The 127,616-nt window shown below is 36.1% G+C and overlaps 15 protein-coding genes, 3 long non-coding RNA genes and 1 pseudogene across 26 annotated transcripts; 10 read left to right on the forward strand and 9 right to left on the reverse strand.

The window, feature by feature from the left end:
- Positions 1-3,105: 3,105 nt before the first annotated feature.
- On the forward strand, positions 3,106-6,334 carry FAS2 (Transducin/WD40 repeat-like superfamily protein). Its single transcript, XM_086569286.1, has 11 exons — positions 3,106-3,333; positions 3,413-3,551; positions 3,621-3,693; positions 3,783-3,886; positions 3,974-4,191; positions 4,345-4,447; positions 4,682-4,751; positions 5,249-5,337; positions 5,422-5,560; positions 5,677-5,778; positions 5,947-6,334. The coding sequence occupies exons 1-11, from the start codon at positions 3,220-3,222 to the stop codon at positions 5,969-5,971; spliced, it is 1,176 nt and encodes a 391-aa protein (XP_086425412.1). The 5' UTR covers positions 3,106-3,219; the 3' UTR covers positions 5,972-6,334.
- Positions 6,312-8,037, forward strand: LOC147490633 (pentatricopeptide repeat-containing protein At5g04780, mitochondrial-like). Its single transcript, XM_086569285.1, has 2 exons — positions 6,312-7,780; positions 8,010-8,037. The coding sequence occupies exons 1-2, from the start codon at positions 6,412-6,414 to the stop codon at positions 8,021-8,023; spliced, it is 1,383 nt and encodes a 460-aa protein (XP_086425411.1). The 5' UTR covers positions 6,312-6,411; the 3' UTR covers positions 8,024-8,037.
- Positions 8,038-9,077: 1,040 nt separating this feature from the next.
- LOC147490634 (putative uncharacterized protein YDL057W) lies at positions 9,078-13,707 on the forward strand. Its single transcript, XM_086569288.1, has 6 exons — positions 9,078-9,638; positions 10,091-10,173; positions 10,548-10,669; positions 11,769-11,933; positions 12,661-12,754; positions 13,274-13,707. Exons 1-6 carry the CDS (start codon positions 9,489-9,491, stop codon positions 13,455-13,457), a joined length of 798 nt encoding a protein of 265 aa, XP_086425414.1. The 5' UTR covers positions 9,078-9,488; the 3' UTR covers positions 13,458-13,707.
- Positions 13,708-14,540: 833 nt separating this feature from the next.
- Positions 14,541-19,088, forward strand: LOC147490635 (uncharacterized). Of its 3 annotated transcripts, none has more exons than XR_015200216.1 (8): positions 14,541-14,747; positions 14,823-14,941; positions 15,023-15,105; positions 15,713-15,834; positions 16,426-16,590; positions 17,127-17,220; positions 17,394-17,689; positions 18,533-19,088. XR_015200216.1 is itself a non-coding variant. In XM_086569287.1 (7 exons), the coding sequence occupies exons 1-7, from the start codon at positions 14,552-14,554 to the stop codon at positions 17,581-17,583; spliced, it is 969 nt and encodes a 322-aa protein (XP_086425413.1). In that variant the 5' UTR covers positions 14,541-14,551; the 3' UTR covers positions 17,584-17,843. The 3 variants fall into 3 exon arrangements, 1 of the variants encoding a protein (XP_086425413.1); XR_015200217.1 differs by lacking the exon at positions 18,533-19,088 and adding an exon at positions 18,263-18,277; XM_086569287.1 differs by lacking the exon at positions 18,533-19,088 and having other exon boundaries at positions 17,394-17,843.
- On the reverse strand, positions 18,030-18,948 carry LOC147490636 (uncharacterized). Its single transcript, XM_086569289.1, has one exon. The coding sequence runs from the start codon at positions 18,946-18,948 to the stop codon at positions 18,241-18,243; it is 708 nt and encodes a 235-aa protein (XP_086425415.1). The 3' UTR covers positions 18,030-18,240.
- Positions 19,089-21,872: 2,784 nt separating the features above from the next.
- On the reverse strand, positions 21,873-25,747 carry LOC147490637 (serine carboxypeptidase-like 42). Of its 2 annotated transcripts, XM_086566611.1 has the most exons (11): positions 25,597-25,747; positions 25,104-25,333; positions 24,569-24,676; positions 24,376-24,468; positions 24,195-24,287; positions 23,681-23,766; positions 23,308-23,586; positions 23,074-23,207; positions 22,621-22,713; positions 22,420-22,537; positions 21,873-22,302 (listed from the first exon to the last, which is right to left on the reverse strand). In XM_086566611.1, the coding sequence occupies exons 1-11, from the start codon at positions 25,662-25,664 to the stop codon at positions 22,135-22,137; spliced, it is 1,470 nt and encodes a 489-aa protein (XP_086422737.1). In that variant the 5' UTR covers positions 25,665-25,747; the 3' UTR covers positions 21,873-22,134. The 2 variants fall into 2 exon arrangements, with proteins under 2 accessions (XP_086422737.1, XP_086422738.1); XM_086566612.1 differs by lacking the exon at positions 25,597-25,747 and having other exon boundaries at positions 25,104-25,520.
- A 5,651-nt stretch (positions 25,748-31,398) lies between these two features.
- LOC147490638 (uncharacterized) lies at positions 31,399-34,396 on the reverse strand. The gene is made up of 5 exons (XM_086565795.1): positions 34,027-34,396; positions 32,874-32,932; positions 32,607-32,782; positions 32,202-32,310; positions 31,399-31,915 (listed from the first exon to the last, which is right to left on the reverse strand). Exons 1-5 carry the CDS (start codon positions 34,292-34,294, stop codon positions 31,607-31,609), a joined length of 921 nt encoding a protein of 306 aa, XP_086421921.1. The 5' UTR covers positions 34,295-34,396; the 3' UTR covers positions 31,399-31,606.
- Positions 34,397-41,416: 7,020 nt separating this feature from the next.
- On the reverse strand, positions 41,417-49,539 carry LOC147490639 (zinc finger CCCH domain-containing protein 55-like). 3 transcript variants are annotated; one of them, XM_086565258.1, is made up of 4 exons: positions 49,370-49,539; positions 44,801-45,279; positions 41,800-44,611; positions 41,417-41,707 (listed from the first exon to the last, which is right to left on the reverse strand). In XM_086565258.1, the coding sequence occupies exons 2-4, from the start codon at positions 45,232-45,234 to the stop codon at positions 41,678-41,680; spliced, it is 3,276 nt and encodes a 1,091-aa protein (XP_086421384.1). In that variant the 5' UTR covers positions 45,235-45,279; positions 49,370-49,539; the 3' UTR covers positions 41,417-41,677. The 3 variants fall into 3 exon arrangements, with proteins under 3 accessions (XP_086421384.1, XP_086421385.1, XP_086421383.1); XM_086565259.1 differs by having other exon boundaries at positions 41,800-44,605; positions 49,370-49,512; XM_086565257.1 differs by having other exon boundaries at positions 41,800-44,617; positions 49,370-49,512.
- Positions 49,540-50,523: 984 nt separating this feature from the next.
- Positions 50,524-54,982, forward strand: LOC147490640 (putative pectinesterase/pectinesterase inhibitor 51). Its single transcript, XM_086567096.1, has 2 exons — positions 50,524-51,710; positions 54,069-54,982. Exons 1-2 carry the CDS (start codon positions 50,669-50,671, stop codon positions 54,755-54,757), a joined length of 1,731 nt encoding a protein of 576 aa, XP_086423222.1. The 5' UTR covers positions 50,524-50,668; the 3' UTR covers positions 54,758-54,982.
- Positions 54,983-57,848: 2,866 nt separating this feature from the next.
- On the forward strand, positions 57,849-61,061 carry LOC147490641 (putative pectinesterase/pectinesterase inhibitor 51). The gene is made up of 2 exons (XM_086568869.1): positions 57,849-58,903; positions 60,146-61,061. The coding sequence occupies exons 1-2, from the start codon at positions 57,859-57,861 to the stop codon at positions 60,829-60,831; spliced, it is 1,731 nt and encodes a 576-aa protein (XP_086424995.1). The 5' UTR covers positions 57,849-57,858; the 3' UTR covers positions 60,832-61,061.
- Positions 61,062-64,365: 3,304 nt separating this feature from the next.
- PGSIP2 (plant glycogenin-like starch initiation protein 2) lies at positions 64,366-68,482 on the reverse strand. Of its 2 annotated transcripts, none has more exons than XM_086565053.1 (5): positions 68,229-68,482; positions 67,970-68,063; positions 67,288-67,497; positions 66,481-67,118; positions 64,366-65,661 (listed from the first exon to the last, which is right to left on the reverse strand). In XM_086565053.1, the coding sequence occupies exons 2-5, from the start codon at positions 68,029-68,031 to the stop codon at positions 64,631-64,633; spliced, it is 1,941 nt and encodes a 646-aa protein (XP_086421179.1). In that variant the 5' UTR covers positions 68,032-68,063; positions 68,229-68,482; the 3' UTR covers positions 64,366-64,630. The 2 variants fall into 2 exon arrangements, with proteins under 2 accessions (XP_086421179.1, XP_086421180.1); XM_086565054.1 differs by having other exon boundaries at positions 68,322-68,463.
- A 131-nt stretch (positions 68,483-68,613) lies between these two features.
- On the forward strand, positions 68,614-75,990 carry LOC147490643 (uncharacterized). Its single transcript, XR_015198073.1, has 5 exons — positions 68,614-68,682; positions 68,992-74,208; positions 74,716-74,836; positions 74,960-75,032; positions 75,465-75,990. It is a non-coding gene; the product is annotated as an uncharacterized LOC147490643 (long non-coding RNA).
- On the reverse strand, positions 68,837-72,699 carry LOC147490644 (uncharacterized). The gene is made up of 2 exons (XR_015198074.1): positions 72,560-72,699; positions 68,837-69,111 (listed from the first exon to the last, which is right to left on the reverse strand). It is a non-coding gene; the product is annotated as an uncharacterized LOC147490644 (long non-coding RNA).
- A 598-nt stretch (positions 75,991-76,588) lies between the features above and the next one.
- Positions 76,589-79,150, reverse strand: LOC147490645 (F-box protein At3g56470-like). The gene is made up of 2 exons (XM_086565055.1): positions 78,993-79,150; positions 76,589-78,574 (listed from the first exon to the last, which is right to left on the reverse strand). Exon 2 carries the CDS (start codon positions 78,544-78,546, stop codon positions 77,260-77,262), a length of 1,287 nt encoding a protein of 428 aa, XP_086421181.1. The 5' UTR covers positions 78,547-78,574; positions 78,993-79,150; the 3' UTR covers positions 76,589-77,259.
- Positions 79,151-103,472: 24,322 nt separating this feature from the next.
- Positions 103,473-108,269, forward strand: VPS45 (vacuolar protein sorting 45). The gene is made up of 13 exons (XM_086563816.1): positions 103,473-104,231; positions 104,338-104,533; positions 104,620-104,699; positions 104,768-104,995; positions 105,174-105,299; positions 105,407-105,487; positions 105,593-105,734; positions 105,849-106,027; positions 106,566-106,721; positions 107,136-107,243; positions 107,330-107,451; positions 107,573-107,704; positions 107,896-108,269. Exons 1-13 carry the CDS (start codon positions 104,142-104,144, stop codon positions 107,954-107,956), a joined length of 1,701 nt encoding a protein of 566 aa, XP_086419942.1. The 5' UTR covers positions 103,473-104,141; the 3' UTR covers positions 107,957-108,269.
- Positions 108,270-109,266: 997 nt separating this feature from the next.
- On the forward strand, positions 109,267-110,415 carry LOC147490647 (putative F-box protein At1g70970). Its single transcript, XM_086565438.1, has one exon. It carries the CDS (start codon positions 109,267-109,269, stop codon positions 110,413-110,415), a length of 1,149 nt encoding a protein of 382 aa, XP_086421564.1.
- Positions 110,416-110,657: 242 nt separating this feature from the next.
- LOC147490648 (pentatricopeptide repeat-containing protein At4g19191, mitochondrial-like) lies at positions 110,658-113,143 on the reverse strand. Of its 3 annotated transcripts, none has more exons than XM_086563814.1 (3): positions 111,881-113,143; positions 111,020-111,802; positions 110,658-110,925 (listed from the first exon to the last, which is right to left on the reverse strand). In XM_086563814.1, exons 1-2 carry the CDS (start codon positions 113,026-113,028, stop codon positions 111,109-111,111), a joined length of 1,842 nt encoding a protein of 613 aa, XP_086419940.1. In that variant the 5' UTR covers positions 113,029-113,143; the 3' UTR covers positions 110,658-110,925; positions 111,020-111,108. The 3 variants fall into 3 exon arrangements, with proteins under 3 accessions (XP_086419940.1, XP_086419939.1, XP_086419938.1); XM_086563813.1 differs by having other exon boundaries at positions 110,658-110,787; positions 110,862-110,925; positions 111,020-113,143; XM_086563812.1 differs by having other exon boundaries at positions 110,658-110,787; positions 110,862-110,925; positions 111,009-113,143.
- Positions 113,144-113,165: 22 nt separating this feature from the next.
- On the forward strand, positions 113,166-114,855 carry LOC147490649 (uncharacterized). The gene is made up of 2 exons (XR_015197348.1): positions 113,166-113,527; positions 114,359-114,855. It is a non-coding gene; the product is annotated as an uncharacterized LOC147490649 (long non-coding RNA).
- A 406-nt stretch (positions 114,856-115,261) lies between these two features.
- On the reverse strand, positions 115,262-116,244 carry LOC147490650 (3-oxo-Delta(4,5)-steroid 5-beta-reductase pseudogene; annotated as a pseudogene).
- Between the last annotated feature and the right edge of the window lie 11,372 nt (positions 116,245-127,616).

Here is a 127,616-nt window from a genome sequence, read left to right on the forward strand (position 1 = left end):
TTTTATACAATTTCTATCTACTCCAACTACAACAATCACTACTCCATGTACAACAATGAATCCAAATAAACATGCAGCCACATCAAAAGGAAATAAATCTACAAGGTCCGCCAATTTTTCAATTCAAGAAGACGAGGATCTTTGTAAAACGTGAATATATGTTAATGAAGATCCAATTGTTTGTGCGGGGCAATGAGTCATACACTATTGGGAGAGAATATTAGAGAAATTTCGAGAGAAAGTTGGCGAAAACAACAAGAGAAGCAAGGATTCGGTGTCCACTCGATTTGGATACATCCAAAAAGCTTGCAACCGGTGGGCGGAAATTATCTCATATTCGGAGAGGACCGCAAGAAGTGGCACAACGATCCAAAATCGGTTGGCCGAGGCAAAAACAATATATATGTTGGCTCATAACACACACTTTCAATTTGAGCATTGTTGGGGCCTCCTCAAGGATAGCCCAAAATGGAATGAAAAATTGGAGAGCTGGTCCACAACTAAATCGAGGAAACGAACCAACGTCATTCTCGATGTAGATGATGAAGTCGTGCCTTTAACACCTACAACGCCGTCGACAACTCTTGGTGGCATTCCAATTGATTCATTTCCTACACAAGTTGGGGATGGAAGTGAAGGTGGAGGTGGAAGAGGAGGTGGAGGTGGAGGTGGAAGTGGAACCAAGAAAAAATTACCATTGGGAACAAGGGGTGAGAAAAAAAGGATGAAGAAAAGAGGAGAGAATTACAAGATGATGGAAAAGTATTTTGCACAAATGATGAATGCCGCCGCCGATAAGGTGAAGATGATGGAGCTCAAGAAGTGGAAAGAAGACAACAAAATATTAGCACAAGATACTTTTACTCTTGAGTTGGAAGTTGCCGAATACTTCAAGACGATGAAAATGGAGATAATTCGCCAAAGGAGAGAGAGTGGATTGGAACTCCAAGTGGTGTTTTTAGTGGTGGTGGTGCTTCTAGTGGGGGTGGTGCTTCTAGTGGGGGTGGTGTTTCTACTACTTAAATTAATTTCAATGTTGTTTTAGTTATTTCATTTCCATTGTTGTTGTTAGTTCATTTCCAATATTGTAATTTCAATCTAATTTGAATTATCTTGAAACAACATAAAGTCAAACATAGATAATACTTAAACTATAGAACAAACATAGATAATACTCAAACTACAAATATAGAAATGCTCATACTACATTCCTTGATCCACACGAAATTGCCAAAGGTGATTGATGAGGTCAACTCTTAGTTGAACATTAGTTTATCTGCTTTGAATGTGACGAAGTGTGTTGAGTCTTCTTGCAATTTCCTCATTTCGATTCCCGACAACATACAATGCGACTGATGGCTCCCAATCCATGTCAATTTGCCAATTTTTGATATCAATCTCTCGTTCATCCTCGACAATCATATTATGTAAAATTATACACGTCTTCATTATCCAATTAATGTCATCCCTACTCCACATTCGCGCCAGCCTCTTGATTATCCCCCATCTAGCTTGTAAGACACCAAATGCACACTCCATATCTTTGTGACACACTTCTTAGTAAAGAATTCCTCTATTTGAGTTGTTGGGTGAGGGATTGCTTGTACAAGTGTAGCCCATTTAGGATAAATCTCATCGGCTAGATAGTAACCCATTTTGTATTAACGACCATTCACGGTGTAATTGCAATGAGGAGCATCACCACGCATAAGATTGTCAAAAAGGTGAGAACGTTGAAGCACGTTGATGTCGTTATTTGAACCCACCATACCAAAAAAAGCGTGCCAAATCCACAAGTCTTGATCGGCAACGACTTCCAAAATGATTGTAGGTTTCTTCTTACGTCCTACATGCGTACATTGTCATGTCGTAGGACACATTTTCCATTTCCAATGCATACAATCCAAACTTCCAAGCATACCCGGGAAGCCATGATTTTCACCTTGTGCAAGTAGACGTTGAATGTCTTCTTCGTTTGGAGTCCTTAAATATTATTCCTCGAAGACCGCTAACATGGCATCACAAAAATGCCTCAAGCTTTCGAAAAGGGTGCTCTTTGCGATTTGAACGTATTCATCCCACGCATTCGCACTACACCCATATGCAAGCAAACGAATGCAAACAACCACCTTTTGCATACCCATCAAACATGGCTTTCCAATGCCATCAACCTTGTATGTGAAGTATTTGTCATGGTTGGAGGCGATTTTCAAGATTCGGAGGAAGAGATGGCGGTGCATCCTAAACCTCCTACAGAAGATATCAAGGGGATACTTCGGGTATTGCACGAAATAATCACTCATAATCCTATTGTGAGCGTCGATTCGATCACGATAAATGTACTTTCTATCGGGGACCGAGCCTCGATGATCATGAGTAGCTTCATACATGTCTTGCAACAATGAGAAAATAGGTGTGAACATGTTCTCATCGTCATTCATCATGTTCTCATCTTCGGATGAGGAGCTTGATTCAACATAGCGAGAAGAAGAAACCATTTTGAATGTGAGAATAAAAGTTGCAAAGTTGAGAATGAATGTGAGAAAAAAGGTTGCAAAATTGAGAATAGCAATGCAAAAAGTGTGAGTAAAGACAAAGTTGAGAATTTTGTGGTCTAGAAAGTTTACACAAGAAATGAGATTGACGGTTGAGGAGTTGAGGGTTGATGCTTTGATGAAAAGTAAATGTATGTGAGTGAAAAATTAGTTAAATTTGGCTAAGTCCAAATCTTGTTGAGTGTCTAGAAGGTATCGGACGGCACAGTGTCTGTCGTCCGTCCATTTAATTAAAACTGGAGACAGACGACATAGTTTATATCGTCTGTACATAAATAACCAACAGACGACAAAAACAATGATGTCCATCTCCCGAAACTTATTATGGAAGCTGTTAGCGAAGGTCTTAATTTTGGCTGGGTTTTTGACTCTTTATAAATTTAAGACCCTTTTAACAGTCCCATTGGAATAACATTTTTGTAGTTGGGTACTATATTTGCCTTTAGCCGCCCATATAGCCCCTATTGGACTTGCTCTCAGTACCAAGAAACACACGAGGATATATTTGGCATTTCAAACACTGACTGTGAGGCTCTATATAAACAACTGGTCATCTTCTATACGACACCCGCAAAGCCATTTCCCGCCTTTTCCTACATTTGGCGCCCAACTTCTCTCTCCTCCATAACCCAATTCTCATTCTCTTCTTTTCTTCTCCAAAAACATGAAAGGAGGCACAGTTCAAATCAATTGGCACAACACTAAACCCGTTCTAACCCTAGATTTCCACCCCAAATCTGGTCTCCTAGCTACTGGTGGTGCTGATTACGATATAAAGGTATCATCTTTACGAAAATTTTCTGTTTCTTAAATTAATTGAAATTAGTTTTACGATATTTTTAAATTTAATGTTTCAGATGTGGTTAATAAATCCATGTCAAGTGCAAAAGAAAGCACCAACAGCTACATACCAAACTAGTCTTTCTTACCATGGTTCCGCTGTTAACGTCCTCCGTTTCGCTCCTTCTGGTGAACTACTTGCCTCTGGTGCAGATGGTACGTCTTCATTTACTTCTTTAGACACTTGAGCATATCTATATTTGCTAATGAGAATTGTTAATGTAGGAGGTGAACTACTCTTGTGGAAGCTACATTCCACTGATACTGGCCATTCTTGGAAAGTACTCAAGACGTTATCGTGAGACTTTCTTTCAGACTCCTCGGTATGATTATGTTTTTGTTACAAGTGTTTTGTATATAATTGGTGGTGGACATCTGTGGGTTCAGGTTTCACCGAAAGGATATTCTGGACATGCAGTGGTCTACGGATGGTGCGTATCTTGTTTCTGGATCGGTTGATAACTCTTGCATTATATGGGATGCAATTAAAGGTAACATGAGTACTAGATGCTTCATATGTTTGTGTCGACTATTGTGTCATTTCAATGTAATTAATGCTATGTGTTTATACAACTCAGGTTCTGTCCATCAGATTCTAGACGGTCATTTACATTATGTCCAAGGTGTTGCATGGGATCCATTGGATCAGTATGTTGCTTCCCTTAGTTCAGATAGAAGTTGCCGAATATACATGAATAAACCTCAGAAGACTAAATCAAAAGGTCCCAAGGTGATGAATTATGTTCCTACTAATGTCATAACGAAGGCTGAGCAGAAACAGTCTGATGATTCCAAGGTTAGGAAAATGCTCTGTACTTTGATGTTTTATATAACACATGGTTGAATCAATTTGTACAATTTCCATTTATTAGTTGATTTGTTGAATTTATGAGGGGATATATTACATGATACACTGCTTACCTTTTGTAAATCAATTTCTATTATTTAGGTACTGCCATCTAAAATCCATCTCTTTCATGATGAGACATTGCCGTCCTTCTTTAGGAGATTGGCCTGGTCACCAGATGGCTCTTTTCTAGTGGCACCTGCAGGTATGGACATTAATGAACATTCCTTTCCAAATATATCATGTTTTATGCACGAGAGTTTAAGAATCCTTTATGGCACTAATAGATGTAAATCCCAAATTTTCTGATTCCTACCAGACTGCTTGCCGCATTTCATGAAAGTTGAAATTAGTTGCTATTGTATTTGTCCTTATATATGTTTTTTTTTGTAGGCCCTTATATATGTTTTCCTTTGTTCCTCCGTTTTCCCTGTTTCAGGTTCCTACAAATTGTCTGCATCTGACTCTTTAAACACAGCATATATATTTTTAAGAAAAGATCTTTCAAGGCAAGCAGTCTACCTGTTATCATTTGTTATATATGGGATTCCTGAATTATTGATTTATCGCCGGACAAATTTCTGCATAAGCGTAAACTTCACTGCTATTAATTTTCATGAAGTAGTAGAGGAGAAGATCGTCTCTGTCTAAGTGAGATGAAATGTGATATAACGTTTAGTATTTTTTGAAAGTGTGTATACACAATCTCCCCAGTTGACTATGTTGATGACGTGAACAGTGAAGACCCAACCCACTCTGCCACGAGTCCACGACACAGTCCACACTACACACCTCTAATAGGAAGGTGGTTAGGTGTGGACAGTAGTGGTAGAGTGGGTTGGGTTGCAATGAAGGTAATATTGATTCTTTTTATAGATTGACTAGATTTAGCCATTGACTGAAGTTCATTTTTAGTCCATTTTTACATACAGCTTTAAATTGAAAATATATTCATAAATAGAGTACATTTTTTTTAAAAAAGTATTGACAGCCTCCCTATTTGCAGACCTGCTTTACAACTCCCTACTGCTAACAAACCTATAGTCGCTGTACGCTTCTGTCCCGTTGTATTTAATCTTCGAGGATCCAACTCAGGTGAATACTATCTGCAATATCCTCTTGACTACATGGGCTTTGTAGTTGCATGAAAGAGACTAAACTTCCTTTGGTTTCTTGCAGGCAAATTCTTCAACCTCCCACATCGGTTTATCTTTGCAGTGGCCACTTTAAACTCTCTATACATCTATGACACTGAGAGTGTTCCTCCTATAGCAATATTTGCTGGTCTTCATTATGCTGCAATAACTGATATCGCATGGTATATATTAAATCTGTTCTCCACCATGTGCACTTAGCTTGGTGCCCGAGTTTAAACTTCTTTGATTGTGAACCAGTTTACATTGAATTTGACCATCTATATATTTTTCCTGCAAGGTCATCTAATGCCAAATATGTAGCATTGTCCTCTCAAGATGGTTATTGTACCCTTGTAGAATTTGAAAGCGGTGAACTTCGGATCACCTATATCCAAACCAGGTTTCCTTATTTGCCTCATTCATTTTTAAATTGTGTGATCAATTATATTGTCTATACTGGGTTTAGGATTAGATAGTATGTATTGTCTTGCATCACTTGCTTTATCTGTATTACTGTTCTCTACATTTTCAATTTACTTAAATATAAATTTCCTTCATCCTGTTCCAGAAAACAAGGAATGCCAGGAGGATGAAGATAAGAATGTCATCTCCCAGGAACTAGAGGACATGGAGATTACGCCTGAAGTAGGGAATGATGTTGAAACAAAGCCAAGTGAAGGGAATGATGAGATACAAACATCGCCGCCGAACACTATTCGTACATCTGATGCAAATAAGCCCGCCACAAACTCAACTGTTACCCCTATCTCGAATAAGCCTGTGAAGAGGCGCATTACTCCCATGGCGATGGACAAGACATAATTTGTAGACTCATTACGGCTGAATATATAAGCATAAAGTCGCTGTATAGTTTTGATCAGAGGATTCTGGTATTTTAGTCTATTCATGTGCTGAAACTTGTTGACTTTTCAAGGTACTTAAATTTCGTCTCAAATCGATATATTGTTGTCTATATGCCGACATTTTCTGATATATATAGATTTTTGAAAACTTCATTTCTTCCCACCTTTTAATGTCTCAAAAAACTGTTGTTACATTTTCTTCCATTCTAAGAACCTGCATTTCTCCTTCTTCAATCCACAAAGCAAAACAAGCCCACCTCCAAATCCTAATCAACAATTTACTCCCCAATGTCACTCTTGAAACTGATCTTTTATTAGCTTACTCAAAATGCACTCATCTGGAAGATGCAAAACGCGTTTTCGATCGAATGAATAAAAGAAATATGCATTCTTGGAACATTATGATTTATTCACACGTGCAAACTTGTCTTGTTTTTGAAGCTTTAACCATTTTTAACGAGTTTTTGAAACTGGGTTTTAAACCTGATTACTTCACTTTTCCATCTGTGTTTAAGGCGTGTGCTGGAGTTAGAGAGTTTTCATGTTTAGGTATTAGTCTACATGGATTGGTTTTTAAGCTTGGATATGATGAACATGTTATTGTTGGTTGTTCCGTTTTGGATTTCTATGCAAAGTGTGGGAAGTTAAGTGATGCTTATAGGTTGTTTGTGGAAATGTCGGTGAGAGATACGGTTGTTTGGAACTCGATGATTTCTGGGTTTACTAGAGGTGGGTTTTCGGTAGAAGCTTTGGGTTGTTTTAGAGAAATGCAGGAGGAAGGAGTTAAGATGGATTCGAGGACAATGCCAAGCATTTTATGTGTTTGTGGGAGGGAAGGTGACTTGATGAGAGGGAAAGAAGTACATGGGTTGGTAGTTAAGAGTAGAGAGTTTAGTGGAGATGTCGCAATTGGGAATTCTTTGATCGATATGTATGCAAAATGTGGGTGCTTGGATGTTTCGCAAAAGGTTTTCGAGAACATGCCTTATTGTAGTCTGGTTACTTGGACCACATTGATATCTTGTTACGGGGTTCATGGGAAAGGTGAAGAGTCTTTGGTTCTTTTTGAGAAAATGCGAGATTCTGGATTTAGACCTAACAGTGTGACTTTCACTGCAGTGTTAGCTAGTTGTAGTCACTCGGGTCTTATTGATCAAGGAAGGAAGATTTTTGACTTAATGAGCTCAGACTATAGCATGGACCCTGCTGTAGAGCATTATGCTTGTATGGTGGACCTTTTAGGCCGTTCTGGGAATCTAGAGGAAGCATTGGAGTTGATAAAGAAGATGCCACAAGAGGCACCACCAAGTGTTTGGGGTGCTTTACTTGCAGCATGTAGGATATACAAGAATGTTGTGATAGGGGAATTCGCAGCATATCAACTTTTTGATCTGGAACCAGGAAATTCTAGTAACTATGTTACATTGTGCAGCATATATGAGTCTGTTGGTAGAGGCGATGACATTCGAAGAACTAGATCAAGAATGAGAGAACTGGGTTTGGTGAAAAACCCAGGATGTAGCTGGATTTCCATCAAAGGTAAAGTACGTATCTTCTACCAAGGGGATATAACTCACACATGGTCAAATATGGTGTACGAGATACTAAATGGGTTGGTAAGAACTATGATGCCTGATGGTTATGGTTATGGATAGCTGAGTTGGTATGTTAATAAGGCACAAGTTCAATTGCATGTAAAGGTAGTGCAAGTAAATTTGGATATGTTGATTAAAGCTGCAATTTTGTAATTTATTGATGCCTACTGCAGTTGCTTTGAGTTAAAGATCGATCTCCTATATTGGCTCTATGTGTATGAAGTCAAATACTGGAGGCAGTCAGGCAGAGCAGTTGTTGATGTAGTCATGACTCATGTTCATTTGTATTTCTTTATGCATCTATTATACAGGAAATTTTATCTATTCAGCGAGGAAAGTAACTTGGTTTGATGGCTTTTGGCAACAATTAAGTGGACAAACAAGATGGTTTCAGATCAGAAAATGCTCTTATGCTTGGCATACATGGTAAGTGGTTAGCAGAAATTGACATGAGATTGTAGGCTTCTATCTTCAACATTCATCCTATCCTATATTCACCTCTTCCTCTTGAACATTTTCTTTAGATTATATTATTATAGAAGTTATCACTTTTTCAATTTGTATTAGCTTAGTGCAATAGTAGCCTGTAATTTAGTTCGCTTGTTTTAGGTGGAAAGAGTGGTTAACCAATCAATTGGTTGAACAGTTCTTAATTCTTTGCTCACTTCAATCAGGAAACTATGATTGCTTATTCCAAACATTTACAGCATTATTGATTACATATTTTCACTCGGAAGAAAAACAAATTGTATGATATGTGTATATATGTCAATGTGACTTGAAAACCTTAAGCACACTTGGAGATAAACCTTGATCAGTGCTTGTTCTCAGTAAGATGATGACCAGCGCCAGTGGAAGATGCTACGGTGTCCTTACCCTTGGCTTGCAAACCTTCCTCAATATCTGCCGGCTTTGCATGTGTACCTTCACGAGCCATTTCATTCTTCTTCGATTCTTCTTGAAAATCGATATCTTCCTCTGCAGTCAATGCCACAGCTCGAGTACCATGTTGGCCAGGTACAACGGCCTCCTGGACCTTTAAATGCTCGTCAACTTTCATCCCATGTTTGTGGTACTTTTTCTTCATGTGAGTGATGAAACAACATAAAGCAAACGACAGGAATGCTAGGCAGAAGAGAACACCCAATGAAATGATGACCACCACTACAACAGTGGTATGACCTCCCGATGATGATGGAGGTGGTGGAGATGGATATTGCAAGTCATTATTATGAAGAGTAGTCATAAGTTGAAATTAAAAATACTGAAGGTGAAGAACACTGTATGTGGTTTAGTTGAAGAGATGAGAGAGTATCTATAAATGTGTATGTCTATATTCTATATATAGCAAGAATAGACGACCTGAGTTTCTTTACACAGCCGTTCAAGTTTCTCCTGACTTGATTCTCATGCTAAGATTTGAGATGTCGTCATTGTTTGCATTGAAATACACTCCTGAAAACCCAAATAGAATTGTGTAATACGTTCTGACTATTACGACATTCTTTTGCGAGAGTGACGAGTGACGAGTGACGACCCAACCTGGAATTTCCGAATATTTCAGTTAACTATCGGTAAATATTTCATCTTTGAATATTCCAACTCACCTTGTCCACATTTGAAACACGGCCTGCAACTGCAATCCAAAAAAGATGGCTGCTCTTCACTCCACTTCATCTCCTAACAAGTATGGTGAAAAGCTTATAGTGGAGAACAAGTATGGTGAAAAGCTAGTTGGAGTTTTACATGACACGGGTTCACCCGAGCTTGTAATCTTATGCCATGGATTTCGAAGTACAAAGGTCAGAAAGACATTGACTTTTTTGTACTTGGTAGATATTTTACTTTCAATCTCACTATTGTTATGATTATGCTATACTGGAAGCATCATCGGGTGAACCCATGGTTACAGTGCCATTTAGATTATATTGTTGTAAACATGGGAACAGTAGATATAGTTTACTAGTGAGTAGCAGCTGGGCTAATAAGTACTAGATGAAAACACAAAGAGGGAAAATATTCCAGGCAATAATACGTGATGAATTTGATCTGGAAATGACTTGTAAAGCTCATGTATGATGTATCATAGAACAATATGGAAGTTTGCCAACTACGTCGTGGACTCTTCAGATTAGTATTGTACTGAGTAATCAAAGTATATATTTATGCGGGCCCTTGATGCATGCATTTAAAATTTTTATACATTTTCTCTACTTGATTTTGATTGTTGATTTGTACTTTTTTTGGTCTGCAGGAAGACAATACTATGAAAAACCTCGCTGCTGCCATCACGAAAGCAGGAGTAAGTGCTTTCCGCTTTGACTTTGCCGGAAATGGGTAAGTTGTATGGAGAACTAGACTTCTTCATACTTCTCAAACTCAGAAGAATATAAGATAGCTAAATCTCTACGAATTTCCCTGCATATTAGGATAATGTGTTTCTTACTCTCTTTTTTTTACTTGAGGAGTATAATATTCTGTCTACCACTATTTTTTATCCAATATTTTTGGTATGCCTCATGGAATAAGCCTCGCACACCTTTAAAAACTGTGATACGATGCTGCCAAGCTAGTGGTGAGTTGTTTTCTACAGAGTCATATTTGTATTTCCAATCTTCTACATGTAGGTTTTCATCCAAATTTGAAATATGAAAGTACAAATTATGTGAATGTGAGTCAACATGTTCTAACTAAAAAATACTTACTTCCAGGGAAAGTGAAGGTTCTTTTCAGTTTGGGAATTACATAAGAGAGGCTGATGATTTACGTTCTGTAGTCGAATATTTTTCTGGGGGAAAGCATGCAGTAATCACAATTCTTGGGCATAGTAAAGGTAATCTCAGTTTACATCTTCTTTTTCTCACTTGAAGGGTATGGTAAAACTACATGGAATTCGTTAAAATGATTTGAAATTTTAAAGCTTTATAATTGTAGACTATGTGGTGGAGAAGGGCTTTAGTAACAATCTGACCCCCAGTTCTTCCAATGTTCCTTATGTTTCAAGTAATAAAAACTGTTTGCAGTCCTCAAAGCTTCCTCTCTATATTTTACAATCTACAGTATTATATTTTTTTAAAACTCTCCTCACTCCATTACAGCTAGAGCGTGATACGTACTAACACAGACTTGTGTAGTGGAGAAACTTCCCTTTCAAATGTCAGTCCTCGATAATTCTAAACGTGTAAAAAAAACATTTTAGAGGGATTCTGTACTTGCTCATTTAACAAATGATAATGATTTGGTCATACGTCAAGACTTATTTTTTTTTTTTTTTGAAAAAATAACATTTTATTCCTTATTCCCTTAAACTCCCTTTTGCCCCTGACAAAGGTGGGAATCAAACTCAAGACCTTGGGCCTTCCTCCCAAGTCTTGACCAGTATGAACTGAATTTTCTGAAACTAAACTTGGTTAGAGATCACTGGAGGTGGAGAATGATATATATAAAATAATTAAAACTAGTTAATTTTAAAAAGTAAATAAAAGATGACCACTGAAACCCAGTTTCTTTGGAAATACTTTGATCATCAAGGAAAGAAACTTTCAAAGAGATGCAAGAGTGAACTGGATGAAATTCAATGTAATAATTGATAGTTTTGCAAGATCTAATAAGATCTATTTATTAGAATATGGATCTTCAAAAATAACTTAAACCCAAGAAATACTCTCAGGTAGAGTAGTCATAATCAATGGCTTTCCCCATCTATGACTCTATTCCACTCTTGAAATAAGAGTTTGAGATAAATAGATTACTTGACAACTATTAGTTCTTAGTTCTTACAATGTTCATTCAAGGATGGTTTATGTATTCGATGTTGTTGCAGAACTTGATGATATGCTTTTTTCAAACTGTTAATGCTCACAGCATTGCTTTTCCATCTTTAGTTAATTCTTCTCTTCAAAGTGCTGAGTAGCTGAGTAGGTTTCTTTCAGGAGGGAATGTGGTGCTCCTATATGCTTCTAGATACCATGATGCTCCTGCAATTGTCAATGTTTCTGGTCGTTACAATCTGAAGAAAGGAATTGTCGAGCGCTTTGGCGAGAATTTTATGCAAAATATAAAGAGAGATGGATTTTTTGATGTGATGAGTAAACAAGGTATTCTGTCAATCACGACAAATCTACATGTTTATTGTATCTGTTTGTGAATGTATCTCAGGTGCTGGAAATTAAATTGAGATTCTAGAACACCCCCAAAATCTCTTCTTCTTTTCCTTCTCTGATCAAATATATCTTGTCATTTGCACGTCAAGCATGATGCTCATTTTGGAGGTTTCTGATGTAATAACACTTTCTTTTAGTTATAACATATTATGCGGGCATTGAAGTGTCCACCGATTCTCTTAGAGCGGTTCAGTCCGTCAATAAGATTGAGAAACCTCCATGGTTCTGTAAAGACTTGGTTGCAGCTATATCCAAGTTGTATGGCCAATTCACTTATATCTCCATAGCCCACGAGTTCAGAGAAACAAACAAAGCTGCAGACTATTTGGCTTCTCTTAGTTGTAATGTAGAATCTCTGTCTCTAGTTGTTTTTATCCCTCTTTTAGATAGAGTTCTTCAAGATCATGCAGAGAAGGATGCTTCTGGAGTACAATATGTAAGACATGTTTCTTGATATATAATACAGGTGGGGGGTCTACCTAACCCTAGCTTATTTTTTTTTTTAAAAAAAAACATATTATGCGAGTACATTCAAACTATGGAATGTCTTGTTTATCCCCAGGTTTGATACCAAAAAGTGAACTTCAGAGTACTGAAGAGAGTTATTATCCTAGTTTATATTTGAGTTGTTGACTTAATTGACTTTTATATTGAAATGCAGGAGAAGTCCAGTGTCGTATAACTGAAGAGAGTTTGATGGAGCGCTTAGGTACAGATATGCATGCGGCATGCCTTTCGATTGAAAAATCCTGCAGGTTAGAATACAATTCCCTAGCTTTCTCATCTATTTTGCATGCTGGATTTTTCCACTTGAAAAACTATATATTATGCAAATCCCTGAAAAGGGAAAAAATTGTGAAAGAATAATGTTTCCAAAAATTGTGAAAAAAATCTTCCCGTAATGGATGTTTTAAGCTATTCCTCTATGGTCAGGTAATGTGGTTTATTAGAATTGAGTTACTCTGAACATCATGTTCTGTTTTCACAGATTTTGAACTGGAGCATGTTTCTTTCTCCCCTGCTATTCATATTTATTTGTTTATCACTATTTGTTTGTAGGAAGGCAGAAGAGATCGATGATGTGTAACAGTTTTTTTTTTGTTTTTCGGATAACATCAAAGGCTGATGATACTATCATTTTAAGCATCCATTTTCATGCTACGAGTCTTGCAATAACCTGTTACACCCAAACAAAAGTCTTGCAATTACCTAATAACGATTATTGAATGGTTATTGTTTGCCTGAAATTCATCCCTAATTATCATTGCTTATAGGGTCCTGACGGTTCATGGTTCAATGGATGAAGTCATACCAGTTGAAGATGCTTTTGAATTCGCCAAGATCATACCCAACCATAAACTGCATATTATAGAAGGATCTGATCATAATTACTCTGGACATCAGGCTGAGTTAGCTGAGGTTGTGTTGAATTTCATCAAGGCATCCATTCAGAAGTGAAATTGAAAGCTCAACCAGGTGTGTCTGGGTTTTCAGCTGTGTCAATACACATGATGCTGCATAAGCATGTTGACACCATGCAATATTGAGGACATGTACCAGTTTAATTTTTCACTTGTACCGTTATACACTAGTTTTTGAGCCTGTTTTCAACGAACGGGATCATTTTCATGAAATATTTTGTAACAAAAAAATTTTAATTATAGAATGCAGTGTATGCCTGTGCCATATGGCACTGTTTCAAAACCCAGCCCATCCGACCCAATTTAAATTTCAGCCCAGCATGCCAACAGAAGCCCAGCCCATACAACAGTTTTTGTTGGCTTTTGTTGCTTTCTGATCCACTACTTTTGTTGTTTCTTAATAACCTGTCTACTCCCCACCATTCTTTAGATTTGCCAAGTCATATTTTAGATCCTAAGGTAAATAGGTGGGTGTGGAGGGTCCATACCGTTATGTTTTATTAGATAAGATAAGATAATTTAAACAGTAATACCAAAAGAAACAATGACCTCTACAATCATCAAACAAGAGTGTTCAATTCATTTTCTATTTACAAAACCTCATTAGTCATTTCTCTTAATACAAGCTTTATCTAACCCATCAGATGCTGGTGTAGAAATTATAAAACACTAGAGTTAGTATGCCCGTGCTTACAGCCCGCGAGGCTTCGACGCACCTGAGCGCTATCCCGACACTCGTTATTTTAACGTCTAACATTGATCAGCTCATCGTGCTTTTGGCACTACCGTAAACACGACATAACACCACCATACACCAAAAGCCTAGTAGGTGTCGCACTTGGTCCATTATTTGTTGTGACTTAAGGTCTAAATAGTTAAAAACCCAGTCCATAGTCCAACAACTATTATTGACTAAAACAACAATGACCACTACAATTGACTTTATTATCAAGTGTGATGGAGTTGATGACACACAACGAAAATAAACAATTTAAGGCCTGGAATACATTGTCATAATTTTTAATGGGTATAAACTGTAGCCACCAGATGGGGCTTTTGGTCCCACACAGTTCTGTTTTGTTAGATAGATTGGACTCGGCCTTGTTACAAAAACAAAAAAAAAAAAAAAAGATGGCGGGTATAGTTTGTGCTCCAAAACTAGCGCACTCAAATTCTTCACTAACAAAACGATTCCCTTCAATAATAATTTCAAGCTCCACTTTCCCAACACGCCTGCAACTACATTCCCGCGTCATCACAAACATGACTCTTCAGTCCTCTTCATCACCAAACACTGAGATCATACAACAACAACAACAACACCCAGGTAAAATATTATTTAGTGATAATGAATGAATGGTGTTTGAGTTCTTGGTCAGTAATATACTTTTTTTTATTACAGTGGTTGAATTGGAAAGAGTTATAGTGGAGAACAAGTATGGTGAAAAACTTGTTGGAGTTTTACATGACACGGGTTCCCCCGAGCTTGTAATCTTATGCCATGGATTTCGATCTTCAAAGGTTAGAAACACACTACAATTATATATGAGATGAAAACCAAAAGACACAAGAACATTTTACTTCATAATTGTCTCAATCCAGGATAACAATACTATGAAAAATCTTGCTGCTTCCCTGACGAAAGAAGGCATAACTGCTTTCCGCTTTGACTTTGCTGGAAACGGGTAAGTTGTATGGGAAAGAAAGAAAAGAATATATGAAATTTACATCTCCTCAAATTTCTATTTATATTAGGATATAATATGTTTTTCACTCTTTCTAGTGTACAAATTTTAATACTATGTATGCCAAAAATTTCTATGAATACAATTCTTTTGGTGATGTCTTAGGCTCTAAGCTAGTAGTAAGGTTCTTTTCAAAATGTGTGATTGTTTCATGAAGACACATGAACAGACAGCAATGTTTGGTTGTTCCATTACAATATTCTCCCAATAAAGTATACTTTCTAATTTGATAGAAAAAATAATTGATCTTGATTGTACTGGCACAGTAGTGGCACCATACATACGAAAAAAAGATCTGAACTTTGAAGATGGGTCGAAGATGCCTCACCAAAAAGAGCAATATACATGGATCTTTAAAGTGCATGGTTAAACCTTCACATGCTTTTCACATACTCAATTTTTTAAAAAGATTCAAATTGGTCTCCATTTTTGTACAGAGTTAGATTTGTATTTCTAATCTTCTACGTGTACTTTCCATTCAAATGTAAACTATGAATTTCTATGTGACATGAATTAACATGATGTAACTAACAATACTCACTCCCAGAGAAAGTGAAGGTTCTTTTCAGTATGGAAATTACGTAAGAGAGGCTGATGATTTACGTTCTGTAGTCGAATATTTTTCTGGGGGAAAGCATGCACTAATCACGATCCTTGGGCATAGTAAAGGTAAACTCTTGTATGATACATTTTCATCAAGGAAAGAAATTTGAAAGAGATGCAATTGTGAAGAGCCTGATCAAACTCAATCTAATTATTGACAGTCTTGCATGATCTTCAAGAATAACTTGAGCCCAAGTAATACTATCTGGCAAACCTTTTTTCTCCATGAAAGAGCAGTCATTATCGATGGTTCCCCCATCTATTCCACTCTTCGCACAAGATTTCAAGGAAAATATCTTAGTTGAGAGATATTAACTTTTACAACGCTCAATAAATGGATGGTTCAAGTAGTTTGATTATCGTATATATATATATATATATATATATATATATATATATATATATATATATAGAAAATATCTTAGTTGAGAGATATTAACTTTTACAACTCAATAAATGGATGGTTCAAGTAGTTTGATTATGCGTTATATATATATATATATATATATATATATATATATATATATATATATTTGATGTTGTTGCAGAACTTGACAATATGCTCGTTTCAGACTCTTATTATGCACAGTATATATTATATTATCCACCATTAGTTAATTGTTCTCTTTAAAGTGCTATATGGCTGAGTTCTTTCAGGAGGGAATGTGGTCCTCCTATATGCTTCTAGATACCATGATGTCCCTACAGTTATCAATGTTTCTGGTCGTTACAATTTGAAGAAAGGAATTGAAGAGCGCTTTGGCAAGGACTTTATGCTGAGTTTAAAGAGAGATGGATTTTTGGATGTTACGAGTAAAAAAGGTACTCTATCTTTCATTTAATCACAAGAAAGTCTACATGTTTATTGTGTGTCTGGTTGTGAATAATTTTCTGGTGCTGGCAATAAATAAATAAATAAAATAGTAGAAAAGCTTTTATACTGGCCTTGCACACTTGGTAGAGGTATGTTTTGGACTACCAACCAAAAACAAGTAAATAAATGAATGTATGTATTTTATGGGAAGCTATGAGTCTAAGATGAGTTATGGGATTAATTACATTTGGTCAATACACCTTATGGCTTTGTGCAATACGTAGATGAGTGCATTAGAAACTCACAAACGATTAAATAACACCCTATCCCATGTTTTACCAGTCTGCAAAGTGAAAAAGACAGTTTATTTAATTATTTTACGTTGCAATGTTTTCTGTATTTTGTGTAATTTCCAGATGGATGTATTTATTTAGTGTGATGATTATTTGGAGGTTTCTGATGTGTTAGGTGTAACATATTATGCTAGTACATTCAACCTATGAAATATACTCTTTACTTGATTGACTTGTATATTGGGATGTAGGAGAAGTCCAGTATCGCATAACTGAAGAGAGTTTGATGGAGCGCTTAGGTACTGATATGCATGCAGCATGCCTTTCGATTGAAAAATCCTGCAGGTTAGAATGCATTTCCCAATTTTTTGCATCTATTTTGAATGCTTTATTTTTTGGTTATGGCAGTATGCTACAGTAGCGACAAATATTGGCCTAGGAATTCAGACTAATGTTACTCGGCAGGGTATGAGTTGTCTGATATAGTGATATTCATCACTAATTATCACTGCTTATAGGGTCTTCACCATTCATGGTTCTCTGGATGAAGTCATACCAGTTGAAGATGCTTTTGAATTTGCAAAGATCGTACCCAACCATAAACTGCAAATTGTAGAAGGAGCTGATCATCGATATTCTACACATCAACCTGAGTTAGCTGAGGTTGTGTTGAACTTCGTAAAGGGATCTCTTCAGCAATTTAATTGAAAGCTTAAGATGTGATTTTTTCAGTGATCAGGAGACTGTTGCACTTCAATTGGACTCCTACTAAGGTGTTGATATGCTCGATGGTTCGACACGCTGCCTCATTATGGTATGTGTGAGAGTATCAGTCAGCTAAATACATATACTGCTTGCTAGTTGGGAAAAAAATGTTGTAGTTTGAATTTGTTGAGATATGTCATTGATTGGTTAATCTGCATTTTTTGTTGGACAATTATTTTTGTGTAAAAAAGGCTTTGTTTCCATTTGCATGTTTTTATTTTTTTTCAGAGTTTAGCTTGTTTTAATTATTCTCCGATCAGTCTATTTTGTGAGTAGAGGCATTAATTGCTTCTTCTCATTGTCCTTGTATCTGCTTTCTGAAAATCTACCTATGCTTGTTCAAATTTGATCTTTATCATTATTTTACGATTGTCCTAAACTTTTCGTACTTGATCTTTTGATAGCAAATATTATTATAGTGAAGCATCTTCAGATCACATTACTAAGATTAGGAACAAATGTTACAGTCCTTTGTTTATTCCCTGACTTATCTTCAATGAAAACAAATAATGAAGAAATCTCGGAGTTGGTTGTTTAGGATACAGAAACTTGTGTTTTTTCTACACAAGGAATCCTTTTCCGTAAGGATGAGTGGTTTGATCAATGCTTGTTTTGATTGAAGTGATGAATGTTGGAACCAGAAGAGGAACCAGCAACTTCTGCCAACTTAATATTCCCACCTTCATCAGTATCGACAGACTTGGCATGAAAACCTCCACCAACCCTTTCATCCTTCTTGATTGCTTCTTGAATATGCACATCCTCTTCTACTGTACGTAACACAGTCTGCGTACCATGTGGACCTGGTACAATGGCCTCTTGGACCTTGATATGTTCATCAACACTAATGATTTCTGCTTCTTTAACAGCTTTCTTTTTCTTCTTAATGAAGCAACAAAGAGCAACTGCTAAGAATGCTAGGAAAAACAGACCACCTACTGAAACGAACACAATAATGATAGTAGTATTGCCTCCAGAAGGGGGTGCTGGTGGAGTAGGAACAATATGAGGGGGAGGGGGAGCAATGGGATGAGGAGGCGGTGGTGTCACAATTGGAAATGGAGGCGAAATAGAGTGCCGAGGTGGTTTTGCTGCAGGAGTTGGTGGTGTTGGTGCAATGGGATGAGGTGGTGGTTTCTTGCTTGGAGATGGGGGTGAAATAGAGTGACGGGGCGGTTTAGCCGCCGGAGTTGGTGGAGTTGGGGCAACACGAGGTGGTGGTTGTGGCATGGCCTTCGGAGGGGATGGGAAATAGTGCGGAGGTGGTGGAGAAAAGTATGGGAAGCCATACATATTGGTAGTAGACATGCTCTTGGAAGGGCTGTAAGTTTTGAAGGTTAATTAACTGATGTGTACTGACTCAGGTGGAAAAGCTGGGTATGGATGTCTCTATTTGTAGTAGTACTCGGAGAAAGTTTGAATTATTATTTTGTACAAACTTGCAAGGCTTTTCTGACTTGAACCTCATGCTAAGACTATGAAGGGGTTTCCATAGATTGGTTGCATTAAAATACACTTCTCCAGTTTAAACTTTAAGACTATGCAGGGAATTTAATGGACTAGAAGAGGCATAATGGCCTTATTTCTTCCTTTTATAGGTGACATCCATGAAAGACCTAGTTGTAATGTCCTATTCACTAGGACTATGGTCTATGGACAGGTTAAAGTGTTTAACCATTAACCAATTGAGTCGATCAAGTGTCAACTGTCTACGCCTCAGAACCCCTAACTTCCAGAAATAATCCTACCTTATGTATCAGCTTGTGCCAAGAAAATATTACCACTTAGTGAGCTTGGTTATATGGAGGCATAATCAGCACAGTACAAAATATCTCGATATGCTGATATGTCGATCACTGAAATCTCAGCATATATCATTGATATATCGCGCTCTTTGTAGATATTTAACACATTGTAATAAGTAAAAATCATCGATATTTATGTGATACTGTGATAAATGTTGATATTTTTTATAAATATCGATATTTTCAAGAAAAATATTAAAAAATAAAATATTGAATGTACTGAAGATTCAAAGATAATTAATTCAAAAGAAAAGATTATACAAGAGGAAGAGGTGAGAAAAAATTCTCATTTATTCTTTGGAAAATAAAGTAACAACTTTGCAAAAATATACATCATTCCATCAAAACTAGGGGTGTTCATGAGTCGGTTTTGGTTCGGTTTTCATTGGTTTTGGATTTGATTATATTTTTAACGGTTTTTATTGAGTTCGATTTTTTTTTTTTCTTATATTAGAAAATCTGAAATCGTACCCATTAATTAAGTCGGTTCTAGTTCAGGTTTCGGTTCCTTCTCAGGTTATACATTATTATTACTAAAATTACATTTTTAACTACGTAATCGATATAAAAATTGATTTTTAGTGCGACAATTGTAATGGTCCTAAATTCAATAATCTTTGAAAGTTTTCTAAAAACTTTAAATACATCTCATAAATTGTACGTTTGCGTGTATTAACTCTTATTTTAAATTGAACACGTATATATTATATTATACGTACATACATACATTCTATATAAATATATATAATATACTAAATTTTAACAAGTAGAATAAGTATTTGTACTACAATTGTTATCACTGCACGCATTCATTATCACATATATACATGTAGACACGTGTAATATATCAAGCACGCACTTATATAAATATTATTTTGTACATGTTTATTAGTTAATATATATATTGTATTAGTATTAGTTAATTCATAGTAAACGTGTGTAATCATTGAAACTATTATTAATATTAATATTTATAATATACATTTTCAATGTAATATTACTAAAAAAATACATTCACCCCCTTATATATATATTTAGTAGACTTTTACACCTAAAAAAAAACTATATATTATAATGTTTGGGTTTGCATTTATTTAGTGTAATATAATACTAAACTTTATATATCAAAATCATAATAATCGGCTCTGGTTTCGGTTCGGGTATCACCCACCGATTTTTTACTATTCGATTCTAACAGATTTGGTTCTTTATCGGTTCGATTCTTGAAGACCCATTTTAAGACCCAGAACCGCTATAAACGGTTCCGGTTTCGGATAATTTGATACCCACACACACCTCTAATCAAAATAAACCAAACCAAACTTGTATCCTATTTCCAATCAAATGTCATTCAAGCTCCTATCTTGTCATTCTTGAAGACTTCAAGTACATGAATACATGATACATATATATGTTGAGAGTGAGGAGAGAAGGAGAAAATAAAATACTACCATGAATAGTATTTGAAGCTTAGATATGTGAGAGAGATAGAGGAGGAGGAGATAAAGGAAGAAAAAGAAGAAGTAAGAATGGTGTAGAGTGTAGATCTAGTTTTGGTTTGGATGTGTCATATGTAAAAGCTAATTTCTTTTTCTATGTATTGTAAAAATATCGTGGATAGTTTAAATTTATAAAATTATATTGAATTTATCACAATATATTGTGATAAATTGACAATATTTACAATTGAAAATGCGCTTCTCATATCCTCGATAATATCATATCCTATTGCAAATTCTCCATTGTAATCACTGCAAATTCTCCATTGTAATCACGATATTTTGTACTGTGAATTCATAGTTTAAGATTTCGAAATCTCTGAAATTCTAACAAATCTAAAAACCGGAATTTCGGATTTTATTCCGTTATATTTCAAATATATTTTGAAATTCATATTTTTTCAACTCTTGATCTGGAATTCCAAATATCTCAAAAACCAAAATATTGAGTGAAATTCCATCAAAATCACAAACTACTACTGTGATAGGAACCTATGGAGAATCGGGGCTTGTGTTGGGTAGAAAAGCAGACATGGAAAAAGACTTCGGTCAGCGGGACCATATATTTGGTATTTTTTTTTTTAAAAAAAAAAAAATTGAAGACATTTTGTATGAAAATGCTGTGTGGTCCTCAGTTTATTTGGACGCACTTCGGTCCTAAGCGCGTGCATTCTGTGCATTCTGTTAAATAAAGATTCAAAATCATTCTTGACACATCTTATTGACTTTTGGGTAAGGTGCCCACTTGTACTGTGGCGTGCCTACCTCGGATAGAAAGAGTAGTTTGGGACTTTTGGCCTTTCGGGACCAAAACTTAAATTAACTGTTGCTGGACATCAGTACATACATAATCGCCAAGTGCATCAAGTGACTTGATTTCCTCAATTATGGCTGAGAAATGAATTGATGGTGAAAATAGTGTAGGACGTCTATGAAGTTTGATGCATTAACTATTTTCTCAATCAACATTTACCATGATCAAGACTTCACAACTTTCCAATTGTAAACAAAAACAAAGACTGTATGGTGAGTTCCTGGCTCGACCTTTTCCTATATGCCAACAAAAGATCTCAACTATTGCTAACTTCAAGAGAACAAAGAAAAGAAAGCAAACTAAAACACACTATGCTGGATTTAAGGGCAAACTTGAGCTGCCATTATTCTGTGGTGATTGATCGAAGAAGCTGTTTTTAATCATCTATGGGAGGAGAAGTTTTTGTGGGCAATCTTCTTCCGGACACAAATGACCTGAAAAGGTGTAAAGCTCTTGCTGGCTGTGCATAGGGTACCATATGAGAAGCTCCTCTTACTGTGGCAAAGGTCAATAGGTTTCCATACTCAGTTACCCAACCTCCAACCTATTCACGAAACCGTAGGGGAAAGAAAAATGAATGTCAGAAAACATAAACAAATTTTAAGTTGCAAAAAATATGCATATATATCAACATGAAAAGGAAGAAATGGATATGAAGTACCTGTCCTTTGTGAAACCAGGCTCCATATGGAACAGTTATTTTGAATTTAAGATCTTGGGCTAGTTCACGAACAAGTGTACGAGAGCCCAAAAATGGTACTACAGAATCTTGATCTCCACTGCAATTAGGAAAAAGTAATGATCATATTACTGTCAAAAGAATTCAAGAAAATCTCCTTTTGAAATTAGAGGAAAAACTCACCTGAAAACCCAAACAGGTATATTGGAGCGGATTATTTTCTGAAGCAAGGGAAGTATGTTGATATTTCCATCGTCCTCCTTATACTTCAGTACGCTGTAACCATTGAGTGAATTCAAACTATAAGTTTTCTCATGGGTGCATTAGACTGAGTAGTAGAATTCCCTTGTTGTCAGTATTATTACACTACATAGAATATACTCGTTTCCTAAGATCGATCTAGTGAAGTCATTTTAACAACTAAAAAGAACTTGCATTCTTCCACTAGCTAATATGTTTACTTGATCAATTTCTCAAACAAGTGTATCGACAACAAGACACTAAAGATGGAAGATGAGCAAGCGACTGAAAAGGATGGATGATCAAACCAACAAATCTTAGATGTTGGAGCATGGCTTAAAAAATGTAATAGTATATGATGGGAGTATATGTTTCTTCTTTAGAGAGACTACTTACTTGCTGCACATTGACCAGTTGTAAGGCAACTTTGTTCTATTTGCATGAAGAGCATGTTGAACTTCTGGAAGGTTAAAGTAGAAACGCCTTTCATAGGTCATGCACACATCAACTCCAACACTGGTTTTAGTAGCCTGTAGTAGTATCACACTTGTCAGTCTTCAAAACCAAATGTGTTATGTGTTATACCGAGAGGAGCATGGGTGTTGGAAAGACTGAAAGTAAACGAAATACCATTTTCCGCAATCTCAATTCTTGTTCGACAATAGATGGGTAGCAGACATCAAGGATCACATCGTAATTGTTTATGTAGTCACCAACAATCTTATTTGCATTTGAAATAGCTTGGTTACATGACTTGGTCTCGTTGTGTGGACTGCCGAAAGTATAATCATCAAAATTGCATTCATTCATGATTGTAAGGCCAATTTCATCAGAGATCATCCCATGGGACCAAAAGAATTCATAGGTTGAGCCAACGTCCTTATCAAGGTTTAGAAGAGGATTCCCAATCTATACAAAGAAATCAATAGACTATGATCAGAGGCAGATAACACTGACACCACAGCACACAAATACAAGTAAACTAGTGACATTGTTTGCTTACTGCTACACCCTTGATGTTGAACTTGAAGCCAGTTGAATGTGCATTGTGGTCCAGTAACTGATCAGCCAACTGTGGTATATAATGCCCTGCATCATACCACTCTTTCTTGTAAGCAGTTTACAAAAAAGCAATCACAAATATGCACTAGAGACTCAATTACATCTGAAACTGACATCGACATGGCTTCTAATCTGAAAGATGCTGAGAAAGAATTTTTAAAAGGCAGTATTGTGTCAAAGCTTCAATCAGCTTTCGGGTAAGTAACTGTGAGCTCAAAGCTGTCCCCAGATCATGATAATTTACAATATCGAGTCCATGTCTTGAAGGAAAAACCAGCAATCTTTCGTACATATATTATGATAAAACCCAAGAAATTACTCTGACATTTACAGAATGATTGATGCCTAATCTCAAAAATGTCTAATTTATTTAGTTACAACCCTGTTAACTTTGAAAAGTACAGGTTGAAGATACCAAAAATGTAAGTGTGACAATTGGTTAACAGTTCTCATACCTGCATAGCTTTCTCCTGTAAGGAACAAGTCATTTGTCTTCAACTCTGAAAACTTTTCGAACCATTTCATGAGGAATACATGCATGTCCATGGCTGCAAATGACAAAATTGAAGATAATAATGCAATTTTATTCCGAATTGTTTATGAAAACAAACCACTTCGTATGGGATAAATAGGTACCAGTTGCAGCATCCCCAGTATTATAATCCGAAGTTGTATTTGAATAAGACCACCCTACGCCAGCAGGAGATTCAACGAAGAGGAGATTCGACGCTATAAAGGATAAGAAAACCCAAAATTGAATTGTGAAACTAGACTCACTAAATAGAAAAATCAACACAAAGCTTGTGTTCAACAACTCGTACAGTCATACCTTTGTTCCATGATTTTGGATTTCTTACAAGTCCCCTACCATCTCCTCTTGGAAAGAATGGACCCAGTTCTGTGAAAGCGCCTCCACCCATGGAAGAACAACCCGGGCCTGAATATTAGAACTGTTAATTACATTCAAAGAAGTATATGTAAAAAAACATGCTTCTAAGAGAAACTGCTCAGATATTATCAAGAACAACTTAAAGGGAGCCAAATCAAATCAAACAGGAGATACCATTTGTGTAAATTTGACGAATATCATCATGATGTTATTTTAAGTTCAGTTCACTTTGATGTTCAATTGCAATGCACCGTAGTCACATTTAGGTTGCTTAATCTATTAGAAAACATAAGGAAAATAATCACTATATAAAAAAGAGTCACTGTAATTCTGAATCAAATTCTAATATAAACACATCATACAAACAGAACCCAACAAAACAAATATGTGGACAACCCTCAAACCTCAAAACACCAAATGCAAACAAAAGCAAACACAGAATGAAATCCAAAGAAGGTAAAAAAGGAAGGCAAACCTCCATTCAACCAGAGAGTAAGAGGTTTCTTATCAGCATCTTTCTCAGCTTCAACATAGTAGTAAAACAAACTCCTTCCATTTTTCTCATCAACATCAATATACCCAGCAAACTGCCTGAAATCCACCTTTGGTTGACCAGGCAAACTCACCACAAGATCTTCCATAGGGTGTCCATTAACAACACATATTAACACTCCCAACAACCCCAGCAGCACTAGTTCACGAAACCTGCCCATCTCATAAAAATGCAAGAAAATGAAACTCTACAAGGAAACAAACAACGTGCAAAGATATATACGTATAGAAACTTGTAAAGAGAGTGAAGGCTATCTGTTCTGTTCACTTAAGAAAGATATATATAGAAGCTGTAAGGGATATAAAGGCACGTGAATTTCGGGCTTTCTTTTGTTGCCAAGTTAAGATGAAGTTGGCTAAATATAGAACTGTTGAGGTAAGATTTGAGGGGAAGTCCCGTTTTAAAGCAGGCTTACTTTTGTTTCCTTCTTTTCTTGGGCTGTCTTCTGTTTAGTGTTGGCTGCCACTCGGTTTCTTCATTCATTGTTGATGTTTACCTTTCAGTAAAAAAAAAGCTGGACTCTGTTAAGAGAGTGTGACTGACTACAGACTACAGACTACACAGTACCAGTCTTAGAACTTTACTGGCCAGGCAATAGAACTTTATCTGACTTGTGCTTTGTTTTTTTAATTTGGACTATGGGTTGCATTGCATGGTCTAAGGCTCCAAGCATTTCTGGTAGAAGAACTAAACAAATTTTGTTTTTTAAAAGTGGTGGAAAATGCAAACTGCTTATCCAGTATCCACATGGTGTATTAATTATGAATAGGCAGTAGTACTGCAGTAGTTGGAATCAATACTCCTTAATTACTACTCAAACTATGCTATTTTACTAGCAAAAGACAGATTTTATGGCCCACATAAAGTATCATTTCTAAGAAAAGGCAACTTACTTAGCAGTTTAATATTTGTCAAAGCACTTTTAAGTTAATATTAAGAGTATTAATAACTCAAAGGTAAACTTCTTCTTTATGATAATTTCTTGTTTCTTGATTCCATGAGTTTTCATATGAACTCTCATCAAAAGAAGATACTCAACAACAATACAATCATAAAATGTGTGTGGAGTTAAATACTTTAATGGCATGTCAAAAATATTGTGGTAGAAAGTAGAAACATCCTCGTTATGAAAAAGTTTGTCGAATGGGCTATTTGTTTTTTTGGGTTAAGTTATAAGAGGGTCTTATAAGATGGTCTTATAAAGTGGTTTGTTTTTAATTTTAAGTTCCTTTTATAAGCACTTTTAAAAATAGAAAAAACAAATGCATGACATCTTATAGATGGTTATTTGACAAATATAATCCTACTTTACATCACATTTAACTTGAATATATTAATTTGAAATAAACGTATAGTTTGATTTTCGGTTTCAAATCAATTTTGATAATTAGAATATCGATTTTAGGAAACTACCTTAATTGGCGGTGGTAGTAGTAGTGGTAGTGGTCTTAATAGCACGGTGGTGGTAGTAGTGGAGGTGATGATATTGGTTTTAATAGTACGGTGATGGTGGTGGTAGTAGAAGTGGTGGATGTCTTAATAACACGGTGGTAGTGGTGGTGATAGTCTTAATAGTATGCGATCTTGGTGGTAGTGGAGGTGATGATATTGGTCTTAATAATGCGGTGGTAGTGGTGGTGGTGGTGATTTTAATAAAGACATGGTGGTGGTGATAGTCTTAATAATCTGATGATAGTGGTGGTGGAGATAATGATGGTGGTGGTGATGGTGGTGGTAGTGGTGGTGGTGATGGTGGTGGTGGTGGTGGTAGTCGGTGGTGGTGGTAGGATAATGGAGTTATTTGGAAAATAAGATAATGAAAAGGGAAGAAGAGAAAAATGAAATTTGGGGTATATGGTAGGGGTGTTTGAGTTATTTTTTGAGTTATAAGACTTATAGAATTGAAGTAGATCTAATTTTGGTACTTATAGAATTGGAGCCTCTTATAAGACATTTCTAATAGAATGCCTCTTATAAGAGGCAAAAAACAAACCTAAAAAATGTCCAAAATCACTGGGCACATCTTATAAGAGGTTATAAGACATCAAGGTCTTATAAGAGCAAAAACAAATAGCCCCGAACTCTTGTTACATACTCATGTTGCTCTGTGCTGTACTTGTATTTCTAATCAGTTTATTGCGTGGATCCACAAAGAGTTTTATCAAATTTTGATAGACTATGTTCACTTGCTAGTGCTACTGTTTTTTCCAGATCAAGCACTTCCAAATCTATAATCTAGACCGTTGAACAATAGTATTGATAAATAAACAACAATTAAGCACCGACTATAACGTCGTCATGCTAATCAATTATTCTTAATCATTTGTTAGCCATATCCAGAATCTTGACCTTGGTAAGTGGTAACTCCATGAAGTGCATGAAGCCATCAAGGTACATCAGAATCTTGTGGTAAAAAGATGATCGTTTAAAAGTGATGGCCGTATAGCCCACAAGTAGGGACTGGGAATCTAGGATCCATAAATAAATTTGGCTCCAAAGCCGATGTCTTTTTTGGAAACAAAGTAACGAACATGCATGGGTGGTTCTTTTAATAAACTTAATCAATTACAAATGCAGTTATACTGTAGTCCACCATGAACATTTGAATAATGATTCTGGCCTCAACGATCACATTTGACTAATCATTCTCTCGTTTCTTTGTGTAAGAATTCCTGCATGCTATTGGTCTTCGTAGATCTTGATTCTGTAACATGAGAAAATATCCGCATATAGAAGCTTCCCTCTTTATGCTGCACATAGTGAAACTCAACCATATGCCTTGTTAACCCGCACATAAACACGCTTAGGGTGACAAATTAATATGTGGCTTACAGTTTCACTGGCGTCAGTCCAACTTCAATTCCTCGCGAGATCTTGTATACTGCGAATTAGTGCAGTAGGCATGGAGTTGTTCACTTTCCGTTATTTTGGACAACTGATTCATTTCTTTTGCAACTAGAACTGCCAAAAAGATGAGATTATCTCAACAACCCATTACTTGCAGGTAGCCTAATTGGCGTGCAAATAATGCAGCATATCTTCTCAAATTCCATTGATATTTATATGAATTACGGAGAAAATGTCACAAGCAAACAGATTACAGGAATTGTAGCCAAAAGAAAAACTTGCAAAACCACAACCATCAGTTTATGGCAAATGGGTCACTTAGTCACTATCCACTACCAATATAAAACACCAACAACTTTTAATTCCTTCGTAAATGAAATTAAAGTTCCATAAGAATCAAAGGAAGCTAAAAAGCAAATGTAGAATCATCCAAAGGCGTCATTGTGGGGCTTCGTTGAGCCATTACAGTGAATAAAAGTATAAAACAGATTGCTGGAAGTTGGAAGTATATAATATCGGGAATTCAAATTGGAAATATACAAAGGGTCATATCATCATTGTGATCTCAAACAAACAAATAAGACCATATGGATCAAGTTGTATACTTGTACTTTGTCCCACAACAAACAAACCTTCATTTTCATATGCCCAGGATGCAAGAATCTTCCTCTCAAGTTCATCTTTATTATATGTGTCATTTTATCTAGGGGGGCCCTTTATCTAGTTCTATAAATACAGGTTAATTATACATGTAAGAATTGCTAGGGTCCTGTCCTGCCCCTTTAAAGGGTAGGACTCTTCTATGGTTCTACAGTTCTACCTCTAATTAGACAAAACAAAATGACAGGACAATGGTTGAACAAGTTAACTCATATATGTGTATTTATTAAAGTAAACACAAGAAAATAATCTTTTTTTTTTTGGGTTAATTAGTATTATCCCCCTACTAGATGAGCCAATTAGGATTTCCCCCCACTAGATGGGAAATTAGGGTCTCTCCCTAAATACACACAAAAAAAAATTCGGTTAACCCACTTTGACTTTTTTTTTGTGTGTATTTAGGGGGGAGACCCTAATTTCCTATCTAGTGGGGGGAAATCCTAATTGACTCGTGGGGGGTAATACTAGTTAACCCTTTTTTTTTTTTGCTAACTGGGTGTCCAGACCAGCTTATGCGCACCTCCACTAATCCCCGGGTCCTTGCCAGTGGCATTGAGGGAATCGAACTAGTGACCATTGGAGAGCAAACCCAAAGCCGGACCAGTTGTGCTACCCCTTCCAAACCCCCACCGCCACCTTTAACTCAAACACTTGCACCACCACTCCACCATCCACCCCTTCTTACTCTTTATTTCTCTCTCACCTATCCTTCTTATACAATCTTTTCAATTCTTACAAAAGACACCATAGTGTTAAGAAACTAGATTCTCTTTGAATTGCTCTATTTTTTCTCTATATAGAAATTTTGGGATAAGAAAATCTTCTTTATGTATCCGAAAAGTATAGAGTTTTTGCTCTTTTATATTGTCCCATTCCTAAAATTAATGGGTTCATATTCTTGATGTGTTAGTGTATCTAATTTACATTTACATTTTCTTTTTCTAATTTCTTTTTGTTTTTGTATTGTCTCTACAAAAATTCAAAATTGAGATAAAATTCTAGGCATCTAATTTCAATGTTATTATGTTGGTTCTCTGTGTAACCACAAAATAAAATCGTTGGCTCAAATGTAATTGTGTTAGTGAATTGTATTTGGGTTAAAATTTGAAGAAGAAAGAATGAGAAAGTGAGTCAACTCACTGGTTTGTTTTTGTTTTTCATTTAGAAAATGGAACCCCCAGAATATATTAACAAGTAACTTTTTCTTGTCATTTCTGAGGTAGAATGGTCCTAGCAATCCTATATAAATGTAATAGTCAAAAGCAAAAAAAAATTGTCAGAAAACCTTATTCTGGCACAAACCAAGCAAAGGATCAAGTCCACATTCAAATTAATAGTTTCCTTTGGCTACTTGCCATGAAAACCTTGAACCCCATTCTATTAACATCTTAAAGGTCCTAGCTAATATCAATTTGTTTATGTGGTGAGGAAGCAGCAAAAGTTGTAGAGTACAGTGCTTAATAAGCTATCTAGTGCACAATCTAATCTGGAGGCTGGAGCCAAAGAAAACTCAGATAATTTTCTGCTATTAAATCAGTTTACTCTTTGCCTATTTCATAATTTCCAAGGAGTCGGAATCATAGTACAAAGTATTGCGATATCACGATATATATCGAGATTTGAGCAAACGATAGAAATAAATCCTAAATATAAAATGGATACTTTCAAATGTCAAAATTGTAAATATATATGAGATATCTTAAAATATCGCAATAAATTGATACTTTAAAATATCATTATATATCTACTAAATTTTTTGTCTTTTACCTCATTTTCTCTCTCCATTTAATGGTTCAAAGAGTTAGAATTTGCAAATATTTTACAAATTTTTAGAGAGAAAATAAATATGAAGATCGATATATTGGAATTTTTGTTTAGATAATTAAGGCAGTTTCTAAACAAATTTGAGGTTCCTCTTCTTTTTTTTTATTCTTTTTTTTTTTTATCTAGATCTAAATATCTACTTAATTCTTTTGCCCTTTTCCAGGTAATTCTTTTTTCATGTCCTATCATTCCAATTTTGTCCCAATCAAATACAATATTTTTTATTTTTATTTATAAAAAAAATACCAATCATCAATTTCTTTTCCTTCTTAGTTTTTTTTTTTTTTTTTTCTTTTCTTCTTTAAATTCCCTTTTATGAATCAATCTAAAATAAATTAAATAAGAATTAAGAATCTTTTGTTTCTACATATAGATAGCTAACAATATTTGGAACTAGAATTGAAATTAAAAAAAAAAAAAAAAAAAATCTATTACTACTAAATATTTAATACAAGACATTTGGGAAATTTTCCGTTATCATCAATATTTCACCATATTTCGTGATATTTCATGGATTTTTATAGATGCCCACATATATAATATCGACAAAGAAAGTGATATTTCGAGGATAATTATCGGGATTTTGGGGTGGACATATCGGGATATTTTGTTCTATGGTCGCGGAACAGTTTAGCTGCATCACAGAGAAAGTAACCTGCATCTTATACGATCATTACGAAGAAAATGGTTTGCAGTGCTCAAATTTCATTCCTTGCAAAACTCATTGATAAACTTCAAGACTCAAGCCTTTAAAAGATCAGAGATGCAGTTATCATTGTAAGCTTTCTTCCTGGGAACAAGAATCTAGAAAGATGTAACTGTATAACTTGAAAAACGGTTAAAATTATAAAATTTAAAAAGAAAAAAACCATGCAACATAAAAATCGTATCGCATGGATCCAGCACTATCATCACTGGGTTTTGCTTGTTTTAACAAGATGGAGCATAGCTTCCTAGGTGTAGAATGACATGGCAGATGTACTTATCAAAAAACAGGACATGGCAGACATTGAAGGTGAGAGACCTCGTCAATGGCATATATAGACATGTCTGCGTAGAAGGTAAAAAAACTATAGAGTTTAGTAGAAACTTGATCAAAATTCAGAATATATACGTACTAAACGTAAGGACTGAAAGGGTGTGTTCAAGCGCCACTCTCTTTGCTTTTTGTTCAAGGGTCTCCCTTTCCCTGCTTTCTCTCTATTTATCCTCACATCGGCTATTCCCCATGTACAATAACTAGATTCCACATCAAAAGAAACAAGTTTGAAAACACCATCACTTTCGGACGATAAACCTGGCTCAGTTGCCTCAGTGACAAACTTGACGTACATTGGTCTATCCTTGAACCGCTCAAGATCTTGTGGAATCTGAACAACTCTTTCTACACCAGGAGAAGATACCTGAACATGGACGAGTAATTAGAAAAGGATTATTATTGAAGAATGTGAGTTTCCTAAAGAGTGAACTAGTGGAATTTACTAAATATCTCTCTGACAATTGCAGATCAACTTACTTTACATCAGGCATAAAATAAGGTCATGACCAGCACATGTGGTGCCATGACCCACCCTAAATGTGCAAAGCTTGTAATCCAAGCAGGCAGCCTTTCTCGTTTGCACCCTATTCATCGGGTGCAAACTGCAAAAAAATAACGAGAAGAAAGCAACGGATTTCGAAAAAACCAACCTCTAAGGATAAATTTTCAGGTATGGTGCCAACTTGCTCAGCTTCATCCAGTTGTGCTCTATATGCACAAGAGAATTCCTTAATATCAACCATACTAGGAGAACCAGACCTAGGAAATGTCATTGCTTGTTAGAGATAATTTTGGTTGCATTTGAAACTGGAAACCATAAATTTGTTATAATTTTTTTCCAGTTGAATAAGAGTATAAGACCATGGATTTGAACTATTATTCAATCAAAAGTAAGTCACTGAGGAAGCCAAAAGACTGCCTATAATGGCTATCACATTAGTACGTTTGTCTAAGTTCGAAATTCAAGGATACCCAACAATCAATCAGCAGAAAGCAAGAACTGCATCTCAGTGCTTAGCATAGATATAGTAGTTGGTAATCCAAGAGTTACTCACTTGTTGGAAAGCTTCTCAATGCGCACTTGAATGGTTGAATTTTTGAGTGTCTTGAATGCATATATTTTCATGTCCCCGTTAAAAGACAATATAGTATCTTCAGCTATAGCTAGTACACTTTCATCCCACTCCATCCCAGCAAGTGATATGCCACCTCCTCCAGCTCCATCCCCAACCTAATTATAATTTTCCCTAGAAAGGTTAACTTCTCATTTATACTCGCTTACCAAAGAATAACGTTGATTGAAAGTAGATATAATAGCATACAAAGAGCTCATCTTCTTCTTCTTCCTCCTCAAAAAAATCATCACCGTCTGTGACCATACCTAAAAGGTAAGAAAAAATATCTGTTTAGGGATGATGTATGGTCAGTTTTCAAGCTTTTACACAGAGAGGAACCACCTTTACAAATTACAAGAACCATCTACTATTTTATTCACATTAGAAAATAACAATGCAGCAGAGCATTGTATGTGAGCATATTACATAGAGGTGTGAATACATACCATATAGAGTTATCATAATGGCTGTGTTATGTATCATAATATGGAAGATTATCAATTGCAAAATCATAAAGGCAACATAACTGGAGGGATTTGGCCAGTCTCAAATCCTCTGCATAAGTTCCTTTAACAAATTTCCAAGGAAAACCAAATAATATAAGCAACCTTTAATATAGTCTATTCAAGCTCACAGGAATTCCGGCCGTACAACATACATTTTAAATTTTTAACGTATCCTTATTCCTTAGTTATGAACGAAATATGTTTGGATACACACCACTAAATTGCAGAAGTTAAGTAGTCTTGGGACGTCAATTTCATATAGATGCATATCATGTAACAGCTCAAATTTTGATTCTCATCTTATGTCCAATGTGTCCTAACTTGTAATCCCATAAAAAAATCAAAACTATTGTCATTTTGACTCGAGCTCGACTTAGTAATTCCCAAATGTCAGACTCCTGTTTGGACTATTTTAAAGAGACGGATTGAAGAACATTTAATAACATTAAAGAAGACGCAAGTGGCAACCATCATCTAGAACAGTAAGGCTTCGGCTCGGATTGGACATGGGCATTAGACATTACTTGCATCTCCTCAAAACAGTTTGTCATTTAGATTGGACAAATTTAAGTACACATTTAGTTTTCTACTTTGCTTTTGTATATTTGGTACTCTCTTGTTACTTAAAAAAACTTACATGATTCTCCTAGAAGCTCAATACAGAATACTATGTTAAACACATATTTTACCAAGCAAGATATTTGAAACTAATAAAGAATAACAAACCAGGTCCAACACTTCAGAAAAAATATGTACTAATAGTCATGATTCACTACATTTTCTCTAAAACCAAAACAAACAAAATCCATTATTTATTAAAACAATATACAATAAGAGAAGGAAAAGTAAATTACCATCTTCAAACTCATCAACTTCTTCTTCTTCTTCTTCCACTTCACCTTCTTCAATGTTGCTTGGTTTAAGAACTGGTTCTAAAAGTGGTTTTTTCTTCTTGGCTTGGCAAATGTAGTAGTTTTTAGATAAATAAGGAAAAGAGTATTGGTAAAATAATGGGAAGGAAAAGGTATGTGGAGGAAGAATAGAGCTACAGAAGGTTGAAGAACCAGTTATGAGAGGTGGAATTTTCAAGTGTTTTGAAGTCAAAGATGCAAACTTTGCCATTTTTAAGACTTGTCTGTGAGTTAAATTTCGTCAAGAGAACATTTTTAAAGGAAATTTTTCATGGATTATCCGAGAGTTAACACTAACGGTAACCAGAGAGTGAAATAGCAAACATGAAAGGGGGGATAAGCAAATAACCTGGGGTGGTAGATTGAATATGTAATGATATAATGGATGGTAGAATAAATAATGGAAAGTATGAGAGTTAAAGAATAAATATTTGATACTGTAGGATAGGAGAGCAAATATGAGAATGTATGAGGGTAGTAGTGAGAATCCCGTAGTCTTTAATGATTTTGGGCTTTAGGCCCGTTTGAATTAGGCTAAATCCGGCCCGTTTAATGTGTTTGCTCTGAAGTCTGAGCCCTAAATCTAGGGCTGGAAATGGAGCGGGTTCGGGTCGGATATTTGGATCCATCCATATTTTGGATATTCATATCCATTAAAAAACACCAAAAATTACACTATTTTAATGATTTTCATATATAAATGTAAGATATAAATTAATTTTTAGGCATCAAAGTATAAATCTTGTTAAAATGATTCGGATATTCGGGTTGGATTCTAGTCACAAACCTATAAACCCTATCCGTTAAAATAGATTCGGATTGCATCCGGTACCATTTCCAGCCCTACCTAAATCCGGTCCTTTATACGACAAAAAAATGGTATGAATTATGCAAAATTGGGAAAATGGCTAACACGGATGGCTATCTAGAATACAGGTACGAACTTTTCTAAATGTACATACACAATTGTATATGTAACATTTGTGTGTTTGACACTTTGACCTGAGTAATAAGGCATTTTATACAAAGTTATGATCGAACACAGTATCGATCTACATTCTACACATCTGGAACTCATTGTTTTCATCGGTTGTTTTTGTACACTGAGAATTTAATTGCTCGCCAAGCACCAGCTACATATTAATGTTTGGATATTCATATTTGTTGTTCTTTGAATTGTCCATAATGAACTACTATTAGATCTTACTTAAAGCGAGAAAATTATCGTCAGGATCATATACATATTTCACGTGCTGTAACATACTCTAACTCCTTAGTTATCATTAAGTAGTACGTATAACGATGACTACATTATATTCTTTAGCCATCAATCAAATGTTGGAACGATGTGTTATGAAGTAATTAATGAAGTACTTGCAATCTTGCATGCAGTGCAGGCATTGGAGCTAGCGGAAAGTGTTCCATTTTAGACTTCTGAGAAACGAGCCAATTTAGCTGGAAGGAAGGGTTAAGCTATTGAATATATAGTAATACTGCTCTTTGAATTGAATAGCGCATATCATATATATATCACATATCAGATTGGAAAAACATGCAAAAGAAGAAGAAACCAAATGACCACCGCGCAGCAAGCTAAGTGCAAACTGAACTCTAAACCAAATTTTACTTAAATTTATCGCTGATACCTACCGTTAACCATGTAGTAGTTCTGATCGAGTGTAAAGCAATGTATCTCTTCTTGCATTTCTGTCAGGCAATGGAAATTAAATTAAAGCTAGCTTAATTACCATGCGCTATAGAAATAGAAGCTCCTGACTCTCTCATTTGATTCCTTGATTACATGGTGTGCTTCCATTCATACATAAGAATCTGTGTAATCACATTCCGAAAAATTATGTGGATTAGAATATATCTCAGTAGATTGAATCTAATCCCAGAAATGGAAATTGGTATCAGGTAATCATGGGTATGTTAAGTGCTATACACATACTTTTATGGCTGTTGATCTTCCAATGCTTTAATATTGGAAACCACTTTAACCTTAATCATCAAAGTCTTTTATTAATCTTTCAATGCAGATATGAACTCCACTTAAAGTGACTCCAAAGTTACTCCACCACTAAATACAATGAATTAGAAATTGATTTTTGGTGGAGATGTTCTCCACACAATATAAATCATCCTCACAAAAAATCAGTTCATTTGAAGATCTTCAACATTATCAAAAATCGTTTAGAATGTTAATAAGTTATCTAACGGCTCATATTTTTTTTAAATTCATAATAATTTTTGACAATATTAAACATATTCAATTGAGCTGATTTTTTGTAGAAGTGTTTTTCATCCTGTGATGTATATCTCTATAAAAAAAAATTAGCCCTCAAATCAACTTTTAAGAGTAAATTAGGAATAGAATAATTTTGGAGTCATTATAACAAGGTAGAGTTAATATAACCATTCCCATATATAATAAAAGACACCTGATCCACATCACACACACATCTGCACAGACAAAGAGGCATAAACCTCACTGACTCAAATGTGCATAATTGAATATATTATATGCTTACAACATCACTTCTTTTCTTGTATACATGCAAATTCCTTGTCGCACACCAACACATAATTCCATTCTTCTTTGAACTGATCCATACACCACACACAGAGAGAGGAGGGCTAGAAAAATGGTATACACAGAAGTAGAGAATAAAAATCATATCAACAAACCATGATTGTTTTTTTTTCTTGGAAAGAGAGTCATGCCAACAAACTTTCTGGCCATTAGAGACTCTACAAACTGTATAATATATAAGTATTACATTATTTTACATATGAATATACGTAACTCAAGGTAACAGAAATCATATTTATCATTATTCTGTGCCACCTTAGTCAACGAAATCCTAACAACCTTTGCTAAACGTCACAACTATAAACACTTCCCTTTATCTATCATCCAACCCTAATATTATTATTACTTCTTATTAATCTCATTAACACATTCAGTGATATTCAATTAGTTATTTACCTCTTCAATTATATGTAGGCTTTTCGTATGGTGTCTCGCTGTTGATGTTAACTTCACCTCCTTCAAAGGCGAATCCAACTCCTACTAGAGGCTCAACGGGAGAAAAGGTCGTTGGAACAATAGCCCAATTTGAGCCTAGACTTGGTGAACTTTGATCAGATTGTAGCTTGCGAACTTGTCGTTTTAAGAACTTTACATATCGAATCGCTTCATCTAACATAGAAGCTGTATCCATTTTAGTACCACCTGGAACAAGTCTCTGAAGGATTCTAATTCTATCACTTATCCTTTCCCGCCGATGGCGTGCAGCTATACTTTGAGGATCATCACTAATGCGAACGTTTCGCCTCTTTGGTTTACGAATTGTGGAAGGATCAATATCAACAGGTTGCATAGCTGCAATCTTGTACATCATCTCTTTCATAGCACTTAGTTGCTCTTCTCCTTCTTCTTCTTCCTCTTCTTGCTGTTCCCTCGGGTTACTCTCGACTTGAATGTTTGGCAAAGTCGAATCATGTACATGGACAGATGAAGGATCTTGAGGTGTTTGAAGTGGAAAATTCTGGCAGACTAGATCATAGGTGAATTGGTCATGGAGAATGGTATTCTCCATGGCTATGTCAAGATCCCAAGGGTTCTCATTGTGGTTGATTTCCATAATACGCGTAATCAAGAGTATTGTGTGTTTGTAAACACACAAATGAATAGTGATGAGGTTGTAAAATGTTCTTAAAGAGCTTCTTAAATAATCCCAACACATGACATGATCAGCTTTCTGTTTAGAAAATAAGCTAGGCAAATAAGCTTCCTTTACCTTTAATAGGGTTGATGTCTTGATGACATACAATATAATTACAAGGGCTATTAGTACAAAATTAAGTAGTAGAATATGGTTATATACCGTGATAAGTATAGCTAGCTATTGACTAAAATTAAGAAGTAGAATATGGTTACTAAAATGTAAGATTAAAACATTAGTATAAGAAGACAGCACGTGATACACCAACCATTATTTCAAAAGGAATTGCTAGCTTGTTCTTCAAACAATTTTTTCGGATTAATAGCAAGTGCGCAACGGTCAATCAGTTGCAATTTGTATACAAGCTTGCAAGGGATTGTACAACATATACATCTTCAATACAATGTTGTTATTTCTTTCCGTGTTCTTTCATTCAATATCAAGGTCCTTCGTGTTTTTGGAAGTGTGTGAAAAGGCTAGGTTATTGATTCATGTAGCAATAGTAAAACATGCATTTCCCAATTCTTTTGTGTGTAGTTAAAGTGTTAAACACATACATAACTGATGATCGATACAACAACAGCAACAACAACACCAACAGCACACACACACACACACGTACACTGACACACACAAAAAGGAAAGAAGGAAAATTGACTTATTCTTAAATATGAGACAATTGACTACCTTCTACAGTTCTACCATACTTGCGCAGAATTTGTTAAATTGGACTGTCAAAAATATTTACATTATTATGAGATTAAGTAATTACGAGATTGTTTTCTTTTTGAATTAATGCGAAACTGTGTCACTTGATAATCCATATTATTCCATTTTAGGAAATTTGTCATTGGTCATATGATCGTGACAACGATATGTAAGTCAATCAAACCGAAGAATCTACGTACAGCGCAAGGAAAAAAAAAGTAACTTATGTCATGTTAATTGAAAGCGCTAAGGTTTTGTGGTCGAGGTGCACTAAACGAGAAGAGCGAGAAAATTAGCTATGTACGTAAGTGATCTGTCTAGCTAGTTTAGCGCAGCCAAGAAATGTAATGATCGAGGAATGAACCTAACTATGAAACACGCGAGTCCCATAAGCCATAACCATCAAGCTACAATGATATGGTTACATAAGATCAAAACTAATTAAGTTCAAATGCAACTAAAAAAGTGAAAGTTTTCATTCAAGGACAACTACATGAAACAAAAATTAACTTTGTTAATATAAGTACAATAAGTAGAATGGTTAGCTCAATGCATGGTAGTGGATCAAAAGTGAGCCGTTTAGAAATAATCCATTCAAATCTAAAACATGGTTTTTGGTCAATTGGAAGATTGTGAGTTATGATGGGACTTGGGAGTGTATAGTGCTAGCTTGATAAGTTCATTTTCACTTTCTCTTTATATGAAAAAGCTAGTGTGAGTTTTCTCTGCTTTTATTCCTTTTCTATTGTTGATACAATCTCTTATAAACTACCTAATGAATTGATGGAACTCAAATTCCCTGGTTCCTTGATGCTGACGTATGCATGATAAGTCTATTTTGTGTATCATGTTTCACGTAACAATGTTCAAGAAGCCTTCACATATTCAATCTGATGAAAACCAGGAAACAATTCCATTATTCGAACCATTTTTTAGAAACTAGTTTGAGAACTGAGAGTCTCCGGACTCCAACTATAAAGGACAACTAATCCATCTACAATACCAAAGAGGCCGCAGCACAGGCTGGTTATCACAGGTTGATATATATAGCTAAGGCTCCAAAAGTACTAATTTGCTAGCACTTGTAACTAAAATTGTTTTACTTGAACCAACTGAATAAAAGTCTTTTTTTCATCACTTGTGAGTTGTGACTAAAATTTAGCCGACTAAACCGCAAAGGGTGATGGTTTTCGTATATGTTTAATATATGAGAACACTTGTTACGGCTTACGGTACGTACTTGTATTATTACTTTATTAATTTATTGGTTAATACATAAAGTTTGCACTCTCATATCACTCTAGAGACAAGTAATTAACGTGCAGTCATCTATGCTGGAGGCTTATATGATGACAGTGGTTTGTAGGGCAAAGTTTAATGATGGTAACTTGGCAACATCACACGCATCTCAATATAGAATCAAGAAATGTCCCTGTGCCATGCCTGTGGAGATGAAGGATGAGCATCATGTACCATAAAGGAACTGCCAATGAAGATTAACGATTACTGTTCTGTAGCATGACTTGTGCAATTAGAGTACCATTTGGAAATGCATGAAAACAATATAGTGTACAATAGTGTGATAATAGATAGAAGTGGATATTTCTTGAAGATCCAAGTTCATTAGTAGGTAGTTGTAAATTAAATCACATAGATTAACTAAAGTTACTGTTAAAATCCAATGGTTGTCCGAACCGTAAACTGAGCATACATTTCCGCGTGATATCCTCTGCATTGCATTCATATGTGTGAAATTGTCGGCCTCATTTTTCATATTTTAAAAGGAGAATTTTTACTCTTTTCCGTTTAGTTCATTAGGGGCTCTATTTACACACTAATTTATAGACTATATTATCCACACTCTATATCTCCTAGTAGCGAGATGTCAAAAAATTATATTTAAAACTCGGACGTCACTTTGAGTGACGTTTGAGTTTAATTTAAAGAGGGACGTCAAATTAAAAAATTAGAAATCAACACTTGAGAACTAAAAAGGGACGTCAGAACTAAAGAGTGACGTTGGACTAGTATGTCCGGATGTCACTCCAAGTGACTTCCGAGCATTTTAACAACTTGTATCCGGGTGGGAAATTTCCCACTTGCTCTATTAGCTATTAGCTTATTAACTACGGTTTACAACCTCCGTTGGAAAGAGTTTTTTGAATTTAGAAGTGTAAACTTTACACTTTATACTGTTTACACCTCCATTGGAGATGCTCTTAGAAGCATAAGTTGGGGCCATAACACACATATTCCATCAATCTTTATCAGAAGAAGAATTGCATCAATCAGTAATAAATGTAAGCGCAATATGGTTTATTGTTTAACCTTGATTTCAGAAAATAGAAAAGGCCTGCAATATGGTGGTAAATGGTAGATTTATATCTCCATCAATAGCGACTTGCTTTATCAATACTTTTGCTTGTTAGAGAAATGCATGTTCCTAGATGGATTGAATAAGATCTCACCTCATTCATTCGCCTAAAAAATATTGAAAAAGGGTCCACAAATTTCACTTTAAAGTGTTTCGATGAGAGGGATTCCATGGCGAAGTACTTTTCAAGTTACTAGTTCTAGTTCTGAGAAGAAAAGACCAAGTCATCTCGATGGTCCTAATATTGATGTGCGATAACTCCTTGCAATTGGCAACAGTCACAAAATCATCTTCGATCCAAGTTCGAACATAAGTAACTGATCTGTTCCAGAGCTGTCTGAATTGGGTGTGACATGGGCCTCATCAGGTTCTTGGCTTTTCGGTGCTCAGCCTTTGCAGATTTAGGCTTCATCTAGCCAGCCATAATCGGCTTTTCTACAAAATCGTAAACCAAAACCAGCCTAATGGGCTTAAAATTTCAGACCTGGAAAGAACAGAATACGGAAAGTAAGTAACACCGAACTTGTCTGGTAACTTGCTCTTTCACTATTAAGTAGCAGTTTTGAATCACGGAATAAGGCAACGAAGAATATCCACATTAAGGATACATACTACAGGTTCATTTCCTATCCTGCCAAAGTAGAAAAAGATAACAAACATGGCCCTACATTTAGGGATATGAACAAACCCAGGTGTACAGAGAAGTTTCCTGAGTGAACTAAATTTTTGGAAAAACGTCATCTTTGTTACAGAGACACTCTGAACATCAGTTCAACTGCTTATCTTAAGTTTTCAGACTCTTCTCCACATATGCCTGCATGCAAAGGGTAAAAGAATGATAACCAATCAGCACAAATGGTAAATTTATCAGAAAGATGGAAAAGGGGGAAAAATAATTCTAATTACCTCAACCAGTTTGGTAAGCTTGGACTTTGAGTACGCCAAATATTGATCGATTCTGTCTTGTGTTTGAGGAATATGATCCCCTTGAACAGAACCAGTTACTTTATCAACCACTTTCTTCACTACAGTTTTGTGAGCCTCCTTACTCAATTGGCCTTCCTTCCATGTCGGCTTCAGAATTTCCTTAACAAACTCAACGAGTGCAAATTTAAACATGCGCATTGCCTTAGTGTCCTTGCTTCTCTTATCATCTTCATCCATAGGACCATCTGCCTTTGTGTCTACTGAATGAGCATTATCTTGCTCTTTCACAACAGACTCGACCGCTTTTTCATTCCCAACTGATTGCCTCAACTCGTCACTCTCCTGATGAACCGTTTTCTCCAAACTGCCATTGTTAGAAGGATGGCTACCATTAGGCCCACCAGCCACAGACGACAGGATACTGCTTTCCAGTGGAGCATGTGACTCTTGGTCAGACTTTCTATTATGCTTGATGGGATTTTCTGGAAACCCTGGCGGCTGGATACTGCTTTGAGACAATTCCATGCCATTACTGACAGGAATATATTGCTTTTGGGACCAAGTGTCTTGACTAGACTGACCAAATGATCCACCTTCCCCTCCAGAGTTAACTTGAGATGGCATTGCATTGGTGGAATTGAGAGTAGCATATAGCTGTGGAAGCTGCTGGTTGTTCCCAAATATATGGGCTAGAGAAGCTGAAAGATTTGATATTTGAGCAACCTGCTCACTTGTTACTATATTCGGAGTCGCTGAAACTCCAGAGGCAATGGGTGACATTGGTGACATGGGTGACATCGGTGACATTACTGGGTCATTCCTACTACCTGCTTCTTTAAATGATTCCCCCATGTGGAAGAGTGTCTGGTGATGTGGACTTGGTACATCTTCAACCGGGCCATTCAAGTCGAAACTCCTTACACTTGGAGCAGGAAAAGGGGATATCTGTTGACTCTGCACATTCATATTAAAGCTTGATAGAGGCTGGTTGGCGGTGTTATGGTACTGTCCATGGACAGGAATTATAGGGAAAACCTCTGAAGAGAGATTTACCTCATACTTTGGTTTTTCACTGTTTGTTGTGATGTTATATTCAAAGGGAAATGCAGATGCTCCTCTCTCAGCCCCAGCAGATGGCTTGAGGAATTCCCCGTTACCCATTGATAGCTTAGCGCCCATGCTTGTGCTAGGAGACTTTTGCAAATTTTGATCAGAAGGTTTATCCCTCCATGTTGGACCTTCCCATATTCTATTCTGATCATCCAAACTACAGTCCCTCCTATCATCAAGAGACCCTTGAGTAGGTAGTGAGACAGGTACACCATTTCTTACATCATTATCATTTCTCCATTCTGGGATCTTTATTATCTCTGACTCAGTAGCATTACCACTCCAGTTCGGACCTCCCGGCAGTTTCTTCTCATCTTTATCACCTAATTGTCCACCATTATCATCTTTGCCCCACTGAGGGTACTTTTTTACCTCTGGATCAGCAGGTACATCATTCCATGTCGGGCCACCCCACGCACTATTTGCAATACGGCCCCTTCCATCGTTCAATGACTTTCCTTCTACACCACCATGTGCAATGTTAGCTGCTACTTCCATTCGTTTTGGACCTTCCCATGATTTGTTCTCACCACCCAAATTATGGCCTCGCCTTTCATCCCAAGACCTTCCTTCTGGTTGATTATTTACAGCTTCGCCATTCCATGTTGGATCAACCGGTTTATGCTTATACCGATCATCCGGTCCGCTATCTCCAATGCGTATAGACCACTCATTCAGTGGCCTTCCTCCTACAGTACGATGGGCTGAATCACCTACTTCATCACTCCCTTTCGGACCTCGCCCGGACTTATTCTCATAACCGAAACTATTCTGCCTCTTTACATCTGCAGACCTTCCTTGTGGTACGTCATTCGCAGCTTCATCATTCCAAGTCGAAACAACCGGTTTATAGTTATACCTCTGATCACCCCATCCATTACCCTGGACACGGCCAGATCCGTCTAGTGAACTTCCTTCTACATTACCACGTGCGGTAACAGCTGCTTCATCACCCCATTTTGGACCTCCCCATGATTTATTCTCATCGCCCAAATTATGGCCCCGCCGGTCTGCAGACCTTCCTTCGGGTTTATCAAGAACTTCACCTTCATGAGAAAACCTGCAACTTATCCCCTTACGGCAATTTCCAGAAGCAAAAAATTTACAAAGAGTGATGTTGTTCCTGGGTGGGTCACGCCTATGGTCACGTCCTGAGTATACATCTGTGTCCCTCTCATGGATCCTTTCACCTGTTCCACGGCCATCAGCTATAGAATCATCATGGATGTATGTGCATGATGAGCCCCTGTGACATTTGCCTCTCAAAAAACTTACACACTGATCAGAAGATCTATTGTTCCTTTGGGACTCTTGTTCGTGAGAAAGCTTATCTCTTGAGTAATCCCGCTCTACATTATTAAGATGCCCATAAGATCCTCCCCTCTCATGTCTACTTCCCCAGTATTCTGCTGGGACGCCACCTGGATTCCTTCTGCCCTCAGATTCATTGTTCTCTTGATGAAGAAACCTGCACTCACTGCCTCGCCTGCATCTCCCCACTGCAAAATCATTGCACAGGGGAGCTGAAACCCCTGATCCACCTCTGATTCTATTATCCCATTCATTGTAGCCACGCTTAAGACCATATGGTGGACTTCTGCTTCTACTCCGTAAACCATGTGGTGGAGTTATGCTTCTACTCCTAAAATCATGCGCCGGGCTTCTGCTTCTGCTTCTGCTTCTACTCCTACATATCATTTCAAGACAACGAAAAAAGTGTATTTTAAGAATCTTTGATTGCAGAATAGCAGATCAACAAATATGAGTAGTTTCCATTTGGTTCTAGAAACACGTAATATGAAAAATTAGAAACTATCAGAATAGGAGGGAAGGGAAAGGTGTTAAAAGAGTGTGTCACAAACTGAGAAACCTGTGTGACTTGCTCCAACGACTCCTTGGGGAGCGACTACGACTTCGCTGTCTCCAATCATCACGGCCAGGAGACAAACTTGTACTGTAACTTCGATCACCATCCCACTTTTTTCTGGACTGTGAGACCTCATTGAAATCTCTACTGACATAATTATCCTTCTGTTCGTCTCTGTTTCCAGACGGAGTGTCCCAACGTGACCACCCAGAATTAGCTTCAGACTTCGAACCTCTGTGGGGATTGTTATCGGACCACTTTGAAATACGAGTACCATTGTTCTTTGATGAGTTCCGCTCTCGTTTTGATCCATTATCATGGATGAACTCACTTGCTTTTCCAGAGATAACATTTTCTTGTCTGGCTTCAACTGCATAACTATCAGGATCTTCTTTCAAATCCCATTTAGAAGTTCGTCTCCTGACTCTTTCAGTCATTGAGTTTTAGCCAAAAGACTACACAATACTTCCTCTCACTGCAATCTGAAAGCAGGAAAAGCATTAAAAAAAAAAAGATAAATTTCTACTTTTTCCTTAAAAAAATAATACGAAAAGGTTTATTACTATCACAAAGAAATAAAAGAACCTAATATTCTTCTTCCATGCAAATGCGAGAGAGAATCACCATGAACACAGATATCAGCACATAGTCTAAGTATTGATGATATTTATAAGAAAGATTAGGAAATGCGAATAACCACCCTTTTCGTGATGCTGCATACAAACTACAAAGTCAGGAAGATATCTGGGTGATGGCAAAAGGAGAATTACTACATAGAAGAATAAAAAGAAAAACAGAACATTTATTCAAAATATTGGGTTTAATCATCAACTTTAATTTTGTTTAAGAAAACAAGGTCAGAATTTTTCTTTCCAATTTCTTTTTCATTTCACATTTCACCCGAATTTGAGGACTGTGCTTGATGGCGGGCAAGGTATCCCAAGAAATGGGGAGGGTTATTAAAAAAGTGAAGATAAGAAATAAACTTTCATAGGACCAACAACTGAAAGAATCTGGGAAGTTACTTGTTACAAGAACTTTTAGATAGATTTCAAGTAACGGTAACAGGCATTTGGGATTCTCATTCCAAATCAAGCAAATGTAGAAGGTGGAATATTCTAGAAAGTACAATTACTAGTACAGCACTTCAATACATGAAAATACATAATTCATTGGGGAAAGCACCTTTCATTGTTGTTAAAAGCATTAAATTGATCTTACATGCTTTTTATTTGCATGTGGGCAATCATCAAAGATCTATTTAGCATGTCCATATATAGAGTCTAATAATCCACACTCCATTGAGCATATTAGCTGAAATGAATAAATACATGGCATTCAAGGAAAGATTACTACCAATGAAATTGGACTCGGAGAATCTTGAGAGCAACGAAAAAGAAAAAGAAAAAAATGGAATCCGAAAACATCGAACAAGATCACGCTTCAGCCTCCAATAACTGTATAAACAGGATATGCCAAAACCGGAATGGAAGAATACTAGTATTGTGCTGATCAAACTGGAAACAGAATAAACAAGACTACAAAATTTCATCTAGTGTACAGAAGATTTAATTGTGCTACCTAAGATCATATATGCGAAAATTGTGTGGAAGTTGGTGAAGGATTATGAGAAGAGCAGGAATAGCAAAGAAACAGAAAACAGTACTTCATGCTCCACTAACTCTGAGGAATCAAGGACAGGGCTCCAAGTATACCATGCCCGAATAAGTAGGACTGTACATCAGTTGAGTTGAGAGTAGACATTCCCAACAACCAAAAAAAACACTACTACTAGTATTAATGATCAACTTCAATATTTGTACTGAAGTTTTCAGTAAAAGAGATGGATAGGCGACATTTCTGGGGACAGACATGGTGCAAGGAGAAGGGTAGGAAACTAAGGGTATGTTTGTTATGATGGAAACACTATGGAAAGGAAAGGAAAATAAGAGTGGTCCACCTTTTCCATAGTTTTTAAGGCGTTTGTTTACCCATGGAAAGGAAATGGACTTTTCCATATGAAAACAAATGGAAAAGGTTTTGTGTCTTTAGCTAACTCCTGAAAATTTTGTGGAAAGGAAAGGAAAAGAAATAGATAAATAGGGACTTACTACTAATACACTCCACTCAACAATACAATTATTCCTTTCCATAGCTTTTGCAAACAAACATGATTATTCCTTTTCCCAGTTTTTACTTTCCTTTCCCCAGTTTACCAAACACATACCATTTAAAATTATTTCCTTTCCATTCCATTCCATAGTGGACCACCTATTTTATTTCCTTTCCTTTCCATGAGTTAAAATTTAACAAACACACCCTAAGTTCTGAAATTTGGGTGGTCAAGTGGTGTCTCTAAGTGGGAACTGGTAAGCAAGTTTCGTCTTTTTATTTTGTACTATTTTTTAGAATGATTCTGTCATTCTAAAACCACACATTCTGCTACTTGAAACTTTGAAAGATCACAATGGAGCATCATTTCAACAGACTAAACTTGACCGAAAGCATATCAACCCTTCAAAAGTTGGCAAATACAAACTGTAATGAGTGCTAACGTCTGAAAGAAGTATGGATGATTACTTTTCCACTAAAAAGCAATTTTCACAATTATTATCAGCAAAAACAAAGTTTACTAGAAGTCAAGGGTGAGCAACATACAATCATATAAAAACCCAGGACAACACTAGAGCATTCATAATTACATTCCTTTGTTTTTCTGAAATTACATTCTCAAATCTGAGATTGTAAAACCTCCTTGAGGAGACTACCAACAATCTTATACATTTAAAAAATATTGATTGAAATAAGTGCAAGTGTCCCTAAAGATTTTGTCATTCCTTTTCTATCCAAAGGTTTGTGAGAAATATTGAAAACCGGAACTTCATTGAACGACAAGTGCGAGATTCTCAATTGGATATCCCCCTACATTAACCATGTTGCCATCACATCTACTAAGAACTTCCTCTGCTTTTCCTCCGAACATTCAATTAAACATTTGCTACCACTTCCTCCTTGTCTCCGCGCAAGATACATTTAATACAAGATGATCTCCCTCTTCTGAAAGTAATCAGTGTATGGCATTCTGCCCAATATTACTGCCTTAAAAAAAGACAAGCGACAGCATGTACTTCCTCCAATCATCTGGGCTGGACAATTCATGTCGCCTGTATTAATTATAGCCATTCTCCTCTGTTGCAACCACTTGTAAGTCTTTGGTTGAGAAGATGTTTACTTAGAATTCACTATTTCTTTTGGCTCTTCCTTTCGATTGGGCCGTGCAAAGTACTTCCAGGAGATAAGACATTTATGCCACCTCCCAATCCTTCTCCATTGCATTTTAAGGTCCCAGGTTGTTCTTTCGACCTCCCCACACAGTCAGAGCCACAAACCCTCTTCATTGGAAATTGTAAAAATAGAAAAGAATGCCTCTTTGTGGGATGTACCTACTCAAGGAATATATTTTTATCGGAAGTGTTCTTGAATTGGAGGATCCCTCTGCCTGCCAAACAAACAACTAACAGTAAGGCTTGGTTGTGTCACTTATTCACGTGTCTAAGCACATAACTTTTTTGTAAGATCCAATGTATTTTTGCTCCTGGGAGTAGACAATGTCGTCCTAGAAATCGGGAAAAAATTGAGTCAGTCATCAGGTTTGCTAATAACAGTTAACATTGTTTTCTTTCTTTCTTTCTTGATCTCTCTCACCACAAATTTTGAGTTGAAGCCCCTCTCAAGTGCTTTACAAAAGAACTTTAAGAGCCTTTGTGACAATAACAAAACGAGATGAGGAAGAGCCCATTTCCTCGACAACGATCCATTAGGCTTCGTATATAAATAAAGAGATGGATGAGCATGCTTTGACCAACCCCAACTACATGCTGGACGCCTGGAACTTGTACTGTTTTTAGTATCAAAGTTCGAAAAAACATAAATGCTTAGTCGTAAGCAAAGAGAAACCAGTTTCGCAAATTGCTCCCTGGTTATCCTCTTTACTTCTCATTGGCAACAAGCAGACCATCAAGAATTTATCTTCCCCGCAGAAATGCACCTTGGCAAACCCGTGCATCCCATGAAAAAGACCATCCCTAATTCTCATTGCCGATTTCCCTATAGACGTCATTTTTAAGATTTAATTAGTAAGTAGAACTTGTTGATGAGGGATCACAGACCAACACACGAACCGCAACAAATAAACACCTATATCACATTTTAAAAAAGTTTGGCCACTCTCTTTAAAGTGTTTCAACTAAGCAAAACAAGGAGTAGAACTAGTATCGACACGACTCTAGCTCATCATAACTAGGCTAAACCTAATATCAAAAATCCTACAAGTTCACACCACTTCATCACTAACTAAACATAAATCATCACAAAGAAAGCAGTAATCTTCACAACATAGCATTACAAGAAAAAAGAAGTAATCTTTTCACTGTACTAACTAGCTAGCTAGATTCAATACAAATTTTACTACCAATGAACTAAAACATGGTCTAATTCAATAGTCTAAGTTAACAAACAACAATATAAAGATTGAATTTGAAACCCTAGTTCAAGAAAAGAAAAATAACACACCTTGAAATTGAAGAAACTAACATTGGTAGATAAAAGCTTTGAGCTTCAATTTAAAGATTTGAGCGCCATTTTGGAAAGCTAACCCAGCAGGAATTGCCGAACCTTTTTTTTTTTCTGTAATTGGAGTTCGTGAGATATTGAGTTAAGTCCTGTTTTTCCAATTTTGACCTAAATCTGATCTGCTACTTTTTACTTTCTTGCGATTTGGATATAGAACCCGACCCGATGACTATGGAACTAGCTCTCAAGCCCAAGCCCAAGACCAAGCCCAAGACATCACAACATAAATTATAGGTTGAGGCATAATCCAAACCTAACCGGAGTTTCAAATGTTTCAACCTGAGCTCGGGACTAAACCCTAGGTGGTCTTTAAATTTTCAGCCCAAACCCTAGTTTGACCAATTTGGGTTGGGTCGAGTTATGTTGGGTTGGTCAATTTTTTTTGGGGTTTTTTTTTTAATTAGGTGGTAAAAAACACCGAAATTGAAATTTTCTAAATAAAATCAAAGAGATTTGATTGTTTGAAAATGAAACTAATTTTGTTGATTATATTATTATATCTAAAGTAGAGATTCTCAATCTTATTTTTTACAATAATAGAAGGGCTGAAATATATACGTACATATATGCATATAGCCTTGGATTTTTCGGTATTTTTATATTCTAATCCGAGCCGAACCCAAAACCAAATCGGGTTTTGATTTTACAAAACGAAACCTAGACCATAGATCTGACCATGTTAGCGCAGGAGCCAGACCAACAAAAATCAGATTTTAATCCGAGAACTTGGGCCAATCCGACCCAAGTTACACCCCTAGCATAAATGATAAATCCATAATGTTCGTTTCTAGAAACACTAAAAATGAAAACAAAGCCATTTTTGAAAAATTACTAACTATATGACCAAAATTGACTTAATTTTCTATCTTATTTATTTTTAGGAGATGGCTGAATATTTCATCAAATCACAACTTGAAAAAAAAAAAAAAAAAAAAAAAAAAAAAAAAAAATCAATGTTTAGCTATCTGTTAAACAGTGATTGAGAAAATAGATTCACCAAATGTAGATTACCACGACCCAGGCACCCAGCTCATTCCACATTAAAGTCAAATCGTTATCAAAAGTGGCCACGCTTTCAAATCCCACTTTCCAAACCCAAAAAAAACCCGTGAATCCAAAACAAGGCATTACAAATTCTTCCAAAAAACACTCACATGATCATGATATATTATACATTCCCTCTATTAATTCATCACCATTAATTCTCCTCTTTTTTCTCTCTCTCTTTCCAAATCAGTCATGCAACAAAGAAAACAACAGCCCACTACAAATTCCTTCCTACATTTCCATTTCAAACCCAAAAAAATTCTCTTCATCCTCACCATGTCTTCTCTTCTTCTTCTCTCTCTTCTCTCTCTAATTCTCTTCTTCTCCTTCACCTCAGCAGCTCAAAACAATCATAGAAAACACCCCATTGATAACAATGACACAAACCTATCACAGATAGCACAACAAGCTTGTAAGGCAACAAGAAATATAGAAGCATGTGTAACAACTATTACCCAATCACCAACTCTACCACCAAACCCCAAACCACTTGATGTAATCAATTCTGCAATATGGGCAGCGTCTAAAAATCTCAAAAATGCCGAGTCTATGGCGAAAGAGATTCTTGATACATCCCAGGGCAATCCCAACAAAACAAATGCCGCAAAAAACTGTTTAGATTTTTTGCATTATTCACAAGCTAGATTAAATTCAACAGTCGAGACACTTCCAAGTGGAAGAATCAAAGATGGTAGAGCATGGACTAGTGCAGCTCTTCTTTATCAATATGATTGTTGGTCTGCTTTGAAATACGTTAACGATAGTCAACGGGTTAATGAAACAATGGCGTTTATGAATTCAACAATTGGTTTGACTAGTAATGCATTGAGTATGTTGTTTTCTTATGACAATTTTGGTGAAAATTTTGATGCATGGAAACCACCAATGACTGAAAGATCTGGGTTTTGGGAAAATGTGGGTGGGTCTAGTGTGGATATTGGTTTTTTTAGTGGTGGTTTACCGGCTAATTTAACGGTGGATGTAACGGTTTGTAAAGAAGAAGGGAAGGGGTGTGTGAAAAGTATTCAAGAAGCTGTTAATAATGCACCTGATAATGACAAGGTTAAGAAGTTTGTGATTAAGATTAATCAAGGGGTTTATCAAGAAACTGTTAGAGTTCCTTTTCAGAAGAAAAATGTGGTGTTTTTGGGTGATGGTGTGGGTAAAACTGTCATTACAGGCTCTTTGAACTTCGCCCTACAGGGTATCAATACGTATAATACTGCAACTGTCGGTAAGTATTTTTTTATTATTATTATTGTTTATTCAATGTTCAGTTAGTTTGTGGTCATGTCTTTATTATTGCATTTCTTTGTCATGGTAGTTATGGCCTTAGAGCATTTGCAATGCAGGTGATAGTTTTCACCCCCTCTATCACCGCCACCTCCTCACTTTTCACCCCCTCTATCACCAACCCGGTGATAAACAAGGTGAAGCTGTGCAATGCAAAGGTGATAAAAAATATCTCGGACGGGATGTTGGATTCCGTCACGGGACATAAAAAATTGAAAAAACATCTTCGGACGAATGAAACATCCCGTCTGAAATTTAAAAAAAAATCAAAAAAAAACCGAAAAATCATGCGAGACGGAATCTAACATCCCGTCCGAAAAAAAAACCCATTTTTTTTTAAAAAAACACACGAGACGGAATCCAACATCCCGTCCGAAATTAACAAGTCAGTGATAAACTCGGTGGAAGGTTTCACCTTGTTTTGAACTCGGGAAAACTATCACCGAGTTTATCACCCAGCATTGCACAGACTTTTTAGAGGAAAGTAGGTGATAGTTATCACTTCCCCCCCTCTATCACCTGCATTGCAAATGCTCTTATGTGGGTGACCTAATTTTCCCTTTTAAGTAGAAGTTTCATTTCTAAGGGAAAAGATATGTTTGGCATTAGGTTCCTTTGGAGTGATAATTTACTTTTGATGTGTTTTTTGTGTGGAAATTTTGTTCAACTTCTCATTTTCTCATATTCATTATGATGATATCAATATTGTTAGCAAGACTGTCTAAAATATAGCTAGCTGATCAATGTTCTTTTTATGTTTAGAGCATTCCCAATGCAGGTGAAAAAGAAGGGAATGTGAAAATTTTCACTTCCTTTTTGTTAAAATCTAGTGCCCAGAGGGTGACTATTTTCTCAAGTCATTATCAGGGTTCAACCGAGATAGTGACTGACTTGTGAACTTCGGACGGGATGTTGGATTCTGTCTCGTGTGTGTGTGTGTGTGTGTGTGTTTTTTTTTTAAATGGGTTTTTTTTTTCGGACGGAATGTTTCATTCCGTCACGCATGATTTTTCGACTTTTTTTTAGTTTTTTTTTTTAAATTTCAAACGGGATGTTTCATTCCGTCCGGAGCATTTTTTCGATTTTTACATCCAGATGGAATCTAACATCCTGTCCGAGATTAATATTCACCTTTGTATTGGGCAGCTTCACCTTGCTTTTCACCAAAACGGTGATAAAATGGAGAAATACTGCGTACGTGGAGGTGATAAGAGGGGTAAAATATTGACTTGCATTGGGAATGCTCTTAAGGAGTTTGTTTGAGTGTGCACCAAAGATGGATTTCAATCTAATTGACCAATTTAACAATAATATTACTTGGAGAGTTGACATTTGGATCTATCCTATTTTAAATCTTTCTGAGATTCTTTTAGATCTCAAGAGTATAAAAATGTTGTGCCTTCGTATTATAAACCAAAGTGTACGTGGTACCATAGTATAAAATATCCCGATATATCGCGATATTTGGGGATATCTATTCATATTTTAGAAAAAAATATTTAAATATCATGATATGTTTAGAGATATATACGACTGTAAATATCAGTGATATTTCGATGATATTTGTGATATTTTGCGATATTTGACGATATTTTGTATATATAACAATTTTATTTAATATTTACCATTATATTTCAAATAAATATAAATAAAGTATCATGATATATCAAGAAATATCTACAATATCTACGATATTTGTCGATATTTTGGATATATCCACGATATTTGTATGTGAAACAATATCAAATATCCCTAAAGAGGGGGATATATCCACGATACATATCTAGAAATTGAATATCGATAAATACCCATATCCTGATATTTTGTACTATGCGTGGTACAGGTGAATTTGTTTATGAATTTTTTCCCAAACACCCACACTATTTTTCAATTATGTGGTTTCGATCTGTTCGCCCAGAAGTTGGAACGAAACACAATTGTGATACTAACATGGCTAAAGTTTCATCAAATTTCTCTAAAACTGAAAAAGTATATCAATATTGAATGCTGATGGGGATCTATCAAGTTTGAGTTTATGAGATTTGTATTATGCTGTACTTGATTTGAAAACATGTGAGGTTTTCAAAAGAATTGATTTAATTACTAATACAGATCTCACCATCAATATTGTCACTTGAGGCAACATGGGATGTTCGTGAACAAGACTCTTGCAGTCAATGTCATCAACTAAACCGTCTTTCTTCGATAGACAAACTTTTGATGTGGATCATTTTCAGTACCATTTTTTCAACAAGTTAATATATGATTCGTGATGTGATTTTGATATTGGTGAATGTAGGAGTTGTCGGCGATGGGTTCATGGCCCGTGATATCACATTCGAAAACACTGCTGGTCCTGGTGCTCAACAAGCTGTTGCATTTCGATCAGACAGTGACCTTTCTATTATCGAAAACTGTGAATTCCTTGGCAACCAGGACACCCTGTATGCTCACTCACTGCGACAGTACTACAAATCATGTCACATTGAAGGCAATGTGGATTTCATATTTGGAAACTCAGCTGCAGTCTTTCAAGATTCAGTCATTCTAGTCCGTCCCCGTCAACTAAATCCAGAGAAAGGTGAACAGAATGCAGTAACAGCCCATGGAAGAACAGACCCTGCACAATCAACAGGCTTTGTTTTCCAGAATTGCTTGATAAATGGTACTGAAGATTACATGGCCTTGTACCACAGCAAGCAGAAAGTTCACAGAACTTTCTTAGGCAGACCATGGAAGGATTTCTCTAGGACAGTTTTCATACAATGTAACCTAGAGGCTCTCATTAATTCCGATGGTTGGCTGCCTTGGAGTGGTAATGCTTCATTATCAACATTGTACTATGGTGAGTTCAAGAATTCTGGTCCAGGAGTTAATGTCACCAGTAGGGTGCCGTGGAGTAATCAGATACCAGAGGAGCATGCGCTTGTGTATTCTGTTCAGAATTTTATTCAGGGGAGCGACTGGATCCCAACATCTGCTTCTTAATTTTAGTCACCAGACATTCTAAACCTCATTAAAACCTTTGATATTACTTACCAAGAAAAAGAACTTATGATATTGTGATAGGGAAGATGACATTGTAAATCCGCATCATTCCCAAAGTAAGATTCTTGAATATCACTTTGTTTCTCTAAAACTCTTAGAAGTACGAGAGATAGGCTATTGTAAAGAGAGTCCTGCTTAGTAATAATATTTTCTTTTAGTATTCAACTCAATCAAATAGTCGTAGTGAAGCGGCAAAAGAAAGTTGTTTAGACTCTAGGGAGCGTTTGTTTAATAGGAATCGGACTTGAGGAGTGGAATTAGCTGGAATACTTGGTGGACCACTCACTTTTGCCCTATTTGGAGACATAGAATCCAATTATAATTTTTTTTTGGTAACTGCAATTTATGTCTCTAAATGTACATACAACAGTTTTGTCATTAAACGCAGACACAAAGATAGGTGCTGTGTTGCACCATAACGAGGTATATTCCAGCGAAAGCTGAGACAACTCTTCAGGTACTTCCTGCCGAATGGGAGTAGGATTTATCCACCAATTATTATTAGCCGCCTCATCTGAACCAAATTTCGCAAACTTGTCAGCCACAAAATTGCTCTCTCTATAGTTCCAGCTAAGTTCAAAACTTGTGTTTGCTGCTAGTAGCTTCTTGATGTCTGTGATCACTGATTGAACCTCCCAAGGTATGTGGTGAGAAATCCTCACAATTTAGTTATACAGATATTGTGAGTCAGTTTCAAAGATGACCCTTGCCATATTTAGCTGATGAGCTAAGTATAAGCTGGTTCTCAAAGCGGTTGTTTCAGCTAGTAGAGTTGATCCTCTAGAAATTGGTGTGGCGAAACCTAGTATAAAGGCACCATCAATATTCCGCAGTACACCGCCTATGCCTGAGGGACTTGGATTACTATAAGGCGATCTATCCACATTGAATTTTAGGTACGGCGAAGGGGGTGATTGCCAAGAAATAGCAATAGTTGATATGGCCGGTGCATATGTGGTGGTAGTTGAATGCACCCGTATGAGCTCATTTGTAAACTTCTTTGCTCTGTGGATCAATTCAGAAGGGTTGGGTGGTCCCGCCGTTGGCTGGAAATGATATTTATTTCTCTCTAACCAGATGAACCACATAATCGAAGTGAAAAGCGTTTGCAGATACTCCGCCTCATTTGTATCTTACACACTGGTATATATCAATCAAACAGTCAAGACTTAAACTAGACTCTCTAAGCTGAATTGATGCTTGTGATAAATTTGCTCCATGCCACACCGCTCGAGTAAAAGTACAGTCGGCAAATAAATGGAAAAGTGACTCATCATGTTGAGCACAAAGATAGCACATAAGATCAACCACAAAAGATTTCGTGGCCAAAAAATCAGCAGTTGGAATAACACTTTGAGTATCTTGCCAAATGAAGAAACAAAGCTTATACGGTACCTTCATATACCATATTCTCTTATAAAAAGGAGCATAATGAACATCGTCACTTCGAAGAGACTTCATGACAATGGCATATGCACTTTTGACAGTGTAAACTCCATGCTTATCTGGTGCCCAGAAACGAGTATCCTCTTGTGGTTGGAAACTGAGTGGGAGAGATAGAATTCTACGAGCATAATTTTCAGGCCAGTTATTAACAACAAGCACGTGGTTCCAACAACAGTGAGCTGGGTCAATAAAATCAGCGACTCAATCAAGATTGCATCCAGGAGGTTGGGGTAAAAGAGTTAGTGGGATTGGGGTATCAGGTACCCATGAATCAACCCATGCTCGTACTTTCAATCCATCCCCAATCTGCTAGCGAATGCCGTGAGCCAACAAATGCCGCAGTTTATATATGGACTTCCACCCAAGAGATGCACTTTTAGGACAACGAGCTTTGAGAAAAATCTTATTTGGAAAATATTTGGCCTGCATGTATGTGGCATGCATAGATTTTGGCTGTAGAAGAGACCAAACTTGTTTTCCTAAGAGCGCAACATTATGAACTTCTAGATCCTTAATGCCCAAACCACCTTGGGTAACAGGCCTGCATGCTAAATTCCATGAGAAACAGTGCATTTTGCGATGATCCCTATCATGATTCCAGAAGAAACACTTTCTGTACCTATCCAATTCTTCTATAATATACACTGGTAGACGTATACACGACATCACATGAGTTGGTAAAGCAGTTAGAACAGAATTGATTAATGTAAGTCTACCACCCTTTGATAGCAGTGATGATTTCCACCCAGCAAGTCGAGATTGAAATCGTTGAACTAAAGGAGAAAAATGATCCATAGTCGCTCTTCCCAGAATGGATGGCACTCCCAGATAATTTGGGAACTTTGTGGTACAAGGCACATTATGTAGACCATGTAACTGGAGTATCAGATTTTGTGGCATGCCTTTGTGATGTATGAGTTGAGATTTTGATATATTAATCTTCTGGCCAGAGATGTTGCAATATGATTGAATGGCTGTATTAATCTCATGAGCCTCTTGAAGATCAGCTTTTGCAAAAATCAAGAGATCATCTGCATACATTAAGTGGCTTAAAGGCTCACAATTTGCCGCGATTTTGAGTCCTCTCACCTTTTTTATAGTCAGCAACTGATGTAACTTGAACTGATGGACTCCAATTCCTTTTATTCATGTTTGTGTATGGAGGAAATGTTAAGGAAAGGAAAGGAAAAGAGATGTGGTCCACCTGTTCATAGTTTGTTTTGTTGTTTGTTTGACCATGGAAAGGAAAGGTTATTTTCCGTGTGGAAACAAAACTAGGGAAATGAAAATGGTTTTGTGTCTATGGTCCAGACCTAAAAATTTTAGGGAAAGGAAAGAAAAAAAAAACAGTCACAATTTACTTTCATTTCTACAGTTTACCAAACAAATACAATTTTAAAATTGTTTCCATTCCATTCTATTTCATTCCTTTTCTATTCTTTTTCTTTCCATAGTGGACCACTTATTTCCTTTTTTATTTCTATTACTTAAAATTTAACAAACAGCCCAGAGTCTTTGAGTGAGAATCGGTTTTTTATTTCTAATCCGAAAATTGGGAAATAAACTAAAAATTGGAGTCTCTTTCCAAATCAGTCATGCAACCAAAAAAACATCCCACTATAAATTCCTTCCTACATTTCCATTTCAAACCCAACAAATTTATCCTCATCCTCACCATGTCTTCTCTTCTTCTTCTCTCTCTTCTTTCTCTCTATCTCTTCTTCTTCTTCTCCTTCACCTCAGCAGCTCAAAACAATCATAGAAAGCACCCCATTGATAACAATGGCACAAACCCATCACAGATAGCACAACAAGCTTGTAAGGCAACAAGAAATATAGAAGCATGTGTAACAACTATTACCCAATCACCAACTCTACCACCAAACCCCAAACCACTTGATGTAATCAATTCTGCAATATGGGCAGCGTCTAAAAATCTCAAAAATGCCGAGTCTATGGCGAAAGAGATTCTTGATACGTCCCAGGGCAATCCCAACAAAACAAATGCAGCAAAAAACTGTTTAGATTTTTTGCATTATTCACAAGCTAGATTAAATTCAACAGTCGAGACACTTCCAAGTGGAAGAATCAAAGATGGTAGAGCATGGACTAGTGCAGCTCTTCTTTATCAATATGATTGTTGGTCTGCTTTGAAATACGTTAACGATAGTCAACGGGTTAATGAAACAATGGCGTTTATGAATTCAACAATTGGTTTGACTAGTAATGCATTGAGTATGTTGTTTTCTTATGACAATTTTGGTGAAAATTTTGATGCATGGAAACCACCAATGACTGAAAGATCTGGGTTTTGGGAAAATGTGGGTGGGTCTAGTGTGGATATTGGCTTTTTTAGTGGTGGTTTACCGTCTAATTTAACGGTGGATGTAACGGTTTGTAAAGAAGAAGGGAAGGGGTGTGTGAAAAGTATTCAAGAAGCTGTTAATAATGCACCTGATAATGACAAGGTTAAGAAGTTTGTGATTAAGATTAATCAAGGGGTTTATCAAGAAACTGTTAGAGTTCCTTTTGAGAAGAAGAATGTGGTGTTTTTGGGTGATGGTGTGGGTAAAACTGTCATTACCGGCTCTTTGAACGTCGGCGTACCGGGTATCTCCACGTATAATTCTGCAACTGTCGGTAAGTATTTTTTATTATTACTAGATAACTGCTAAACAGTGGGGGTGTGAGTGGAGGGTGGAGAAGAGAGAGAGAGAAGGGTTTGTGGGTGGGGAGCCAAAGAGAGTTAGAGTTTCGTTGAGAAAGAGAGGGAGAGGGAGAGAGATAGGTGAGGATAGAAAACAAAAACCAACAAACAACCTTTTGTCCCACGTACCCCCTCCTCCCAAAAACATTGGTTCAGTTAGTTTGTGGTCATGTCTTTATTGCATTTCTTTGTCATGGTAGTTATGGCCTTATGGGTGACCTAATTTTCCCTTTTAAGTAGAAGTTTCATTTCTAAGGGAAAGGATATGTTTGGCCTTAGGTTCTTTTGGAGTGATAATTTACTTTTGATGTGTTTTTTTTGTAGAAGTTTGATGTGTCAAAACTCAAAAGTCATAATCACTGATTTATATAGATATACGTATCCGTGTGTATTGCAATACAAACCAATATTATCTAAATAGTGAGTCGCAATAGTAGGTCTAAAAAGTAAGTAGGTCCGTATAGCACGTACTCATATTGTTAGCAAGACTGTATAAAATATAGCTAGCTGATCAATGTTCTATTTATACTTGAGTTTGTTTGAGTGTGCACCAAAGATGAATTTCAATCTAATTGACCAATTTAACACTAATATGACTTTGGAGAGTTGACATTTGGATCTATCCTATTTTAAGTCTTTCTGAGATTGTTTTAGATCTTAATAGTATAAAAATGTTGTGCCTTCGTATTATAAACCAAAGTGTGGTACAGGTGAATTTGTTTATGAATTTTCCCCCAAACACCCACACTATTTTTCAATTATGTGGTTTCGATCTGTTCGCCCAGAAGTTGGAACGAAACACAATTGTGATACTAATATGCCGAACCATGGCTAAAGTTTCATCAAATTTCTCTAAACTGAAAAAGTATATCAATATTGAATGCTGATGGGGATCTATCAACTTTGAGTTTATGAGATTTGTATTATGTTGTACTTGATTTGAAAACATGTGAGGTTTTCAAAAGAATTGATTTAATTACTAATACAGATCTCACCATCAATATTGTCACTTGAGGCAACACGGGATGTTCGTGAACAAGACTCTTGCAGTCAATGTCATCAACTAAACCGTGTGTCTTCGATAGACAAACTTTTGATGTGGATCATTTTCAGTACCATTTTTTCAACTAGTTAATATATGATTCGTGATGTGACTTTGATATTGGTGAATGTAGGAGTTGTCGGCGATGGGTTCATGGCCCGTGATATCACATTCGAAAACAGTGCTGGTCCTGTTGCTCACCAAGCTGTTGCATTTCGATCAGACAGTGACCTTTCTATTATCGAAAACTGTGAATTCCTTGGCAACCAGGACACCCTGTATGCACACTCACTACGACAGTACTACAAATCATGTCACATTGAAGGCAATGTGGATTTCATATTTGGAAACTCAGCTGCAGTCTTTCAAGATTCAGTCATTCTAGTCCGTCCCCGTCAACTAAATCCAGAGAAGGGTGAACAGAATGCAGTAACAGCCCATGGAAGAACAGACCCTGCACAATCAACAGGCTTTGTTTTCCAGAATTGCTTGATAAATGGTACTGAAGATTACATGGCCTTGTACCACAGCAAGCAGAAAGTTCACAGAACTTTTTTAGGGAGACCATGGAAGGATTTCTCTAGGACAGTTTTCATACAATGTAACCTAGAGGCTCTCATTAATTCTGATGGTTGGCTGCCTTGGAGTGGTAATGCTTCATTATCAACATTGTACTATGGTGAGTTCAAGAATTCTGGTCCAGGGGTTAATGTCACCAGTAGGGTGCCGTGGAGCAATCAGATACCAAAGGAGCATGCGATTGTGTATTCTGTTCAGAATTTTATTCAGGGGAGCGACTGGATCCCAACGTCTGCTTAATTTTAGTCACCAGACATTCTAAACCTCATTAAAACCTTTGATATTGCTTACCAAGAAAAAGAACTTATGATATTGTGATAGGGAAGATGACATTGTAAATCCGCATCATTCCCAAAGTAAGATTCTTGAATATCACTTTGTTTCTCTAAAACTCTTAGAAGTACGAGAGATAGGAAATTGTAAAGAGAATCCTGCTTAGTAATAATATTTTCTTTTAGTATTCAACTCAATCAAATAGTCGTAGTGAAGCGGCAAAAGAAAGTTGTTTAAACTCTAGGGTGCGTTTGTTCGAACTTGAGGAGTGGAATTAACTGGAATTCTTGGACTTTTGGCCTATTTGGAGACATAGAATCCAATTATAATTGGATTCTAAATGGACTCCAATTCTTTTTATTAAGTCTTTGACAGACCTGTTAATCCAAAGGAATCCTAGACTATGGGAATGGGTTTTTTATTTCTAATCCGAAAATGGAGACATAAACTAAAAATTCGAGTCTGTTAGAGGATTCTATACGGCAACCAAACACATTAATTGAAGTAGGAATTGAATTCCAATGATTTCTGAACGTTCGACAAATACACATTTTGTAAGTTAGAATCAAATTCTATTATAATAGATTTCATTCCAATGGTTTCCTACTCCATTCTATTTCTAATTAGTTTCCAATCTCAATTGCCAATTACACTCCTAGTGTGGAGATGAAGTATAGCATGGACTACGGACTTACAGGGATCAGTGGAAAGCATGGTTAGTAATGGAAAGAGAAAATTTTGGGACCTAAAAGGATAATTGGAAATAGAGAAACTTAAGAGCTATTTGGCAATCATTATGATAATCCATTTTATGAAATAATGGATTTTGTATATTAAAAAAGTTGTTTTGTAAAAAATTTAAAAAACCATTATCTTATTTCCAAAATGAGATAATTCATTATGGAGCTTTCCTCTTGAAATGACTTACCATATTTTAATTCTTTTGGTTTTGGTAACTTCTCTTTCCATTTTTGGCTTGATAAGTAAATCCAAAATTGATTTGTATTTAGTTGTTTGGTATCATTTATACCATAAGGGTTTATCTCAAAACTATTTATGTTAAAATTGATTTTAAAAACATAATTATTTCTACTTATAATAGTGCATGGGAAAATGGAATTTTCATAATATTTAGTATTAATGACTTACCATTTGCATTTAGAGAAGATCAATTAATAATAACAAAATCAGTTTTTTTATTCTTTAATTTAAGATTAAAGAACAAGTTACACTTAGAGGTGAGAATTTAGTCATAAAAATAAACAAAGAATTTTAATTTTTCACACTTTTTTGTTGCACCGAATTTTAAAACGAATTCTTATTAGAAACTTGATTTATTCACAAATATGTCCTCGTATCAAATATTTATTCACAAATTTGTCCTCTTATCAAATTACTAACTATGGTGGAAAGCCAGGGAGAAAGATTTATATATCTGTAATGCATAACCCGTGAGCAGAATGTAAGAGCAAATCTAATAGGGTGCTATATGGGGATGATAAATACCATATAGCACCCCAAATACTAAAATGTCATTCCAATAGGACGGTTAGAAATGTTTTAAATTTGGCTGGTGTGATGTTCTGGAAGACGGACAAAAACACTTTTTGCCGTCTGTGTTTTAACCTTCAATTTAAAGTAGATGGATAGGAACACTTTCTGCCGTCTGTGTTTTAACTTTCAATTTAAATTTTAGAAAATATTAGACAGACGACACACTTTCTGTCATCTATCATTTTGACACGTCAACTTTAAAACCTCAATTGGAACTGTTTTTCAGTTTTTACTTGGAAAAGTCAAATTTGACTTGACTTGACTGGCTAAAACGACAAAAAAATACTTAGGTGCCACCTTTTAGCAGTTCCCATTGGACTTGCTCTAACTAGGGGTGTCAAAATGGCCCTCAAACCCTTAGCCCGCCCGCCCCGACCCGGCCCATGGGCCGAAAATGCCTTCAAAATGAAGCCCTCACACATTCGTGGGCTGGGCCGACCCGGCCCTCAAGCCTTTGAGGGGAGGGTAAGGGCCTAGACTTCGAAACTTAAGCCCTCCCTTAAGCCCGGCCCTCAACATTTATTACATATATTTTAATAAAAAATTTTACAATATATTTCATTTTAACATTAATATGCTAAAAATCACTTAAAAAAACGTTTATCTATTAAGTTTGCCAACCTTATAATTTCATTATAATATTTTATGAAATAAATTTAATTGATCTTAATTGACTAATACAACTTTAACAAGTTTTTTTAGTAGTTTGAAGGTTTAATTGTGAAGTGCATTCGATTTTATCATTTTTAACTAATGTTTCTAAATTTATTTTGTAAATCAAATGTATAACATAGCATCCGGCCCTCACGTTTGGCCCTCAAGCCCGGCCCTTCAAGCCCTCTCGAGAGGGTTGAGGGGTGGGTAAAGGCTTCGAGATTTAAGCATTGGCCCGACCCGACCCGGCCCTCGAAGTAAATGAGGGTAGGGCTGGCCCGGCCCTCAAAGCATGAAGGCTTCATTATTTGAGGGCCGGGCCAGCCCGGCCCAGCCCATTTGACACCACTAGCTCTAACCATTGAAGATAGATTTGTTTAAGCCTGAAAATTCAACTTTTTGTTAATTTTGTTTTGGGTGGAACAGCTTCACTGTTCACATGTTAAACATTAGTGAGGTTCTGCTATAAATTCCACCTTGTCTCATCTCCTAATTCCTCGCATGTGAACCTATTGGATGCACAAAACAGATACAGATGGTGGACATATATGTCCAGCATTTAAAGTTTGACATTTCGTTCGGACTGATTCGTTTGTGGGCTGTGAGTGGGTGCCTGGGTGGGCGGTCGATGAGGAGAGAGAGAGAGAGGGAGGTGGGGGGCGCAATATGTGGTTGACCAATACTAAATACCTTGGTGCAACTTCCACTAGTGGTGTGGATACATACTTTTCTATCTACAGTATGTAGCCTCCCATCCTCAAAACTGCAGAGTTTTGTTATTTATTGATTTTCTTCTCTGAACTGAATGGTTAACAGTTGTGATATACAAATTTTGTTTGGATCAATTACCAGCTATATTATCTCCACAATCAAATTTAAGATCAGGTGGAAATGTGGAATTGAAGCGAAAAATCAGCACTCCAGCTAAAGTGGTAATAGGGGTCAAATCCACTGAAAGCAATTGCAGTTAGCTGTATGCCTGTATCTATATTCAATAGTTAACTACGTTCTGCGAAGTGTCAGCGAAACAAATGACAAGTACTACTTGTGGTTAAAAAAGGATGTCAACCAAGTCTAGCTGAATCATTTGAAACTCGCGTAGTTTTTCGTGTTTCCGTAAGATTTTATCAATTTCAACTCTCTGATTTTCCAACTAAAACACTCATGGTAAGATCATATTTAAACTGATCTCAGTATGGCGTTAGGTAAATTAATGGGCTTTAATAAAACTAATAAATAAAATAGAAAGTTATACCATAGGAAAACTTGCACTTGCTGCTACAAATTACAAAGTCACGAAGTAATCAAACTTTATCATTGAATATGTGGAATCTATGTTATAAAGATGGTGCGGAAAAAAATCACTGGATTCAAAATTAGGGTCTCCCCCCAAATACACAGAAAAAAAAAAACACGGTCAACCCAATTTGACTTTTTTTTTATGTGTACTTGTGGGAGTTGTGGGGGGAAGGGGAGGGGGATAATACTAGTTAACCCTACATTTAATATAACTATTGATTGATACAAAAAGGAACCAAGAGAACAAAACTGCTAAAAGCTAAAAATTTGAAAGTTTTACCGTGGTAATTGCAGGTGTACTTGTGGTGGCAGTTGCATTGTCTGTCCAGTTAGTCTCCCCCCAGTGCCATAACATGCTCTCCCAGAAGCAAAAATCCTCAAAGCATGTGTTTAGGCGTGGATCCTTGATCTTTACCTTCCAGTGCCCATCTGTATAATTACCTTTCTCAGCTTGCCTTCGATCCCACTCCAACGCCGCTTTCTGCTTTGACCTCAACAGACAAAACTTCTGCAAGTTCTCTGGCATTGCGTCATGTACCATCCACCATCGCTTGTGGGCGACATTACTTGCAAACTCTTGTAGTATGTCCACATTCCAGTTGCAGTCGTAATCGCGAAAGCATAGCCATGGTTTCAGGCCCAGGTAGTGCAGGACATACAGGATTGGAGGGTCAGCTCCAAAGAGACGGGTCTTCATTTCTTTCTTCTCCTCCTCATCACCAATCCAGAAGTGCTTCAAGAAGTTCATGTGCTTTGGGATGCGGTGCCACCACGTAAAGATCTCGTTTAGATACCCCTGGTCCCCACCATTGTATGACTCAATCTCGTTGATATGATCCATCAGCAGCTGGAATGTGCAGTTTGATGGCTCAACCACCATTACACCAGAATTGAAGAGGGTCGCATTGTTTCCTATTGCAGATATCTCAGGCATCCCAAAGAGGAAATCAATGTTCCTTAAAATGAGCAGGTCAGCATCAATGAATATAATTTTATCATAGTCCGTCAGCTGCCAGAGACGGAACTTGCTATAATTCCACTCATTATAGGCATCTCGCTCAGCTTTTGGGTTTCTTATCCTTTGGATTGTCCGGATCTTCCACCCAGCTGCTGCAAGACCCTCTCTGTGATAATCACTGATTGTTTCATCAACAAGTATAACGAGGTCTCTCTTGGAACCCACCATGCGTATACTCTGGGCAGCAGCAATGGCACCACAAACGTACACATTAGCCGAGTGAAGGATGGTGGCATATGCTTCCCGATGCACAGTTCCTGAATACGCTCTTCCTGTTTTTAAGAGAATATTAGGAATCTTGAGTACACAGGAATCAGAGAAGTAATTCATTTTTGTAGTTTTTATTGGTGTTCAGAATATCTGAACAAGATCTAAGAGCATTAGAGCTCTCAGACAGGAAATAGGTCACATCTTAACTTCATAACTGGGGACTAAAGTGCAATGGGCTTCACCGAGTTCTTTTAGATAAAAGTCAGCCAAATTAGGCAAACTTAACCAAACAAATTCCTCCATGGACTTTCTAACATGTTCGACGGTGATCATAGATCAAATTTGCAGGACCAAATTCCATTTGAATTCTCACCAAGGAGATCTTCGACAGGAATTACCATTTGATGGGTCCCAAGCACTCTGTTTCCATGAGTTTGGCAGAAGCATGGCTTCTTTGCAGCATTTACCATGGTCGACACTTTTCTCACTAAATGGCAACCCAACCAGGTGTTCCTAACTAATAATACTGTCAGGTGGCCCCATGTCATGTTCTTTTTCAAGGCAACTCCCTCTGGGCTCCTTGCACAGCTTGAATGAGCTGCACAAGGCCTAAAGTGGAAATTTGCGACAACTAAAACACGACAGACTGGGCTCACACTCGCGATTCCTTGCTCAGTAATCCTCTTAAAGCTCCACACTAGGTACTACGATCTGGATGCATGACAAGACAAAATTAAAAATATGCTTCAAGAAACCTAAGCCTATCTGATACAGTGGTACATCATCTGAAACTATTCATATTAGCATAGAATGACTGTAAAAAGAACAGGGAGAAAGAGAATGCTGGTAAAAAAGACCAAAAGAAAACCATATCGACTGACCATTGGCCTTCAGCGGAATTGAAAGTTCGCATGATCCAACTGGGAGCTGCAGCTTTTCCCTCAAGGTCTTTAACCGAGGCATGTACAGCCATGCATTTCCTTTACGCACAAGAAGTTCCTTGCAAGGGAAAAGGTTTGGGATTGGGAAGTAGTCAGTAACAAAAAGTACATGCACAGGTCTTTGACCTTTAGTGGAGGCAGCAAGCCTTGCCGCTGTAAGCTGCAAGTGCAACCGAGCAACATCTCTTGACCAGTTCTTTGACCTGTCGCAGGGAAGTTTGACTGCAATAACATCAAGCCCTATATTTTGAGAGAATTTGGGCGTAGGAAGAGATGGGCAAACAGGAATTTCAAACTCTTCTTCCTCATCTATATATTCAGGATACAAGGACTCCCAGGTAACATTGTTCCTGACATGATCCAATTGCAGAACAACAGGCGCAGCACCAGGTATAAGCTCCTTCCAATGGTCAACCTCTGTGTTATTGAAGTTCAACAGACCAAATTTCAGAAGCCCGTGTCTGCTAATCACTTTCTCAAACATGTGCCCTATTTGATTCCAATCGACATCTGAATATGAGATATATCGAGGATCTGCAACAGGACTCTCCCATATCCACCTCTCTACAAAACTTTGCCTGAAATAACAGCATAGCAGACAAAAAGAAGATTATTTTCTTCTACTTTTAAGCTTAATCTGAACGACGTAACAATTACCAAGACCCCCTGAAAAGAAAATCTTGACATATGAAAGTATGACATGTCAGACAACACAAGAAAGCGATGTGGTAAGAAGCCTAGTCATACCTAGAGCCAGAATGTGGTATATGACCGTTAGCACTCTCAGTTGGGCCGTGAAAAATTGTTACAAGTGTGACACACATGATAATAACTAGGATAAGCTTTAAAGCTGAAAACTTGCAGCTGCAACATCTTTCCTGGTTGGTTAAGTGGAAGGGTTTCTCAACATCTTTCGAACTCTTGTTTCTTTGGAACCTTCTTTTGCCCGTCTCATCACTGAAGCAAGCAATTACCGTCAAGAAGTAGTAGCACAAAAATTAAGAAAACAAGGTGTAGAGAGATTATAATGGAGAAGATACAAAAGGGAAGCCAATAATATTCATGGTTAGCATGAAAGCTCAAGTATTTAGATACAGATCGCATAAGGGATAAGAAAAATGGTTCACTTTCAAATATATGAAGGATTATTCTGATCCCTTCTATGTGAATAAAAGCAATCCTTTATTTTCCTTAACTACGAAAAATGGTGCAACTCAATTTAATAAATTAAACAGTATATGGACGACTGGACATACATAGATTCAGCTTTATACAAATGGAGCAAGAATGTTCATGTTTGATTTCATGCAAGGATAACTCAAATTGATATAAATTAATACACAGAACTAGCATCATCCATAACGGGGCCCTTGTGAACAAAGGACTGCTTCAATGCATAATGAGTAATCAAAAAGGAAGTGTGTCTTACTTTGATCCAAATGACCTGTGTCTATGCTCAATAGGACTAGAGTTACCAATAGCTCCTCTCATGTCGACTCAATCGCAGTGTACAATGTCATCATCTGGTATACAACATGCAATAGTAAGCAATTCCAAAGATATAAACTAGTTCACAACAAGTGGAATGAATCAAAATAACTAAAGAGCCCCATCACAGAAAATGCAAAGAACAAATCTTCCTGAAATCTAACAACAACCCACTTAATAAAACCGATAAATAAACATACCCAAAGAGAGAAACGGATCGAAACAGTGGTAAACAAAGCTCAACTTGAAGAAAAATGGTGTACACTAGCAAGCAAAAGTCAAAAACAGTAAACCTTTCATTTATTACAGTGAGAAGAAGCTGAGTTTTAAGTTTAATGATGCTTCCGTTGATTAAGTTGATTGAATGATCATTAAAAGTGTAATCAGACTGTAATGATGGCTTTGGATACTTTAAAAAGTGGGTTTTCATGTTAGGAAAAGACTCAAAAGAGTGTGGTCAAACATATGGTGTCACGTTGATTTTGATTTTAGTCATTTTTTTTTTATGTTGACCAGTAGTTTATGTTAAAACACTGGTTGTTGAATTGATCAATTCGATATTCACCTATTTCATTGTTTGTAAAAGGAGGCTTGTTTGTCAACCATCCATTTCATTAGAACAATGTGCAGCAAAACTGCCACTTCCATTCTTTGGTAAGCTTTTTTTGTTTGGCTACAAATCATATATTTATATATTATAGAATTAAAGGGGTACACTGAAAGTCCGAGTAACATTTTGGTAGAGTATTTATGTCACAGGAGTTATAAGTCCATTTAGCAAGATCATGAGTCTCACCATTAGAACATCTTCTTAACCATCTAAAATATGAAAACTTAAATTTATTAGCAGTTATGATAATTGCTTTCGTAATGCTTTGTAAAGACCAAATAATATTAGATTCTTGGGAGCTCAAACTGTTGATAACGTTGATGTTGATAACTTCACTGCTACTTTGGCTGCAGAAAGTTCACTCTCCTCTGCTGACTTTGCTGTGAATATCCTCACTGCAGTAGCAAGTAAAGCTCCTTCTTAATTCGAAGCCATAGCAACAGCAAATCCTGATAGAGATAGCAGCGTCAAACCTAATATTTACAGAATCAGGCATGTGAGCGATGTTACTTATATGAAAATACAAAGTAGATATATTATTAATGTTACTAGTAGATGTTGAAGCATATGGGCTATGGTTTGAATTTATATTCCTAAGTGTAGTATTAACATAAGAAGTAAGGTTTGGATTCTCCCTGTCAAAAGCTTTGAGTCTTCTTTCCTATTGAATCATTGTAGCTATTAGTATAGACCCCCTATCCGCTATTCCTTTATCAAACTTCTCCAGATTCTTATTATCTTACATAGTTTGCATTAGGCTGCATGCATACACACCCAAATTTGCTATGTCAAGGACCTTATTTTCACACCATTCCATGATCTCATCCACCCATCTTCTAATGGACCATCCTCTGTTGATCTCTATTTGTAAACCTAGTGGCGAAGCAAACCACAAAGCTTTAGCCTAATCACATTAAAAAAAGATGTGTTAAAGCAAAAGCCACACATAGTATCATTGTTCATAATCCTCTTCTGTATCTTCTCTCCAGTTAGCAATATATCCGTGTATAATTTCCACATAAAACTTGTTCCCTAGCTGCCAGACATGCTCTCCAAATTCTTCTGATAGTTTTTGCTTGAAAAATAGAGTCACTTCCCTCCCAATCCTTTGCTTTGAGCATATGAAAAGCAGATTTTATAGAGAATTTTCCTTTAGTAGCAGGCCACCAAGTTAACTCATCCTCCCCTCCATCATGTGGTTTAATGTGTGTTCCCTTGATAAGCCCTGCTATTATAGGATCAAAAACTTTGTCAATAAGTTGATCATTCCATGTTGATCCTTATTCATGACATTTTTCACTTTTCAGTATTTCTGGATCCCCACTGGTGGGTGCAAATCCTTTATCAGTATAGGATAATCATGGAGCATAAGCCAAGGATCATTGAACACAGAGGTGCGAGCACCATCCCCGATGGTCCAGATAGACCATTTATGCACCAGATAAAAACTTTTATTGACCCCTCTCCAGAAGTCAGAGGCAGTAGGTGGCAACTTTTTGTTCTGTCCCCATACCATTTTTTCCATAAGTCGCATGAAAAGTTTTAAATCAAATGGAATTCTCATCCTTTAAAGCTCTCCAACTCTATTTGGCCAATAAATCTTTGTTCATATCAGAAAATTTTCTGAAACCTACTCCTCCAAGGGACTTAGGCTTGCAAAGTTTATCCCACTCAATAATATGGATACTCTTAGATTCATCATGCCCATGCCACCAAAATTCCCTACACACTTTATCTATATTGTTACAAACAGATATAGGGAGGGAATACGAGGTCATGGCATAAAGGGGTATAGCTTGAGCTACAGTTTGGATCAAAACTATTCTGCCAGCTTGGGATAAAAGTTTGGCTCTCCAACCTTTTATCTTATTATGTACAGTATCCGCCAAGTAATCAAAATCAGCTTTCTTACTGCCCGTGAGTAAAATAGGTGCCCTAAGTACTTATCTTTATTTGAAAATTCTCTCATGTGCCAGTATTTTCTCAAAATTTTCCTATGTTTAGCATGGACATTCCTACTAAAATAGATACTAAATTTATCAAAATTAATATTTTGGCCAAAGGCCAGACAATACTCATGCAAAATATCTTTAAGAACACCTGATTCACTTAAAGAAAATTTAGTGAAAAGTAGTAAATCATCAGCATATATTAAATGAGCAATGGGAGGAGCATACTTCCTAATTTTAATACCATGTATAGCGTGATCATTTTCAGCTTTATTAATCATGCTAGAGAGAGCTTCAAAAATAAGAATAAAGAGATAAAAGATCCCCTTGTCGCAATCCCCTTTGAGAGAAGAACTGTTCCAAGGGAGAGCCATTAAGGAGCACTTTAAAAGAAATAGAAGATAAACATTGATTAATAAAAGTTCTCCATTTTTCACAGAAACCAAGCTTTTCAAACATATTATTTAGAAAAGATCACTCTACTCTATCATAAACCTTAGCCATATCAAGTTTTAAAGCTACTCAGCTTTCCTTCTTCTTATACATGTTCTTCATATTGTGAAACATTTCACTAGCAAGGCCTATATTATCCTCTATATTCCTACCCTTAACAAAAGCTCCTTGGAAAGGGGACACTATCTTATGAATATGACACTTTAATCTATTAGCTAAAAGTTTTGAAATAATTTTATAAACAAAATTGCAAAGACTGATGGGTCTAAATTTTGAAATATGTTCAGGAGAGGAAAATTTAGGAATTAAAGAAATAAAAGTTTTATTAAACTTGGGGTTTAAGACACCATTACAGAAAAAATCTTAGACACAGTCAATAATTGATGGTCCAACCACATCCCAAGCAGTTTGGAAGAAAACTCCATGTAAACCATCAGGTCCAAGGGATTTAAGAGAGTCCATTTTTTTAACCGCCAACCAGATATCCTCACTAAAGGGAATTTAATTTAACAAGTATATCATTTTCAATATCAGTAATACATGGAACAAAAAGAGAGTCTATATCAGCATTATTCACAGGCATATTAGATTTAAATAAGTCTTGAAAGAAAGAGTTTATGTTCTTACCAATCATGTCCCTGCCTTCCAGCCAGTTGTCATTATCATCCTTCAACTTATCGATACAGTTTTTTCTTCTTTTATAGATAGTAGAAAAATGAAAAAACTTGGTGTTCCTACCCTGTTCTTTCAGCAAAAGCGCCATTGATTTTTGGCGCCAAAGGTCTTCTTCCTTATCAAGCCAGTCATTAAATTGACTTTTAAGAGCTCTAATCTCTTCACATATGACCTCAGATAGAGTATTTTTCATAAGCTCCTCAAGCCGATTTTGAATCTTTCTTATATTGGAAAACACATTCCCAAAAACATCTTTATTCTATTTTTTTTAAGTTTTATTATAGTTTGTGTAAGTTTAGTTAAAACATTGCAGTCCGATTTATTATGATTAGCAGCATTCTATGCTTCCTCAATGGTAGGAATACAAGAAGAATCTTTAAGCCACATATTAAAAAATCTAAATGGTCTATACACTTTACCACTTTTACCTTTCAGATTGATGTTCAAAGCTAAATGATCAAATGTAGCACAAACAACAGATTTCACATAAACATGTGGAAACAATTCAAGCCAAGTTGGGGTAATCAGAACTCTATCAAATCTTTCCATAATATGATCCTTAAATCTACGATTGTTAGACCAGGTAAATTTAGGCCCAGAGAAATCCAAATCATTAATAAAGACATTGAAATCTAGCATGTATTTCGTAAAAATAGATCTACCACTAATTTTTTCATGCAAAGATGTTATGGCATTGAAATCCCCTAGAATATCCAAGGCCCAGGGATCCTGGGTGCCAAATCCTTTAGCTCATTCTAAACTCTAAGTCTATTACTTGAAACAAATTCACCATACACTAAAGTAAAACACCAAAAATGCGAATCAGGGTAGTTTGTGATATTACCTGTCACATGATTTTGTGTTGCTCTCAAGATATCCAGTTGTATTCCGTCCTTCAAGAAGATTGCTAAGCCACCACTAGCCCCAACAGCTGGTAAATTAAATCGAACCTGCCCTTATAATTAATCGCACTACCTACTTTTTCTATCCTCTTCTCCTTAGCCTTAGTTTCCAAAAGACATATAATATCAGGTTGATGCTGCTGGATCAGCAGGTCCTTAAGATTCTGAACCACCGTGGAGGTTCCTATTCCACGACAATTCCATGTTATCATTGGGAATGAGGTGATTGTTTAGGGACAGCCACCACAAACCCGAGAGGAGAGGACAAAACCCCCACAGCCGAACAAATATCCAGCCAAGAACAACATAGTTAGCAAAAAAAATCTATAAGACAACACAAAGGGTGAAGCTGAGAGCCCAGGACAACACTACTGCCGCAAGTGGTGCTTAAAAATGAGTAATCAAAACTGTATGTCAAAACTCGATCTTGCTCAATCATTCACAACAAACACTCTTGGACAAATTAGTATTCTAGATTATGTCAATAAGATCATCTCGCAACGAATTGGGGATTTCCAAGCCTTCATTCCCACTAGATTACGGCGTTAATATTCTGATTATTGCACAGGGGAGTAAAGAACAAGCGCCATTGTAAGGTGGTGGTACTGAACTGGAGTCCCGTAAGATATAAGCGCAAAGGAGCTACTGGTGATGGTGGCAAAGAGTCATTTCTTGTAGTGGCAACAGAGCTGATAGTTTTCTCGCCAAAGAGATTTAAACATGTCTGTCGATATGTCAATAAGATCGTCTCACAACAAAACGGGAATTCCAAGCCTTCCCACTATATCAAGGCGTTAATATTCTGGTTATTATATATGGGAGTAAAGAGCAGGCGCCGAGGTGGTTGTACTGGACTGGGATCCTATTGAGAAATAAGCTCGAAAGAGCTACTGGTGATGGTGGCAAAGAGCCGATCCTTGTTGTGGCAAACTGCCGATAGTTTCCTGCCAGAGAGAGATGGAACCAAGAATGGAGCGTTGTTAACTAAAGAAGGTGACAATGCTCCATTCTTGGTTCCATCTCTCTCTGGCGAGGAAAATATCGACCGTTTGCCACAACAAGGATCGGCTCTTTGCTAAAGAAGGTGAGTTTACCGCGAAAAAAAAAAGAGGTAGCGGAAGATCTGATTAGGTGATACAAGATTGGAAAAAAACATATGGAAGAGAAGAGATTTTGGGGAATCAGTTGATGCTCAAAGAAGCCTCACGTGGAGATGAATCTCCTGTGATGTGTATTGTGGAGTTAAACTCCGGTGAAAGTCCGACTAGCGGCGGTGCTCAAAAAGAGTTGTTGGATGCTCAAAAAGGGCCCTTCTTGTTAAGCTTGTTATAACACACTTCTTTTTTAAATTTGTTGTAACCAAAAGAACTTGTATATATCCCCATTTTCACTGGGGAAGCCGAAAGTTACGCGTTAATACACCAATTTATCAAGATTCGTGAAATAATGAAATTATGGTTACGTATCCAATTTGTTAATAGAATGGTGAACTACATGCCTACATATGGGTGGACACTAATACTGGAATTATGATTGCTTTCGCAGATACTGGTCTACACTTGCAAGGGACGTTCCATTTGCTGGTCTAATGGTATGTATGTTTAATGGAAACCTTTTTATTTCTCTTGAAGGCAGATAGATGCTAAGTGGACTCCAGATAAACCTAGTAATTTTTCATTTTTTCAAATTTGAAATTCATCTAAGTAATGAAGACATGAAGTAAGTGAGATCATACAACCTCCATCCAGAAGTTTAAATACATGTTTAGTGAATATAATGCAGTAAATTTCTTTTCTAAACCTGGTGGATTGAAAGTAGGTGTCTGGCTATTGACATTGACGGTCATGCTTGGGTAAAGCAAAAAGAATTTACAATGATTTAATACATCAGACCATTTTTGTCTTGAATCTGTTGCCATATATACCAAGCAGGGTCTGAAATGTCTTCACATAATGGCTCCCATTTTAAATAAAGGGACAAACTTCCTCCTATCTGTAACACCAAAATCATTACTCTTCCTTGAAGTTCCTCTTCTTTTAACAGAAATTTTGGGTTCTTACTCTGTGTTGAGAGCTGAAATTATTGTTTGGATCTCCAGGTTACCTTCTATGAAGCACTAAAAGACCTGACGGAGTACGGGAAAAGGAAATGGTTGCCTCTTAATGATTCCCATGTTAATAGTTCTCTTGAGGGATTGCTCTTAGGGGGATTAGCTGGCGGTAAGTTTTGCTCTTGGCACATGAAAACGGATATTTACATTTTGAAGGCTTCACTACATGCCTCAGCATTTACTAGTACTTCTTGTATTGAACAATACTTCATTGTGGTACTGATTCACACAGGCTTTAGTGCATATCTCACTACCCCCTTGGATGTAATCAAAACAAGACTCCAAGTACAAGGACCAACTCTAAGGTACATATAACTCAACGAAATATATAGAATTATACTTTGATAATATCATAATATAGTATCGAACCTAAAAGCTCCGCTGTCTAGCTACTCTGGATAATTTAACTACTTTTTTCGCCATGCTGCTCGATCTTCTCGTTTTCTGTTGAGACTCATGTTCAATAGTGGTGAGTGGTGTTCCTTTTAGGCTCAAAAGACACAACATGCCTGTTTCTTTCTGAAGCTAGAAATTTATAAGGAAAAAAAATATGGGGTGAGGTAGGATGTAAAACAGTTATACAACTTATACATTAGAAATGAATTTGCAGTACTATGTGAATAAGGTAAATTCTACCTTTTTCTATTCTATGTCTTCAATTTTTGGTTTATTTATTTATATTTGTTTCTTATGAATCATCCAATGGAATGTTCTCTAATTCTGTTATCTCTTCTTAGGTACAACGGTTGGTTGAATGCGATTACGAGGATCTGGATGGTGGAAGGTGCAAAGGGTTTGTTTAGAGGTAGTGGACCCAGGATCGGTATATTCCAGCCTCTGCTCTTACTTTCATGGCTGTAGAGTTCCTCAGAGACCATTTCAATGGTGATATCCATGAAGTTGCAAACTTGTCCAAAAAGAGAAAAAGGATTCTACATTACGAAAGGTGGTTTAAATGCCATTTTAATCTAATTAATTCTACATCTAACTGTACTCATTTCCCTTGCCTGAACATGTCAATAGTTGGCAATATGATGTCCATGAAGTTGCAGTCTTTTTTTTTTGCTAAAGATATCTAAAGTTGCAGTCTTTTCAACAACATAGAGAAAACATTCCACTTTAAATGAGTTGGTTTCATTCTACTAATGTCCATCAGTTTTATTATAGTGGTGGGCTTTTGCATCATATCAGACATTTTTAACTGTATACTTAAATCAAGTATAGTATTAACAAAGCACATTCAGAAATCCAGAATTATTTGAATGGCCTGTGTGTATGCATACAAGAAGTTACAGATTCTAGTTTTTTGCATGTTAAAATCGTGAGTAAACACTTAGCAGTAGCTTGCTTGGTTCTCTGGTAGTCTGGTGAAGGTTGTGGCCTGGACTAAATTTGCGTTGAGATTGAGAGCACAGAGGGAGTAAATGATCGGTCATAGTGTGTTCCGTACTATTGCTTTAAACCTCGAATACTTCTGTGAATAGGACCATCTCAAAGTAAGCAAGAATACTTCTGTATTAATCTTTATCGAGGCGACTGACGATATTAATTTACTTCAAGAAGACGGTTTCTAATTCTGTTTGAAATTTATTTTGACAAAATTCTGCTACTTTGTTGGTGCCTAGCTTCGTATACAGTGGGAATGCATAAAAAACATAGGGATGTTCATCTTTTCTATCTTCCATTGCAAATTGATGGGTAAGTCTGTTCATAAAAAACAGTTGCTTCCATCCTTCTTCCTCTTTTTGTTGTCACGAGGACTGTTTTAGTTAGACTGTTGGTAATCAGGTAACTGGGGCCATGAAAGTGCACCTTTTAACTGGAATGCCAATATACATACTATCATCCAATGCAAGTGCAATAATAAAAATCAGTGAATTAGATTCAAGGAACATGATCATAAGATATCAATGAGCCTACTAAGATGAATCATAAACATGTTCTCATAAATAGACAGGGATAAGAGACGGTGTTTTCCGTTCTTATGCAGCAAGCACCCGTGAATCAAATGAGAAATAGAGACATAAATAAATTTCTAAAGGATTTCAAATCAGCTGCAAAGAAGACATCCTTGATATATCTCAAATTATTTCTCTAAAAATTGTCCCGAGTATTAAACACAAGGCCAATAAAGCGGTTGCAACGTTGTTCCCTTCCCTAAAAATAAGAGAGCCATATGGGAGTGAATCGAGATGATGTTTGATGCATAATATCCATGAATCACACTCCAAGTCTCCAAACGTATTAAGCTCCACACATTTGTTTTGAGTTTCGTCAATAGCTGCTAAAATAACCTCCAGTGATTCAGGGAAGGGAACCTGAATCTCAAGGTAAGCAAGAAAAATCCATACCTATGGTTACTAAATCCACGAGAACAGTGAAAAGCACCATTTGTATTAATCTTCATCATGAGACGACGGAATACAAATGTATTATAAGACATTAGTAACCCTGGTCACCCAAATGCTGGAATATTAGCAACTCCTCCATGTTGTGCATACTACCAGTTGAAAAACTATTTGAAAGTGATAGTTAATCACCAAGTACTATATTAGGTGAAATCCAGACTGGTTGAGACTCAAATGAATGAGAACTATCAAGTGGAAAAAATGAGTCAATATGTCCATCTTCTAAATAGAACACACCATTATCTAAACATGTGAGACGGCAATTGGATCGACGAAAGAATTCAAACCCATCATCAGTGAAATAGATGCAGTTACCTCTGAATCCAGGAACACCTTTCGCAGAGATAGATATAGCTGAGTTTCTTCCCAAGAATATCATTTGATCACCCAAGTTATCCACTTCGACCCAATTTGGAGCATCCCCATATTTGTCAAGTTTAAATACTAGGAATTTTGTCGTGACATATTTAAGGGTGTTCATGTCCATAAAGCAATGACGAATTCTATAAACCACCAAAAGTTCACCACATGATTCCACCAAATAACTCCAAGGATTAGTACATCTATTGGGTGTGAGTGAAAATGTGGGTATCATGTTCATCATTTTATGCGCAACTAGAGGCTTTTGATTCTCTAAATTAAAGCGTACTAGTGTGTACATTTTGGATAAGCCATACAACATCCCCTCATAGAAGATAATGTCTGCAAATGACCATAACAACAGGGGGTCTTCTTCTTCTTCTTCTTTTTCTTCTTCTTCTCCTCCTCCTCCTCCTCCTCCTCCTTCTCCTTCTCCTTCTTCTCTTGATTCTCCTTCTTCCTCCTCCTTAAACTCGGAAATTGAGAATAAACGATTGTAAGTTTGAGTACCAAAAACTGACCACTCTTGATCGTCGGGTCTACAGGTTTCAATAAAAACAGTGACACTACACAAGGATGCAACCACAAGTTCGGAAGTGTTTGGTGTTGGTGACAAAATTGATTTCTTAAAATAAAATGGTAAGTTCTCATGCCGTGCCCTTTTGTAGCTGAGCGGTGGCACATATTGTGGTGGAAGACTGATTTGACGTCCAGAAAAAGGATCACATAGGAAGTTACCTTCGTGATTTGCCATTATCAAGTAGCCTTGGGATGATCCGCAGCAGACACTCCGACTTGCTAATGCGGGCAGCTTAAGATTATAGACTTTAGCTTCTGAGAGACTGAAGAATGTTCCAGTTTCCGTCATTTCATCTCGAGAGATCATCAACCACGGAAGTCGATGAAGGCGATGGATATTCTCTGCTGCAATGGATCTCCATGAATGACAAACTGCAGCAAAATGGATGTAATCTCGTAGGCTTAGTCGGGGTAATATCATCATCTCCCAAATATATTTTGGGAGTTCGAGACACCAACCATCCTCCTCCATCTCTAGGATACGACACAAACCTCAGATCCTGACAACCAATCAAACGATGTGTGAAATACAGAAATCTAATATACCAGTAACAGCTTTAACACGGGCAAATATCTAGTATTATATAGACAGAGTCTCGTCAGAGAGAGATGTGCATTAGAAGTAGGCTCCTTTTCCTCCATGAATTCTAATTCTTGTTCTTATGTTATACTAAGTTCAACGATTCTACTCGCTTGCTAATTGAAATGAGTGGAATTATTTGCAGTGGATTAATATTTAGAAGCAAACACGACTCTGTTTCCGTTTTGGTAGGATTTAAGATTTTAAGAACGCGGTTTAAATTCTATTTTAATTCAATTTTCTAGAATTATGGTAGTTATGAATATAGATCGAAATTCTATTTCGATTTTGGTATGGATAGTAAAAATCTATCTTAGAAACAATAAAATTAAACTTACTGGAATGAAAAAAGAAACTTCTACTCCAACTCCAACTCCAACTCCAATTCCAAACTCCAAACTCCGCCAAACTCTAGATATATACGAATTGCAATTTTCACATCTACATGTTCAAATAAAAAGGAAAAGAAGAAAAACCATAAAATGGAATGAAAAAAGATACCTTAAAAAGATACCTTGTAAGTGGGTGTTCATGGGTCGGTTCTTACCGGTTTTTTCGGTTCTTTTTTTAACGGTTCCTAGTTTCCTACCGGTTTGGGTATTTCGGTTTTTTTTTATATTTAAAAAACCCGGGATCCATAACCATTAATTAAATCAGTTCCAGTTTCGGTTTCGGTTTCTTTTCGGGTTATACATTATTAATGCTAAAATTATTTTTTCACTTATGTAATTGATATTAAAATTGATTTTTAGTGCGATAATAATATTTGTCACCGATATTTTTGTCCTCTCAAAATAAGTAATGGTCTTAAATTCAATAGTTTTTCAAAATTTTCTAAAAACTTTAAGTGTATCTAATAAATTATACATCCACACTTTTACGAACACGTGTACATTATAGTATTATACTATACTATCATACATACATGCGTCATATATAGAATAAATACATGTATCACAATTATATTGTTAGTTACTATTGCACGTATTTATTATCTTATATATATACACATGTAATATATTAAGCACATATATATACAGTGTATTAGCTAATTCATAGTATACGTGTGGACGTTGATATTATTATTAATATTTATAATACACGTGTTTAATGTAATATTATAAAACATGCATTTAATAACACACATTAATTATTATGCTATATATATTTAGTAGACTTTTACACCTAATAAACAAAAACTATATATTATAATATTTTGATTTGTTTTTATTTATTTATTTAGTTTAGTGTAATATAATACTAAACTTTATATATCAAAATCATAATAATCAATTCCGATTTTGGTTCGGATATCCATCGGTTTTTTACTATTCAGTTCTAACGGTTCCAGTTTTTTATCGGTTCAGTTCTTAAAGACCCAATGGATTTAATATTTTAAAACCCATAATCACTATAAACGGTTCTGGTTCCAGTTCTGGTTTGGTTTGAGATAATTAGGTACCCATGTACACCCTTCGTAAGTTTCTAGTTCGAACTAAATCCTTTACTCCGCTTTTTCCTATCTGTGAGTCTGTGACTCTGCGACTTTCTGTAATTAGTTATTACTTCACTTGTTGACAGAGCCGACTTCGTCAGTTGGTCCCACGATAAGCCCTAAAAGTCATATTGTACAGGTGTACTACTGCCCTATACCTATACGGCTAACCGACCAACTCAGATTCCTGGGCTGTGTCCATGATTCTGGATTTAGCCCTCTAGAATCTAGCAATCCCCCACTCTATCGTACATTCTGTTACTCTAGAATCTAGTCAATCTACATCGTTTTTTTCAATAGGAACTCGTCCTACATTTTCAAGTTGGATTAGGGTTTTTTAGACATAGACCCCAATTGGGGTGTTCATTTGATATAGATCCCTAATTTTCCATACATTTTGTTTTGCACCCCCAATTTCACTGGTTTACTGGATCAATTTTCAGTTAGTGCAGGACTGCAGGTTGACCATCAATTTATTGTTGGGTTTTCTTGTGAAGACCTAAATGCCATGTCCAAGTAAGATGCAACTAAAACATACAACTGAGACTAACAGAAGAGATTTAAAATAGTTAGTTGTTATCTTCCTCAATATAAACAAAACCTATAACAGGGGGGTTTTTTTTTTTATTCGTTGGTTCTTTGGTTTTTGTGGTTTGTTCTTGGAGAAGTTTTTTTTTCATGAAGCTAGTTGGAAACAAATTTCGGTATTGATTTTGTGCTGTTGGGTGTTCTTGGAGTGCCAATTTCGTGATGTTTAAATCTGGTTTTGGTAATGTTTGGTTTGAAATTGGGTTCGCCATCATGGTTATTATGTTGGAGGTCTGATTTTCGTTTTATTGTGTGGATATGTTGCGACTTGTGGATGCTAGATGTTGGGGTTTCGATTTCGAGTGTTCTTGCATGTTCAACTGCTGATAACATAGTACAAAATATCAAGATATGGGTATTTATCGATATTCAATTTTTGGATATGTATCGTGGATATATCCTCCTCTTTGGGGATATTTGACATTGTTTCACATGCAAATATCGTGGATATATCTAAAATATCGACAAATATCATGGATATTGTGGATATTTTTTTTATATATCATGATACATTATTTATATTTATCTATTATAATAAAACAAAATGGCAAGACAAAGAGTGATGGGGATTTCATGGGGATCTAAGTTAGATATGCGTGGGGATTTGTATAGAGAGAGTTTTTAAATACAAATTCAATGCATACATTGGATGCCTAACATAATCAATATTTCAATTAATTAAAAAGAATTTGTGTTCAATGCATACATTAGTTATACATTGGATGCCTACGTAATTAATATTTTAATTAATAAAAATTTAGTAGGCTAAAAATAAATAAAAAAACGTAATTAATTTGTGTTCATTGCATACATACATTGGACGTTTTTGTGTTCTAATTAATTTGTTTTATGTCCATGCAAATCCAGAGATCACAAAATAGCTCATAAATAGCATTTAATATATAAAATTAAAACAAAGTAAAACGGAAAGGGCTTTTTTTTTGTAAGTCACGTCAATTAAAAGCGCACTAAACCATTTGATTTTCAACGCTTATCAGAAAAGAAGAAATCACAGCACATAACGCTTGCTTCAAAAGTTTACATTTACTTCTCAACCGTTTCAATTTGTTTGCCCTCCTAAGACTTCTCGAGCCCATTTCTCTACAAACTAATCTCCTCTTCCTCTTCAGGTATCTCTAGACCCTTTTGATTTCTTTTGGATTTTCTATGAAGCTTTTGTAGCTATTGTATGAAGGTCTGATTATATTTTTGTTATGGACGGTTTCATATTTGTTTTGGCCTCTCTTAGGAAATAATATATTAAGATGCTAGCTTCTTTGTTTTATAATTTTTTGAAATGTTTTTCTATGGTGCATCTATTCATCTCAATCTAGAACTCTCATTTTTTTTTCTCTCTTTTTGCAGGTGTCTCACCTATCCTTTTCGCACTCACGTTTACAGGATAAGTTTATTCTTTTCTTTTTCCCCTTTGTGTTAGTTCCTTTATTTTTCCAATTTAATTTTAAGTTTCCTCTCTAATTTAATTTTGCACTCCCTTTTGTATTTGGATTGGTACAATCGCTTAGAGAGGAAGCAAAAAAATTACCCAATCTTTTCTTTTTTGGTCACAATAACCAAAGAAAACCATTAACTTTCCTATCTAAACATTATGTGGTCTCCATAAAGTTCAAGTTTCTAATTGTTTTCTGATATACAATATGGAATTATCCTTTTCTGCAACTAACATTTATGTTAGTTTTTCACTGTGCACCACAAATAAATGTTGATTAAGCGCATTACCTATAATATCGTTCAAGTGATCGAAGTGTACCTATATCTGTAATTGGTTTAAAGTAGACAGTGATTCCAATGATTACAATATTTAGTATAGGTTGCTTCGTGTTTTCCATTCCATCTATTCTTTGAGGCGCAAGGCTTGGGGCTGATTTTGGACTAATTTCCCTCTTTAAGTTATGAATTTCAATGTTGTTTTGCTGTTTTTTTGTTGTTATAATCTGCAATGCACTATTGACACCATTTCTTGCACCCTTCTCTTATATAATTATGTAGTTCCATTTCTTTTTATCTGTTTAGGTTTGTGACTACAAGAAAGGATGGAAATAGAATGGCTCCTTTATATTAAAAAGGTCTTTGTGACAGAGGGCTTTGGAACTCATTGCTTCCAAAGCACGACATGCATTCAAGGTATCATTTTGAAGCTTAATATGGATCACCAATTGCGAGACAAACAAAATTTGGTTACCTAAATTTGTTAGATTTTTTCGCAAATAATTTTGGAATTAAAATCTTACTACATATGTAGTGGATCAACATGGATTTTGTCAGGATTATAGTTTGAAAATGTACTTTTATTTTAATTGATGAAATTCTTTTTTATTAATTTCAAATGAGAACAATTGTTGCTCTGAAGAAATTCAATCTAAAGTTGAGCTATATAATAATTTCAGGCATGTTGTACAGTTGTTAAACGATCACAGTTCCATATCTCATCTGATTAGTTTACACCTATTTTGTAGATTCCATATGAATATGAGTGTTATTTGTTTGGGCATTTTTCAGAGCAACAAGGTAAAATCTCTTATGGATATTTTTCAAAGCAACACTTTATGTCAATTAGGATTTATTACTACTTTGAAGAAAAAAAATAGAACAATTGGCTGTATACATTTATGAAATATTTTAAAGCAATGAGTTCCTATAACACATCCTTAATTCATACTATATCAATACCTCGACTTATACCATATTATCTTCAATGGTATATAGAATACGTTTATTGTCTTTAGCACATTTGGATTTCTACCACTGATACAAGTCACATAACCCCATGCGGACATTAGCAAGATGATCATTTTTGAAGAACAATAATTTAAGATCAAACCGCATTGGATCAAACTTGATCTTAAGGATCATTTTAGACTAACATAGACCAAACATAAACCAATATATCTTAAGGATCATTTGTGGAGATTTATGATACTATAGATCAGTATAGATATGTGATACTAAGACTCTTTTTAGACCAACATCATAATGACTCATTTTAGATTTTACATGTGTAGTCGTCACTGACATGGTTTACATGGTATTTGAACACATGGAATGGTTGTACGAATCTATGGATTGGTAATGTCCTATACATGAAACCTTTTGGGAATGTTTTTATTTCTTGCAATGATTATTACAAGTCAATGGTTGAATTCAAAGTTGTATTCCCTTGACCTTCCTTTAGTGTGCATTTTCTCAAGGTTTAATTTGTGTAAGTAAGCTCCTGGAGATTGCATTGTAGACGAGATTCCTATTATAGTTGTTATATTTTTTTTCTTACTTCTACCTAACAGGCTTTGGTCTCGGGTTTAACATGCATCACTTTAGTCGCCTACGTATTGTAACCCATTCTCTTCCTTTGATATAAAAGTGTGTACTATGTGTATTGTGTTTTTCCATTTTCTTTGTCGTTGTGTTTTGCTATTTATACGAATGTTGCATTGTGTAGAAACTATTGATAAGCTTAAGAAGTCATCCAATTTTTGTCAGCTTATACTGTGGCAAAACCATGTGTGGAATGGATCTTAACACAGTTGAGATTGATTATAAGCTCCAAGTTGGCTAACCACTAGGTAAGCTGCTACAAACTCCATTTGTTGACTCTTCATATTACTCAATTTAAAGTTGGCAATACATTGTAGGATTTAATATCCATTTACTCAAAATGGTGTATAAAAAGGAGGAAAAAAAAAATTAAACAAGACAATCTAACGTCAAGGTTTTCATTTATTGTTTTTGTTTCTTTCGCCTTATTGTGTTCATAGTCTCCCCATTTAGGCATTTACCATTGTAAATTTGTAACTATGGCATCTGCAAGGAAGAAGCAAAAAAGTTCAAAGGAAAAAGCACTAACATGTGATGTTTTATCATATAATTTCACTAACGTTTAGTTTTTTAGTTCTGTTTATTTAATTTTATTTGCTCAGCATCTAATTTACAACTTTGTAAAACTAAACAAAATGAAGAGGCCTGAGCTACAAAGCATGCAATCAATTGGAGTGTGATCTGCAACATATGTAACTTGGAGGTATGAACCCCCAACAATTTATTTTTAACCATTTTTAAAAAAAAATTATTTTTTCGTTTGATTCTTGACTACATAATAAGAACTAAGTTATCAAATATGACATTTTGGCATGTATTTTCTTTTTATTCATCTTAGTGATTCCATATCATGTTGAGAATCTACACTAAGGTGTCATTCAAAATCTGATTTACATAGGATTTGTTTTGAAATGCATTCCTTCTTTGTTTTTATTGAGTTGAAAGGCATTCTTGTTCAGTTAATGATAGTTCATATTGCCTTTGCATATTTTTAAGATTTTCTCCTTCAAAATGTGAATTTGTACTAGAATGGTATCGTGGCTACGTTCTAATAATCCATTCTTATTGTATGTTTTTTATCAACATTTCTTATCTGAGTTGATGGAACAAATTGAATGCGTAAAATTTTCATGTTTCAATTTTTTTATTATACACAAACTTGCTAATAAGAAGAACTTGAATCTGTCCATTGATCTAGCGAGTGGTGAATAAAACATGAACTTCATTCTAATGCCATTTTTTTTTATGGTTATTTGAGATTTGGAATCCATGTTGGCATCAATTTAATTGTAGATTATTTAGCAGTGATGCACTAATGTGTGGTTTTCTTAGTTAGAATATCGGTGGCAGTAATAACTTAGAGGAATAAGCAACTTCGGCAATGTGGTCAAGGTCATTGTATTTGTTACGGTTAGATTATCATTCTTAGTATATAATGTCTTTGTACTTGATGTAGAACCCCGACATGATAACACAGACTGCAAATAACAACCACCACACCAATTAATATTTAGGAACTCAAAAGAGGAGTATGGTGACTTGCCATAGTTGGTTGCCTTTGTATTAGCAACCCGAGTAACAAACTATATATATAACCCGAGTAACCCCAAACTAACCATAGTTGGGTTATTCAGATAATGCAACGCAGAAAGTCCAATCTAGGTGCGATCTTAATCTTTAGCATGTTTAGTTAGTTTGGGGTATACACAAAGTAGGGGCTCCACCTTAGGTAAACATTTGAGTATAAATTTCACATGAGATGAAACATTAAGGCAAGACTGACACCTTTGGATTCAAGTCTAGGCATTTAGATTTCTTAATCTTTTCCCAACTCTCTTGATCTATGTTAATCAGTTTGTGCTTTTGGAAAAGTTACCCTTTTATCGCTTTAATTCAACATTTTATATATTTGCAACTAGGATGGGAGCTGCTACTATTTTTGGAGAGGTTAGAGTTATTGACTTTTGCAATGCTCACTAGATTGAAAAGGAAAAGCTTTATGTCCAAATGTATGATAGAATAGTAGACCTGGTTGATACCCAGCTTCCCCGATGTCCACAATGAGATTTTGTTTCAATGTACTAATAAGTGTATCAAAGGACCTCACTATGACTAACACTATCAGGTCATTGGGAGTAGTTTACCTTTGTAATCCTCTAAGTGTTTTTAATAGAATAATTTGATTCTCACCATATCAAAGGTAAAAATGTCATTTGTTTTTTCAAGAATCAGAGTAAACATGTCCTATAGCGAAAGGGCATCGTGTCGATAGAATATTTTGATTCACCATATCAATAGTAAATATGTCATTGTTTTTTTTTTTAGAATCAGAGTAAATATGTCCTATAGCTTGCTAAGGGCTTCGTGCGAAGGCACGCTATATCTAGGAGTTGGATTTTTCTGCTTTGTATTGCCATTTTAACTTGAGTATAAAACTTTGTGTTGCAACATGCAGGTATCTGTTTAATAGAGAAAAGGAGGTCGCTGACTATTTTTGGGTACGTCCTTGGTGTAAATAAGTTGATCATCTTTTAGCTGCTCATTGACTCTTGCAAGTAATAATTCATAGGATAAATGATTTGCCCCTTGAGCTTTGGAGACTTGAATAGGGCTCCCATTGCCCATGGCTCTCAATAAGCAAAATTAATTATTGGCCTAGCATCTCAATGAGTGAAGCTTTTCAAGTGGGACGAGTAACTTAAATCAGTCGTCTTTTAAAGCGTATTGGGTGGTTCTGTGCATGCAGAGGAGATCAACTCCATGGTTTTGCCAACAAAAGGCCTAAAGGGAGTGAACTTGCTATTGTGGAAATCAAGATACAGGTCCCTTTCCTACAAAATGTTCACAAACTGATGTCCACTGTGGCTATTGATTTCCCTGTCATACAAAATGTCCACTCTGAGCCATGCATGTTGTTACAGTGGTTAATTATCTGCAAAAGGCTCTTAATCTCATTTGACTATCTTAATGTGCAAAGGTTGAAAGTGTTCAATGGAGAAACATGGAGTGGTTAAGATTATATTTTATGTTATCATCATTTCATTTGTCTTAGGCGTTTCACGTTGTTGCTTGTGTTATTTGTCTCTTTTAGTTAATATTTCTCTTGGATGGTATGTAATTTGAAGTAGAGAAATGTTTTCGAAATATTGTAAAGAGATGTTCACTTAGTATTCACAATTTTTAAATGCAAATAAATAAGCACAACCAAATTTATTCACTTTTTTACTCTCCTTTTGATATTGAATTTGTCTAAGAACTCTTATCTTGCTAAGAAAGAAAAAGACTCCCACCTCCCTAAAGATTATTTTTTTTTTAATTGTAAAGTTCGTGTCCTTTCTCTCATTTCTTCAAGTTTTCCTCACATTTCATCAAGTTTTTGTTTATAACTCTTGGATTTTATTGGAGTAGAACTGGCGCAACTTTAAATGTATTTAGAAGGGTGTATGAATTTTCAATATTTTTTATTAATTTTAAAGGAGTGGATTTAGTACGTAAAGTTGATTTTCTTTTTGCTTGTGAACAAACTACTAATTAGTTGTTGTATTTTAGAATGATAATTGTTCTTTTCTCTCGCATTCAAAGAGGCTCTCGAGTCACTTGAAATTTCATTACATCTCGAGCAGTATTTCTATTTAGCAAATGGTTGTATTTTCTCAAAAAAAAAATTATTTACATGCGTGTTTTAATATGTTGGATATAAATCTTGACATGCCACAAGTGTTATGGGTTGATTGATAAAGTTGGTTTGTTTGTTGTTGGTTGTATGGTTTGGACTTTTCACGTCTTTGTTTAGTAGACACCCCATGATAAGAGTTTGTTTGGGTGAGAATTTGAGAGTTAATGCGCTATGTTGTCTGTCTTGGGTTGCTTTGGGTTGTTGAAGTACTAACATGAAAAAAATTATAATGTCAATCCCACTACTCAGCTTCATATTTCTTATAAAATAATAATAATAAGATACAACCATCCATCCTCAACTCAATTATATCCAGTAATTGCTTATTGAAAAAGTTATATCCATAAATTCAGGCATAATAATTGTTTTTTATGTTTTTTTTTTCATCCTTAGTCATAGTTTGTTTGTCTCAATTGAATGTGTTTTTTTCTCTCTAATTGGCATATAATAGTTTATTTGCAGAATGAATAATCTTTCCAAAGTGTCGGATGAGACATGCAATAAAGTTCTTACTTCCAGTGAAGAAAAATTCCCGGTTTATAAACCTATATGCACCCTCGGCACTTCAAGTCATCAAACATTCTTAACAATATACGACTACATTTGCAAAGCTTAGCGACCTAAAACCGACTGTCACGATTGGGGGAAAAAATAATAAAAAAATAATAAAAATAATAAAAATAAATGAAGAAAATGTCTCAACAAAACCAGAATGCTTGTGTGGTTTTGGCCAATCGAACCGGTGTGACTTTTCTAACAATTCACAATGCATTGAGAGCATAGTCAAGTGCTCTTTGAAATTTAGAAGATTAGTAAGACAATAATAAAACGTGATGTCGACAATTTCTGGTATGATGTTATACAATAATAATTGACATTAATTTTATCGTCTTTATATTGTTCGTTAAAAAAATATATATTAAATGTGAACAACTATCCATTGGTGAGAGTACGGTGGATGAAATTGTGTTTAAATCATGACTTCAAATTGGGTTTTATAAATAAAGCTTAATCTATACTATTTCAAAAAATCTATTCATTACCACATATTGGCATCCACAAAATAAACGACGACAGGCGTCGAGGTGGTTGTACTGGACTGGGATCCTGTTGAGAAATAAACAACGCTCCATTCTTGGTTCCATCTCTCTCTGGCCAGGACACTATCGGCAGTTTGCCACAACAAGGATCGGCTCTTTGCTAAAGAAGGTGTGTTAACTAAAGAAGGTGAGTTTACCGCGAAAAAAAAAAAAAAAAAATGGTAGGTAGCGGAGGATCTGATTGGGTGATATAAGATTGGAAAAAAATATATGGAAGAGAAGAGATTTTGGGGAATCAGTTGATGCTCAGAGAAGCCTCATGTGGAGATGAATCTCCTGTGATGTGTATTGTGGAGTTAAACTCCGGTGAAAGTCCGACTAGTGGCGGTGCTCAAAAAGAGTTGTTGGATGCTCAAAAAGAGCTATTCTTGTTAAGCTTGTTATAACACACTTCTTTTTTAAATTTGTTGTAACCAAAAGAACTTGTATATATCCCCATTTTCACTGGGGAAGCCGAAAGTTACGCGATAATACACCAATTTATCAAGATTCGTGAAATAATGAAATTATGGTTACGTAGTCTTTTCATAGTAATATAGTATGACAGTTGTGTTGTATTTTCATATTATATGGTTGTGTTGTATTTGACTGGAAATTTGTGTATAAGTTCAATGGATTTATGGATATGGCTATGCACTCAATATTAGCCTGGCGCCACTTAAATTGTTTTTTTTTTAGTGGAAATTTTATTGATAATGATAACGAATTTTAACAAATAATTAGGACAAACGTGCAATAAGTTGCGCCGCCAGTCCTTTCTGAACAGCAAATCCCATCATTTTAAAAACAAACTCGTTAGAACCAGCTGTCATAACGTTACTGTTCATAACTTTCTGAAGTCTCTTAAGGAGCTCAACAGACTGTTGTTCCAAGAATCCAAAAGTGTCGAAACTAAACAAAATGAAACAGTGCTGGTTAGCTCTGCAAGATTCCTCATGCTTCTCCATCTTCCCTGTCGTTGCTCTCTTAGTTGCTTCTCCCACCTCAAAGTCACCATTCCCCAACCATACCAACGGAAAGACTCCAGTTACATCAACACATGTATGTTTTCCCTCAGACCAACTGTAAATCAAGACATCCGCAGGCCAAAGAGTCAATCTTCTCTCATTCGAATCAGTGAGAAAGTTAACATGAGCTTATTTCTTCACTTGTACCCCAGCCCTCCAAAATGCATCGCATCAAATATCTCTGACATGACCCCGGTATTTGAAACCTGAAAAATATTGACAATGTGTTGCATGGTCCCCGAAAGCATCCAATCTACTCTTTTGCAAACAGGGCATAAACCACCGTCAGAGTACAAATGGATCATGAGAATATACCGGAGAATAGAACGATACTCTACCGGTGACATACGATGTCCAAGTCCCTCTATCGGAATAGCAAGTAGAAAATCATTTGCGTGTTCCGACTGCAAGCATCCTATGATTGCCTTTTGACGAGCAGATAAATCAAACTCCCTCGAGACCAGCAACAATCCTGTCGTAGAACGCTTCTGCAATTCTGCCAAAACGTGTTTTTTTGGCTTTTTAGACTTTGGTCCTACGCGTAGTTGGTTTATTAGACTTTGGTCCAAAAAAACTTAAATATTAGACTTTAGTCCTAGCTCTGTTTGTTTACCGTTAGTCAACTCAGTTGACTAACAGTCAATGTGGTCAATCTGCTTACATAAGACTAAGTTGACTAACGGTGAACAAACAAAACTAGGACTAAAGTCTAATATTCAAGCTTTTATGGACCAAAGTCTAATAAACCAACTATGCGTAGGACCAAAGTCTAAAAAACCCTTTTTTTTCAACGGTTTTAACACAATTGGGCGCACCCATTCCAACTAGCGCTTGTATAGGGCCTCCAGATACACAACCAATGTTTGCTACCACCTAGAAAATGTCACTGTTTTGCTACCACAATTTGGCAAATTTATTCACTATAAATGTCTAATTTTATCTTTCGGGATTAACAAGACATTACATACACCAATGATTTAAAACTTAGCTCTAATTTAGGATAGAAAAAATGGATGGTTTTGGTTTGTGGAAATGACTGCTCTTCATGAGTAAGAAGATGCATACGTCACTGTGTAAGTGAGACTAGAATCGAGCCAACGTAGTTCTGAGGGTGACTTTTATAGGCATTTAAGGTGTACATCTAGTAGGACAGGTGTGGCGGTATGGACAGATGTGCAGTTAAGATGAGCACATTTGTAGTAGCTCTAGGTGTTAAGTTGTTCGAGTTGGCATAGGGCGTAATGATGATAAAAACACTGTAATGATGGTAAATGGCTGTATTGATTTGGGTATTACAGCAGGTGAAGGTCTAATGCTAATGATAGCAATGATGAGAGTAGTAGGTAATGATGTCACGAGATGAAGTTGAGTGACAAGTCATTAATGTTGATCTGATATTTGACGAGTGACCGAGTCATTGAGCTTGACAAGTGTGCATTATGACGAGTGTGCGAATCATTGAGCTTAACGAGTGTGTAGCATGACGAGTGTGCGAGTCATTGAGCTTGACGAGTATGCAGAGCTGAGTCAGCTTCGAGTGTGACGAGTATCCATATGTCTGAGGTCATTATGAGTTGGTGGAGTCGATATGATCGACTTGGAGTAGGAAGTCCTTTACATTCACAAAATATTTCAAATTTCTACCACCACGTACCTAAAGATGCTATAACATTTTTTTATTTTTATTTTTTTGCAAAATAAAAATAAAATTGTTGGTTTCTTTATAAAAACTCAAAACTTTTTATCACAAAGTTATTATAAAATTTCGATAAGATTTATCTAACTACTATAAAGAAAACGTCCCCACCTACAAGAATTTTGGTTTGTCATTGATTTTTACCCAATTTACCCCTATTACTTTTTGGCTTTTACAATTGATATATTCAAATAAAAAACATATAATAACTAATGTGATTTAAGCGGTAAAAACATAAGAGAAAATCTACTGTGCGCAGGAACATCCTGAGGTGTGCGCGAGAATCTAGGCCACTCATCAGGCGGTGTGTGTGCATTTCCCCAAGAAGTACTGCAATCAAGGTCCCTCATACCTGCGTATAGGTGCAGCCTGCGTACTCTAGAACTGCTATAAACATAATTTAGATGCCCCCCCCCCCACTAAGGACATTTTCATACGTCGTTAATTTATATACCGAAAATGTCCTTGGTGCTTTTAACTATTAATAAATAAACAAAATGATGTAATAAGTGATGTAATATAGATGGGTACAAACATAAATTAAAATAAACATATTTATTATCTCTCTCTCTCATCTCATATTCTCTTCGATATCTCACTCTTTTTCTTTCTCATTAATATATCATCTTATCTCTTTATTCTTTCTCCTCTATCTCATTTCTATTTCACTCTCACATTTGAAATTTCGACTATTCCAAACTGAAATTTTAGACAATTTTTTTTATATATTCTAAAATTCAAAATTTACATAATTTGACTCTACAAATTTAATATATATATATATATATATATATATATATATATATATATATATATATATATATATATATATATATATATATATATATATATATATATATATATATATATATTAGTAGTATAGCCTATAATGATCGTGGCCTCTTAAATTCATCCGGGTCTTTTTCTGTCGCATAATACCCTTGATGAATAATAAAATCAGATGCCTAGATATTTATTAATGAGGACTACTTTGTCTTTTTATGTCTTTATAAATTTTTAGTACCGATATTGTCCTTAAATAAAAATATTGCTTAACACCTTTAAATATGAGCAATCAGTCTTTTCATGTGGCAGTATATTAGAAAACCAAATCCATGCCATTCTCAATTGTATGCCTTATTATAAATGTCATTTAATTAGCAATAATTGGATTATTTAATAAGAGGTTAAGAAAAGGAAAAGTCTAATCAGAGAATATGAACCGATACTTTTCCCTTCTCTCCCATCTCTTCTGTTTCTCATAATTTTTTTTTTCTTACAATGAAACTACTACTCTTGTTCTTTTAATTTTGGGTTTTTCCCTGTAAGACAAAAGCAAATAAAAAATAACCAAAAAAATTGAGTGTAATCTGAGTGTGACCAAAAAAAAAGTAACCAAAAAACCATTAGAGAAGAGCTCGGAGGAGAAAGTGCCACGGAGGAAGACCCCTCTCTTTATCTCCTTCTCATCCTATAATTTTGTGTTCATCTTTCTCTTTATAAAAACCAATGACATTAAATATGGAATCGATGTCTCTAGCAAGCCGATTGCTTTGCTCATGGTTTTCTTTGTGTTCAGGAATGATTGGGACACACTAAAGAGGTTGTTATCCTTTTGACTAAAGCAGGTATGGTGAGGTATGCTTAAAAGTTAATCTTAAGCTACTAAGTGAGGGACACAGTGAATAATGATATACCATATATTGTACATGGCAGTTGCTGATAGCCCTGTGTGTGTGTGTGTGTGTGTGTGTGTGTGTGTGTGTGTGTGTGTGTGTGTGTGTGTGTGTGTGTGTGTGTGTGTGTGTGTGTTTATTTTTTATTTTTCTATTGTTGTTTTGTTTCCAAATTTTCTGCATTTAGGTTCTGGTCGGGTACCCTGAAGCTCAGACGACTCAAGATCGACAAACTTCTTCATTAGGAGAAACATATTAGGAGTTAGTAAGAAGGTTGGAAAAAGGTATTTCTTAGATTTTCTTTGGCAGCTTCTTTCTCTTCTAGCTAACATATTTCTGCTGAGTAAATATGTACTGTTCCACTATTTCTAGCTTATGTTTAGAACATGTATGTGAAGTTCTTACGCACACCTTTTCTTTTTGATCCATTTGTGATGATATGCGTAATTTATGCTACAACTGCCTCAACTTTTCGAGATATTTCCAGTTTGTATTAACTAAAGTTCTGTCAGCTTATTTTTACTGGTCAACTTAGCTATGTGTTTGCTTGCTATTTTGGGATGTTAATTGTATGTTTAGTTGGTCAACATCTCATATGTTTCCTATAGATAGTGCCATTATAAAGTACTAAGGCCCGCCTATAGTGAAAAGTCTATCTTTTGCTGGTGGGGTGTGCGCCTGCACCTAGCTGAAGGTGTGCCTCTGTGTGGCCTCACTTTAGGACACAATTTACTGACAATGAAGTCTTGTGAGGTGATCAAGTTTCCATAATGTTAAGCAGTAATGTCGTGGAATGTTACAAACAGTCCCAACAAGAAACACCATTTTGTTTGTCTCGTGTGAATGTGTACTTACTTGACATGGCTCAACTTGTAAGACCAAGTGTGGTTGGAGTATAAGCTCAAGTACGCTTAGGTACTTTTAATTGATTAGGCTCAAGGCAAATTAAAGTAAGTGGCAATAAAATAGGGGAGATCCTTATTTGAAAATTTTAGAGAAAAGGTGACTATGACAAGGATCATAGTCATTTTGCAACACAATGTTGACTGAATGGTTTGTTTTGCCAAAAAAATTGTTTGGGGTAGGTACTATACGTATCTAATATTGCTCTTACAGAATAACTTTGTGGACAGGCTACTATTTGCTATCCACAAGACAGCAAATGCTGATTGGTGGAGTTAGTGCTCGAGAAAACTGTTTATTCTGCCCGAAAAAACTGTTTATGTGCCCAAAAATGGTTTGGACCAATGAGAAGCTGCTGTTTGTGGACAAACCTGTCCACAAATTTGCTCTATTGCTCTTACCTTACTTTCAATTGTTGCACATCTTTCCAGCGCATACTTAGTTTCTTTGATTTTCAATTTTTTTTTTTTCTATTTCATTGAATTTTGCTACTCATGAAACCTCAATATGGCCCATAAACTCATGAAATCAATGCCTTGGTCTTTCGTTGGTTTACTGTCAAGCAATGGGTGCTGTTTTGGGGATTTGCAATTTTTATATCCGAAAACAGCCAATATTTAAATATTATTCTATTTTATTAAGCTATTTTGCACTTTCACAAATATTAGACAAATAGGGTGAAACCAATGTAGTTTGGGGTTATGTAGTTTTTCCCCTTGCTGTTCAGTCATTTTCCTTCATGGGAAGCACTAGCAAAGCCCCAAAAACTTAACAGTCTGTTCCTTGATTTGGTTCCCCTATTGAATGTGTCTCCATTGACTCTTTTTGCTACGAACTCATGAAACCTCAATATGGCCCATAAACTCATGAAATCAATGCCTTGGTCTTTCGTTGGTTTACTGTCAAGCAATGGGTGCTGTTTTGGGGATTTGCAATTTTTATATCCGAAAACAGCCAATATTTAAATATTATTCTATTTTATTAAGCTATTTTGCACTTTCACAAATATTAGACAAATGGGGTGAAACCAATGTAGTTTGGGGTTATGTAGTTTTTCCCCTTGCTGTTCAGTCATTTTCCTTCATGGGAAGCACTAGCAAAGCCCCAAAAACTGAACAGTCTGTTCCTTGATTTGGTTCCCCTATTGAATGTGTCTCCATTGACTCTTTTTGTAGTGATTTTACACCAATTGATTGTTGCCCGATGACGCTATTTCCCAATCTGCTCTCTTTATCTTTTTGATTTTCTCTGATTTCTTCTATCTCTCAATCTCTCCTTTCTTTCTTAGTTTTGTTTTCTTCCTCACAAAGACACAGAAAAAAAAGTCCTTGCTCCATTTCTCTCACCCTTCGTGATGCAATGCACTAAAACCTGCCCACCACACGATGCATCAGAACCATGTCAACTCATGCTTACGAGGGAGCCCTCCATCCTCATTGTTGTTATATGTATTTCCTAAGAACTCCTTGGTAAAGCGGTGTGTTAACGTTTGTTTCTTATAAGTAGTCATGTACGTAGTGTGTCAAAATTCATCTTTTTTTTTAAATGCACAAAGTATTCTTTAAATGGTGTTGTTTATTGCTTACTGTCTTATTGCTTTTCACTGTATTATTACTTTATAGACTGCTCACTTCATATATAACCAAGTTATTTCCCATCTACCAGCCTTTGGAAATGGCTGGGGCCGGAAGCCATCCAAATTCCCTTTTTGTTAGTGATAATAATGTGCACTAACAACAACAACAACAGGCTCAGAGCATTAGAGAAAGTGAGAGGCAAAGCAATTTGACTTCAGTACAGATAGCCCACCGAAGGGAGCATATCTGAAGGAATTATTATCGAAGAGTCCAAAACCAAAGAAATGAACAACTTGCTTCTCATAGAGAACGCATGCGTGTGGCATGGAGCTTGCATCGATTGATTCCTGTTGATGAATTGTTGGACTCCAACAGTCTAACCCCTCATAGGCTGACTCACGTACGACGCCAAGCTAGGAATATTTCCAACCAAGTGCTTCGTGCAGGTCAACATTCATAGGGAACCCCTCATAGTCTCCAGGAACTCAAGGTTAGTTCCTCATAAAGATCTTCATACTTTATGCAAACACCGATATTGTTTAGTCCTTTGTAGCACTGTATGCGGTTTGAAGTGTGTTTATTCAAAAAAGTCAGATTGTTTTTCTTACTCTTGAAATACTCAGGGTTCTATCTACCACACCCTTTCGCTGTTTAAACAAAAATGAGGCGACAAAAATTTGTTTCTTCGGCATATGTTCTTACAAATTTTATTTGATTGCTTACGTTTTCTTCCTTTAGTTTTGAGTCTGTTAAATCCGCGATTTTCAAAAAGAATTAGAGAAGCATGAGGATTAGAGATATCAAAGCTCATTGCAATCTCCAAATTACAGATATGATGATCAACGGCGGCGATGAAGGTTAGTAGAGGTTTATGAAAATGGCTATTGGTATTTGGGTATTTCATGGGTTTTTTCAAGAAATTTTAAAGCCATTTTGGGTATTAACTCAAAAAAGTTGCAATTGTTGGAGGGTCTAATCGGTTCATTTCTAGACTTCATGAGTCTATTGTTATGTTACAACTTATCTGGTGTTCAACTTCCTACTAAATTGATTATAAGTTTTAACTCTTCAAGTTATGGAGTCAGAGGCATAGTTGAGCAATATCCAAACTAACTCTAAACACCCTAATGTTCATGTATCAACTGGATAAGGCATGAACTTTGGTACTTCAATTTTTTATTTTTATTTTTGCATGGTCTTATTTCTTTGGTTAGCTCCTGAATCCTAATAATGACTTTGAATTCTTTTCAGGATTGAACTCTGTTGTTTCAGTGGTGCTAAGATATATCCTGGCAGGGGTATCAGATTTGTGTGCGCTGATTCTCAGGTAAGTTATGGTAGTAATTTTTACACAGTTTCGTTCATGTATGGTTGTAGTTTACGTGGCAATCTCATTTTCCAAACCTTTCAAGTAAATTGTTCTTCTTTCATGCCCTCAGGTTTTCCTCTATTTAATTTCAAAATGAAAGAGGTACTTCCACAACCGCCTCAAGCCTTCAAAGCTTACCTGGACGGCCACGTATAGGAAGCAACATAAGAAGGTGAGTTTATATTTTTCTTCTATCCCTGTCATTGGTGTTATTGGCCATGCATATGTCTTCATGGTTGATTTTAAGTTTTTTGTCTTATTTCGCACGCATGGCAGGACAATTGCTGCAGAGGCTGTAAAGACAAGGCGTCGCGCGACAAAGAAGCCATACTTCCAAGCCTTTTTTTTTTTTTTGGCATTGTATTAACCATTATTTTATTTTGGGGGACAGTGAAATCAAAGAGAGGATAAAGAAGACAAAGGATGAAAAAGAAAGCTGAGGTGATGGCCAAGTCGCAGAAGACTCAGAGTAAAGTGCCCAAGGGTGGTGCTACATCAAAGGGTCCCAAACTTGGCGGTGGTGATGGAAAGCGCCGAGCTACAAGTTCTATCTGAATTGGCAAGGAGCAATTTATCATCGCTTGGTAAAATCTTTATTCGCCTTCTCTACTATAGATATATATTGCGATATTATATTACATATATTACAATTTTACATATATATGGTTTGTTCAATTTGCCTTTGAATGGAAATTATATGTATTTATTCATCATGGAAAACCAAAACAAAGTGGGAATTCCAGGAGCAGGGGCGTGGGGAGCATTATTGCGTTAGAATCGCTATGGTATATTATTTTTATCTTTAAGAAGACCCTCTTAGAATGAACCTTGGATTTATTTTCGAGGACAAACTACTACTTCTTAAATTCAATGGAAAATGAACTTGTGAGTTGTGGGATGAGATAATATGTCATTAAAAGGTTTCCCATTAATGTTGCTGATTACTTTTGGAACTTTTAGCAGGTGTTTCAATTGGAAATTTAAGCTTCTGTGTTGCATAGAAAAAATCATAACGATCAAGGTTGTTATGCTGTGTTTCAGTATATATGACAATACGGAGGATTAAGGTTACAACATCACTACTTTAGCATGATTATAATAGTTACAAAGATTATGGTCTTCATTTCAAATCTGTGCTCTCAAATTTTTTCCTAGCAGAACCTTTAGATTGTTGGGTTAGCTCTTAGTTCATGCTGATTGAATATGGTGTGTTCTTGATTTAGTTCGTGGTTTCATCAATTCCGTTTTTGGTTCTGTCAGTAGCTTGGTTATAACCATAGAATTGAATAGATATATAATATCACTGCAATATGACATGTTGACAGGTATGTAGAGGAACCCCTTTCTCCCATCATCTTCCTATAGCAGTCACTTTTGTGTTTTTGGGTCGCTCAGCTCATGTCCAAATGGAGAGAGGTCAACTGAGGTAGATATTTTTCTCTCCCATTTACATTGAGATGATCCTTAGGTTAGTTAGGTGAATGCTTACTATATGTATGAGCTTCAAATAGGGCTTCAAAATTTTATTATTCAAAAGTTTCTTTATTAAAACTATATGTATTCTTACGTAGATTTAATGCCACGTTCACCGTAATTTTGAATTTAAGTAAGGGGGTGGTAACTGATTTTTTTAATGGTATGGTACAAAGCATGCATGCATTCTTCTATTTCCTTTAAATTCATCACATGTTACTGGCGACACCATTGATACCATTGATAGATAGGATAGGAGAAAACATTGCACACCTGAAAAGAAGCATGACCATTAGTTTAATATTGTACCTGATTAACAGATGGGTAGCGAAACATAAATAACATGGTCATTTGTAGAGATTAACCAGAACTCACAATTGTAAGATGGACGAAATGTTATTGCATATATATGATATCTATGATATATTCACCTTAAACGCGGTAACAACCTCTTTGAGGAACAAGCATAGTTTTTAGCATAATATGACTATGGATAGTCAAGGTATATGACTTTTTATTTTCACCAAGTAGGACCTATTTCTTTGAACTTCTGGACACTATATTTGTTGGAGGAGATGAATTTTGCTTCTTTAGTAATATTATCACTCATGCTTCATTTCGTTGAATCACAAGTTCCCCTTCATATAGACGAGTTCATATATTTTTGGCTAAAAACTGAAGGCTTCCAATGGAGTCTGTATCCCCTATTGAATCAAAGCGACCATGTAACAACTGAACGCTTCCAATTGAAACTGTTGGACACTTAACTTTGAATCAATCATTAATGCAAAAAAAAAAAAAAAAAAAAAAACGGTATTTTAATTGTTTAGAACTTTCGATTATCTAACTAAACAATATGAAGGGGAACTAGGAAAAAAAAAATCATCTGCACACGATTTAGACCAATCACCAATGAGCCATGAGGAGGAATAAACCTTCCTGCAGCCTCTAGGTGAATGATTTTTGACAAATAACAAAAAACATAAAGTCTATATACAATTTTTATTAAAAATTGTGTCATGTTAATTTGTAGAGAGATCCAAGTGGCAGGGGAGGAAAAAGAACACATTATACTTTTTCACACCAAGACATCGACAATTTCCATTAGCACTTCGTCGAGTTCATGCTGCTGGTGAAGGTGGATTTTGGAAGATAACGGGAAGTAGTTCAAAAATTTACGGCAAAGATGGAAATGTCGGGTACAAGAAGCCCTTCGGCTTTTATAGAGGGAGGCATGGTCGTGATGAAAGGACAGATTGGATTATGCATGAATATATAGTACAGCGTGGATCAGGAATGGTGGTAAGAAAGTTTACATTCAGTACAACAATTTTTCATAATCTTTTAATGTTTTGAGACTGATTCATTAGCCGATACCTGCTTTCATATTCCAAAGTGGTTTGATTGGAGCATTTTCAACCATACTACTGTTTTATGAGCATATGCATATGCTAAACCGCCTCGCATCACTTTCTTAGTTGCTTCTGACATAGGTATTACTTATTTATTGACATGTTTGTAGAAGCAAATTTTTGAACTGAATCAAAGAAGAATAATTTTATTCCAAACTAGAATTGTGACTATTTGTTAGGAATGTAGGGTGGACCTCATCCATTTCTTCATTAATTGTAGCTAATTTTACTCTTTATTTTGTTTCTATATAGGTCGATAACATGGTGTTGTGCAAGATTGCTAAAGATGACGCTGAAAGCCGGAGAAATTATAACTCCGTGAGAGATCTCCTCAAAAGATTAAAGATGTAAAATTTTGTAAGAGATTGATCGAATGGACATCTTAAATTTTCTTTACCCAGGAGTCTGGTATATCATGTTTCTACTTTTAAAACTGCTTTTGTATGCAAAAATTTGGTAGAATTGATGTTGTGATCAAGGACAAAAGCAGAATGCATTAATGCATCCACACATCAGCATAATCTGACTTACAGGTAGCAGAAGATATTACACATCAGCAGAATTGATATTTGTATGATGCAGTAATTGACGCCACCACTTCTGCCAAAATATATCATCAGAATTCATAACGAATTGCATGTTTTACTTTTTGACATTGTTTTAACCAGAATCCGCAGATGAATTGCATGTTTTACCTTTTAGCGAGTTAGCAAAAAGGGAGTCACTCACTCTGTCAGACTACCAATAACACTCCTTAACTACTAATTAATAACAGGCAGACATTTGCAGCAATTCGTGTTCATCCTAAAAATCAATTTAATCATGGTTATAAGTTGTAACAATCCTTTACAACTAATCGTCTTTCAAATTTCCAAATAAGATGTTGAGGGTCAAAGGATTATATTATAAACACAATCCAACTATGTACTTCACATCGACCAAAATTTGGATTGCACTACAATCGAATCGCTGCTTTCGTTGCATGCATCTATCCTCACGCAGTCTCTCCATGCATCTATCCTGTCGCAGTCTTGGACAAGGTACCAAAGACCATACTGTTTGGAACCCAATAAGTTAGTGTCTTCACTTTACAAATTCAGTGATGTCTTTGGCCAGATTACAAGCATTTATTATTTATCTACTTCTGGTTTCAATCTCGCAAAGGCACAGGGTGACTCTCCCACAGTTCATTCGGTCACATCAACACTAATGCTTCAAGCACAAGGGGGGTTTGATACGAAAAGCGTTCTACCTCCAAACTACTGATATCTCCACCACGGGCATAATGATGTTATGGGCTGTCCTTAATTTCTATATAGAGCTGTTAGGGTTTCTACTTATTTTCACAATAACCATTTTTTATGTGTTTTATGATAATTTGGTACCTTTATAAGAAGCATATAGAAATTTTGATTTGGCTACTTCTTATGTCCAAAGTAATTGCTTATTATAAGAGGTTCCTTTTCTTCATTGCATTAATTAATAAATTAGTGAAATAGTCTACTAAAAAATTATATCAGTGAAATCATTTCAATGTATTGCTCAGGTTACTTGCACATCTACATCATTACCAAAAAAAAACCACCCTCACTATAGTAATCATTTGTATTCGTTTGGAACCCTTGCAACAACCCTCGCTAGAGTAATCATTTGTATTCATTTGGAACCCTTGCATACTTCGCAAAATTATAATTATGTGCAACGCACATGTACTTTTGCTAGGTCTCGGCCAATTAAGATTACTAAATGATGGAGATCAAGCTGTCAAGTAGCTTTGAAAAAAAATCGGATAGGGCATAATTAGGTAACCCAGGACCAGCTGGTGCAAGGGTGATATATAGGAATGAGGGGCGGGTTATGCGAGCACCTGCTTGCAGGTTGCCAGAGAGTACAAGTTACTTGGCTGAATGCTGGGTTATCCTTCAGGGTATTTAGAGCGCAGTGGAGCAAGGATCTCTTAAAAATACAAACTTTGGGCGTTGAGGTGCAAAATGACACAAGCTATGAAAATTTCACAGAAGACACTATGGTTAAATATGGAGTAGCTTAACTCTCCTCTTGATAACTATGTTCACATTTTCTTCAATAAGTTTTGTATATCGTTCATGTGCAGAGCACGTGCATTTTGCTAGTATACATAATTTTTCTTTCAGGCTCCACACATAAAAAAAAAAAAAAAAAACTCTCCCGCATGGATCACATTAAAAAATGCGTGCCACCGATTCATTTCGGCAACAGCTGATGGAAAGGTTATAGTTGAGTTTGTGTTTTCGTTTGCAACTAGTTTTATCTGTGTAGTGAACCATGACTCAAATATTTATAGTGCTTTGCGCTGCCCTTGAGTTCAATGTTTATGGGAATCAATGCTCGTATCACTGGGTGTGTTGTGGAATTTGAGGTGGAAGAGACAGTAGGATATATACTTGCACCCCTTTCCTCCAATTATCATGCATCTACTACGCCCCAACTTTAAAAAGTGTGTCTGCATCTCTCTGTTTATTCATATTGTACATCTTAATTTGCAACTTGTTTAGTAGTCTACAAACAATTTACTCGAGCTACAGAACCTCAGACACCGTACCCTCTGCCAGCTCTGATAGCTCCAAACCATGGCCCAAAATATCGCCGAGATATCCGATATCTCGCCGATATATCTCGGTAAATTAGTACACCGATATCGATATTTCCGATATATATCCACCGAATATTGAACCCTTTTTTCCGAGATATATCGGAATTTCCGATATGAAAGTTTATATCGCCGATATAATCGATATTTCCGAGATAATCGATATATATCAGTTGACTTTTTGACCAATTGTTAATAACTTAATATTGAAATATCCAATATATCCGAGATATATCGGCGAGATATCCGAGATATATCGGTGAGATATCCGATATTTTAGAAGCTTTGGACTGGTCACCAAAAAAACCAAGATATCCAATATATCCGATATATCTCGGTTTTTGGGTACACCGATATATTAACCGATATCGAAATTTTGAGCCTTGCTCCAAACCATCCACACACATTACCTAGACCTCTAAGTCTCTAACACATCCTCTACTTCCCCCACTAGCACACCCTTATCAACAACTTCTTATACCACCACATCCTTTGGCAATTATACTGAAAGACGCCTAGTCCTTTTTGTTAAGTAATACAACTTACATATTTTTCAAAACCGTTAAATATTCTTTTTACGTACTGGTGTTATAACTATGACCCGCCTTTTGAAAATGCAATTAGGCGATTCCTCCCCAGCTTTCTCCAGCCCCAAGAAAGGGGATCACCCCGTCTATATCCAAACCTATGCTATCAATATCTCGGCCGATTAATTGCAAACCGATTAGTTTTTACCGATTTTTTAACTTTTCTCATCGAACCAATTAATCAGCCGAGATGACCGATTTCTCACTAAACCAAAAAACAAAATTATTTAAAATATCGATTCCTATCCAAAAAAATAAATAAAATTAACGAATTTGATTCTTAAACTGTATTAATAAATAATATAACCCAATCAATACACAAAGCTAAAAATTACTTATTTTCCCTTCCTTAACGAAAGTTAAATATATAAATTATTGTAGTATCTCTCTAATAAATATTATCACTTTTCAATCCCCTTATTCCAAAATTGAGCTAGTTAGATATGATTATAAATTAAGAGAGAGAGAGAGAGAGTTTATAAATTTCGCCAAAATATCGTGGATAGTCTGAGGCTCTGAGCTGTGCAGTTTAAGCGTTAATCAACAACAGATCGCTCCAAAAGCTTATAGCGATTAATCGTATTAATCGGATTTTAATTTTAATTTTAGTTTAATGTATTTACCATAGTATTTGTTTATGACTTAATTCCCTCTCCCATTTTTTAATAAAAAAAAACAAAGAGATTGGTCTGAATCTGTTAAAAATTTACATCAATACCCAACCTATAGAATATTGGGCAATGGGCACTATATCACAAATCCATCGTCATCAGATTATAAAACATTCAAACAAAAAGGCCATCGTCGTCGACCTCAAATAAAGATCTGATTTTTGAAAGAGAACCTTGAATTGAGTTTGAAGATAGCAATCTCTCTCAAGAGGAAGAAATTTTCTTATTTTAGTTTCAGCATTCAGCAAGGGGAAAAACATGGAATTCTAGCAAGAAGAAGAAGGAAGAAGAAAAGATGGTGTTGATTTCCGCAGTTCGAGAATACATAGCCAAAATGTTACAAGACATCTCAGGAATGAAAGTCCTCATTCTTGATTCCCAAACGGTATATTTCTTTTCCCATCTTTTTTATTATTCATGGCATTAAATTAATAACTGTATTAGTTTTTAGATCCTTATTAATAGACTTTATAAATTTTATTGGTATTCAGGTTAGCATTGTAAGTGTTGTGTATTCACAATCAGAATTGCTTCAGAAAGAAGTTTTTTTAGTAGAATTAGTAGAGTCCAAGTCGAAAGAATCCATGTCACACCTTAAAGCTGTTTATTTCCTACGCCCGACGTCGGAGAATATTCAGCATTTGAGACGACAGATTGCTAGTCCCAGATTTGGAGAGTATCACCTTTGTAAGACTTGTTATTACTATTATGCTTTCAGCTAGTTTTGTTTTAATATATGGCGTTGTTGAATCGTTTTACATTTGTTTGTGTAGTTTTCTCTAACATTATGAAGGACACCCAGATTCATGTACTGGCTGATTCAGACGAGCATGAAGTTGTCAAGCAACTTCAGGTGATCCTTCTTTCAACTTCAGGTGATCCTGTTTTCGGTAACTAAACCATGTTTCTACGATTTTGCAGGAGTTTTATGCAGACTTTAGTGCCATAGATCCGCATCATTTCACTTTGAATTTTCCATCAAATCACATTTACATGCTCCCAGCGGTTGTAGATCACTCAAGTTTACAGAACTTTTCTGACCGAGTCATTGATGGTATATCAGCAGTCTTCTTAGCTTTGAAAAGGCGACCTGTTATACGATATCAACGGACCTCTGATATTGCAAAAAGAATTGCACAGGGAGCTGCGGTGAGCTTCTATTTGTTAGCTTCTGGTATCAGTACCTTTTGTTATTTTATTTTTATTTTTATTTATATTTATATTTTTGGTATAGAAGCAAGTACATCATTTTTTTTCCGCCAATTTTGGGGTAGAGGAGTTGCGTTGAAAAGGTGACTTGTTTCTTGTTCTTATTTGAATGAAACAGAAGCTTATGTATGAGAGGGAAAGTGGTCTCTTTGATTTTAGAAGAACCGAAATTTCTCCTTTGTTGCTAGTAGTTGATAGAAGGGACGACCCTGTTACCCCACTGCTAAATCAATGGACATATCAGGTACTAGTGACCATATGTAGTCAATCAAATTGCAGCCAGGCTGCCTTTAGTTGTTCCAGTGCTATTTTCTTTATTTTGAATGAGTTGGCATTCCTTACTTCCTACAGGCAATGGTGCATGAGTTGATTGGTATTCAAGATAACAAGGTTGACTTACGAAACATCAGCAAGATTCCCAAGGATCAGCAGGTTAACAACTATCTTACTGTTATATATATATTTTTTATATGTTTTCTGTTTTGTTTTATTACATTTTTTTCCTGGTTATTTATGAGAATGCAATCCCAATCATAGGAGGTTGTGCTATCATCGGAACAAGATGCCTTTTTTAAAGCGAACATGTATGAAAATTTTGGAGATCTTGGTATGAATATTAAGAAGATGGTAGATGAGTTTCAGCAAATAGCAAGGAGTAACCAGAACATCCAAACAATAGGTGCATTTAAGGCAAAGTTTCAAGTTTCACGAAATCAAAATACTGTTATAACTTGTGGTAAACCTTGTACGAGTATCTGACTTATTGTTATACAATTATTTTGATCTTTTACAGAAGACATGGCCAAATTTGTTGACAACTATCCTGAGTACCGAAAGAAGCATGGCAATGTCTCAAAGCATGTCACAATGGTAACAGAATTGAGCAAGATAGTTGAAGAGCGGAAACTTATGTCGGTTTCACAAACAGAACAAGAGTTAGCCTGCAGCGGTGGACAAGTAGCAGCTTTTGAGGTGAACTGGTTTGTGTGATCATTTAGTTACATAGCTGACATGGTGTTTCTTCATATAAACCATATATATATATATATAGACATCAACCTGGGATATGTTGATGTCTAAATCTCTTACGATAAATTGGATATTGCTTTTCTTGTGAAGATCTAAAGTATAGAACAGAGGGGTTATACTACAAAGAAAGAATTAAATAAACACCCTGTCAGAATAACATCCATTAAATAATCAGCACCGTATATCCCCTGTTGCCCAGCAAGCACTAACATTCATTAAGCAATATTGCTCGAATCCAGAAAGTAAGGTGTCTAGGGACAAGTTCCTATCATGGTTCTCCGTCTCCCAACTCTAATATTGTTTATATATAGGTTAGTCTGGAGGGAAACTAATCACTGTGAAGTTTCTATTGTGTAGGAGTGGATCTATCATATTACTCCAAAGCATGACTAACATAATGTGAAATGAGACATACTGGATAAGATTTTTTATACATACACTAACATAATAATTTTGTCACTTTTGGTGTGCCATGTTGCAGGCTGTCATGAACTTCTTGAATAATGAAAGCATCTCTGATGTTGACCGTTTACGCCTAGTGATGTTGTACGCTTTGCGTTATGAAAAGGAGAGTCCAGTTCAACTGATGCAGCTCTGCAACAAACTGGCCTCACGGTCTGCCAAATACAAGTCTGGTGTAACGTAGCTAAACCAATACACATTCTATGCTAATCGGTCCAGCATACTTGCGTGCAGTTCTTCTCAGTGGCCAAACCCCTTCAGAGTCCAGTCGCCTCAATTTTATGTCGGCCGTGCCATTTGATTTTCTGGTCTATCCTATCCTCTGTCAAACTAACCATGCATTACCCCCCCCCCACCCCACCCCACACACAAAAAAAAAAAAAAAAAGACCGAGAAAACACCTAAATACTTGCCTTTTTTCGTCTTTTTAGTTTTCAATATTTTGCACCCTTTAGTCCAATTTGAGCATGAAATTGTATTTAAGTGATTCAGCTGCAATGCAAGTATGCTGGAACATGATTTTTTTACATTTTATTTTTGGCGGCCAAAATCTAAAATCCTCGTTATTTTGTTTGTCATTAAACTACAGCTTGTCCAGTTCCTCTTAAAGCAAGCAGGTGTAGACAAGCGAACTGGTGATCTCTATGGAAACCGGGATCTCCTAAACATTGCTCGCAACATGGCTCGTGGGATTAAGGTTTGTTTCAGTAGATTATTGTTGTAGTTGTTTGGGAAATATCCATTTTTGCATCCTTCTTGACTGATCTGTAATGTTTGTCACAGGGGGTTGAGAATGTGTACACTCAGCACCAGCCTCTTCTGTTTCAAACCATGGAAAGCATTACAAAGGGGCGGCTTAGAGATGTGGACTACCCATTTGTTGGAAATCATTTTCAGCAGGGCAGGTTTGCTATATTCTATGTTTGAAAAATGCTTGACGTTGCCTAAATGTTGCCATTCATTTGTAAATAAAGGATACATTATTATTTCTTCAAAATTTAAAGGATATTTTTCGTTCTTGACCAGACCTCAGGAAGTGGTGATTTTTGTCGTGGGTGGCACTACATTAGAAGAGGCACGTGCCGTGGCTTTACAGAATGCCACCAATTCTGGAACTCGCTTTATACTTGGTGGTTCTGCTGTTCTCAATTCGAAGAGGTATTTGCTTAGGAATTATAAATCCGAGTATCAGTTTATATAAATTAAAAGTATGTTCCAATTGAAAAAGAATATAAAGAATGGGATTTATTTTTATTTTTATTTTTTATTTAAAAATAAAATAAAAGAAACTTAAATACTGACGAATAACCTCATATTCCTCGAAATTTTGTTTTAATTGGGAAATGCAGGTTTCTGAAAGATTTAGAAGAGGCTCAGAGGATTACCCGGTCCAGTGCCAATGCAGTCTAACAAACACGTTTATAGAGCCAAATCTTCTGTATCATCCGAGGTTCATGTTGGTTTCATTACATTGATCTTACCTCAAATCAGTGTATACCTGGATATCACACCGTGCACACGATTGTAATAGCTCTTGTAGCTTTGGTTTGTACATAGGGTTATGCCTACCAAATTGTATTGTCTGAATCACTTTTTTGGTATATGGCAGGATTCTTATTAAACACCCTTTGAAGAGTTCTTTGTTGTACCCTGTGGCAACTAAACTCACCATGACTTGCCTCGATATTATTTATTTATTATAAATTTTTTAGGTATGTCAAAATGGTGATGTTGTTGTTGGGGAAAAGACACCCTAAATTTTGGTTTAGTATATAGTTTGTTATTATTTTAAAAGATAGAAATTGCCAAAGGATGCCAAGTCGAAATTTTTTGTACTTGTTACTATCCCCATTATAACCCGATCATCTTTTTAGAAGTTCATTAAATTTCTTGCGAACAAGCGTTTGTGGTTTGTCTTTGGACATAACTTGTGTAAATCTACAGAGAACTGAGATACCATGGGAACTGAGATCAAGATGGAAGCTAGAGAGCGACAGAGAAGTTAAACAAGCTGCAAGTGACACCTACAGGGCAGCCAATTTTGCAGCCGATGCTGCTGCAAAAAAGGGATTTTCATCGAGTATGGGTGAATGTAATTCCATGGGTGAAGAGTGTGAAGAAATCTACCACGCAGACCAAACTCTCCTATTTCTTTTTTTTTAGAGAAATTAAATAAAGAATATATCTAGAAAACCAAAAAAAAAAAATTAGCATATTTTGAGGGGAAATTGTTATATTGATTCTCATTTAATGAGCATTGTATTATTCATAGTCAACAACTTCAGAGTGTCATTATAACAAGACTTCAAAAATTTAAAAAAAAAATACAAAGAAGAAAGAAGAAATCTCCTATTTAATTTTGGTTATAGTATTTTTTTTAGTATCATATTTAAGTAGGATTTATTTGGAGGGAAGTGGAGAGAGAGAAGCATGTTTTGGAGAGAAAATTTTGAATATATTGTATTATTTAGTTTGTCTAAAAAAAACAAAAGGTGAACAAATTCGGACTCCCTTTCCATATCAAACTCTTTTATTTTAAAGACTTTTACTTCTGAAGAATCATCTCAACTCCTAAAAAATCTCCTATAGCTATGTTTAATATATAACCTCTTATTTGCCGTATCAATATGACAAACTATATATCACTGCAGCCACCTCTCAATAATTCTCCATCATCTCCTTCTTTTCTATGAATTCATAGATTTTATTACTTTGCTGAAATGGCCGTGTGTTTACCACATGATATCATCTTTGACGAGATACTCACTCGCCTTACTGTGAAGGATCTTCTTAGATTCAAGAGCGTTTGCAAGCTCTGGTGTAAAGCAATAGGGGGTCCATGCTTTGTAAAAGCTCACCTCCATCGATGGAGATCTCTACCACCAGGATACATCAAGGAAAGTGCAGAGGGGAAGATACTTGTCAGACATCCTTACTGGGGGAAGATACATGTCAGACATCATTACTGTTTCTACAACGATGTCACCGAGGAGTATTTACCCATAAACATAAAAGACATCTTTAAAAGGGGTGTTCACTTTGACCTATTGGCTTCTTGTGACGGTTTGCTTGTAGTTCAAGTTACTAGCTATAGAAGGTTATCGAATGTTTTTATCGATAAATCTTATTACGTCTGCATCGATAAAGATACATCTTATTACGTCTGCAATCCTGTCATTCGCAGTTCCAAGAAGCTTCCTCTTCCACCAGAAATTTTTTCTAAAGCTTTCTTCATCTATAACAGCACGGTAAATCAATATATGATTATTGGTTGGGGTGAAGACTGGGGTGGCTACTTGGTATTCACATTCGGTGGCAGCAAGACCGGATCTTGGAAGAAATTCTCTCTACCAAAACCTATAGCCCCGGATCCACCTTACATGTTCAAAGGATGGTTGCATGGTGTGGTTTGTAGTCTTGAGATTAACAAAACTCTTATCTTCTTATTGAATACAACAACTGGTGAAGCAGAAGAGATTACATTGTCGGACTCTTGCGGTCTTTCTCAATACAGATTTTTGGAGGTTACGGGATCTTTATATCTTTTAAGTCTCGCTTGTGACGAACATTATAGGGCTGCGTGGATTTTAGAAGACTGGGAGAAGAAGAAATGGACTAAGCTCCACCAAAAAACTTTTTGGTCGTGCAAACGAGAAAGCTGCCAGTGCAAACTAGAAGGCTTTGGCTCTGATTACTCTACGATACCTAAGAATAAATGTCTTTTAAATAAATACTCATATGGAACGGATGTTATTCTTAACTCTCATATCAATAGCCTCCTTTCTATAAAACAGCTGAGTTGCGGGTACCTGGAGCAAGGAGACCAGCGTCAAAACAGGAAGAGGAAGAGGAAGAGGCAGCAAAAGTAAGATCCCCCACTAGATTTTTGGTGGGGTGGGTTATGTAAGTAATACTAGTTAACCTTTTTTAGCAGCCTAGGATTTGGTTTCAGTAGTTTTCGACAGTCAAATTGTTCCCATTGTTCCCATAAAGTGGTGTGGTTAATTGGTTACTCCTGATGTCAGTTGAGAACTATGTCAGTTAAACAGAAAACAGAAAACAACATGTGAAGATTGAAAAAAACAGAAAACAACATGTGATACAGAGGATGTTAACAGATAGGCACAAGAATTCGATTATAAAACAATGAGATCTTTGCAATATAGGTATATCCGTATATATAGACATACGTCCTATGTGGTGATTTACCTCCGAGTCACAGCTAATGTGAGTTGCTTACTCTGTCAAAAAATGGCTGAGTTAGTACTTGAAGTTACCAGCATGCTTTCGGAATCTCTGGTATTTAGGGATTCACCTAGCAGCTTGAGGGCGTAACCAGGAAGAGGAAAATCCAAAGGTCGTCATCTGTAGGTTGTTAACTGTGAGAGGAGAGACAGAATAAGATGACGGTGGAGAACAGTTAAGGGAAAGGGAAAACACAATAACAACGTTCATAACTCACCCAAAACTTACTCGGTTTTCTTGGTTTTTGGCAAATGCTTCCTTGTGAAAGCAATCAGCCTCTGTCGTGACCAAGCTCGCAAGCATCTGATTTTAAGTTTCTAAACCTCTTTCTTCAACTGCAAAGCTAAATTATCTAGAACATCATATATCAGTAACCCTTCTGGGTGACTCCTGTCTTCCACTGTAAATGAATGAATTTTGCCATTTGCTTGAACTAGACTTTGACCTGGTGATTTCCTGACCTTGTTTCCCTTCATCATTGCTCGTACTTTTGCAACATCCTTCCACTCCCCTTCTGCTGCATAGATGTTAGCCATTGTCACATAAGAGACGGCAGTTTTTGGCTCCAGTCGGAGAAGATGATCAGCCACGCATTCAGCTATCTCAATGGCATTGTGAATTTTGCATGCACCAAGAAGAGCACCCCATACGCCAGCATCAGGTTCCATTGGCATGTCTTTAATGAATTGGAATGCTTCTTTTAGTTTTCCTTTTCTTCCAAAAAGATCAGCCATGCAGGCATAGTGCTCTAGTGTAGGGCTTATTTTATACACTTCAGTCATCAAAGCAAAACATTCCAGCCCTTTCTCAAGGATACCTCCATGGATGCAAGCTTGAAGAACCGCTAAAAATGTCACATGGTTTGGCTTCGAACCTGACTCTACCATTTGATAAAAGAGACAGAGAGCCTTCTCAAATTTCCCGTTCAAAGCGTATCCTGCAATCATAGTTGTCCAAGAGACAACAGTTCTTTCTGGCATGCTGAGAAAAATCTCTCTTGCATCAATCATACTGCCACATTTTGAATACATATCTATCAAGGCATTGCAAACCATTATGCTATTTCCAAATCCATTTGAAATGGCATACCTATTAATCCATCTCCCAAGATCAATAGATCCCGTCTGGCCACAAGCAGACAGCAGAGCAACCACAGTAACCAAATCAGGTTTCTCGGTGGTTGCTTCCATGGCATTAAACAGATTGAATGCCTCATCGACATCCCCCTTTTCAGCATAGCCACCAATCATAGCCGTCCAAGAAACACAACTTCTTTCACCCATGCTATTGAATAGAAATCGTGCACGGTCAATCTCTTCACACTTGGAGTACATAGATATGAGAGTGTTTACTACAGAAACATCTGAATCACATCCCAGCTTAATACCATGACAATGAATTAACTTACCTTGTATAAGCATTTCAGGGTGCACAATTGATGAAAGCAGACTGAGAATGGTGCTCAAATCAGGTCGAACTCCTTCACAACACATTTTCCTATACAACAGTACAGCCTCAGTAAATTTCTCACGGTGGGCATACCCCGAAATCATGGAATTCCATGAGATAACAGTTTTCAAACCAATTGGAATCTCATAAAACACCCTTTCAGCTGAACACAAATCATCACATTTAGCATAAGCAGAAATACAAGTATTACCAACCGAAACATCAGCATAACTCCCCATTCGTATTCCAAAACAGTGAACTGCTCTTACCATGGTCAAATTCATTGCACTCGAACTCGACATAATCAACCCGATCACACTTATCGAATCGGGCTTAATATCTGCCAACCTCATTCCCATAAAAAGTCCTAAAACTTTATCAACACACCCCATTTGAGCCACACCCATAATCATTACATTCCAAGAAGCAACATCCCTTTCAGGCATTCTATCAAATAATTTAGAAGCCAAATCTAATTGATCACACTTTATGTACATATCCACCATAGCTGTTCCAACAAAGATATCAAACATGTACTGTGACTTTACGACATGGGTGTGAATGATTTGTGAGTATTGAAGATTTGATAGCTTTGCACAGGCTTTTGAAATGAATGGGAAGGTTAGATTGTTTGGTTCAATGTTTAATTGTTTCATTTGTCGAAAGAGAAGTAGTGCTTTTTGGCTTTGGCCTTCGTTTACTGTTTTTCTTACGTTGTAGTTCCATTGAGTAACGGTCGACAAGTTTGAATATCTGTTTAGGTTTTTGGTTATAAAGGTTGTAGTCATGTGTTTTATAGTTTCTTTGTCTTGCGGGCAAAGTAAACTCACAATTTTTAAATCATATATATAAATGGAATACACGTCGGTGGGAGTGTTGGAGCATTTGGCATTTTCCAAGCTATTTAATACCAGCGTCACTAAACACTATGAACACCCTCAGAAAAACAAAACAAACAAACACAAACGCAAACATTATTAACACCACCAGTGCCAGCTATTGAACACTCCCCATTGCTAATATTAAATGCTTCGTTCTTCGTAAAGGTTGGATTTCGTAAGGTTAAATTGACTGAGTTCGTTTGGACAAACTGCCTACGTATCAAGTTCTGTCTGCTGGGGAGGGAGCACTTTGCATCAGCATCCACAAAGATCTTACAAATACTACACTGAGAGGGGATCCAAGTGTAGTTTAGCCCAATATCTACATTGATTCCTTTGCCCAGATTGACTGGTTGAGCTAGGGAAAGTAAAATCAGTATCCACCTCAATACAAGCTCTTGCATAGGTTAGTCTTTCCCTCTTTGCCGTTGCATCATCCATACATATAGGATTATTACCCAAAATACTAGCAACAAATCCAATACCTTTTCTTCTCCATAACTGTTTTGGGAGGTCCATTTTAACCCAAATGGAGAGTGATCCAGATTCCGACCATGGTCGAACGAAGAACACTCCCTGCAATGTATACAGGGCCAAGTTCCACTACCGATTGTTGGTCTTCAAATTTAAAGTAAAACAGATCCTTATCCGCCACCATATCAAAGCGACCCTTAATCTTCCATTGCTTGGTCAGTGCATCTTTAACAAGTGGGTAAGATAATCTTTTCTCAAAGAAGAAACCGACAACTTAGTCTTTCCTTCTTCAACATTATCAAGTGGAACTTCAGCAATACCATTTGAAATTGAAGGATAGACATTTTCAAGGTTTGGTCATAGTTTAGAAGACTTACTCAAACTGAATAGGGAGCTCCATGAACACATAATGTTTGTTCTCATATTATCTGTGAACTACACTTCTATCGATCTACTAATTATTAAAAGTAGTCCAGGAGGAGCAAATTCAGTTGTACGAAAACAATGGTATTCAGTTTTGATTAGGTTTTGATCACGTAATAATAGGAGGGGTTGATTCCTAACAACCTAAAAAATAGTGAAACAATAGTAAATAGAAACTTTTAGTAAATAGAAAGTTTAATACGTAATAGATAAAAAGGTGATAGAATCCGAGTCCTTATTCGAGACGGACTCATTTAGAGAGACCGCTTTGGATTTGTTCTTCTACAGCTTTATTATATAAACTCTGGAGATCTCTCATTATTCACCATCTCTTTTTTAGTTATTTGTTTGAGCAGGAAGGCTTGGAAAGAAGAAGAATAGAGAAAAGGAGAATGCAGATATTGAGAAGTCTAGAACGGGACACCTCTACTCTTCAAGTCAAGGCAAAGATTGAAGCCGAGAGAGGTACTCCCCTTTCTTTTCACAAACTGATTCTTGCTGACATGGTTATGCGGTGGCCACCTAGTCGATACTACGAGATAACCGAAACCCGTGATCAGATCAAGAAGCTGGTTGAGGAGATGAAGGCCATGGAAATTCAACCAAGGAAGTTTACTTCACAGTTTCGCATGAAGCAGCCCGCAGATAAAACAGTCTGCAGATGGATGACAAAACGTACTGCCAAGCAATACAACCATTGAGGGTGGTTTTGTTCTGCGTGGTCTTTGAATATTACATATTAGTGTTATAATGTTTATCTTTCGCATTGTTTTGTTTCTTTGGAACTCAGGTGTGGTGTTTAATTCCTTTTATATATTTGCCGGTGCTTTATACTTTTATACAGGCTGTTATATATCGTTAGGTTATTCAATCAAGCGCCTATTTTTAGTATTCAATCAAACACCTACGTATCAAGTTCTCTCTACTAGGCAAAGGTGACTGCATCTCCTCCTCTCTTACGTCAGGTCAAGTTCTAGACTTGATGACATTTAATGAGCCATGAAGGCGTCCTGCGGTAGAGTAATGGTATGCGTAACTGAAGCTTCGATCTTGATAATGCCAATTGCAACATACGTTACTAGTCGTTGGGATGCTGACTAGCTAGATTTAGCGTTCTGGACGCTTGACGTTATGGGAGAAGTGTGTTCAGGGTGCTGATGAGGTCGTTTAACCTGTATGAACTGATCATCAGCAATCCGGACGTGTGGCTACATGTGATCGTTCTGGAGTGTTTGACACGTGTTTAATATTTACTGTAAATATATATTACTCCCTCACACTGCTCAGCAATCAAACCAGCATTATAGCCATCAAAGAAACCATCCCAGGCAACTCGTGTCCCAGGGAACCTCAAAGGCTTTCCCTCATGCTTACAAATCGCTATGTAAACACAAAGTGTGCCAAACTGCCAATCACATTCATCATACTATATGGGGAGAACCCAAAGATGGTTACAGGACGATGAACTGACCACGCACGTTAGTCCCTCCTTTTTCTTAGCCTCTTCGAAGAGAATATCTTCAAGAACATAGTAAACGTTTGGCGTGTTTAGACGATGGAGATCCTCGTTCCACGGTGCTTCATGTGGTTGGATCTTCCCGAAAGCATCAAAAGGACCAAGGTAGTGTTTAATGCGGAGACAAAGCTTCATGTGGTTGGATCTTCCCGAAAGCATCAAAAGGACCAAGGTAGTGTTTAATGCGGAGACAAATGTGTTGGAGATTCGGGCATTGGGTATTACAGCTCGAAGAACGTTCGAAAACATGCGGCCATTGGCTTCACAGTTTTCCGCTTCGGTGGGTCGGGAGGTCCAGGTCCCCAAGTAACGTAGAAGATGTGAGTAACATCGGATAAATGCGAAAGTTTTGATATGGTGTCCTCCCAGTTGGAAATATCACATTGGATGTATTCAACGGGATGATTTGCGTTCCAATCCAGCCGAGGGCAGCGAGCGACACCGTAAACCTTCCAAGGACCACCTGGGGTGTCAGATAAAGGGAGGATTTCTGCTAGGCTATTACGGACGATGCCGGTGACACCAACTACAAGACGTGAGACTTGGCTGAGCCTTCTTCTTCATATAATTTCTTCTGTAAAAAGCCCAAAACAGGATGACATGAAATCGTATTCAGTAAATACACTGAAATAGTAACAAAAAGATGAAATTTGAACCTAGCTAAGCCTTACCTTTAAATCCCCTACTGCTCCTGACCACCACCAGCTCATTTTGATTTTAGTTAGTTCAGAGAAAGAGAAGGGGCGGGGTATAAATATACTATATAAGAAGAGAAAAGAGGTGATGAGATTAGTCCAAGGGCGGAGTGATGATTTGTGAAGTGCAGTGGTATTATAAAAATCCAAGAGACTAAGTAGACAAAACAAGGACGTGATCGAGCTTGTAAGAGGACATAAGTGCCATGCATATATGGACTACGTAAGGTTTTAAAAACTCTTCGCCAAGTTAAGAATATGTAAAAATGGATAAGAAGAAATGAAGAATAACTATAGCAGCCCAAGTGTCTTTCAAGAAAAAATTCCAGCAATTCAAGAACAAATCTCCATCAATTAGTCATCAACTCATCACTAGCATGAGCGTGGTGTCAGGGGCACATGTCACCAACATGAATAATTTACAATCCTTTCCTATGATAGCAACTGAAAATAAGATTCAGGTTGAACGAAAAATTTAAATACGAAATAGAATACTCTGTTCCAAAATTAATAATCCGTTTCGACAGAACCAGGGTTTCCAGATACATAATCAGCTTATGAGAAATTAAAATGCAAAAATTTGAAATTATTGGAAAACGCCACAGCCTAAAAGACGACCACATGCTGTGCTTACATTTTAGTACTTTCAGTCATTTTGTCCCGTCATTTACATACCAAATCTAATTTAATACATTTTATGTACGACATGGGTAAGAATGATTTGTCAATATTCAAGATTTGGGAGCTGTGCAGAAACCTTTCGAAATAAAAGGGAAGGTTACATGACTTACATCCTTCAATGATTGTTCAGTCTTAATTTGGGCTTCTGAACTAAGAATCAGCTCTTGGAATCTTTGGGCATTTGGTTTTTCTTGACGGGTAAGTTACTTTGCCCAAATCCATATCAGCTCTTTAATTCTTTTGAGCCAGGCCGCCAGGGTGAGTTGCAGCTGTGATGAGGGTCCTACTTCAGTTTGGCGGTGGGGAGAAAATTTCTATCGTTAGAGCATTTCCAATGCAGGTGAAAAAAAGGGGGATGTGAAAATTTTCACCTCCTTTTGGTTCAAAACCAATGCCCAAGACAGAGGTGAAAAATATGGTGACTATTTTTCCAAGTCATTCCTAGAGTGAAACTTTTAACTGAGATAGTGGTTGACTTGTGAACTTCGGACGGAATATTGGATTCTGTCTGGTGTGTAATTATTTTTTTTAAAAATCGCTTTTTTTTTCGGACGGAATGTTTTATTTCGTTTCGCGTGTTTTTTCGATTTTTTCGGTTTTTTTTTTTAACTTCAAACACAATACCAGATGGGATGTTACATTCCGTCTGGATCAAAAAACTTCCAGACGGAATCCAACATCCCGTCCGAGACTATTTTTCACTTTTGCATTGGACAGTTTCACTTTATTTTTCATCAAAACGGTGAAAAGAAGAAAAAATACTCAAATACTGTCTACATGGAGGTGAAAAGAGAAAATTATAGTCGACTGCATTGGGAATACTCTCAAGATATTGACTATTTCCTTTTCATTGGGTTGTGGCCCAAAATAGGTGGTCAATTGATCGAGTAACATTAGTGTTAGAAAATATAGCTAAATTCCAAATCACAAAACCAACACACAATACAATAGGCTGAGGCGCGGACAATGTGGCTTTCTTTAAGGTTGTTTCGCGTCTCGAATCTTCTCTCAAACAAACCGCAGCAGAGAGTCGCGAACCTCCGTGATACAACAGCCAATCAACTAATCTCCATTGAACTCCCCGCACTAGATAACAATAGAGGAGGAGCACTACACACTCACAATAAACCGAACCGATTGCCCAAGTGAAAAAATATGAAAACAATGAATTGCGATCGTGAAAAATGCCGCCCGTTTTTTTTTCCAGTTTTCTAAGAAGAGAGAAATTCGTTTTTCTTTTGTAACAGTTGATCCTACAATAGTGGGTGCATTATAGGCTAATAACCCGTGGATATTGGACTCAACGTTACTTGATAAGAAAGACCAAGTCAAGAAATAACCAACAGGAAATAAAAGCCGTACCATAAGGAACCCAGCCCATATGATCAACTCACATATTAAAATACACCAACAATCCCCCACTTATTTTAATAAATACATAAAATCAAATTGGTGAAAACAGATCAGTTTATAAGCATCATGCATAAATAAAGGTGTCTTTCGACTTAAACCTTTGCGTAGTGTAAAGTAATCAAGGTATAAGAATACTAAGTGATTAAGCTTGAACTTAGATTCTTGCATATACAACAAACACAATACACACATGATACCATATAGGTGTAGTCTCGCAAACCAGCACATTACCGCCATGTGCTTTATCCTGTTTCATGAGTGCTCTAGAGAATTAGCCCACGTTCTCATAGGAAGCGGACACACTTCCACGCTCACTAGGTGAGTCTATCAAGAGTACGTGCTCCTGTAGCTCTACACTCCGCCCAACAAGGACCATAGATCTCATTAAGAGTTTTCCCAGAAAACTCAACCTTCAATATCGCTATAGGATGTCATGCAACATATACTCATATGGGACTATAATAAACAGTGTGCATGACCAACAATCATCATATGACTTGTTCTTCCCTTTAACCCTAGTTCTTGGGATCTCCAGTCCCTAGGTTAGGTTTCCATCACATATGACTCATCACTAAACAGGCTTAAGTCCCATACCTTTCGTGGTATCCCATACCTTTTCTTTAGCCAAAGCTTTGGTTAAAGGATCTGCGAGATTATCTCCAGACCTTACAAAATCTATGGTTACTGAACCATTAGAAATATAATCTCTCACAGTATTGTGCTTACCCTTACGACGTATTTGTCATGATTTCCCGTTGTAGTATTTACTACGTACTCTACCGATGGCAGCAGTACTATCACAATGAATCAAAGTAGCCAGAACAGGTCTATGCCAAACAGGAACATCACTTAGAAGGTTTCTCAACCAACTAGCTTCCTAACTAGCAACTGCTAATGCAATGAGTTCAGACTCCATAGTAGATTGTGCTATGATGGTCTGTTTTTTGGACTTCCATGAAACAGCACTGCCACCAATACTAAATACATATCTACTAGTAGCTTTAGAGTCTTCCGATAAGGTATTCCAATCAGCATCACTATATCCTTCAAGTACAACGGGAAACTTCTGATAATGTATACCTAAGTTGATAGTCCTTTTAAGATATCTCATAAGTCTACCAACTGCATACCAATGTTCATTGCTAGGGCAGCTAGTGTATCTACACAAAACCCCTACTGCATAGGCTATGTCCGGTCTAGTGCAGTCCGTGGCATATCTAAGGCTACCAATAATACTAGCATATCCTTTTTGATTAACTGGGTCACCCGTGTTAACAAGTAATTTAATACTTGGATCAAAAGGTGTACATACAGGCTTACAATCAAAATAACCATACCTTTTCAAAACTTTTTCAATATAATGTGATTGATCCAAATATATGCCAGAAGAAGATCTAGTGACTTTGATGCCTAATATAACATTAGCTTCACCTGGATCTTTCATATCAAAATTTTGTGACAAAAAGGTTTTGGTCTCATTAACTACTTCTAAGTTAGAACAAAAAATCAGCAAATCATCTACATATAAGCATATCATGACACAAACTCCATCAAGGTATTTAAAATAAATACATTTGTCTCTCGTTAATTCTAAACCCATTAGAAATAACAACTTGGTCAAACTTTTCATGCCTTTGTTTTGGAGCTTGTTTTAAGCCATACTGTTGACTTGACAAGTTTGCACACTTTGTTGGAATTTCTTGGTTCTACAAAACAAAATGGGTTGGTCCATATAGATTTCTTCTTCTAAGGTACCATTTAAGAAGGCTGTTTTAACGTCCATTTGATGCACAACTAAATTATGGACAACAGCTACAGCAAAGAGCAATCTAATATAAGTAATGCGAGTAACAGGAGAATATGTGTCAAAAAAGTCTATGTTCTCTTTTTGTCCAAAGCCCTTAGCTACAAGTCTGGCTTTATACTTTTCCACAGATCCGTCGGGTTTCAGTTTCCTTTTTAAAACCCATTTATTGTGTATGGTTTTAAACCCTGGAGGTAGGTCAACTAACTCCCAAGTTCTATTACTTATAAGTGAGTCCATTTCATCCTGAATGGCCTCTCTCCAAAAATCAGATTCTGAGGAGTTAAGAGCTTCCTCTAAAGATGAAGGATCTCCTTCTAAAGTGAAGGTATAAAAATTGTGTCCTAAATCTTTAGCAACCCTTGCTCTTTTACTTCTTCTAGGTTCCAAGTCAGTTTCATTATCTCTAGAGTGTAAACGTGTCATTCCATTTTCAGGGGTCTTCAAGGTTTCACCGGTAGATAATAAACCCCCACTAACATGCTCATAAAAATCAACATCCATAGATTCAATGATAACATTATTTTTTATGTCAAGGAACCTATATGCCTTACTATTAATTGCATAACCCAAAAAGGCACATTTTAGTGTCCTAGGACCAAGCTTATGTCTCTTTGGGTCAGGCAGTCTAACAAATGCCAAACAACCCCAAACTTGAAAATAATTAAGGTTAGGTTTCCGATTTTTCCAAAGTTCAAACGGTGTAACTTTGGTTTTAACCGATGGAACTCGATTAAGAACATAGCAAACAGTAAAAAGAGCTTCTCCCCATAAATTGTTTGGAGCTCCAGAACTTATCAATATTGCATTAATAAGCTCGGTGTAAGTCCTACTTTTACGCTCCGCAACTCCATTCATTTCAGGGGAGTAAGGAGCTGTTCTTTCATGTATAATACCAATGGACTCTAGATAATTCCGAAATTCAGAATTACCATATTCAGTCCCCCTATCACTCCTTAGTCTCTTAATATTTTTGCTATGCTGATTTTGAACCTCATTCATGTAAACTTTAAAAGCATCGAAAGCATCATTCTTATTCTTTAACAAGTAAACATATGTATACTTAGAACAATCATCTATGAAGGTGATAAAATATCTTTTACCACCTCTAGTCAAAATGCCTCCATATTCACAATTTCACATAAGTCGATATGAATAAGGTCTAAAAGTTTTGTGTTTCTTTCAACACTTTTATGAGGAGTCTTTGTAGTCTTGGCTTGGCTACAAGAGATGCACTGTCTAAACTCCTCATTGCTAAGACTAGGTAAAAGACCTAAGCTACTCATATTGTTAACATACTTGCGATTAACATGACAAAGTCTAGCATGCCAAATATTAATAGAAGTAGAAAGCATGTAAACGGAACTAGAAGCTTTATTAAAATCAGAAATATTGAGTTTAAACATTCCATCACATGCATACCCCTTCCCTACAAACACTCCAGACTTGGTAATCACATATTGATCACCACCTATAGTTTGTTGAAAACCAGCCTTATTAAGCAAAAACCCATAAATTAAATTCTTTCTTATACTAGGAGTATGTAAAACATCTTTCAAAACCAGTTTCTTCCCAGAAGTGAACTCCAACTCTACATTACCAGTACCCAAAACCCCTGTGGTGTGAGAATCCCCAAGAAGAACTTTCTGATTACTAGTTGGAATATAACTTGTAAAAAAGTTCTTCTCATTACAAACGTGCCTAGAAGCACCCGTATCTATCCACCACCCATCAGAAATCTTAATGGAATTAACCTCTGTAATCATAGCCACTTCCAAGTCATATTTCTTTTGCAGTGCATTCCAGACCTCCAAGCAGTAGGTAACTCAGAATAGAAGTCGTAGAGATCGTCGGTTAAGCCATTCAAAATATAATTCTTGCACAAATCATCAGCCTGCTCCCATTTCCCAATAGCATGAGACCTTGCAGGTTCATGTAACTCAGTATCAGTAGGCTTTGGGTTATCCAGAACATCTGCAACTTTCATAAGTTTGAGATAAAAGTGCATCTTTGCCTTCCATCGCTTGAAGTTTTGTCCTTCAAACTTAAACGGCCTATTGTGATTATTGTCATTTGGAATTTGAATCATCGCATCCATGGTTTCAGCAAGACACGATATCAACCTTAAAATTGTTAGAAAATATAGCTAAATTCCAAATCACAAAACCAACACACAATACAATAGGCTGAGGCGCGGACAATGTCGCTTTCTTTAATGTTGTTTCGCGTCTCCGAATCTTCTCTCAAACAAACTGCAGCAGAGAGTGCGCAACCTCCAGGATACAACAGCCAATCAACTAATCTCCATTGAACCCCTACACTAGATAACAATAGAGGAGGAGCACTACACACTCACAATAAACTGAACTGATTGCCCAAGTGAAAAAATATGAAAACAATGAATTGCAGTCGTAAAAAATGCACTACCAGTTTTTTTCCAGTTTTCTAAGAAGAGAGAAATTCGTTTTTCTTTTGTAACATTTGATCCTACAATAGTGGGTGCATTATAGGCTAATAACCCGTGGATATTGGACTCAACGTTACTTGATAAGAAAGACCAAGTCAAGAAATAACCAACAGGAAATAAAAGCCGTACCATAAGGAACCCAGCCCATATGATCAACTCACATATTAAAATACACCAGCATATTAAAATTTCTCTCATTAGAGCATTTCCAATGCAGGTGAAAAAAAGGGGGATGTGAAAATTTTCACCTCCTTTTGGTTCAAAACCAATGCCCAATACAGAGGTGAAAAATATGGTGACTATTTTTCCAAGTCATTCCCAGAGTGAAACTTTTAACTGAGATAGTGGCTGACTTGTAAACTTCGGACGGAATGTTAGATTCCGTCTGGTGTGTAATTATTTTTTAAAAAAATCGGTTTTTTTTTCGGACGGAATGTTTTATTTCGTTTCGCGTGTTTTTTTTTTTTTTAACTTCAAACACAATACCAGACGGGATATTACATTCCGTCTTGATAAAAAAACTTCCAGACGAAATTCAACATCCCATCCGAAACTATTTTTCACTTTTGCATTGGACAGTTTCACTTTATTTTTCATCAAAACGGTGAAAAGAAGAAAAAATATACAAATACTGTCTACAGGGAGGTGAAAATAGAAAATTATAGTCGACTGCATTGGGAATACTCTCGAGATATTGACTATTTCCTTTTCATTGGGTTGTGGCCCAAAATAGGTGGTCAATTGATCGAGTAACATTAGGCCTGCAAAAAAATCTAAGTACTCCGTATCCAATATGGCAATGTGCAGTAACCTGAACAGATATGAAATCATTATGATATCTGACAAAAATTTTGCAGCCGATATTTACTAAATTTAGATGTACTATGTGCCTTCTTTATCCTGCATTGTACCAAAAGTACCAACAAATCATTAATGGAAAATACAAAGTTTACCAGCACTGGTGTTTGTCCATCAACTGACTGCGGCAAAAAATATTGGATGGGACGTAATTGTGTACTGTATATCAAATCTTGTAAGATTTGAGTTCAGGCTTCTGTATCCATTCAAGTATACACCACGTCCGAGATTAGGCGTGATTCCTAATAATCACAATGGCAAATTTAAAAATTTAAACTATGCACAATAATTTAAATAGACTTGTGCATATAATTTCTCAAACAATGTCAAGTGGTTACTGGATCTATAATGTATTATTGTCAAATGTATTCCTTGTAAAATTGAAAATGAATTGCAATGCAATGGGTGGAATCTATTATTCTATTTAGCATTTTAGCTCATCTTATGATACGATTTATCCCAACGCAAAATGCACCAACACATTGAAGAAGTGGGTCTTTGCATGGTTTACAGTGATAAATCATTAAATCCCCATCACTATTACAATTTACAAGAACACAGATCAGCTTATCGACCTCGCGCCTGCAAATCCCATTTTTAAATATTTGTTATTCTTTAATTCTTCGAGTTAGTGAAAAAGAAGGTTATTGTCTTCCGAAAGAAAATAGTCCTTTTGCTTGAGATGGCGTGCTCAAGTAAGAGAGATCAGATTTTAAAATGACAGACCACAAGATAAGTATCAGATTAGTGGTTATCCGCTTTATGTTAACTTTTGGGTTCCAATTTCGTACGAAACCTAGTAGCAAGGGTACGAGCCTCTGAGACCTCGAAGTTTTCTCCGTTCGATCACATTTGTGGCTTTTTCATGTAACTTTTCACACGCTAGAGTAATAGAGTATTATCTATCTAATAATACAAGACGGTGTGGGCTCTCAAAAGTATAGTACAAAATATTAGAATATAGGTATTTATCGATATTTATAGATAATATTTTTTTTTTGGAATATTTAATATTGTTTCACAAGTAAATATCAAAAATATATTTAAAATATTAACAAATATCATAGATATTGTGAATATATTTTGATATATCATAATACATTATTTATATTTATTTGAAATATAATAGTAAATATTAAATAAAATTGTTATATAAACAAAATATCACCAAATATTTCTAAATATCACCAAATATTACAGTTGTATATATCTCTGAACATATAGTGTATTTATATATCTTTCTCTGAAATCTGAATAAATATCTCTAAATATTATGATATATCGGGATATTTTGTACTATGCATCCCCCCTCCCCCCACACACACACAATTTTTTGATCCAGATAATAAGGAATAGCAAGAATAGTAAATCATTATTAAAATCAACAAAAATTGTCAGACTTTTGGTGGGCGATTGGGTTTTTTTAGTTGGATTTTTACTAGACGGGCTTCAGTTGGGCTTTTCAGTACCGTAAAACATTATGTAATAAAAAAAAAAAAAAAAAAAAAAAAAAAAAAAAAAAGGGGGATATACAAGAAACATAATTTTTTACACACAAAATATAACTAAGCTGAAAACTTTCATTTTCATGAAAAAAATGGAATTTCATCTAAATTTCGACCTTATGTTTGTGTATACACATGAATATATTTTGCCCATCTCCAAAATAATCAGCGGCCATTTTTTTTTGGGACCAAAGAACTAAAAAAAAAAAAAACTTGTTTAATCATTTCATTCTAACCATAGTTCGGGATTTCGAAATTTTCGGAATTCCAACAAATCTAAAAACCGAAATTCATCAAATTTCAATCCTATCATATTCGGAATTTCAAATGATTTTAAAATATTCAATATTTCAAATCTATATATGGAATTTCAGTTTTTTGAAAACCGAAATATTATGTAGAATTCCGAAGTTTCGTCGGAATCACAAACACTGATTCTAACACGCTCATGTCACACTACTATACCAAGTACCAAGTACCAAGTACCAACCGATAGGAACTGTAGTTTAGGATTTCAAAATTCTAATTCAAAATTTTGATATATTTCGATCATAGTTTGTGATTTCAAAGGTATTTTTGGAATTCCATCAAATATTTCAATTTTTGAGAAATTTAAAATTTCGGATAAAAAATTGAAACAACATAAATTTTGGAATGCACTCAGAATAAGTCTCGGAATTCTGAAAATTCTAAAATCTTGAACTATGATTTCGACTAAAATTTGAAATTCACATTTTTGGACTCTAAAATTATTATTTTGATTTCTTTAAAAAAATAAAATATTCACCAAAATGATCAGGTTCCGTTCGAAATCATATTTTTAATACGATAATGATGTTATGAAATCCATGGGCTTATATGGATGCCCACCATTGATATGTGTTATCCTGATAATCCTCTATCTTGGTATTTATCCTGATAACCTTCTATCTTGATGTTTATCCTGATCATCCTCTATCTTACTGTTTATCATGTTAATCCCTTATCTTAGAAAGGAGGTTACCTAGTTGTATATAAAGGTAACCTCCTCCCATTTAGTTTTACCTCAAGAAATAAGAATTCTCTCTCTCTCTCTCTTTTATTGATTCAATCTACATGTTAAGTTAGTGTGGTGTTCTCTCCAAATCGGTTTAATTTCTAACACGTTATCAGCACGATAGTTTCTAGCTTTGGATTAAAGGTATGTGCACTATTTTGTCTACATTGGTATCATGAGCTAGAATGGTTAAAGATCGTATCTTGGTTGTTGAAGCATGATTATCATATCGAAAGTTATTTTTTATGATTGTTGATTCTGTCATAATCAAAAGGTTGTGAAATAAGTATCAACCGATAGTTTTTATTAGTTCCGACTCATATTTTTTTTGTTTTGGTTCGGTATGATATAACATGAGCTTTCATCAAGTTTATGTACTGTTGGATGGGAGTCACGTTCCTAGTAAGAGTTAGTAAACATTGCAGTACCTCTATTTTGAATAGTTTGTGAAAAAGTAAAGCTTTTATTCCAATCTATACTGGAAGGGTGGTATATTAATATATGCGATATTATTTTGAACTTTCAAGAGAAATCTTGTTGTAACAATAGTACACATGTCAAATTTTCTCATGATTGCATGTAACACCGTTAAGCCACTGTTAAAAAGCTTTAGCTTTTTATTCCACAAATGAATGATATAATTGCATGCTTATTATTTAGTAATAACATGACCACCATGAGTTAGCTTCGTAGTACTTGAGTATAATCGGTAGCATAAATTTTATTTATGTGGCTAGATTAGTGCTTATATACAAGGTTAATATAACATGAATGTTCAGTTAAGGTTTGTGGAACTAAGTCTATATATACATCATGCATACTTGGTCACCTGGACGATTGGCTAACTCAGAAAATGGACGTATGGTCAATGGATCGAGTGATTCCAGTCCAGTCCAGTCTAGTCCAATAGCCAATTTCTTAAATCTCAACTCCACACTTCCAGAGTCCATACTCCATCCAATGTTTCAAGGAGTACAAATCGTTTGTTCTAGTGGAGAAGATGACGATGACATCTTCTCTTTTGTTAGCCGGGCCTAATAACTTTTTAAGGTCAAAGCCCATATATTTTATTGATTCAGGGCCTTAAGTTAATAAAACCCAACTCATGACATTAGTTTCGAAATTCGGAATATTGAGACACTCTCAACGAAAACGGCTATAATTTTCTGCTCAAACGTCGGATTTGCGAACCGTTTTTTGCATTAGAAAGCTGACTCGGAGATGTTTCCAACGGTATGTGTCGTGAAGCCTAATTCGTCCTGAGCTAATTCAGTTTTACAGTTCTTTATGGACTAATTTCTCGTTGGATAGAGAAACGTGGTAATCCGATTTTTCAATCGGATAGGTATCGTATTCCTTACCAAATCTATGCAATTCTTTGTTTTATATTGTGAGATGGATTAAAACATAGAATTACATGCTAAGATTTTTAATTTAAGGAAATTTCTTTTCTTTTCATTTTGTTTTTTTATGTATACTATTGAACAATGATGCAGACCCTAAAGTTTTACGATATATTAGGAACCCGAAGTTCCAAGATCTATTTTTTTTAAGAACCTGAAGTTCTAAGAATTAAATTGTTAGGAACCCGAAGTTCTAAAATCTATTTTTTAGGAACTTGAA

The sequence above is a fragment of the Coptis chinensis genome, chromosome 6 (genome assembly GCF_015680905.1).
Source record: "Coptis chinensis isolate HL-2020 chromosome 6, ASM1568090v1, whole genome shotgun sequence".
NCBI lineage: Eukaryota > Viridiplantae > Streptophyta > Magnoliopsida > Ranunculales > Ranunculaceae > Coptis > Coptis chinensis.

Excerpts from the sequence above, each read along its gene's own strand:
- FAS2 (XM_086569286.1), top strand. The coding sequence starts at position 3,220 with ATGAAAGGAGGCACAGTTCAAATCAATTGGCACAACACTAAACCCGTT. Across the intron at positions 5,338-5,421 it reads TCTTCGAGGATCCAACTCAG|GCAAATTCTTCAACCTCCCA; the intron begins GTGAATACTATC and ends GGTTTCTTGCAG. Across the intron at positions 5,779-5,946 it reads ATCACCTATATCCAAACCAG|AAAACAAGGAATGCCAGGAG; the intron begins GTTTCCTTATTT and ends ATCCTGTTCCAG.
- LOC147490633 (XM_086569285.1), top strand. The coding sequence starts at position 6,412 with ATGTCTCAAAAAACTGTTGTTACATTTTCTTCCATTCTAAGAACCTGC.
- LOC147490634 (XM_086569288.1), top strand. The coding sequence starts at position 9,489 with ATGGCTGCTCTTCACTCCACTTCATCTCCTAACAAGTATGGTGAAAAG. Across the intron at positions 10,174-10,547 it reads TTTGACTTTGCCGGAAATGG|GGAAAGTGAAGGTTCTTTTC; the intron begins GTAAGTTGTATG and ends ACTTACTTCCAG. Across the intron at positions 11,934-12,660 it reads TGATGTGATGAGTAAACAAG|GAGAAGTCCAGTGTCGTATA; the intron begins GTATTCTGTCAA and ends ATTGAAATGCAG.
- LOC147490635 (XM_086569287.1), top strand. The coding sequence starts at position 14,552 with ATGGCGGGTATAGTTTGTGCTCCAAAACTAGCGCACTCAAATTCTTCA. Across the intron at positions 14,942-15,022 it reads ATGGATTTCGATCTTCAAAG|GATAACAATACTATGAAAAA; the intron begins GTTAGAAACACA and ends GTCTCAATCCAG. Across the intron at positions 15,106-15,712 it reads TTTGACTTTGCTGGAAACGG|AGAAAGTGAAGGTTCTTTTC; the intron begins GTAAGTTGTATG and ends ACTCACTCCCAG.
- LOC147490636 (XM_086569289.1), bottom strand. The coding sequence starts at position 18,948 with ATGTCTACTACCAATATGTATGGCTTCCCATACTTTTCTCCACCACCT.
- LOC147490637 (XM_086566611.1), bottom strand. The coding sequence starts at position 25,664 with ATGAATGAAGAAACCGAGTGGCAGCCAACACTAAACAGAAGACAGCCC. Across the intron at positions 24,469-24,568 it reads TCCAAAATCATGGAACAAAG|CGTCGAATCTCCTCTTCGTT; the intron begins GTATGACTGTAC and ends TATCCTTTATAG. Across the intron at positions 24,288-24,375 it reads TACTGGGGATGCTGCAACTG|CCATGGACATGCATGTATTC; the intron begins GTACCTATTTAT and ends TGTCATTTGCAG.
- LOC147490638 (XM_086565795.1), bottom strand. The coding sequence starts at position 34,294 with ATGGCAAAGTTTGCATCTTTGACTTCAAAACACTTGAAAATTCCACCT. Across the intron at positions 32,783-32,873 it reads AAGAAGAAGATGAGCTCTTT|GTTGGGGATGGAGCTGGAGG; the intron begins GTATGCTATTAT and ends AATTATAATTAG. Across the intron at positions 32,311-32,606 it reads ATTGAGAAGCTTTCCAACAA|GTCTGGTTCTCCTAGTATGG; the intron begins GTGAGTAACTCT and ends GACATTTCCTAG.
- LOC147490639 (XM_086565257.1), bottom strand. The coding sequence starts at position 45,234 with ATGACTGAAAGAGTCAGGAGACGAACTTCTAAATGGGATTTGAAAGAA. Across the intron at positions 44,618-44,800 it reads CGTTGGAGCAAGTCACACAG|GAGTAGAAGCAGAAGCAGAA; the intron begins GTTTCTCAGTTT and ends AATGATATGTAG. Across the intron at positions 41,708-41,799 it reads AGCTTACCAAACTGGTTGAG|GCATATGTGGAGAAGAGTCT; the intron begins GTAATTAGAATT and ends CTTTGCATGCAG.
- LOC147490640 (XM_086567096.1), top strand. The coding sequence starts at position 50,669 with ATGCAACAAAGAAAACAACAGCCCACTACAAATTCCTTCCTACATTTC. Across the intron at positions 51,711-54,068 it reads GTATAATACTGCAACTGTCG|GAGTTGTCGGCGATGGGTTC; the intron begins GTAAGTATTTTT and ends TGGTGAATGTAG.
- LOC147490641 (XM_086568869.1), top strand. The coding sequence starts at position 57,859 with ATGCAACCAAAAAAACATCCCACTATAAATTCCTTCCTACATTTCCAT. Across the intron at positions 58,904-60,145 it reads GTATAATTCTGCAACTGTCG|GAGTTGTCGGCGATGGGTTC; the intron begins GTAAGTATTTTT and ends TGGTGAATGTAG.
- PGSIP2 (XM_086565053.1), bottom strand. The coding sequence starts at position 68,031 with ATGAGAGGAGCTATTGGTAACTCTAGTCCTATTGAGCATAGACACAGG. Across the intron at positions 67,498-67,969 it reads CACAGGTCATTTGGATCAAA|TGATGAGACGGGCAAAAGAA; the intron begins GTAAGACACACT and ends TGCTTGCTTCAG. Across the intron at positions 65,662-66,480 it reads AATTCCGCTGAAGGCCAATG|GAAGAGCGTATTCAGGAACT; the intron begins GTCAGTCGATAT and ends TCTTAAAAACAG.
- LOC147490645 (XM_086565055.1), bottom strand. The coding sequence starts at position 78,546 with ATGGAGGAGGATGGTTGGTGTCTCGAACTCCCAAAATATATTTGGGAG.
- VPS45 (XM_086563816.1), top strand. The coding sequence starts at position 104,142 with ATGGTGTTGATTTCCGCAGTTCGAGAATACATAGCCAAAATGTTACAA. Across the intron at positions 104,996-105,173 it reads GAATTGCACAGGGAGCTGCG|AAGCTTATGTATGAGAGGGA; the intron begins GTGAGCTTCTAT and ends TGAATGAAACAG. Across the intron at positions 107,244-107,329 it reads ACATGGCTCGTGGGATTAAG|GGGGTTGAGAATGTGTACAC; the intron begins GTTTGTTTCAGT and ends TGTTTGTCACAG.
- LOC147490647 (XM_086565438.1), top strand. The coding sequence starts at position 109,267 with ATGGCCGTGTGTTTACCACATGATATCATCTTTGACGAGATACTCACT.
- LOC147490648 (XM_086563813.1), bottom strand. The coding sequence starts at position 113,028 with ATGACTACAACCTTTATAACCAAAAACCTAAACAGATATTCAAACTTG.